Source organism: Dipodomys merriami, unplaced genomic scaffold (assembly GCF_024711535.1).
Source record: "Dipodomys merriami isolate MVZ:Mamm:240054 unplaced genomic scaffold, mDipMer1.0.p SCAF_110, whole genome shotgun sequence".
In the NCBI taxonomy this organism is placed as follows: domain Eukaryota; kingdom Metazoa; phylum Chordata; class Mammalia; order Rodentia; family Heteromyidae; genus Dipodomys; species Dipodomys merriami.
The window spans coordinates 30,167-171,089 of record NW_027202383.1 but is presented as its reverse complement, the minus strand read 5'-3'; the positions used below and the strand labels follow the sequence as shown (position 1 = coordinate 171,089).

Here is a 140,923-nt window from a genome sequence, read left to right as displayed (position 1 = left end):
TGGCGGGGACTTCCGGGGGGCCAGGGCGCCGGCGCCACCCCCCTCTTAAAGCGGGGGAGCCGCTCCGGAAGCTCCCGAGCCCCCGCGCAGACGCCGTGGCGGGGCCGGGTCTGGGTCCCGCGTGGTGTCGGGGGCGGGCGCGCCTCCCGGGCTGCCCCGCACACAGGCGCCGTGGGGCGCGCTCGCCTTCCGTCTCCCCCCCCTCCCGTTTTGTTCTCACAGCTGTGTCCATTCCGCCCGTGACCCCCCGAGTGATCCCTGACAGGTGATGAATTGGCAGCCGCGGCGGCGGCGGCGGCGGCGCGCGGGCCGGGCGCGGCGGGGCCGGAGCCCGAGCCCCGGAGCAGACTCTCTGGCGCCAGGCGCGTGACGCCGCCCATTCACGCCGCCCTGCAGCCTTGTCCTAGCGGCGCCGCTCAGGCGGCTGCCATGGCAACCGCGCCGTCACTCAGCGCGCGCGCCCAGCCGATCAATGCCTGCGAGGCCCGGCGGTCCCGGGCTCGTCCCGGCCGGGCCGCAGCCCCGCGCGCACCTGCAGCCTCCGCGCGCGGCTTAAGTTTCCAGCGATCGGGGGGAAGCAGGAGCGGAGGCCGGGGAGCCGGGGAAGGGGGGCGAGGCGGCCAGCCGGGGCCGCGGAGGAGACAAATCTTCCCTTCGCGAAAACAGGCGTCCTGCGGCCCCGAGGTTGCCAGAGCACACGGTTTTGCTTTATTTCATTTGTTTTCACAGCCGCGGCGCGCGGGGCGCGGCCCCGGGGGGTGGGGGGGACGGCGTCTCCGCGCCCCCGGCGAGATTTACTTATTCTTTGGGATTCTCTGTCCTCACTTTGATCCCGGACTCCCCAAGATACCTTTGGGGTCCCCCTCGCCCCCACCTCCCAGCAACCGCCTTCCTCTTCACAATTCTTGGAGATTGCAGGAAAAAAAGACCCTTAGACTTTTCCAGAACAGACCCACCCCCCCACACACACACCATACCCCGTGGGGGGAGGGGGGAATGCGGCCGGTCCTCGCGCCCCCTCATTACTACAAAGGGGGGGCAGGCGGAGCCCCTTTTTAATGCTTCACTTTCTACTGAGAACATCCAGAGGCCAAAACTTCCAAGCCAGCGCCGCCGCCGCCTCCGGGGCCCGGCTGCATCTCCAGGGAAAGTTCGTTCCACTTAACAAACCAGATGCCAACGTTCCCGGACCGCTCGCGGCATCCGGACCCCGCCGGGTGCGCATCCGGGGCCTCGAGTGCTCGCAGCTCTTATTTATCGTCCATCCTGGAGAGGCATTCCGAACATCAGTGTCCTCCGCTGGCCCTAGACCCCGACGGGGTTGGGGGGGCGTGCATCCCGAGCGGGACGCGGAGGGGGGGAGCGCGCACCCCGGGCGGGACGCGCGGGGGGGGGGGGACGTGCACCGCGTGCACCCCGGCAGGACGCGGTGGGGGGCGCACCCCGGGCCTGTCCTTTTATCCGGCGAAGCCGAGCTTGTTGTGGTTTTCGAGGAAACGGCATCTGGATTGCATAAGGACTGGAGGAGTTTTTGCATCACTTGTTTATTTAATACCTTGGCGCGGGCGGGGGGGGGGGGGAGGTAACCCTGAAACCAGATCACCGAATTTGGGCTTAAAATAACCTCCCAGGAGGGGCCCAGCAGGCAAAACGGGGGGGGGATGCAGATTTTTCCCTGCGGGCGCTTCGGGAAACCTGCTGCCCTCCACCGCTCGGGTCGCCCACGGCTCGTAACTGGCAGCAGCCGGGCGTCTGCGCCCCGCCCCGCCCCGGCCGCCGCCGCAGCGCGTCCCGGCGTCCCCGCGGGGGCCGGGCGGCGGGGACTCCCCGCGCACCCCTGTGGACGGGTCGTTCTCCACCGCCGCACAAAGGCGGGCCGGCTTTCGCCACCGACCGGCGGCGTGTGCGGGGCCGCCAAGGACGTCCCGTGACTTCCGCGCTGGCCGCTGCCGGACTGAAGGCGACGTTTGACTGGAGCGAGAGATAAGGTCTCGGAAAACAAGCCCGGGCCGGCGGGCGCGGGGCCGGCGTCGCCCAGTCTGCGCCCCCCAGGCGCGGGGACCCCCCCCCCCCGCCGCCCGCTGCGCGACCCCGGGCCCCCCGCGTCTGCCCGCCGGCGTCCGTGGGAACCCGCAGCGGCTGGCGGGCTGGTCGGGAGTCAGGCTGCACTTCCACGTGACAGCCCCGCACAAGACAGACCCTAACAAGAAACACGTTGTGCGTGGCCGCCCCCCCCCCCCCCGGCTCGGAGCCTGAGAGCGCGGGCCAGGGCCGTGACTCCGGTGCGGACTCGGCGCGCGCCCCGCCCCGCCCCGCCCCGCCCCGCCCCGCCCTGCCCTTCGCTGACCTCGGGCCCGCGCGCAGGGGGGTCCGCGCCCTGCCGCCCTGGGCGTGGGCGACGCGCGTGCCACGGGGAGCCTCGGTGCTTTCCTTGTTACCATTAATTAAACTATTTCCCGGAAGCCCTTCCTCTCGCACCCCGTAGATCTTCCTTCCACATGCCGCCGCCGCCGGCGCCTCTTCCCCGGGGAAGTGGCAGTTGACAGATTAATGTTCCCGGCTGGGAGGGCCAGGCCCCGCGCGCCCCCGCCCCGCGCCCGCAGCCCCCTCGTCCCGCATGGCCCCCGCCCCCTCGCGCGCCCCGCGTGGCCCCCGCCCCCTCGCGCGCCCCTCGCCCCGCGTGGCCCCCGCCCCCTCGCGCGCCCCTCGCCCCGCGTGGCCCCCGCCCCCTCGCGCGCCCCGCGTGGCCCCCGCCCCGCGCCCGCAGCGCCCTCGCCCCGCGTGGCCCCGCCCCCTCGCGCGCCCCTCGCCCCGCGTGGCCCCCGCCCCCTCGCGCGCCCCGCGTGGCCCCCGCCCCGCGCCCGCAGCGCCCTCGCCCCGCGTGGCCCTTGCCCCGCGCGCCCCACACAGCCTTCGCCATGCCCGGTACGGTGACCTCTCTGGTGGGGACCCCAGGGGCGGGCGGGTTTGGCACGGGTCTGCTCGCTGGCCCGGGTCCTGAGGTCTTCCACCCACAAGCCTGCGCACCGATACCCCTGGGAAAGGGGAGCCCCTCCCCGCCCCAGCTGGGGAGTCGCGGGGATACCGTTTGCCAGCTCCCGCCTCGCCTCCACCCAGAGCCCCCGAGGTCGAAGGCAGGCGAGGGCCAGCGAGCGAGGGCCGCGCTTCCCGCTTCCCGGGCAGACTCGGCCTTCGCTCTCACCCGGTGTGAACCAGGGGTCGCCTCCAACCCCAGCGAGTGTGAGCCCGACAAGTCACACAGTCGGAGGCGGGGCCCCTCGGAGAAGTTGATTGTGTGGGTCTGGTGAGCACCCCAGAAGCCACATGGCGTGTATTCGCTTTTTTTTTTTTTTTTTAAGTATCTTCCTGCCTTGCACCCTTCCTGGCCTGGAACTCACGGGGTAGCCCAGGCGAGCCCCGGCCTCCTCGCTTGGCCTCAGCTTTACCAGAGCTGGGATTGCAGGCGTGTCCCACACCGCCCACACCAGCAAGCTGCAGAGGAGAGGCTGATGCTTGAGTGGGAAATGCACCTTCCAGAGCTTCAAGTAACTGTTGAGCTCTCAGCCTGAGCCAGACCAGACAGTGGGTGAGAAAGAGCGGCCTCAGGCCCGAGGAAATTCACACTTGGTATCGAAATCCAAAGATACCAAAGCCCAAGCCCGTTATTTCTACTTGTCACCATCACCACCACCACCACCACCACCACCACCACCACCACCACCACCACCACCACCACCACCACCACCACCACCTACCTCCTCCTCCTCCTCCTCCTCCTCCTCATTTTAAATTTATCTCCTTCCTTCTCAACAGATTGGCATTCCCTTTATAATTTCACTTCTTTTTTCCAGTTTATTCTTTAGATATTCATCTCAGGAAGACCTGTTGGTGACAGGTACACACACACACTCCTGAATGGCATTTTTGCTGGCTGTTGATTCTGGCCTGACAGTTGCTTGCTTGCAGTAGAATGAGGAGAAATTTGCCTTTTCTCTCAGAGTCTTCTTGCCCTGTTTCCTTCACCTTTAGTGTTCACAAGTTGGCGTTTGCTGTGTCTTGTGGGTTTAAGTCTGCTTCCTTTGCAGTTCTTCCTCTTCTTCATTTCTCTCAGCCAATTTGGGAGTTTTCAGTCATTATTCCTTCACTCACTATCCACTTTCCTCTTCCACTCCAGTTTCTGACACAAGTGTTTAGCTGTAGTTTTAGGCCCACACACCTGAGAAGCTGTTTTTCTCCACTATGAATCCTGGCTGCTGATTTTAAAGTCTGTTGTTACCTCGTGGACATCACTGATTCTTCTGCCTCCTTTCTATCCTCAGCTGAACGGGTGAGGTGTTTGCTTTGGTTATTGTGCTGTTCTGTTCTAAAGTTTCCCCTTGCTTCTTTATGTCTTCTGCTTCTCTCCTGAGAGTTTCTGCTTTTCCATTTGATTCTAAGCACATTCAGAAATGCAGAAAGATTGGTGTGATGATTCCTAGGAGGTCCTGTCCGTAATTCCAACAGCCCGTGCCACCCTGGCCTGTGCCCCTACAGCCCCTGCCACCCCTCCCATGCCGCCCTCGCCTGTCCCTCGACAGCTCATGCCACTCGGCACTGGCAGTTTTTGATGGTAGGATTTCCCCTGGTCCTTGGTATGATGAGTGGTGTGTGCATGTGTGTGCATGTGTGTGTGGGCACGTATGTGTGCCCTTGCACCTGTGTGGTATGGAGAATTGCATATGCCAGACAACCATATGAGCTCCCACCACCCAGCCCTTTTGTTTTGTTTTGCTTTCTAGACAAGGTCTGCTTCCCAATTTCTGAGATTATAGACATGCACCATACACCTGGCTTGATGATGAGTGATTTTTTTTTGAGGGTCCTGGGGCTTGAACTCAGGGCCTGGGCACTGCCCCTGAGCCTCTTTGTGATCAAGGCTAGTGCTTGAGCCAAAGCGCCACTTCCAGTTTTCTCTGGATGATCTATTGGAGATAAGAGTCTCACAGACTTTTCTGCCTGGGCTGGCTTCAAACTGCGATCCTCTGATCTCAGCCTCTTGAATAGCTAGGATTACAGGCATGAGCCACCTCCGCGCCCAGTGATAAGTAACTTTTTTTAATGGAAACTCAGACTTGTGGGTGTTGGGCTGTGAGATTCTGGAGGCTATGGAAATCTGCAGGCCTCTGCCCAGACCCCTCCCTGGGGCTCTTCACTGCCAGCACTGTAGGGTGGCTGCTCTCCTGGAAGGCGGAGATGACCTTGGGCTCATCCCCTGGCCCCCTCAGGGGAGAGAGGGAGTGGAGCCTGCCACCACTGGTGGGGAGGGAGCTGGGGACATCCAGCCCCCCTACCCCCCCCCCCCCAGTGTTCAGAGAGGTGCTGGTGACTACAAATGAGCTGAGGGTTCAGTTCTGCATCCGGCCTGTGCGTGGTGTGGCATGGGCCACACGTTTTCCTGTGTTGCTTGGCTACAGTAGGATGATGATTGCCTCAAAGCTTTTGCTTTCTTGATGTCATAGAATCCTCCCATAGTTAGTCCTGACCTCTCTGAGCCCTGTGCTGTGAAGAGCCCTGGCTGGAGGCAGGAAGTGGCCAGAGGAGGAGGCCTGCCATCCGCTCACCGCCATGCACCTGACTGTCCCAAGGAAGGCCCCGTGGCTGTCCAGCGGGTGGGATGACGTTGCCGGCCACTCGGGGAGTTCATGGCTATAATGCACGGAGCGAGGACCTGACCACTGAAATAGCCTCCCCCAAATCAGCTCCTAAGTGCCGTCCCCCTCCTGTCTGCACTGTAACTGTCATCGTTGATAATAGATTTAGGTGTTTTGTTTTTTTAATTTTGAAAGTCTTGTAACAGCAAATAGTTTGGATGAACACATTCAACTAAAATACCTTAATTTTAATTGCTCATGTGAGTGTTTTGCTTGGCATTTTGTGCCCAGTATAAATTTACTCAGATAAATACATCTTTTTTTTTTTTAAGATGCCAAAAAATCCCTATCAACTCCTCAGGGTGTGGAGTTCACAATTCCATGTAATTCCTGTATTTTGAATGAATGGCCTGTGGAACTCGGGGCCCGGAGAGGACAGGATCGCCGGGCTGTGGAGGCGCAGGACCCGCCAACATCAGCAGCCATGTCACAGGACCGTCCGGGGCCTCTCTTCTTGTCACCAAACAAGCTCTTGCTTGGCCTTGTTGATTTAGCCTGCACTGGCTTCCAAGGATGGGCAGAGGAGGCGGTTCCCCGCAGCCCCCACGGCCCCGGCCGGCAGCTGTTGGCAGCTGTGAGAAACTCCTCTTCCCAGGGTGGTCCCTCTGCCCCGAGAGCAGGGAGCGCGGCCGAGACTGTGATGGTTCTCAGGCTGCATGTTTCCTGGGAGCCACCGCAGCCATGCGGAAGAGCAAATCCTTCATGGAGAAGCGTGCTGGCCCTTTTGGTTGTGGCTGCATTGTGGGGGGAGCGGGGGGGGGGGACTGGAGATGCGCTCTCCCTAAGATTCTTATTTTTTTTTTTTTTTTTTGGTCGTGGGGCTTGAACTCGGCCTGGGCGCTGTCCCTCAGTTCTTCAGCTCAAGGCAAGCATTCTACCACTTGAGCCACAGCGCCACTTCCAGTTTTCTAGTGGTTTATTCGAGATAAGAGTTTCACGGACTTTCCTGCCCAGCCTGGCTTTGAACTGTGATCCTCAGATCTCAGTCTCCTGAGTAGCTAGGATGACAGGTGTGAGCCACCGGCACCCGGCTCCCTAAGATTCTTAATTGTATATGTAAATGTTTTTTAGCCTCAGCCTCCCAAGTAGCTGGGACTACAGGTGTGTACCCATTCCTGGAGTGTGTCCTGTCTGCTGGCCTCTTCTAAGCACTAGATCCAGCGTGAAGAGCAGATCCCAGCACTGTGCCATACACATGGTGCGGGACCCCAACAAGGTACCGGCCTTTGTGTTGAGAAGGAGGAAGATCATGGTGGTTCTCTTACTTTAGCCTGTGTGTGTGGCGCAGCTCATACCATGTTCCTAGAGAATATAAGTACTCGGTGTGGATTCCAGACCACAGGCAGGGCATCTGCCTGGATTTTAGCCGTAGATGGACAACAAGGGATTGATTTTTAGCATGAGTTGGTTCTGTGTTTTATCTGCAAAACCTAATGACTTTCTCAGGAAGTGATCTTGTGATTGTGACAATTCCTTATCATACACCTAATGAATACAAACTAACCTTCCTTCCTTCCTTCCTTCCTTCCTTCCTTCCTTCCTTCCTTCCTTCCTTCCTTCCTTCCTTCCTTGTTGTTACTAAGCTGTTTGCAGTTTATGAGTGGCAAGGGTGGGTTTGGGTAACTAAGCTGGCAAGACCAAGAGCATAGAACTTGGATTTTGGAGTTCTAGAAAATTAGCCAGAGGTGAATCTCAGGGATCCACTCAGCTTCAAGAATGTCCTGTAGACAGATGTGAGTTGGGGCCCTCACCTTGCCGACAGGCAGGCCACGGTGAGGCTTGGAGGCTTCGGCTGAGCTCCGGGGAGGCACCGTCCCCTTTGGAGCAGGACACCGAAGGTTCCCCCGGTGACGTCCGCTGACATGTGTGGCTCCACACGGAGAAAGTGTGTGTGATTGAGGAAGCTGAGGGAGCCCTGACCCTGGGATCTTCCCTTCCGTGGCTCCGTCCTCGTCTCTGTGGGCTCCTAACGTGTCCAGCGCCATCTGCACCACGCCTGAAGGCTGACCAGCGTTGAGGGCCAGAGCGGGGGGGTTGAGACCTGGGTGGGCGATGTGTCAGCAGCCTGGGCTAGAGGCAGCAGAGGAGGACATAGCCACTTTTGAATAATTTGCAAGGGAGAAGGACAGGAAGTTTGAGGCCAGACGCAGGTGAGAATGGATGCGGTCAGGAGCCACGCGATGGGGGCTCCCCGAGGAGCCCAGATCCGGTAGAAAGCTGCGCGGGAGGAGAAGGGAGAGGAGCTCGGCGTGCTTGGGCGTGTTCCCAGAGAGCAGTGGTCTCTTGGCTTGCCCCATTAGCTGAGCGCGCGCCGTCAGCTGGGTGCTCGTGTCATCACATCTGGGTGAAAGCAAGAGGAAGCATGTGGGAAGATGTTTGCATAGTCCTTTTATTAGCATTTACATGAGTTAATGAGCATGCAAACAGATCTGATGAAGTCTCTTCAGTGGTAAAACAACAAAGTGGGGTGAAAAGGGGAAAGCCGGCGCTTGCGCCGAGTCAGCTCTGACCGGGGGCTGGAAGCAGGACAGGTGTCCTGAGCTGCCGCGGTCCCTCCGCCCAGGGCCGTCACTTCTGCCCTGGCCTGGGACGGATGGCAGCCCTGCTGCTGAGCCCTGGCCGCTCCTCTGGCTGACCATGGCAGCTGCGACACGCTGCCCTGCCCTGCCCCGCGCATGCTGTCCAGATCTTAGGCCTGGAACTGCTGGGCCTTCCTCTGCCTCCTTCTCCCAGAGAACCGATGCGTGTATCTGCAGTATCTGCTCAGACTCCCTTCAACTGCCCTCTCACCGCCTCATGACCCCCACTGGCCTTCGGCCCCTAGATGCCACTTCCCTTGACATTTCCCCCCTTCCTGAGGGTGGAGTTTCTGCCGGGGGCCCTCCCACCAGGCCTCTGCGCTGCGCTGCGCGGCTCGCTGGACACTTTCTGTAAGCTCTTTCATCAAAGGGATTATAGTAGCCCCAGGAAGGGGATTCTGTCACAGATGTGGTAGGAGGAGAGGTATCTGGGCTGGAAACAATTTGTTTCAGGAATCTGCTAGGTACATGAAGCAAGTGGTTCTCAAGTACAGTGTAGGACAAGTAGCCCCTCGGCCCTCATCTCAGAGGGTGAGGGGGCTCACACTTGAACTCCCAGCTACTCAGGAGGCTAAGATCAGGAAGATAAAAGATCTAGGACAAAGCCGGGCGCTGGTGGCTCACGCCTGTAATCCTAGCTACTCAGGAGGCTGAGATCTGAGGATCACGGTTCAAAGCCAGCCTGGGCAAGAAAGACCATGAGACTCCTATCTCCAATAAACCACCAGAAAACCAGAAGTGGCACTGTAGCTCAAGTGGTAGAGCGCTCGCCTTGAGCTGAAGAGCTGAGGGACAGCGCCCAGGCCCAGAGTTCAAGCCCCACGACCGACAAAAAAAAAAAAAAAAAGATCTAGGACAACCTGGACAAAAAGTCTGTGAGACTATCCCAAACAATCGCTGGGTGTTGCAATGAGCACCTGAGTACCAGCTATGCAGGAAGCATAAATAGGAGGATCGCTGTCCAGACCGGTCTGGACAGGAAGCAAAAAAGTAAGACCCTACTTGGAAAGTAACAAAAGTAAAGGGACTAGAGGAGTAGCTCAAGGAGTAGAGTGCCTGTCTAGCAAGTATGAGACCGTAAGTTCAAACTCCAGTAGGGAAAGAAAAAAAGAAAGAGAGAAAAAGAAAGAAAAAAAGAAGGAGGAGGAAAGAAGGAAGGAGGATGGAAGAAATCAAGCACAGGCCAGTTCTCAGGCCCAGCTTGGTCTGCTGAGTCAGCTCCTCTGGGCTGACCCAACAGTCCCCAGGAGCTGTGGGGCCTGGATGGAAAGGGGCTTCTGCTCACTCAGACTGTGTCATGGGCACACCAGAGCCACTGGGGTGACCTTGGGTCCCGAGGGCATGCTGGGAGGAAGAAGAATGTGTCACTCACCACTTAGAACCACATGCCAGCAAATCCTTGGGGCTCAGCTGGGTCTTGGTGGGGGGAAGCCAGGCCCTGATTGGTGGAGGCGGCTCAGGGTATGGCGCAGTTACCAGGCAGGGACATTTAAGTTGTCTTATCCATGGGCTTCTACATACTGTCACTGAAGAAGTGGCTCTGGAAGCCACTTGCTCTGTTTTTAGGATTCGTTGAGAAGCTGGTCTGGAGTGGTGAATGACAGGGGTGGTCACGCTGTGTGAGGAGGGCAGCCCTCTGCCTGGGGTGGGCACAGGCTGGGGGCACGGCGCGGGTCCTCCCCTTCCTTAGAAGGGAGAGATGCTTAGCCCTGGTGAGGGGGGACCCTGGGCAGCCGTCCCAGGCCCACCCTGCTTCAAGGGCTGCCAGTGCTGGAGGCAGGGCTTGCAGGAAGCCCTGGCGCCACCTACTGGAGGCTTTCTCAGAATTCGGGGGTGTCGCTCTTCCTCCTCCCCCTTCTCCTCTTCCTCCTCCTCCCCCTCTGCCTCCTCCTCCTCCTCCTCCCCCTCCCCCTCCTCCTCCCCCTCCTCCTCCTCCTCCTCCTCCTCCTCCTCCTCTTCCTCCCCCTCTTCCTCCTCCTCCTCCTCCCCCTCTTCCTCCTCCTCCTCCTCCTCCTCCTCCTCCTCCTCCTCCTCCTCCTCCTCCTCCTCCTTCATTTGCCCAAGTCTAGAGCAAGGGGGAAAATTATACTTGGGATCTTCTCCTTCTAAGACTGTGAGCTCCTAAGAGCCCGGAGTCAGTGTTGTACAGCAGACACATACAGAGCACGTGCACCATCCCCAACAAACTTGCACACACACTGCTCCAACACATGCACACATGCCACTCCAACACCCACGCACATGCATCATCCCCAGACATGTGCAATGCACCACCCCAAGACACACGCACTGCCCCAAGACACATGCACACGTACCCCAACACATGCACACACACCCAACACATGTGCACATGTACCATCCCTGACGCGCATGCACTGCCTCAACACACATGCACAAGTACCAACACACACACTTCCCTAACACACATGCACCCCGACACACGTGCACATGAACCCTAACACACACACTGCCCCAACACATGCATATGCACCCCAAGACACATGTACACACCCCAACACGTGTGCACATGTATCATCCTGACACGTATGCACTGCCCCAACCCACGTGCACATGTATCCCAACATGTGCACTGCCCCAATACACATGTGTATGCACCACCCCCAACACACGTGCACACGCACCACCCCAACACAGTCCCAGGCCGTGTAGGCCATGTGTCAGGACTCTCCAAAGTGTGACCTCTGTGATTAATAGACAGTGGAGCCAGGTGTCGGTGCTCACGCCTGTAATCCTACCTGCTCAGGAGGCTGAGATCTGAGGCACTTGGGTTGAAGCCAGCACGGTGAGACAAATCCATGGGACTCTTATCTCCAATTAACCAGCCCAAATCTGGAAGTAGAGAGCTGTGGCTCAAGGGGTAGAGCACCAGCTTTGAGCAAAAGAGTGTGTGTATGTGTGAACCTCAAATCTCCCAGGCAAACATGGAAGATGGTCACTGGACTAGGAAGGGTTCTGCTTCTGTGTTTCCGTGGAGCACTGTGTCATACAGGGAGGGGAATGGGCAGACCCAGGCTCGTGCTTTGTTGCCTTAGTCCACCGTGGTCTGTAAACCACAGGAAGTAGCACTTAACTTTTCCCTTTGGCTTGAGACTTGCCCATTTCCCCAGGCCGGATGTAAGGGGCAGCTGGGTGGGGTTGGAGACCGCGAGGATTGTGGGAATGAACTGTGGAATCCCTTTTGCCATAGCATTGCCTTTGGACATCTTTTTTTGTTGGTCCCCATTTTGAATGTTACTGCTGCCATTGCAAAAGGGAGGGAGGGAGGAACACTTGCCTTTTCGTTACTTTTCATGTCCTTCCTTGAGAAATCTCCTCCCAGAGAATGCTCCATGATGGCCTGGAAGGTGGGATCATCATTAACACAGATCTGTATTTTCAGAGCTAGGCGGGGATGGGGGGGGGGGGGGGAATGGAGACTTTGCCTTAGGAAGGAAGTCTCGGCAGAGTCCCACTGTAGCTCTTCCTCTCCCTTGTGAGCTGCCCTGCCAAGCCTGCTGACTGCCCCAGCTTTGGAGGGAGCAGCACCTCCTTCCTCCTCCCCTGTGCTTCAGCGTTTCTCCCCTGGCTGAGTTAATGACCCCTGTGAAGGAAGATTAAGGAAACAGAGGTTGTTTGAGAGAAGGGTCAGGGGTGATGGGCGGACGCTGTCCGGTGGTTCGCAGGGTGCGGGGAGGGCTTGGCCTGTGCAGGTCCTTTTCTGCCCTTCAGCCCTCAACCCCTGGAGCAAGTGTTTGTTAGGAGCCATTGTCAAAGCTTTGGTCCCCATTGCCTGAAGAAAACAGCAGGTCTTGAGGGTCCTGGAACCCAGCCTCTTTCTGGAAGGGTATGCTCAAGCCATTATTCTGTTTGCTGAAGAGGTCAGTGGCATTGGAGGACAGGCAGACAGACAGACGACAGACAGCGCATCCCGCATGCACAGAGCATCCGGAAGTCTCGCGGTGTGGGGGAGTGGGTGAGGATACCAGGTTCATCTCTCCACTGTGCGCCGACGGAAAGCAGAGCACACAAGAGCCAGAAGAGCGAGAAGAGAAGTGAACAGCGCCTCCAGGCCCGGGCGCGGGCAGGAGAGTTGGCGTCACTGCAGTACTGAAGGAGGGAAGGAGAGTGTTGGTGGTAAGCGAACACCCCAGTGTCCACGACGGGATAGAGGTGTCCTTGCGTTCATTCAACTTGAGCACCAGTGTCGCGGCAACTACTAGAAAAGAGGCGCCTTTGTGGATGGGGTAGACAGTGGAAAAGTACTCTGCGATTCAGTGAGTTCTCAGATGCTCATGCCTGGGTTCTGAGAAGCCCAGAATGGGGACTTAGCCCGCTCTGGGGTGTAGGGACAAGGGCTTCCTGGGCCCGGGGCCCTGGCAGGATTATGATTGAGAGTTGGGCTCGAAGGGCCCAGGCAGACGCCCCTGACGGCGCTCCATCCCGCGGGCCGCTGGTGAGGCCGCTTCTGCCTGGCCATCTGAGTGCGGAGCAAAGGGTTCACGTGGAGAGGAAGTGTAGGGCACGGGGCGGGGTGGGGGGGATCTTCCTGGGGGTGGAGACCTGGCTGCGCCCACAGACATGGAGGAGGGGACCTTGGGCCAGGTCCTGCAGGAGTTGAGATTACGGAGTGGACCCTCCGCAGGGCTGCTTAAGGTGCTCTCGGAGAAAAGGAAAATCCTGGCCAGACCATTAGGGCGAAGGCCCCTCCACAGAGGTCCTCGCCCCGCACCGTGGCCCTGTGTGGCTCTGGGTGCCGGTCCCTGGACCTCCCATCACCACGGCCGTGTGCTCAGCTGTCACACTCGGGTGTCACACTGTGGCTGGTGACCATTGCTGATTGGGCTCCCGGTGTGCACCAGAACAGACAGGCCGAGCGGCTAAGGGACACACGGGGGGCTTCTGCCGGCCGTGTGGCGCCTCTGATTGGGTCTGGGGACAGATGTGGCCCGCGGGCTGGCCAGTGGTCTTGAGCATCCTGTAGCTCTCTCCCCTGCATGACGCCAGGCAGGGCCCCCGGGGACCCCTCCGGTCTAGCAGGAGCTCTGCACCCTGTTCCTTCTCCCTCTGCACCCCGTTCCTGACTCATTCTTTGAGGCTGTGGAGGAAAAAGGACAGTCCAGCGGCTGCAGCTCTCGCACATCGCTGTTGAGCTCCCGGGGGGGGGGGGGGGGGCTGGGCGGGGTCGGGGGGTGTGGTGCACCCCAGGGGCTGGTGTGGGAAGGAGGGCATTTCCAGGGCCTTGGCCTGCTCCAGTGCCGGTCCCGGTGGAGACCGGAGGCTCAGGGCGGTGGAGGCGCGTCGTAGGGCGCTGGGGCAGCTTTCCTGATCCAGGGCGCCAGAGAAACTGACCTTCTGTCCTGTCCCTTCTGTGATTTCTGCCTAATTCTCTCCATCCAGCCCCGCAGGCTGCAGTGGAGTCTCTTTCAGGGTCGGGAAGGGAAGCCAGCCTTTTCTCTGAGCTCTTCCTTTAATTTCCGCTCCAGTGGGCCTCAGTGGCTTTGAACACCCGGGCTCTGGCCGGCTTGCGTTAGCCGGTGCCTCTGAAAGCGTCCGCCAGCTGCGGGGCCAGCCATGGCTGCTGGGGTCCCCCCCCACCCCAGAGCGGCCACTAGCAGACGCGCCCTCTGTGTTCTCCGGTGTGTCAGCGCAGCTCTTTCCTGAGGTGCTGGGGGGTCTCCTGATTGTACCTTCAGACCTGCGGCATCCAGACGATTCACTCCAGAAACACACACGTGGAATGTTCTGATGTGGAAATAGAGGCAAGAATGCAGGGGTGGGTACAATCTGCACGAAGGCTTCCCTTTCCTTAATTTCTCCAGAAATGAAGTCAAAAGAATTATTAGTAGACAAAACATATATTACAAAATGAAAAAAAGAAAAAAATGTTCTTCAGTTATAGCGTGGGTAGGAAAGCAACGGAAGTGGAGGTCATTGTGCTCAGGGAGACAAGCCAAGCACAGAGATGAATATCACTTTGGTCATCTGCAGACTCTAGAGCTAAAATATGTGACAGGATTCTCAAAAGGAGACTGGATGGGAGGGACCAACAGGCATGGGGATGGGGGAAGGAAGAGGCGCATGAAAATAGCATCTTGAAGATTACTACAAAGTGTTAAAAGGCTGGGATGAGGTCGGGGAATGGTAATACAGAGAGGGTGAATTTGATCAAGGGGCATTTGTGCATGCGTGCAGATATCATGCTTCCACCCTATGGCCAATTAATTTATGTGAATAAATGTTTTAAAATTTAGCCAGGCATCAGTGGCTCATGCTGGTAATCCTAGCTACTCAGGAGGCTGAGATCTGAGGATCGCAGTTCAAAGCCAGCCTGGTCAGGAAAGTCTGTGAGACTCTGATCGCTAATAAAGCACTCAGAAAACTGGAAGTGGTGCTGTGACTCACATGGTAAAGCATTTGCCTTGAGCTGAAGAGCAGAGGGACAGTGCCCAGGCCCAGAGTTCAAGCCCCACGACCAAAAAAAAAAAGTTTTAAAACTTAAAAACAGAATGAACAACAAGCATATCAGTACCCATAGCTAGCTGTGAACACAGAAAGTTGCATTGTAATGGTGGCAGTAATTCAGAGGCAAAAGGAGAACCCTATATATGATCATGTTTTTATGCATATATAATTTAATGCATATACTTTACATCTAATCTATACATGCATGTACCATGTATATATATATATGCATATACACATACATACACACTATATATAGTGCACCTGGCAGGTTAATACTGCCCACTTCTCAATTTTCTTTCTGTAGGAGACCCTATAATCTAGTCTGCTGGCAGATTTCTGGTACGTACATGGCATTGTAAACCACAGCCCTCATAGTGTGCATTAGGCACCTGGACTAATTTATCCTACAGAACTTCAGCTCTGCGCCTTTGACCTTCGTCTCCCCATGACATCCATAGCTGTTGTAGGCTCTGTTTCTGTGCGTGTGTGTGTGTTCCCATCATTATTAGAAATCTGGCCTTTTGCTCATTATGTACTTTTGCATGGGGTTGATTTCTTACATGGTCTATTAGAGCCTGGTTTACCTTGACCAGTGAGTCCCGTGACAGTCCCGCTGTGAGTCCCATTCAGGGCCTCGCTGCTCTCGCTCAGTGCTCACTCAGACCCTGGCCAATGGGTTGCTCTGCTGTGCACTGAGCTACCATCACCACTTAGCACACCTGGGCAAAAGGATATGTCTAGTGAGAAACAGATCCACACAGCCACCTCCAACTGGCTTTCCAGGCCTCTCCAGGCCGGGACCCCTTCTCCTGTCTGCCCCGGGAGTCTCTTTCAAGGGACCCCTCAAAGGTGCTCATTGCTGCCAAGCCTTTCTGACCGCTCCCAGGTGGGAACCGACTGCCATCTCCCCTGCTCACCTCCGCCGCCCGGCCTCCCTGCCTTCCCTGCCCTCCCTGCCCTCCCGGTCCTTCCCGCCAGGGGCAGTCCGTGCCTCCTGCTCTATTTACCTGTTTTACCTGCTTTTCTTAGTATGTGGTCAGGGAGCATTCATGGAGTGGAATGGTTGGGCTGGAAATAGCTTGGCTGTAGAGTGCTTACCTAGCATGTGGGAGGCCTTGGATCTGAGCCTAATACTACAAAACAGAAACAACAAAAAGGGGATTGCTGGTGCTGAGATGGAGATGGGTTTCTGGTGCTAATACAACAGGCGTTTGGGAGGTCTGCGCGCGGTGTGCGCTTGCCTCCGCTCAGGTGGCCCCGGGGCCGCCCTGGCCTCGTCCTGGACCCCGCGTGCCACTTGCAGTTTGGTGGTAGGTCCAGGGAAGAAGGGGAAGGTGGCTGTCACTGGGAGTGCAGGAAGGCTGGAAACGCAGGAAGGCAGAGCAGGAAGAATGAAGCGATAATACCGTAGTTAGCACCCAGGCTTCGGGGTGTGCGGCGAGTGTGTGGGGCCAGCTGTGGAGTTTGACTGGACAAAGGAACCAGGAAAGACCTGGATTGTCGAAGACTCGGTGATTGTGGATAGGGAAAGAGCCAGCAAGAAGGGCTGGGAGCGAGCATGGAGGGTCGGGGGCTTCTTAAGGCGCTGAAGGCAGAGGATGGTACGGAGAAAAGAAAGTACGGTCAGGTGACACGTTTCCCAAAGAAAGGTAGATCTTCAGAGTCAGCTGCACATGGCCTCATCTACACACACACACACACACACACACACACACACACACACACACACACACACACACACACACACACACACACACACACACACACACACACACACACACACACACACACACACACACACACCTTACCTTTAAAAAATAGGAAGTGAAAATCCATGGAAAGGCTATGAGAGATTCCAGCCAAAGTAATGAGTGCAGTTTTACTGCCTGGGACTATTTAAGGATAAAACAGCGTCTAAGGAGAGGAAAGTGCACAGGTAGAGGAGTATTCATTGGACTCCTGGAACACCAGTGAGCAGTGACTTACAAAGGCCACAGAAGGGAGAAAACAAAAATTCAAATCACGCCTGTAATCCAAGCCACTCAGGAGGCTGTGATCTGAGGGCCTTGGTTTGAAACCAGCCTGGACAGGAAAGTCTGTGAAACTTATCTCCAATTAACCACCAGAAAATCAGAATTGGTACTGTGGCCCAAAGTGGTAGAGTGCTGACCTTGAGCAGAAGAAGCTCAGGGACAGCACCCAGGCCCTGAAGTCAAGCTCCATGACCGACAAAAAACAAACAAAAAATCCCCTAAGAAACTCAAAGCCCAGACACTAGTAAATCAGAATCCAAGTAACGATCCAGGCTTGCATCAAGATTATGTGTTGCAGGACAGCAGAGCACCCAGAGCGTCTCTGTGCTTCACCGCACAGTCTGCAGGTCGGGAATTCAGGACAAGCATCTGGGCACCCTGGCTGGGTCACGGTGCTGGCTGAGGATGGGCACCACTCCTTGCCATACCCTCTTGTTCCACGGACCCCCATTATCCTGTGCGCTCACCCCGAGCTCTTGACTGACATCTGTCTTCTAAGAGGGCAAGCAGTGGTTGCCAGACGTGGCACAGCTTCACCACGACCCAGCTCTGCTGCCTTAAGGAAGCCTCTTCAGTGAACCGGACGAAGCCGCTCTTCACAGGTGCAGCCAGTGTAGCATTTATTCTTCTCGGCTGTGAGGCGAGTCAGGTGAAGTTACAGCACACAGAATAGAGAAAGATTCATTTTTCCTTCCCACAAGGGCTCTTAAATGTCAAATCAATTAGATGAAATTATTGTGTTGGGGCAGAGCACACACACGCTGCTGCTGCTGTAGCGCTTCTAGGAAGCTTCAGCCTCATGGCTTCACTCAGAAGCATCGCGTCCACTGGGGCCAGGTTAAGTAACAGCAACACACGTGTTAGAGAGCAAACATTAGCTAGCTTCTCCTCTACCTCTCATTTTTGTCAGATTTTCTTTCCTCCCCCCTTCCTCCCTCCCTCCCTCTCTCCCTCCCTTCTTCCCAACCTTCTTTCTTTCCTTCTTCTTTTCTTCCCTCCCTCCCTCTTTCTCTCTTTCTTTCTTTCCTCATTTCTCTCTCCTTTCTTTCTTTTCTCTCTCTTTTATGTGTGCCAGTACTGGGGCTTGAACTCAGGGCCTCACATTGGATTCTCACTTGGCCTGGCTTTCCTTGCTGGGCTAATGATAAGTTTTGGGCTCTCTCTCTCTCTCTCCCTCCCTCCCTCTCTCCCTCTCTCTCCCTCTCTCCCTCTCTCTCTCTCTCCATCCCTCCCTCCCTCTCTCCCTCTCTCTCCCTCTCTCTCTCCCTCTCTCCTTCTCTCTCTCTCCCTCCCTCTTTCTTTCTCCCTCCCTCCCTTCTCTCTCTCTTTCTCTCTCTCTCTGATCACAAGTTCATGTGAACTAGTTTGGCTCTGCTGTTCGCCTTTAACATTTGAAAATGATCAAATGAAACTTCCTGGTGTGCAGCATCCAGACCTTGGCATTTATGGGGCAACCCTCTGTGGGGACACAAAGGAAGAAGACAGAGGGAGAGAGCCACAGGGCTGGTGGGCTGCGCCCAGGGTGTGGACTGCCGGGCCGGCCTGGCCAAGCTCCCTGGGAGCCGGCGTGGGGGCCATGGCTGGGGGAGAAACAGGCCCAGCTCCTGAGGCAGGACCTTGTGCACAGATGCTGGAATGCTGTGAGATCATTTCCAAGCCTCAATGGGGTGAAAGGGTGGATTTGCCCAAGGGGGGCATACCTATGGGGGTCTTTTCAGGGAGCAGCCCATGACTTCATTACCATGTCAATCTGGGCAGTAAGCACGGATTTAGCTCAGCAGTGAGCTGAATGCGGATGGAGTGGATGGATCCCAGAATGAATGGTGAATGGAGAACCGGCTGGAATCTGCCTTCAGCTTTGTCTGGGGGATGAGCAATGTAAAGAACCCAGCGCTTGTGGGACAGATGGTGGGAGGCGACCAGGAATCTGCTGGGCTTCTTCATGCTGCCTTTTTTTTTTTTTTTTTTAATTCTATCACTTGTAGCATTTCTTTTATATTTGCATACGTACTTCAGCTGCCTATGTGAATTTGCTTTGATTTCCTCACTCCAGAAATGAAAAATTAGCTTTTGGAGGAGTCAGAAGGAAAGACCATAGTAGCGTGTGTGATTGTGAGCATTCACATTTTGTGTTGTTTAAAAATTGAAGTTTAATAGACTCCGTTTTGTGAGCTTTAGAGGTAATTGGAAAAAAAAAAGACATTAAGAAATCATGGAAAAAGACCATTAAAAGTTTGGCTGACACACTGAGATGCGCTTTCCGAGTTCTCTGATGTGGGGAATTCACAGCTTCTGGTGAGAGAGTCAGGCGCATTGAGAAGGAGTGCGGCCCGGCCTGGGCGGGCGGTGGCATCTGAAGAGCAAGCACTGTAAATCAAAGAGCTCTCTGGCATTATCTAGATTCTTTTCTGCTTTAAAAGTTAGAACAGATGTCACAAGGAAGGACAAAATAGATTTTACCCACGGACAGGGGCTTTTCTTGCCGCGCTTAATAGGAAGCGCCTTGAAATGTTAATGTCCACGGTTTGTGTTGCCCGGGTTTGCATAGAGATGGTGGGAAACAGCTCTGATCCCAACAAAACCTTTTGTTATTAATCAAGAAAATCTGGTCGGCTGAAGCTGCAGAGGGCTAAATGAGCGAGCCCAGTGTGGATGGGCAGAAGGGCCGGGAGGATTCCAGCCCTCGGGTGAGCACAGAGTAGCTGGGGGCCTGCCAGGGTCCCCTGTCCTCCGCTTTCCCGGCCTCCCTCAGCCTCCATCCGTAAAGGGGCAGGGTTACATCTCTTGCATCGTGTGCTTGGAAAGCCTGTGTTTTCTTTTCCAGCAATTTCAAAGAAGCAGGCTGGGGAACGTCCATTAAAAGCACGCTAATGAAGTGGTACTAAGAAAGATAAACGCCACAGAATCAAAGCGGAGTGCTTTCTTTTTTCTTTTTTTGCCTGGCTAATGGGCTTGATTATGAGATTTTACAGCCCCTTTTATAAACTTGAATTTTATTTTGTGCCAGGGGAACAAGAAATTTCTGTTTGGTTTGAAACATACATGATCGTACCACCAAAATATTCCTCATTTCAAAGCTGGGAGAGCTGGACATTTTATGTCAGGGAGAGGAAGAGGTAAAAATAGCCCCACAAATGGTGGTGATGAATCAATGCAACCTTAGGGGTTCTTAATTTACAGAAGGGGAAACCGAGGCCCAGAAGTAGAGCATGGAGCCACAGCCACCCCTTGGCTGTCCTGGTTGGCATCTAGTTAGGGTCTCGTGTCCTTGGGGGTCACGCATGTCCCCAAGTCTCACCTGGAGCCTTGCTCCTCATAATCCTCAGCCTTGCAGGGCACTTGGTGGCCTCTCTGGCCCCTCCCCTACCAGAGGCCTGTGCACCCCCATCCCTTCCTATCACCACAGATATCTCCAGACATTACCAACATCTATCTCTTAAGGGATCAACATTGCCTGTGGTTGATAACCCCGAGCTACCTCAGGGTGAAGGAAAGCACACTTCAAACAAGAGCAACCTGGCTATGTTGGGTCCACCCACAGCACGTGGGGTACTGTCCCCGAGGACCAGGACCAGCTGCATCTTGGATGTTGACACAATATACCAGCACCGGGCCACATCCAGCCAGAGGCGGCATCTACATAACTCTGTGGCAGCGGACACTCTAATGGTAGAACCAGGCTGGTGCCCATGGCTCACGCCTGAAATCCTAGCTACGCAGGAGGCTGAGATCTGAGAATGGAGATTCAAAGCCAATCCCGGCAGGAAAGTCTGTGATACTCTTGTCTCCAATTAAATGCCAAAAAGAACCCCAACAAGAAGTAGAGCTGTGGTTCCAGTGATAGAACATTAGCCTTGAGTGAAAAAGCAAAGGTGAAAAAGCTAAGCCCAGGTCCTGAGTTCAAGCCCCAGTATCCACATAAAACTAACCAAAGGAACGCCACAATCTCGGGCATTAAGAAAAGAGCCTGCCAGTGTCTGGGAAGCCACAGGATATCCCGGGGCTGAGATTTCACCTTCAGAGGTGAGCTCTGAGCAGAGAAAAAGGCTCCATTAGAAACTCATTAAAAACAAAGGCAGTGTTGGGGGAGGGGCTGGCGGGGCTCTCGGGGAGGAGGCCCTCTGTGGTCTCCTGAAGGCTAAGGAGATCTTTGTGTTTGCACAGACTGGGGTGCTTATCTTGGATGGGAGTTAACTTACCTGCCGAGCTTCTGCAGAGTACAGACCACTTTTGTATTCCCCCTGGGGCTGAGGACCGGGCCAGGGCTCACTTTCCCAGGTGATGTCTCGTAAGTCTGCACAGAGAAGCTTCCTCCAGGAAAAGGGCAACTTGGAGACAAAACGATCCCGATTATCTTCATAAGAGAGTCTTGTGCGATCTCACTGAGATGCATAGTTCAGGGAGGTTGGAGAAGGTGCCCAATGGAAAAGTGCCTTTTCTGCCTGGGTCTGGTATATATTATGTATCTATCATATGTATATGTATATTGCATATCTGTAGTTATATACAACATACACTACAGATATACAATATAAAGAGAGTATTGGCTGTGAATTGCATGTATAGAGAAGTAGCGTATATATTATTACATAGTATCATGAATGTGTATTAGTATATATATGTTTCATGTGTGCTTCTTTTCCCATAGATGTTTGGAAAAATCAGGAATGACTGGCAAGAATGACAATTGGTCATCTCTGTCCCCATCGTTCTCTAGAACCTTCTTGGCTTCTATAAACAGTTCCACTTCTGAGCTTAGGAGGGCTCCAGGCCCACCCTTAGGTGTGCTCTATATTCTGAGAGGAGGGGCCGTCTGGAACTCTGGGTTTGGGAGTGGGGACAGCCGGTCACGGAGGAGCTGGAGGGCTAGGCGTCGGTCCTGGGGTGCAGGGGCTGGCCTTCCTGGCATGCCTGGAGGTCCCGGGGTGCGCAGGCCTGCACATTCCTAGCAGTGCTCTGGTGATGCAGGGGTGCACTGAACCACGTGTTCCCAGCACGTGCTATGGAGCCCGCTGCCTGCTGGGAGACCCACTTCCCGGCCCACAGCCAATGGGGTATTTCCACAAATGTCCCCAGTCACACAGTGAAGAGATCTGCTGTTCTTTGTATTGTTATTTGAAGGTGTTTTAAGGGTTATCGTGTCGTCGGCCAGGTAATGAGTACATGCCTTTCTTTGGACAATGTCACCCCTTCCTTGGCTTTCCCCAATATCCTCCTCCTGTCCCTGCCTGCATGGTACACAGGTCATGTTCCGCACAGCGTCTACTGAGTAGCAGGGCTGCATTTGTTCATCCTTCCTCCCTCCCCTTTTGCGTCCTCCCTGGTGCCCTCCAGACAAAACCCAAACCCAAATCCAAACCAAATGCTCCCACCACCAATAACAACAACCCCACCCCCCCTCTCCGTTCCGGAATTCATTTAGACCAATAGGAAAGCTGCTATTTTACACTTCCACCTTTCCACATCTACATAGCAAGGAGAAGCAGCAGCTCCAACAAGGAAAACCCTCACAGACAGTGTGAAGAACTCTACCATTTTTGTGGTTGTTGTTGTTGATACTAGGGTTTGAACTCACAGCCTCCTGCTTGCTAAGTGGACCCTCTAATGAGCCATACCCCCGACCCTCCATTGTGCTGGTTGTTTTTGAGCTCAGGCCTTGCTTCCTGCATGGCTGACCACTGGCGCTGGGATCAGAGACTCTCGGCCCAGGTTGGCCTGGGACTACGATCCTCCCAATCTCAGCCTCCCAAGCAGTAGGATTACAGGTGTGAGCACTGGCACCTCCTAAAGTGAACCAGGAACAACATGAATACTTAGCCAATGGATGATGCTGAACATATGGTAATAAAAACAAAACAGTAAAGAATGATGCGTACATCTCTGGGAGATCTGCCTGGCTCCAGTGCTTTTCACATTTGCCACGTGAAGATGCGGATCCTGTTTCTACTGAGCTTCCTAACAGTCCTTAGGAGATCTCGAATTTTATGCCACTGGAGACAGAAGGACTGGAGGAGTGGGTTTTGGGAATTCGAGGGAGGAAAACGCAATGGAGATAAAGATCCATCTGTCAGCTTTGTCTCTCCCTGTTGTGCTTAAGAGAGCCTCTGGGCAGAGGGCCCTGGCGGAGGCTGAGAAGATACAGAAGGTGAGAGACCTGAACCACGTTCTCTGTTCAACTCTGTTTCTCCAGCATACCTCGGGGCTTCCGAGGGTAATCCTTGAAGAACCTTGTCCCTGATCTCTGCCTTCTTGGGGGGTGGAGAGCTGTCGTAGGGCTTTGTGGAAGCTTCCAGGGCTCTGATATGGCTAGCAAATAGCCCCTTGTTGACCGAGCCAAACCCTCCCTCTCAGAAGAGAGGCTGGAGGTCCTTGACCCGTGAGTTCATGCTGAAGACTCGCCTAGCAGAAGAATTCTTAAAAAGTCTCTAATTTGTCTAAGGTAAATAAGGTTGCCTCAGATTGCCTCCTTTATTTCTATTTACCTTGCACAAAATTATGGGAGTTGGAGAGGATTGATAAGAAGGAACACACACAGCTATGGGCTCCCCAGCACAGCTGGTGGGGGCTCTCTCGGGGTGTCACCTTGCGATTGATTCCTCTGTTTCCGGCCTCCCCCCTCCCCCTCCCCCTCCCCCGCCCCCTCCCTCCCCCGCCCCGGCAGCATGCTGGCTGGCTGACCAGGCTGAGCTGGCTGGTGCCTGCAGTCTATGCTGTGCCTTGTTGTGCCTTGAATGAGCTCTCTGGGGCTGCAGTGGCCGGGAAGGGGCAGGGAGCAGGGTTTGCTTACTCCTGCGCTGCACACTGAGGTTCTTCATTGCTTGAAAACAATCACTAGTTTTCCTTAAAAATTGCTGTTTGTTACAACCTAGTTAATGTTGCCAGGCAAAAAATAGAGTCTAGCATAGATTTATAATTTGAGCTGTGATGTTGTCTCTCACTCAGATGTGTTTTCAGGAAAGACAGAGACAGACAGACAGAGATGGGGGCTGGGGAGATCTGTGCTGTGAAGTGGGCAGATCCTACCTGTTGTCCTTCGTGACCTCCTGAGAGGGAATGAGAGAGATGCGGCCTTCAGGTTCAGAAAATCCGAGTCTAAGTTCTCTGCTAGTACCGTGGCTGGCGTACTTCGCTAGTGCTGTGAGGAGAGCTGTATCTGCCATGCGCTATGCTCAAGCCTTGATGCCAGTCCCTGTAAGTGCGGCTTTGGCATGGATGGTTTTGTAGATATATTCCAGTTAGGATGAGGTCAGCTGGTCCTCATCCAAATGCTGGTCCTCATCAGAAGCAGGGACTTAGAAGGGATGCGCCACAAGCCAAGGGATGCTGATGTGTGCTGGCAGACCTGGATGAGAAGAGGGAGGGTTTCCCCTAGCCAGCAGAGGGGCTCGGCCCTGCCAACCTTGGTCTTGGATTCCTTGTCACTGGAACTGTGAGGACACAAGTTTCTGGTTTTATGTATGTGCTGGTATTAGGGCTTGAACTCAGGGTGTGGGCACTGTCTCTCAAGGCTAGTGCTTTACCATTTGAGCTATAGCACCACTTGCCTGAGTAAGTTATTGGAGATAAGAGTCTCGTGGACATTTCTTCCTGGGCTGGCTTTGAACCCTGATGCTCAGATCTCAGCCTCCTAAGTAGCTAGGATTATAGGTGTGAGCCCCCAGCATCTGGCTGGTTTCTGTTGTTTTAAGCTACTCAGGTTGTAGTAGTTTGTTACAGCAGTTGCAGGAAACAAATCCACCGAGTATTTCAGGGCTTTGGGGGTGCATGCTTGACCACTTCTGAATGTGGAGGTGTTGGGCTGGGGAGCAGGGCTTGCTCTCTACTACTGGGCAGGAAGTCAAGGATGAGACCTAGGGCTTTCTGGGAAGAGGGCCGGGGTGGGGCAGGGCAGCTGGAGGGAAGGGCAAAGCAGAGGATGGGGATCTGGGAGCCCCTGGAAGTGCGCAGATGCTGGAGCCTGAGGCTGAAGGTCTTGCAACCAGAAATCAGAACTGACCTCCGTTCCCACCTACATAGCGGGCACTTTGGCTGGATGAGGAGTCACAGGGAAAAGGGCTGGAGGGAGAGGAGCGGTTCAGGAGCCTGCTCATCAAGTGTAGGTTCAGGTGAAGGAGACACCCCAAAGTGTGTCCAGCCCAGGGAAGAGGCTGGAGAATTTGCTTAGGAAACAGGGTGTTGGGAGGGGAGCGACTGCAGACATCTGGGCTTGTGTTTCCTGACGCTGCCGTCCAGGAGTCCAGGAAGGCGTCCGGTGCTGAGAAGAGCTGGGGAGGGGGTGGGGGGTGGAGAAGGAGAGGGGAACAGAGGTGCTGATGGGGCACCCAGGAATGCCCACACACCTAAAGCTATGTGATAAATAACCCTGGGAGGGGCTGGAATGTGGCCTGGTGGTAGAGTGCTTGCCTCTGGGTTCAATTCCTCAGTACCACATACACAGAAAAAGCAAGAAGTAGGGCTGTGGCTCAAGTAGTAGAGTGCTAGCTACCTAGCAAAAGAAGCTCAGGGACAGTGTCTAGGCCCTGAGTTCAAGTCCCAGGACTGACAACAACAAAATAATAATCCTGGGCAGGGATGCAGTGGCAGCAGGGTGAGTCAGGCCCGGACAGAGGCCCGGGCTCTGTGGGTGGCAGTTCCCCAGAATGAAGGGGTTGGTCCCCCCCCCCCGCAGTGGGAGGGAGAAGTTAATTATTAAACTCTTTGCACACTTGGGGCGGGTTGGGAGCTGGCTGGGGGTCCAGGGTGACCTTGCTCCTCACCCTCCCGCTGGTATGTGACCCCCACAGGAAGAGAGTGGAAAGCTCAGGCCGAGGGCCCTGAACAACAGACGCCAGGGCCGGAAATGAATGAGGCTGATTAGGAAAATCAATTTGGCGTCAGGGGGAAGAAAGCCCTCTGGAGAGAATGGTTTGGTCTTCTCTAGGGGGAAACTGAGGCTCAGTTTACAGTTGGCCCTGTGGCTGGCAAGAACAGCGGAATCAGGAGTGAGGGAGCAGGCACGGGGGCCCCACAGATGCCCGGACCCCGTTCTGCGTGAACCTCTCATTTCTGGAATGTTGCTGTGACACTTTGGGGCGGGGGGGGGGGCGGTGTGCGGGGACTGAGCACTGGGCAGTGATGCCCCTCCCCCCCCGCACCCCCAGGGCTTCTTCCTTCGTCCTGAGAGGGCTGAGCTGCTGCCCTGGCCTTGGGTTTTCCTTCTAGGTCTTTCCATGTCTGTCCCTGCAGTGCCCTGTTGGTCCCCACACTCCGTCAGTCTCCTGCGCTCAGTCCCTCCCTGCCAGGGGGCTTCACCCCGCTTCCCTTCCTGGGAACTGCGGCGCCCCGTGGCACAAGGCTTCTCGGCCAAGCCAGGCCTTCCAGCTGCTTCCTGTGTGTGACTTGCTGCGATGCAGGGAAAACGCCACTTCCCAGAAGCAGGGCACACCCGTGTGCTGCCCACCTGCACAAAACAGGATCTTCAGAGACGGCCCGTCCCCGGGGCTGCTGGCAGATCCCCCGTGCCAGGGTCCCCACCAGGAACCCCTCAGCGCTCGGCAACAAAGACTGGGCTGGTGCCCGGCCACGCCCGAGCAGTGGGGGAGCAGCACTTCCTGTAGAAACGCCAGAGCAGAGAACAAACTCCCGCCACCATCCCCACGGCGGCCCCGTGAGACTCATTTCCGCCTCTGGCCTCCAGAAATGGAAGACAGATAATAAATGTGTCATTTTAGCCCCAGAGTTTATTCATCGTGTGCCGATACTTGGGCTTGACCTCAAGGTCAGTGCTCCACTACTTGAGCCACAGCTCTCCTTCCAGCTTTTTACTGGTTAGCTTGAGATACGAATCTCATGGACCTGCCTGCCGAGGCTAACTCTGAACCACCATCCTTAGATCTCAGCCAGCACCCAGCCTCCCATTTTGCAATCATTTCCCGGAGCAACGGAAAACAAATACCCAGAAACACTAGAGTGACATCTTTTCTTGGGATGTAGTTTGGGGAATAGTTGTTCATATGCTCAGGCCACAGGCACCCGTCCCTAAGGAGTAGCTTGGAAGGTTCTGGAACTTCCCAGTTCCAAGCATGGCCAGGCCATGCTTGGAGTCACAGGCGTCCTTCAGCCCCTCCCAGCTAGCCTGACCCCTCACTCAGGTTTCCTCACAGGCCCTGGGCAGGGGTTGCAGCTGGGTTCCAGAAGCTTCTCTTGAGCAACGTTGGGGCTGGAGCCTGACTGAATATAAGGCAGACTGAATATGAGGCTAGAGGAGGGAGGCTGTGGCCACTTCTAGAACTTTCCATCAGTTGGCTCAAGCGGTCAGGGACAGGCTGAGTGCAGGTGTCTGAAGCCAGCGGTGCTGGGGGCCTGGTCATGAGGCCCAGTGGGAGTCTCGGAAGGAGAAGGCTTGGGGCTGAGCAGCTGGGGAAGGCTGGGGTGTGTAGGGAGGGCCTAGGCCTGCGAGCCATGCTGCTTGTCCCCCACTTTCTTCTCTGAGCAGCCGTGCAGCAGGTGAGCACCAGGGTCACCATGGTGACTTCTTGGGGGCCTCCGTCCCTCAGCCCAAGGAGCGTGTGGGGTCTGCAGGGGGGCCAGGTCTGGTCTGGCCTTGGAGACACGGCGGGTGGCAGGCTCTGTCTCTGCACTGTTCATTCCAGAATTAGCTGGGCAGAGCCATGGCCCTGGGGCCTAGGAAAAGGCGTGTTTCTGAGGTTGGAGAACAGCACAGAGTTCCTGTATGTGGGAGGAAACAATGGTGGGGGCTTGAAGGAGACCTTGACGTTCATCGGATGAACGTGGTCATGTTTAGGCTCAGTCAAAATAGAAGCCGTGTGTGTGTGTGTGTGTGTGTGTGTGTGTGTGTGTGTGTGTGTGTGTGTGTGTGTGTGTGAGAGAGAGAGAGAGAGAGAGAGAGAGAGAGAGACAAACTGTGTATGTGTGTGGGAGAGAGACAGAGATACACACACACACACACACACACACACACACATACACACACACACACACACACACAGAGTTTCTCCATGTGTGTCTGGTTCTAGGGCTTGAACTCAGGGCCTTGTGTTCTGGCTTATCTTTTTCATTCAAGGCTGGTGCTCTGCCACCGAGCCACACTTCCATTTCTGGCTCTTTGCTGGTTAATTGAAGATTAAGAATCTCTTTGAGTTGTCTGTCTGGGTAAGTCTCAGATCTCAGCTTACTGAGTATCTAGAACTATAGACATGAACCGCCAGTGCTCAGCCAGAATAGAAGCTTTTTAAATTTTGTCTTTTTCTTTTCTTTTTTCTTTCATTACTGGGATTTGAACTCAAAGTGGATGATTTGAAAAATGGAGTCAATATCTCATGATAAAGGCTATATTAATAAAAATCCCATTCCTTGAATCCTTCAAGATGCAAGAATGTTAATACATAATAAAGGTCTAATGGCAGCTCAGGGCCCTTTCACATAAAAATTCAATGAACATGTTGAGCCTATACAGAGAGTGCCCGATTCTGTGTGCACTGCCCAGGGAGTGTCACCTCCCCTGCCTTTGGCTCCTCTAAAATGACTTTTAGGCCACAATAAATGAAACCATAAAATTCACCTAGATTCCAAGATTGTCTCCCAATACATTTTCTGTTGACTAAGTGTTGGTGAATGGCCGTTCACCGCTGGTTTATTGAACTCTCTGCACGAGCTGATAATAATAAGCCGCGTGTATGGAGGGCTTGCGGCGCCCCGTTACCCGCTGTGGTATTTGGTCAGCTCTCCATCACCGCGCCACTCGGTCGACTCTAATGACCCTTCCTTAGTTAGAGGTGTGGAAGCGAGGACACAAAGGACTGCATCGCTTGCTAACAGCCTCATGAGCGGGTGTGACGGGACCACATGAGCCCGCCTGAGCCAGACTGGGTTCTCTTACTGTCTGTACGTGGCAGGGTCAGGACGTACGTGGCAGGGTCAGGACGTACGTGGCAGGGTCAGGACGTACGTGGCAGGGTCAGGACATACGTGGCAGGGTCAGGATGTACGTGGCAGGTGCCGGGTGTCCCAAGTAGCAGGGAAGAGGTGACACACTTAGATCAGCACAAGCATTCCTTCTGTGGACATTTTCCCAGTGAACCCCCTCGACCCAGGTATGAGCTTGGCGCCCAAGGCCCCCTGGGTAACGCAGGGACCAAGGTCCAGGACAGGCCTCCAGAGAGGGTGTCAAACACCGGGACTTAGAGAGCGGAGCAGGAAGGAAGTCAGGAGTTGACAGTTTTCATTGTCGAGTAGAAATGAGAACCATGCCGGCTTCTGGATGTTCACACACCTAAAAAGCCGGCTGGGTGCCGGTGCCAATGCATTAACTGGTGCCTTAAAGGCACAGGAGGCGCAGAGGGGGTCCTGGGCCGGACCGCGATGAACACCTCTCCCTCCCAAGCAGAAGGCAAGCACTAGCCCGGATTGTAAAAAGAAGTGGTAACACCCCCAGGCCCTCAGTGTCCTGGGGCTACAGGTGGGTGGCGGGTGAGTGGTCTGGGCAGGTGTGACGAGGCCCGCATCCTCTCGGCTTCTCTTCCCAGTGTGTTCTCAGAGCACTGAGCACTGATTTGGCTTCCAAGAGCAGGCCTGGCCTGGTGTTACTTCTAGAAACCTGCTCCCCGGTGCTTTGTCTTGGGTTACCCCCTTCAGCTCGCTCTGAGGCACCCCTCCTGCTTTGTGGGTGCCCCATGGGTCTGTAAGCCCCTCCTCGGTTCTGGTCATTTCCACGGCCCCCCGGCCAGGACTCTCCTGAGGTAAAGAGGAGGAGCGTGTGGGGGCGGCCCAAGGACACGAACAGCGCCTCCAAGGTCACAGAACTTCCCAATCCTGGCATCCCTGGCCTGGCGGTGGCTTTGGAGGGTCCCCAGAAGCCAGCACAAGACCCCGAGCCCTGTACACCAGCGGCAATGTGTGTGTGCTCTACCACTTGAGCCACAACTCCACTTCCACCTGTTTTATTTCTTTTGTGATTAGTTGGAGATAAAAACCTCAAGGACTTTCCTGCCCTGGCTGTCTTTGAACCTCAGATCTCGGCCTCCTGAGTAGATTGGATTACAGGTGTGAACCACAGCACCCGGCAGAAATGCCTTTTTAATGGCTGTTGGCAGTCACCAGTCCCAAGGTGGAGCCCGAGGCTCCCATTGTTCCGCACGGGGGCTCTGGGGTCGGGAGTATGGGGTCTGGTGGGCCCGGCCCACAGGGCACGGCCAAGTCCGTGGAGGGAGTCCTCTGGAGGGCAGGATGGGGTGGCTGCTTCTTCCCTACCAGGCCAGCTGAAGAGCTGCCTCTTCACGCCCTGTCCTTGGCTTGTAGTGTGGCGACAGCCGTGAGGGAGAAGGAAGTGTGCGTGAGCCAGCTGGGAACGCCGCGGGGCTCACCTGCCGCCAGCACCCCCTGGCTGGGCTTTGGGGGGAGCACCAGAGGCCTGGGTTCAACTCTCCTGAGCCCTGGCACGCGGAACGGCCAACGGTCACAAGTGTTCCTCTTCTGTGGCGGGGTGCAGGGCTCCCCATGGTGGGCGCAGGGGACCCAGCCCTGACCGGGCTTTGGCCTTGAAGCGGGACGGTGTCCTTCGTCAACCCCACCTGCGTGGCCACAAGCGGACGCAGCTCACCTCGCACCCGCGTCTGCTCAGAACCCGACGAGCCCAGACTTCCCTTTTCTCTTCAAGGTTTATGACCGTTTGGTGAGATGGCCCTGACCATGGCCTGTGTGTTCAGCTGTAGAGTCCAGCCACAATCGCCAGACCTTTCTCACACACGCTCACACACGGGCATTCACGGACACACAGAGACACACACACACGTCACGGATACTCATACATGCACAGATACATAGACATGCACACATACTGACACACATACACACAATAAAGAAACTCAGACACACACACACACACACACACACACACACACAGCTCTCATCTGCCCCATCCTTAGGCCATAACCACACTGCACCTGAGAAGCTTTGCTCCTCCTGCTGGGTGCCGAGGCCCAGCCCCGAGGCCTGGCTGAGGGCTGGGCTGGGCTGGGGAGGTTGGCATTGCGGTGGGCTTCCTCATTTTCTCTTCTGTTTGGCGAGCTTTGCGCGGTGCGGCACTGCCCCTGACAAGTGTTGGGCTCTCAGCAAGCACCTATGTGTTCCCACAGCACACCGTGTTCAGGGAGCGTGCGCGGAAGGCAGGGCAGTGGCCGGGGTGGGTGAGGACGCATTCCGCCACAGACAAGGCTGCTTCCTCGCTTCGCATCTGCTCGGGGGTCCATCATCCCACCCACTGAGCCTCCGGCCGTGTGTCCCCCCCTGCCTCCCCTCCACCCCTGCCTCCCCTTCCCCCCTGCCTCCCCTCCCCCTGCCTCCCCTCCCCCTGCCTCCCCTCCCCTCCCCCTGCCTCCCCTCCCCTCCCCCCTGCCTCCCCTCCCCTCCCCCCCACCTCCCCTCCCCCCGCCTCCCCTCCACCCCTGCCTCTCCCCTCTGCCGCCCATCCAGGCCGCTGTGCTTCCCAGGGCTGGTTCTGGACCTGGAGCACTGCAGCGGACTCACTGCTGGGCTCGAGTGAGGGGAGTGGCCCTGTCACTCCGGGTAAGTCCCACCCGGAGTGTGACTGCCCGAAATGCCCGGGGGACAGGACAGGCTGCACATGGGCAGGTGGGCACTGGGGGCAGAGTCAGCACGAAGGCCTGCCACACAAGGCTTCCAGGGCTGGTTGTCAGCGGAAGCCCGGGCTGGGAACCTGGCGGAGAGCCAGCCGTGAGGTCCCGTGGGGGAGGGGTCTGTGGGGGGGTCAGGCACACACCCCGGGCCAGCCAGCGCCGTGGCCCTCCCCAGACGCCCCCTTGCTGTCATCTCTCAGGAGGTCCATGTTGACAATCCTTTTAATGTTCAACTTGCTCCCCCCTCCCTACCCCCTTCACCTTCCTGTGGCGCCTCTCCGCGTGACCTTTAACCTACTTCGTAACTTATTTGTGCACTAGCCTATCATGGGGAGCCTGTGTCCCCCATCTCGCAAGCAGATTCTCAGCCCTATTTGCTCCTGGATGAAAGGAGATATCTCCAGCCCTAAGTTTGACTCTTGGAAACAGGGCCATCCCCGTCCCTTCAGCTCCTAGAAAGCGAAAAAACCCAGGAAAGATTGGAAATAGGACGCAGCTATCAAGAAGGCACGAACGTAGCCCCACGAGGCAAACTCCACGCCTGGGGGCGGGGACAGGGGCGTGGCCGCGTGGCAGGCCCTACCATGCTATAGGGTGCCCACCACCACCGCGGGACGCCAGGCTGCCGTGTGGCGCCACCGAGGCAGTGTGTGCCAAGCACTGGGACATACCCCCCCTCGCCACTGCCCTCCAGTGCTTTGATTGACAGCGCCACCCAGACAGACAAAGCCCCATTCTGTTGTTTGTTTTGGTCTTGGTACTGGGCTTGAACTCAGGGCCGGAGCCTTTTCTGCTCAAGGCTAGCATTCTACCGCCGGCGCTGCAGCTCCACTCCCAGCTTTTTGGTAGTTTGTTGGAGCTAAGAATCTCATAGACTTTTCTGTTCGGGCTGGCTTCAGACTGGCTCCTCAGATCTCAGCCTCCCAAGAGTAGGGGTCACCGCTGGGGTCACCCCTGAGGGCCACCAGCGCCGCGCCGGACTCAAAGCCCCATTTTGTGAAACTGAAAATTCAACTGGTTTGGACCCCGTGGAGCACCCCGGGATTCAGCCAAGCAGGCGCAGGCTGGCATTTTCGTGAAATAAGATACACCACAGCGGCTCTAATGGGGGCATCCAGTAAAGATCCAGGGACGTGGGGAGGGGCCCCCAACCCTGACTTGAGAGTCTGAAGAGAGCGTGTAGGCTGAGACCTGTGTGTTAGGACTTAGTCCCTTAGAGGCTGAGGGAGGGGGCGGGAAGGGCTGTGGGAGGCCGTGGGGAGGCGTTTCAGCCTCAGCCTGTGGCAGGGCGGGCGGGCAGCCCCAGGTGCGGGCGGGCAGCTCCAGGTGGGCCTCACAGGGAGGCAGAACGTTGCTGAGGCCTGGTGGAGAGCGGCGGCATCCTGGAGGTGCGTGGACAGGAAGCGGTGTTTGGGGCGCGAGCCCGGCCGTGGGGTTTGCACAGGAGGATGGGGAATGTAGGGCCCCGGAGGGGGGCCGCAGGGTGCGCCGCTGTGCAGTTAGGGACGGCCCAGTGCCAGGGGGACAAACGCTGGCGCCGCGTGTCGCCGCGCCGGGGCGGGGGTGGCCTGCGGGGTGGCCTGGCGCGAGGCCCGGGCTCAGGGGCTGTCAGCGCCCGCTGTGCCCTGGTCCTGTGTGTGTGGGGGAGTTGGCCACCGTGGGGGGGCCAAGGAGGGGGCTGGGCAGGCGGGAAGAAGGGCAGGTCCAGGGAGCCCCGGGGTGGTGAGGGTCAGCATTCTAGAAGTCTCTAAGCCTCTGTGGAGCTCTGGTTTCTGCGTGGCACACCAGCATTCCTTCCACGGCTCCTGGCACCTTGGGCACTGGACAGTCTTTTCTCCCCCTCCAGGGAACGAGCTCGGCCTGCTGGGGTAGGGAAGGGACAGGGGGGACCTGATCCCCCTTGCGGTTCAAGTAACCCAGTTCATAGCCACTGGCACAATCAACGCCCGGGCCTCAGTGGTACCTCTGGTGGCTTCTGGCAGGCAGGCCCTTAGGCCTGGGCCGTGGGCTTTAGTGAGTCCCGGGTTCCCTCTGTTACTTGTGCCCCTGCCCAAGTGATGCGCCTCCTCACCTCCTTCTAGAACATACTTCCCCTTAGGGGCCCTGAAATTCCCCGCCCCAGTGATCCCAAGGCCTCAGTGGGTCCCTACCAGAGGCCCCCGTTAGAGTGGACTGTGCCCTGACGGGGTGTCCCCAGGCTGAGGGTAGCCAAGGGGTGGCTGTGTTGTGGGAGTTGAGGAGGGTCTGGAGCGGGCGGTGAGGAGACCTCTTCGGCACAGGATGGAGCCAGAGGCGGGCAAGGAGGAAGGGGAGCGGGCGGGAGCTCATCTACTGCAGAATCTGAGGGGGGTGACTACAAACGAGGGCCTGGCTGTGAGGGGTTAAGTTGTGTTCGCTGCCCCCCCTAAAAGATACAGGGAGGAGATGGCCCTGCATCTCAGCACCTTGGAATGCGACCTAATTTGTAGACAGAGTCTCTGCAGCTGTAATTGGTTAGGAGAAGCTTCCAGTGCGGGCAGGAGGGGCTTGGAGCGGCGCTTCGTTACTAGCACACAGATGCATCTTTTAAAAACGCACTTTTTAAATAAAGTTCATTATTTTGGTTTAGTTTTTTAATTTTAATTGTGTGTGTGTGTGTGTGTGTGTGTGTGTGTGTGTGTGTGTGTGTGTGTGTGTGTGTGTGTGTGTGTGTGTGTGTGTGTGTGTGTGTGTGCTGGTTCTGGGGCTTGAATTCAGGGCTTGGGGGGCTGTCTGAGAATTTGATTTTTGCTCCTGGGTAGCACACTACACTTGAGCCACAGCTCAAAAACATCTTGTGTGTGTGTGTGAGTGAGTGTGTGTGTGTGTGTGTGTGTGTGTTAATTGGAGATAAGAATCTCACAGATGGGCTGGGAGTGTGGCTTGCATAGCATGCATGAAGCCCTGGGTTCCATTCCTCAGTACCACATACACAGCTGTAAGTGGTGCTATGGCTCAAGTGGTAGAGTGCTAACCTTGAGCAAAAGAAGCTCAGGGACAGTGTCCAGGCCGCAAGTTCAAGCCCTAGGACTGGCAAAAAAAAAAAACAAAAACAAAAAACAAAAAACAAAAACCACAAACTTTCCTGCTTGGGCTGGTTTTGAACTGTGATACTTAGATTTCATCCTCCTGAGCAGCCAGGATTACAAGTGTGAGCCACTGGTGCCTGGCTTTCCAGTTTTACTTATTTTTTAGAATTAGGGCACATGGGCTTCTTTTGTTGTTCCTATTCAGGTCTTATAATGTGGGGTGCCCTACTTGCCAGCCCCTCCCCACCCCACCCTTCCCCCCAGCTCCCAGCATTTATCGCAGGATCTTCCTGTGCAGGCTCCCTGTGGCCCCTTAGCTGTCCTGTCCAGTAGGATGCTTGGGTACTGGGGTTTGAACTCAGGGTCGCCAGCTTGCTAGGTAGGCACTCCACTGCCTGAGCCATACCTCCAGTCCCTTTTATCCACTGGCTATTTTTTTTTTTTTTTTTTGTCGGTTGTGGGGCCTGAACTCTGGACCTGGGCGCTGTCCCTCAGCTCTTCAGTTCAAGGCTAGTGCTCTACCACTTGAGCCACAGTGCCACTTCCAGCTTTTTTTTCCTGCTTATGTGGTGCTGAGGAATTGAACCCGGGGCCTCATGCATGCAAGGCAAGCGCTCTACCACTGAGCCACCTTCCCAGCCCTTACACTGGCTGTTTTGAGATAGACTTTTGCATTTTGTCTCACCCTGTGTTTGGACCAAGATCCTCATAGTTGACATTTTCTCCTGGGATGACAGGTGTGTACCACTGCACCAGACTATTAAAATTTTTTTATCAGTACACAAATTTCATTAATTTGCAAGATATATTTATACTTTGACATCTAGGAACATACATATATAAATATGTTTCTAGAACATGATTGTGATAATGTGATGGGAGGGAGGGAAAGAGGAAGATGGAGAACAAATAATATTAACACATATGTGTCTCTATGAGTATGGTATAAAAAAAACTAACCCCAAACTGTTTACCAATAGAAGGCTGGGGAGACAAAGAGAGCCGCAGTGGTTTAATCTGAATAATACATAATGTGTGTGCGGTGGCACTTCTTTGGGCAATGAGTGATAGCAAAGCTAGACAAGCTGTCTTGGGAGTGTTGTGCCAGCGGGAGGAGGGTGAATGAGGGGGATTAGAATGCAAGTACTTCACATGTGTGTGTGAAAACAGAATCATGACACCTGCTACAATTGTTTTAAAAGGGAGGACGGATGGATGAGGGAAAGTGATGGGGTGGGTTTGATTGGAGCATATTGTATATTGATGCAGATATCATAATGAAAGTCCCTTGCTGGGATTACAGGCATGAGCCACGACACTCAGCTATCACAGAGATGTTCTTTACTCACACTGTTCAATATGGCTGCTACTGGCTACGTAGAACTGCTGAGTTCTGGCTGCCAAGAACTTGTGGTCTAGAAACTGGAGTTTAAAACTTAATAAGAAAAAAGTGACTGGGGTTGATCTCTTGTACAAAATAAGGCGAAGCTTTTTCTCTGGCTGGAGTAGAGGATGAGTGGAGACGCTCCCACCCGCCATCTTCCCCTGCGTCATTCCCATCTCCACTGTAGTTCCAGCAGGATCTCAGATCTAAGCCAGCAGTAGTGAGCGTAGGAGAGCGCGAGGAGGAGCAGGTCACACACAGAAGGTGCGGGGGCATCAGGAGAGCAGGTGTGTGTGTGTGTGTGTGTGTGTGTGTGTGTGTGTGTGTGTGTGTGTGTGTGTGTGTTTTCTCACAGAACCTGAGAAAATCACACCTTCGCCTGGCCCAAAAAATCTGTCCGTGCCATTCCAGTCACCACTCCCTAACTGGTGGGCTGGCAGGCCATATGCCGGCCAAGTGGCTAGTGGAGAGCGTCTCCGTCTCCGTACACCTCAGCACACACCCCTGGCTAGAGGATGAGCAGTAACGCCTAGCCTAAAGAAGCGAAGCCACAGGTTTCCAAGCAACGAGCACAGGGTGAGGTAGGAGCCCCGCAGAGGCGGGGTGAGCGTCCACGGGACCCCAAGCAGCACACCTGTGCCATTTGATTTGCCTTTTCTTTTTTTGTTCTAGTACTAGGGTTCCAACTAAGGGCCTGGGCGCTGTCTCTTCACTTCTTTGCTCAAGGCTGGCATTCTGCCACTTGAACCACAGCTCCACGTCCAGCCTTTTGATGGTTAATTGGAGATTAGAGTCTCATGGACTTTCCTACCAAGGCTGGTCTTGAACTGCAATCCTCAGATCTCAGCCTCCTAAGTAGCTAGGATTACAGGTGTGAGCCACGGACCCCTGCTACCTGTTCATTTTTTAAGAGTCAGGATGATGGTATATGGCCCAGGCTTCCCTAAAACCCTGGGGCTCGAGTGATCCTTCTGCTACTCTGCCATCAGAGCAGCTGGGATGGCAGGCAGATGCTACCATGCCCAGCTCCAATGGGTATTTTAATGTGACTACTTTTCAGAGTCTGACCTTCCCCAAGAGATAGAAGTTTGCCAACTTCACTGTACTGAAAACTTCCTGTGTCCTGTCCCTTTTGATAGAGGTACTGCTGCCATCTCTATCTAAAATAACAGTTGGGAAACTGAGTCATGGGCAGTGGAGGGACTTGTGCAGCCAGCAGGCAGGCAGGATCCACACCTGTCCATGGGAGCTTCATACCCTGTGCCCTGTCACCAAGTCCTGGGTGGCACAGTGCCCTCACGTCCTCCTCTGCACCTGGGGAACGCGGGTCCGAGGAGCGCCCCAGGAGCTCCTCACACAGGAGTGGGTTCTGTCTTCCATCTCTGGGTCGTCCTTACGGCTCCCCCTTACCTTTTCCTTCCTGGTGCATGTCTGCCACCGAAGAAGGAAGCAAATACGCTCGTAAGACTGGCATCCTAATGTATGCAAACAAACGAACTTGATCTTATGTCTGCACATGAGTGCCACTCTTCTTAAAGAGCCACGCCGCTGGAACTACTTCGGGTGGCTTCTTTGGGAGCTGCTGGCACGTGCAGCTTCGCTGTCCCATGGAAACCTATCTTTTCTTTCTTCCTCAGTATCAGTGTTGGCACAATACCAAAAGCATTGAAGGATTCCCCTAAATACATGTGTGCTCATTAAGAGTGTGCTGCCCACTACCTTCCAATTCAGCAAGTGTGTGAAAACACTATTTACTGCACCGGCCCTGCGGGCGCCCCCCTCCCCCGCCGCTGTGCACTGAGACACAGAGAGAATCACTGCATTCATGTCCTGGAGCTTCGTCACTCAGCGCCACACAGGGGGCCGAGACGGTACATGTTTATCTGCTGCAGACCTGGAGTCTAGGATCAGTGTTGATGGGGTTGCTTTCTTCTGTGGCCTTGGCTTACAGATGGCACCTGCTCTGTGCATCCTAATTTCTTCCTCTCACAAGAACACTGCCAGACGGGATCAGGGCGGCGTTAACAACCTCATTTGAACTCGGTGCCTCTTCACAAGCCCTCTCTCTGAATGCGAGGCACCGGGGGCTAGGACACCAGCGTGATTTAGGGGTGGAGATCAGCCAGTCCCCAGATCCTCCACACACTGAAGCTGCTGCTGCCGCCAGCTCTGCCCAGCGCTTCTCGACATTGCCCGGGTCCCTGCCCCTCTAGATGTTAGTTTTTTATACTTTACCATTTAAAACCCTGAAAGATGAGCAATAGAGGGCTTTTGAGGATCAAGGCTGCTCCTCCATGGTGATCTCCGACGTGTAGCGTATTAGACCGTAACTCTGTGGCAGGTGGAGGTTTCTCTAGTCACAGTGACATGGCCGCTGCTGGAAACGGCTTGAGATTTGGTGTCTTCCAGTCTCCAGTCCCGAGGCTGCAGCTCTACTCTCTTGGAAGGAAGGAAGGAAGGTGTCTGGTGTTTTCTGATGGGAACAAAGGCATTTTCTGTTCAGGGTAATTCTATCTACACACATTCTTAGAGATCAAGGCCAAAACAAACCGTACAGGGAATGAGCGAGCCAGCCGTACTGAGAAAACCCTTCCTGTGCTGCACAGGGAGGCTGGCCTGTGACAGGACCCCTCTGGTCACACGGGATGGCCAGCGCCTCACGAACAGGCCCGGGGAGAGGCCGGCAGCCCTGGCTAGATAGACTGAGCAAGGGTGAAGGAGCCTTGTAGGATGCCCTGGGGCTGTTCAGAACCTTCTTGGCATAGTTTCCTTCAGCAGGGCGGCCAGGGTGACACACAGTGCGCGTGTGTCCGTGCGGTCCTTTGGTAGGGGGCAAAGGGGACAGAAAGCAGGATTGGGTTTCGCAGCAGGACCCAGGCTGCTCTTCAGCAGGCGCCACCTTGAGTGGCTTGTTCACTTTCTTCCCATTTCTTTTCTTTTCTTTTTCGATAAGTCACAAAGCAGGTATCTTGCTTTGTCTACAGTCTTTTTAAAAAAAAAATTAATACTTTTTTATTGTGAAAATACCATACAGAGGGGTTACAATTACATGAGCAAGGTAATGAGTACATTTCTCTATTTCTCTTTTCTTTTCTTTCTTTCCTTCCTTCCTTCCTTCTTTCTTTCTTTCTTTCTTTCTTTTCTTCCTTTCTTTTCTTCCTTTCTTCCTTTCTTCCTTTCTTTGTCCTGGAATTTGAACTCAGGGCCTGGGCACTGTCCCTAAGCCTCTGTACTCAAGGCTAGTGCTCTTCCACTTGAGCCACAGCACCACTTCTGGCTTTTTTCTGTTTCTGTGGTACTGAGGAATCGAACCCAGGGCCTCATGCATGCTAGGCAAGCGCTCTACCACTGAGCCCCCTTCCCAGCCCTCTTCCCATGTCTTGAGGCTGAACAGCAGGCTCAGTCCATATGTGTGTGTGTAGATCTGAACCCTGAAGATTCTGGTCGTGAGATACAGTAAGATGGGTGGGTTAGAGTCCCAGGGGCCACAGAGTTCTGTTCTCGGTGGAACTAACCAACCTGTGGCTCTATGTCTGGAATTCTCTTAATCACAGAGAAAGGACCTAAGATCTTTCAGGCTCCAGCGTGGGCCTGAGTGGGGGGGGAGGGCCTCTTCTGCAGAGACCTTTCTCCCTTCTCCAGCTGCCTGCCGGAGCATGCAGGTGATTCTGCGTGGCTTCTGCCCAGGGAGACGCAATTGGGGATTTGTTTTTTAACCTTGACCCTCTGCCACACCAGTGGCCATCTTTGCAGGACAAAGGGCAGGTAAACAAGCTCCAAAAAGGTATACAACCTTTTAATGCTTGACTCGAGCTTCTGCGTGAGTGCAGCAACAAGAGATGGATGGAGCACCATCAGTGCACTACACGGAGTCCTGGAATGCTGGTTCTTTCCGGAGAGCCGCTGCCTGCCAGTGTTCGGCCATGCTGGGGTCAAGGACCTCCCCGGAACCACCTCACAGACATGGATGGCTCATTGGTCAGGGTGCGGAAGGCGGCCAGCAGAGGAAAGCAGAGCAGAAGAGGCATCCGCTAGTCTGATTTTGAATCGTGTTTGTGATTATTGGTTATTGAACTGTGCCCCCTTCCTATGTTGAAGTCCTCCCCCTGTTTGATGGGGGCAGTATTTGAAGTGTAATGAGGCCACAGGAAGGAGTCCTGGTCTGCTGTGATTAGTGGCATTATGAGAAAGGAAGGGAGACAGAGAGAAGGAAAGGGGGGATGGGGGGGAGAAGGGGAGAGAGAAAAAAGGGAAGGAGGGAGGGGACAACTGAGAGGAGGCCGACGGTGTTGCTAAAGCCTAGCAAGTGCAAGGCCTGGAGTCCAAGTCTCAGCACCGCCGACCTGTTTCTTGTTACCGCAGTCATCGTAATTACATGTTAAACAGGTGTGTCCTATTATATTGCTTTGATATTTTACTTATGATGTTCAGATGCTGAATATTTACACTGGTGGATTTTTCCCTGATGCTTTTTTTTTTTTTTTTTTTTGGTCAGTCATAGGGCTTGAACTCAGGTTCTGGGCACTGTCCCTGAGCTTTTTTGCTCAAGATTAGCTTTCTATCATAAGCCACAGCTCCACTGCCAGTTTTCTGGTGGTTGATTGGAGATAAGAGTCTCATTGGACTTTCCTGCTCTGGCTGGCTTCACACTGTGATCCTCAGGTCTCAGCCTCCGGAGTGGTTAGGGTTATAGATGTGAATACCAGCACCTAGCTCCCAATGTTCTTTAAGAAAGCAACTGTGTGTGCGTGGCTGTGTTGGAGTGATGCAGGTCCACGGACCTCTAAACTATGATGTTTGTGTGGCAAGAGCACTACACATGTAAAAGCTGGGGTCGCTCTATCCAGGCCCCATTTTAGCGTTGTTACCACAGAGTGGCAGCTAGCTCATGCTTGTGCCCGTGTCCAGGTGTCACAGTAGAACCTTCTAGCTTCTTATGCCGTGTCTGGAGATGGACAGCTGACCTGCAGGCTTTTGTAGACCTGCCCTCCACTCTGGGGACTCAGGTCCAAGATGGATGAAGTCAAGCCCTGCTGTGGGAAGAGCTCCCGATGACCGGCACTGTTCCGTGACTCACTCTCATTGTGCAGGCCTCAGGCAGGCCTGCGCCCAGAGAAGGGAGGGCCTGCCTTGTACTGTGACTGCCTTGGTACCGGAGTCCAGGGTGGGGAAGCCGGGCCCACAGTGCCTGACTGGCAGTGTAGAAGAACGGGGGCTGGGGTTCTGGGGTTCTTTTTTTTTTTTTTTTTTTGGTCCGGTCGTGGGGCCTGAATTCTGGGCCTGGGCGCTGTCCCTCAGCTCTTCAGCTCAAGGCTAGCGCTCTACCACTTGAGCCATAGCGCCACTTCCGGCTTTTTTCTTTTTGCTTATGTGGTGCTGAGGAATCGAACCCAGGGCCTCAAGCATGCAAGGCAAGGGCTCTACCACTGAGCCACCTTCCCAGCCCCGGGGGCTGGGGTTCAAATCTGGCCCTCCCATGTATTGTATGTTCATTGCCTGCCTGCTATATTTACACAGTCTTTGAATGTTTTATGTTCATGGTACATTGATCATATATTGTGTGCTGTGCACTTGTATATTTGTGTTGTATCTTGCCTCACACGAAAGCAACAGAACTGCTCAGTGGTGGCCCTGTGTCAGCGTTCACCAACGCCAGGCTCACCGCTGTGTGTCCAGCTTTGCAATAACAATACTTAGGGACCCCTACACCAACCCTTCCTCTCTACCTATCACACACACACACACACACACACACACACACACACACACACACACACACACACGCCTATTCAGCCTTCCACACAGTGCTGGTACACATTGACACACAAGAAACCATGTAGGCTGGGGGCTGGTGACTCCTGCCCACAATCCTGGATACTCAGGAGGCTGAGATCTGAGAATTGTGAGTTGAAGCCAGTCTGGGCAGAAAAGTCTAAGATTAGACTCTTATTTTGAATTAACTACCCCCCAAACCAGAAGATTTGTAATTGCCCTGAGCTAAAGGCTCAGGAAATAACATTCGGGCATGACTACATATGGAATCGTATGCTGCCATTTAAGAAAAACATCAGCTCATGGTGACGAGACACAGCTGGTCTTTGCAGCAGGGCCTGCCTGTCTGTGCAGACGTGATGTGAGATTTCTGGTCAGAGGACAGGGTGCTGGCTGTGGTGACAGTGGTCCTCTGAGGATGGATGGAGTTCCATCCATGGATGGAATCTGATGCTGCACGATCATTTGTGGGGACGGAATGTGGCCACCAAGGGCATGCGTGAGTTTCACTAAAAAAATAAATAAATCGCTTCTTCCATCAGAAACCTAACCCCTCAAAGGCCATCGTGAATATCAGATTGGATAACTTAATCAAGTCAATCAGCTTTTATTCAGCACTGATTATGTGCCAGCCATCAGTGAATGGATAAAAACTCAGCTTCACAAATGACTAACCATCATAAATAGCGAGCATAGTGCAACAAATAAACCAAATGAACCAAATAGCTATAAGAACTAGCTTCTGTTTATTGGACAGAGCCCTCCAAAATAGCAAGATTCATTGCAAACAAACAATCATTGTTATTAAGGTCATTATTATCACTATCAGTCTGTACTGCCTTAGTGCGTACAACTTCCTTCAGATTCTTCTAGAAAGTGGTATGGAGGTAGTTCAAGAGCTGTAATAGATGATATTTATAATGGTAACACACAACTATGATAGTACATGTGTGCACACATACACAGCACACTACAGGGCCATGAAATCTGAGGTTCCCCTTCTCCAGGCCTCTATGATACAACTTCAATTCTTTGTCTCATCTTTGAGGCGATGCTTATGTTTGCAGATGCCTATAGATGCTGCAGATATTTAGGTATTCTATTAAACTGCATCTGTTCTGTGCCTCTGGGGTGACAGCACATTATTAGGTGAGACTGGCTTAGTTACAATTTCTTTTACCCATTGGACCTTCCATCTTTCTCTGAGCTGCTTTGGAGGGTAAAACATGGGTCCTAAGGATCCTAGGCGGCTGTGGCTGGTGCCTGTTTCAAAATCATCAGCTGGCAGAGCAACGTGAGTTGGCAGCCATGAGCCCTCCCTCCTGGCTCCCTGGTGGCTTTTCTTTTTGCCACTGCTGGGGCTTGACCTCGGGGCCTTGTGTTCTCACGTGGGCTTTTCCTGCTCCAGGCCGGCACTCTACGAATTGGCCACATCTCGACCTCTGTCTTTTTGCTAGTCAATTGAAGAAAAGAGTCTCATGGCCTTTTCTTCCCATTAGCTTTGAGCCATGATCCTCAGATCTCAGTTTCCTGAGTGGCTAAGAATGTAGGTGTGAGTCACCAGAGCTGGGCCTGACGATTGTTCCTATAAGGAGAGTAAAGAAGAGACCCGACTTAGGCGGAAGTTACACTTCCCCAGCCCTTTGTTGTCCTCCTTTCAGAGCAGCTGGCCCAGGCTCTGTGGCTTGGGTGGGGTTAGGGGGCTGCAGGGGCTGCACGGGAGCATTCGGGGGACTGAGATCTGTCTCGCTCTTTCCCGTGGCCAGCTGAGGCCATGGCTTCAAGGTAGGGTGCCCGCGGCTGGAGATGGGGCCTGACGTGATGGCAGCTGTCTTGTCAGAGTTGAGGTTTTGTGGGTGCCCTCCGCAGGGTGACCTTTACTTCTGTCTGAGCAGGGCGACTTCTCAGATGTCAGGCGCTGGAGTTCTCTCGTGGCTGTGTCTCTGCTGCTTTCAGTCACCTTGGGAGTGGAAAGTTCAGACATTTTTAGTGGTTTGAATAACAGCATTAAAAAAGGGATCCTAAAACCGAATGCAAAAGGCCCCAGCTTTCCCAGGCTCTCACTGATCTGTCAGTCAGTCCTGTGTATCTTCGTTCGGGCCAGTAATGAGTTCAGGTGTCTGCTGCTGAGAAGCTCACCTTTCAGTACTCTGGCCACCAGGGAGCTCATGCCCCCAGCACTGGCTCTCCCTGGCCCAGGCAGATCCGGAAATTCGCAGTCCTCAAGGATGGCGGGATGTCTTTGTGCCACCTGTAGGCCCTGGTGCCCACCCCCTGCCTGCCTGCAGGTGTGATTGCTGCTGTCCCAGGAGCCACAGCAGGAGCTCAGTCTGCCCTGTGGCGCACCGGCTTCTCATTTCCCAAGCCAGGGTCGGAGCGCCCATGCCATCACCCAGGGCTTGCCCCCTGCTCCAGACACTTCCACTCAAGCCACTTAGCTTTTTTTTCTATGACTTCTCTGGCCCATAAAATAAATGAAAAAATACCCTTTAGTCTCATAGGGTTGTTATTATGAAGAAGAAATGAAATGCTGTCTGAGGTCTATTTATATGATAGCCCGTCCTGGTCCTGTTCACTCGTGCCGCTCCCTGCGGTCAGCTGTCAGCAGCGTTGCAGACTCGGACCTCACCTAGAAACTCTAGCGCATGGGGCTGCTATGACCTCCTTAAAATCTCCTCTAGAGATGGGCACCAATGGCTCACGCCCGTAATGCTAGCTACTCGAGAGGCTGAAATGTGAGGATCATGGTTCAAAGCCAGGAAAGTCCATGAGATTCTTAACTACAGTGTATCACTAAACAAGCTGGAAGTGAAGCTATGGCTCAAGTGGTAGAGCACCAGGCTTAAGCAGAAAGAACTCTGAGGACCAGTGCCCAGGCCCTGAGTTTAAGCCTTGATAACAGAACTTGAGCGTGTGTGTGTGTGTGTGTGTGTGTGTGTGTGTGTGTGTGTGTGTGTGTGTGTGGTGTGTATGTATGCACGCGCATGCGTGTGTGAGCATGCATGCATGCGAGCATGCAAAATACACACACTTCCTTTGAGTGTGGGTGTGGGTAGCGGCAGAATGCTTGCCTAGCCAGTGTAAGGCCTTGAGTCCTATAAACTGTTCTATAAAGAGTTTTACTGGATAAATTCACAAACGATACAATTTGTTTATAGTGTGCAGTGCTTGGCTTCTTGGCACATTGCATTATAGATATGCCTGCAGGGACCTGCTTGAAGCCATGTCAGCCTCTTCCAGTGGGATTAGCAGCATGCACAAATTGGGGGTAGCTGGGTGCTGGGCCAGGCCTAGGAGTGGAAGGGGGGAAGGATTTTCTCTAGGCCCAGCAGTAACAGGAGCAATATGAGCTTAATCCAAAAGAGGTGATTTCAGAGTGCATGGCAGTGGTAGAGCATTTGCTTAGCATCTGAAGACCCTAAGTTCCATCCTTAGCGCTGCAAGGCAAAGTAGAAAGGCCATGTTTGTTGTTGTTGTTGTACTTGGACTTCAAAGTCAGGGCCCCTTGGGGCCTTCCAGTCTTGCTTGGCGTTTTTTGCTTAAGGCTGGTGCTTTACCACTTGAGCTGTAGCTCCTCTTCTGGCTTTTTGTTGGTGAATTGAAGAGTCTCTCAGAGTTGTTTGCCTGGGCTGGCTTTGAACGTGATTATCAGGTACTCGGCCTTGTGGGTGACTAGGATTCCAGGTGTGAGCCCTTGGCACCTGGTGAGTGGGGCTTTTTCAATGGTGCATTGATTGTGGGGAGGCAGGGCTCTGAGGTGAGGAGAACTTGGGGGTGTGGGGAGTTGCAGTTTGTCCCGGATGGAGCTGGACGGGGAGGCGGCAGGACAGCATGCGGTGGCTGGCGGTGGAGGAGGTGGGCTGGGTGGGGTCTTGAGCATGAACTGGGGCTGGGGAGAGGCTATGGGAAGGGAGGGGCAGCAGGTGTGTGTGTGGGCTCCACCACCTCTCTGAAGTTTTAGCAGGGATCTGGGGCCTAGAAGAGGAGCCTGCTTCAGGCGCTGGCTCTGGGCGTTCAGATGCCCTGTGTTTGTGGTCCGGCTGGAGTTGCTGGTGCAGGTGGCCGGTGAGCCAAGGTTCCTCTCTGCCTCTGGTGTCTGGCAGGGGAATTCAGCAAGGGCTCCAGACTGGAACTCTCAGCTCCACTTCCTCTTCTGGGTGGCTGCTCACAGGGGGGGTCCTGGGTGAGCCAAGGGTCTGGTTCCTGGGGACCTGGAGTGCGGTGAGACATTCCCACAGAGTCCTCTGTGCCTAGCTGTGTGGAGATCTGTGTCTGATGACACCCCACCCCAGTCTTCCTTCTTTGCCCCCTGGCCCATACCTGAGCTCACACAGGCCCCTCTGCCTGGGCTCTGGGTCGTGATGTGGGCTGGTTGCTGCCGGTAGAGTGTCCTGTAGTCACAGCGTCTCTGCACTTGTCCCTTGTGAGCTCCTAAGCACCTGGCTTGCACAGGGGGTCACCAGTGCTCAGGGAAGGGGTGCCTGGCCTATGTGGTGCTTGTCTCCTCGCCTGCGCAGGTGCAGAGCACGAGGCCCGCCCATCAGGCTCGGCTGGACTACACAGTAGCTTTTCCTCAGCTGGACACAGCCTTTCTCCTACCTGGGGGTCCTTAGCAGATTCTCTCCTCCTAGGGCCGGGACGGTGAGGTTCACACACCGCAGAGACCATCTCCAGTCCTCGGGGTGTCCCCACTCCCTCTTACCGCCCGGCTGTGGTGGGTGGCAAGGCCAGGGCACCAGGCCCTGCTCCTGGGCAGCCCTGGCCCAGGCTCCCCGGTCTTCTGAGCTGCTGGGCTGTGCCTGTCCTCAGAGCAGGGCCCTGGCGCTGCCCTGGGGCGGGGATGGGCAGCGTGTCACCCCTGCCCTCAGCCCTCACATCCCTGGCACAACTGCAGGAAGAGCCTTGGCACAGCGTGCTCAGCTTTCCCCAGGAAGCCTGGAGGCTGCTCTGGATCTCAGTACCTCAGGACCTTTGGCAGCACCTAGAGCATGCCAGAACTTTCTAGCTCCCGCCTGGGGGTCTGCAGCAGGCCAGGCTGGGGCCCAGAAGGGCACTGTGCCAGGAGACCTCCTCAGCTAGCACCTCTCTGCCCCTACGTGGTGTGGCTGCCATTATTTCTGCCGTTTCCCCTCTCACGGGTAATGTTGGGGTGGGGGTAGCCAAGGGGCTCCTGAAGAGCTCTGGGAATCAGGCCTTTGTCTGACTAAGGCTGCACTGGTGTGCACCCCAAATGCACCCCCGCTGCTGGGCCTTTGCCTAGCCGCAGAGGCTTTGTGGTGGAGGCCGGGGGAGGCTGGCAGCCAGGAGGCCTGGGCAGCTCCACTGTCTGGGTTCTGGGGCTCACGCATGTCAAGGGGAGGGGTGTTCTTGGATGAACTAGGAGCCAGGAAGAGCTGGCGGCTTTGGGGCCCCTTTGCCGGGGTGGGGTGGGGTACAATGGAGGGGCCCGGCCCAGGCACGTGGACGTTGTTTAAAGAAGTGACATCGGGCGAGAGGTCACGGGGTGTGAGGCCCTCCTACTGCCCGTCCGCTCGCCCAGTGCCCTCTGTCAGTCCCTTCAGCAGACCTGGGAAGGAATTCCGAGATTTACTAGAACCCAGCCTGGCCCTTCCGCAGGCTTCCAGTTAGTTCCTGGAGCCGGGCGCTCAGGCACAGCAGTGGAGGGCCTGAGTGAGGGAGCGTGGGGCCCAGGCTCCACGCTGCTCTCGCTGCCCGACCTCTGCCGGTCCCGCTGCCCTCCCAGAGGACCCCAGCCGTGGTGTTATCCGTGCCGCCTTCCAGGGCGGCCTCGCTGTAGATGCAGTACTGGGGCTTGAACTCACAACCTTAGGCAAGCGTGCTATCCCTTGTCCATTCACCTTTTGTGTTTGTTTTCCAGGTAGGTAACTTTTTGTGCTTTGGTCTGGGCTGGCCTCCGCTAGCAATCCTTCTATCTCTGCCTCCTGAGTCGCTACGGATTATATGCATGAGCCACCGTTCCTGGCTAGGAGGTAGCTATTTTGATTGCTGTTTGTCCTTGTCTTTCTGTCTGAGGGATGGCCTGGAAAGCTGTGAACTGCTGACACTCAACGCAGCTGGATGTCCTGAGCTTTGAGTTCCTTGGGAGGAATCGGTGGGGCTGTGGATGGACAGGTGCAGGTGAGCCAAGGCCGGCCAGCGGCTGGCTGTGGCCTGGCCTGTTCTAATTTCTGTCTCTCTGGATAATTTATAATTGGGCCACTCTTTCAGCCAGCCTGAGGAGCTAAAGACCTTGAGGAACGTCCCCAGCCCTGACTGTAGACGGCTGCTCTTTGAAGTCGCCACTTTTCTGTGTGGGTCTGCGCTTCCCTCCCGGCGCGCCTCCTCTTCCCGCTTTGATGGCGCCCTGTAACAAGAGGCTCAGAATTATTAATTCCTCTGCACAGCAAGGTGCGGTTTTATTACACAGGAAATATAATTGCTATCTTGAGCAATTATTTTTCTGAAAGCTGAAAGTGTAACCTTTAATTAATATTTCATTGGCAGCCAGGGTGGGTGACTTGAATAGGGCCTAAAAATATTGCCATCCGCACGCCTGGGCAGGGGCCGGGCTGGGGGACTCGGAGGGTGTGCTGCTACCCCACCGATGGCCGCGGTTCTAAAATTACAAGTGCTCCACACAGACTGGAGGTGTGAGGGCTCCCCGAGCCGCGAGACGGGGTGAGCAGCGCCGGTGGCGCACGCCTGTGAGCCCAGCTACTCAGGAGGCTGAGATCTGAGGATGGTGTTTCAAAGCCAGCCTGGGCAGGAAAATCTAGGAGACTCTTACCTTTCAGCTAAAAAGCTGGAAGTGGAGTTGTGGTTCAAGTGACACACACACACACACACACACACACACACACACACACACACACACGTGTGAGTCCTGGTACAGGCATCCTAGCTGCCTGGCTGCAATGGCAGAGTCATCTCACCTGCCCAAGAAACAGAATTTGAGCCATGGAGGTTTTGGTGGGACAGTGAGACACTGGTCAGAGCCAACCTCTCACGTCACATCCTGCAAGCTCTCTGGGGGCGGGACTTCCCATGTCACTTCCTGCAAGCTCTCTGGACTTTCCAGGTCACCGGGTGAAGGGCGCAGTGGAAATGCCCTCTTTGATGTTTCTGGAGTAGGCACTTGAGATTCTAAGTGCTGTACCTAGGTGGCCTGGGAACGCCGGCAGGAGGACAGGTGAGCGTCCAGAGGGGTGTCCAGGCCTGGCAGCCCCGCTGGGAGGCCAGCACACCGACCCCTATAAGCTCTGTGGAATGGTCCCCAGCCATGCCTGGCTGGGTGTCCTGGTCCCCGCCATGGGCCCTCCCCACAGCCATGGGGGAGGAGCACACACATGGAGGCGCTAACTAGTGAACTCCATAAACACCCCCGGGATTACTTTACAAGTCCAGTTTACTTCAGAGCTGGTGGCTCACGCCTGTAATCCTAGCTTCTCGGGAGCCTCACCTCTGAGAACTGAGGCTGAAAGCCAGCCGGAGCAGACATGTCTGTGAGACTCTTATCTCCAAGGAACCAGCAAAAAGCCAGAGGTGGAGAGCTGTGGTTCAACTGGCAGACAGCTAGCCTTGAGGGGAAAAGCTAAAGGGCAGCACCCAGGCCCTGAGTTCAAGCCCCAGTACTGGAAAACAAAAACCAAAACAAGTCTTGCCTGCGGGACTGCAGTGACCGTGCTTCTGTCTTCCTAGTTTTACTGAGTTTTTCTTGAAAAACGAATGAACAAAAAGTTGAGAACCCTTGGCTGATCTGTTTATTGCTCCGCCACTGATCACAAAGGAGATTTTTAAATGCTCAATTATTCTGAACTGTGCTGGTCTTGGCTGGAGCCCTGATGTAGGTCAGGGAGAATGGCCTCTGGTCTGTACTTGGCCACCTCTAGGTGCTCGTAGCCCCAGGGTAGGCCGGACAGGCAGGCTGTGTGGGGAGGCTGGAAACAGGGAGGAAGCCGTGTGGGTTTTCTTTTTCCCCCTGAGAGGGAAGAGTGTCCAGGCCACATTTGAGGAAGGAGGCAGCCAGATGGTGTTGAGCAATTGCACACGCTGCTCTGTCTCGTCTGCCCTCTGGGACCTGCTGCAGGGCTCACGTCCTTCCCGTTTGATGTTCAAGGAGACAAACTGAGGCCTAGGCGGAATTCAGCCGTCAGGGAACATCGGCCAGGAGCCTGGGGGAGACCCATGTGGTCCTCCCTCCCCTCCCCCCGGCAGCTGGCTGGGAGTGGCAGGCCTGTGGGGCACATGTGCACTGTCTGTCCCTCACAGTGGGTGACCGTGGAGAGACCCCCGGCCAGTTCTGTAGCAGCTCAAAAATGGCCCCAGAAGAGCTGGAGGGGTCTCCTCATTTTGAAAGATTTTCCCCATGGTTATTCATTTCTCAAAGATTGCATTCTGCAAGTTTAAGAATGTCTCCCCCAAATCGCCCCTTGGAGGTGGCCACAGTGAGAACTTAGTGTGTTTCAGACTTTGTTTCTCTGCAAATATGAACCTTGAGTGCGATGTGCATAAAACAATCCCCACCTCGGGGTTGGATGTGTACAAGCTGACTATTAGCCCAATTACAGCCATGGCTGTAAAACCCAAGGCTGAGAAGTCTGGGACAGGCCCGAGGAGGTTTCCATGGGACAGAGGGCAGAAGACATTTCAGGGAGGTAGCCCGCCCTCACCAGGGGGGCCAAGGCCGCCGTGGTGCAGGCGTGAGCATCACTCCACACCAGCGGATAGCGGCTGGGACCGCGGTCTGGGACTAATGCCAGCCAGTCCTCTGTCACGCAGCTTTGCGTGGAGGCCGACACCCCGTGGGCAGATGGTTGGACGAGACCCCAGGTTCCTGGTGGCCTGCGGTGACCCAGTTTCCATGGCTGATTGCTTTGGGCCAAGGTGCATGGCAGTTGGGGCATCTCCAGGGAGCTCTGGCGGGCGGAGGCTGCTCACAGGCTGCGGTGCTGGGGGGGGGGTGGGCAGATGGTCCCCGGCTTCGTTCCCCCTCCTGATGTATACCCTGACTACGGCCGAGGCCAGCAAAGGGGGTGGCACGGAGGGGCGGAGGGGCAGGGTGTGGCTGTGGTGACCGTAGACTTGAACCTTCGAATGATCACGTGGAATCACATTTTTCTATCAGCGGAGACCTAGGTTTGGCAAGGTCATCTGTTTGGAATCACACAGCAAGGTCGTGATTGGGCTGGGGAGGGCGAGTCCCATCTTGGGGGAGACCTGGGGTCCGCGGGTCCCAGGAAGTGCTGGCGGAGTCAGAGTCATGGTCAGATCCTTCTCAGGCTTCCTTCCAGCCCACCCCCCCCTCCGTCTGGGTTCACCTTTCCTCTCCTTTCTCTCCCTTCCCTCCACCTCATCCGGCTGCCTTGCTCTCCCCAGTGTCCCCAGAGCAGCTGCGGGCGGCTTGGGGAACCCTCCTGCGTGAGGAGCCTGGTTTGATGAATTCTCTCTGGGTGTCTTGTCCTGGTTGTGTGTGTGGTGTGTATATAATATAGTATGCATATGTACGAGCATATGAATATGATGTGTGCACACACATTTGAGTGTATGTGAGCACGTGTGTCTATAATATAGTAGAAATACATGTGTGTGCATCCCTATATGCTGTGTGTGCACACGTGTGTGTATATGTGCACACATATTTGAGTAAAGGTACCCATGTGTATACAAGAGGCGACAGAAATTACCGCCTCTGGCTGGGGCTGGCCCAGGTTTGGGGGACAGCCCCCCAGCTGTCATGGCCCCTTTCTGGCTGGTATCAGCAGGAGCTCTGCCTTCCACCGCAGGCAGAGCCTGGAACTTGGGGTGAGGAGAGCGAAGAACTGGTAAACCACTGTTTTCTTGCCGGCTGTTTGCCCTTATTAGTTCAGGTAGCAATTACCCATTCTGAATATTTGGCGACTAATTAGTTTTTTCCCGGGGAGATGGCAGGATGAAGAATGCTTTGCTCTGACCTGATCTACTTTCTTAACTCCCTGGGGAGGGCTGGGGAGGGGGGGGATGAAGGGCTCACGGTGTGTGTGTGTGCGTGTGTGTGTGTGTGTGTGTGTGTGTGTGTGTGTGTGTGTGTGTGTGTGTGTGAGTGTGCATGCTCAGAGCCTGGGACATCCTTTAGCGGGATGCGTGTGTTGGGATGGGGGTGGGGGGGGGGTCCTCAGCTACAAATCTCCAGGCAGATAAAAATAGCCTGCTCCATTTTGGTTTTGTTCTTGCTGCTCCGTGGGCGCAGCTCCTGGCATCCTGCCTGGTAATGTTGGGGTGCTTCAGAGCCACTCGGGCCTGGCCCTTTGTGTGGATTGGCACCGCTTGCGGGAGTTTGTCTGTGGAATTCCCTGGTGTCTAGAACCTGGCCTGCAGGGGCTGCAGGGATAAGAGCTGTGCTGGGGAGACCTAGCCAGACCCCACGATGGGGAAAGGAGGGGACACAGTTCAGGGTTCGGGTGGGAGAAGGCTGAGCTTCGCTGTGTATGGAACTGGAGGCGGTTTCTTATGAGCCGTGGAGACCCCTGCTCAACAATTGGCCCTTATTTGCCTTTTTTTTTACCCCCCTCTGGAACTTTCTTGCTGGGAAGAGCTGTCAGTGTGGTTATCTGGTTCACAGAGGCCTCTCCGGCCAGGGCTCTAGCAGTTGAGAGGGCGGTGTTGTGAGTCAGGCTGCTGCACTGGAGCAGGGGGACCCGGAACGCCCCTAGGGCTGGAATCTATTTTGGGGAATGGCAAAGGATAACTCAGTCGTGCTGCTCAGCCTTTCCTGGTGGGGGCGCCATGGAGCTCAGAGTGAGCCGGGGAGGCCCAGGCTCTCCCGCAGGCCTTCCCGTGCCCAGGTTCCCGCAGCCACCCGTGCCAGCAGGGATGCAGCCTCCAGTAAACTGGCACAGGCTTTATGCCCAGCACCGGGTCTGAGCCTCAGAAAGGGGCGTGATCTGATGCCCAGGCTCCCAGCGCCTCCCGTGCAGCCGTCTTGTCTTCTGTGGCCCTTCTGGCTGTGTCTGTGGCAAGGCTGGCCACCAAAGTTCCCAGCCAGCCGGGTCCCCTCTCCTCAGCCGGTTGCTGGCTCTCTGTAACAGCTGGGGTCAGCTCTGCTGAGATGGTGGTGGGTGGTCGTCTGCACACCACTGTGCCACCCCCCCCCCGCCCCTCTGCTTGTAATTCAAGGCCAGGGACCGGGCTTCTGGGGTGCCTGGGGTTTACCAGTGCCAGTGCCCGGTGTTCTGCCCTAGGAGACAGCTGGTGGCTGGTGACACGGCCCAGAGACTCAGAGAGACATGCACACAGATGCAGAGACAGACAGAGACAGAGACAGAGAGAGGAGAGAGGGGAGAGAAAGAGAGGAGAGAGGGGAGAGAGGAGGAGAGAAGGGAGGAGGAGAGGGAGGAGAGAAGAGCGAGCGCCAGAGCCTTGGGCTGAGTCCTGCTCTGCTCTGAGTCCTGTCCTTCCAGTTTCTCATGGCCTTGCACAAGGTCTGGGGCTCTCTGAGCACAACTTGCCTTGCAATACCTGTGTTTTTGGGGTGGGCAAGCAGATGCTCAGGGTCCCGGCCGTGGGAGCCGGGGCTGAATTCAGAGAGGGCTTTGTAGGTGCCACCTTGCAGCTTGCAGCCAGGCCAGGCAGATCTTGGTCTCCTTCGATCCCCTAGGAGCTTGTGGGGAGACAGGGTCTTACACAGGGCAGCATCCCTGCTCCCCCCAGGAGCGCAGGTGATGGCTGGAGGGCTCTGTGAGAACGGGCTGCCCAGCTTGGCTCAGAGTTGACATCAAGGCCGCCCCGGGCTTTTTCCAGGACGCCCACAGGACAGGTTTACACAGTTCCATCAGGCCGGGTCATGAGTGGCTCTGAGGCTTCAGCCAGCTGTCCCGTGATTCCTGCCACTGGGGCTGAGGCTCGTTCCTTCCAGGCCCCCCCTGGAACCATGCCTGGGAGCCTGAGTGAGCCCGGGTGAGCCCGTGTGAGGCCATGTGCACACAGGCCCTGGACAGGAAGCAAAGACACCAGGTGCAGGCTGTCGGTTAGAGTTTCCATTTACAGTACCTGGGGCTTTTCTCTCCAGCCCCCTCCCGCCCTCCCTTCACTACAAACCTGGAGGGAGGAGGGTCTCTGCAGACGGGCCCATCTGGGAAAGGCAAGGCGGGTGCCGGTTGGCTGGCCGCTGACCGCTGGCTACTGGCCGCTGGGGAGAGGCTCGGCTTCTGCTGGCTTGAGATGTTGTTGTTCTTCATGGGGCTCGAACTCAGGGCCTGGGTGCGGTCCCCTGAGCTCTTTTTGCTCAAGGCCAGCACTCTAACACTTGGAGCTACAGCTCTACTTCCTGTTTCCTGGTGGTTCATTGGCGCTAAGAGCCTCACAGACTTTCCTGTCCAAGCTGGCTTTGAACTATGAGGATCAAAGTTCATCGTCTGATCCTCAGATCTCAGCCTCCTGAGTAGCGAGGATTACAGGGATGAGCCATCAGCGCCCTGCCTGGCTTGAGATTTTTGAGAGCAAAGGCAACAGTAGAGACAGGGCTCTTCGTCTTAACCTTGGTCATGACCTTGGTCATGAGGCTTTGGGAAACCGAGGTACTTCCAATGTCTTATCTGAACGTGGGGACAGGGACAGGATTAGGAAGTTTCTGGTACATGACAGCTGAAACATGAGCAGCAGCTACTTAGGCAGGCCCTTGCAGTCTGCCTGCACGCGCCTCTTGTTCAGTCAGCGCGGCACCCTTGCCAACAGAAAGCGTCATGGTTGTTCGTGCCCACGTGGAAATGGACGCACACGGAGAAGCGAAGACGTGTGCCAAGATGTTGGGTTCCAGAGCTCGTGTTGCTCCTTCTCCTCTCCCTCGCCAGCTACCACTGCCCAGAGCCTGCCTGAGGTCTCACCCAGCCGTCTGGGACCTCAGCATCCTTGGACCTGCTTGGGGGATCTGGGCAGCCAGCTAGATCCACGTGGTGTTCATGCGTGCGAGGAAGAGCCTCAATCACCCAGTCAGCCGGCTCTGCCCCCTGCTGCCCGTCTGTGGATGCTGGAGTGGCTGTGGGCACAGGCGCCAGGTGGGTCTGGCTGTCCTGATTGGATCCTAGCAGGGCTGCAGTCCAAGGGGTCCTGTATCTGGCTTGTTCTCAACTCACCCAAGTGCCTGAGCCATGATAGATGTTTCTCGGGAAATGTTGGTTGAATGCATAGGCAGAGACCATGGAAGGCTCCCTGGAGGAGGTGGTCTTTGTGACCAGAGGCCCCCTGCTCCCAGCAGGAGTCCTGCTTTGGTTAGGAGGCAGTGGGGGGGGGGGCAGTGGGAGTTGGGCTCAGACACTGGAAAAGCGTAGCCAGGCAGGCAGCCGCCACGCGGCGCCGTGGCAGTCTTGCTGTTGTCCACCGGCCTTGTTTGGACGCAGGCTGTGTGTTTGGGTGAGTGAGGTCCTGGAGGGAAGAATTGAGATGGTGTTTGCTCATCAAACATTTACTTAGTCCTGTCCCAGGCCCCACCGCAGCCCTGTGAAGGCCATGGTGAGGCTGTGAAAGGTTTTAGGGGCTCCCAGTGGGCCCGGGACTGGGGTGGAGCAGGGAGGGGAAGTGTGAGGTGAAGGCCGGTGCGCAGAGGTGACAGCCGAGGGGCTGGGTGGCTGGGGCCGCTTGCTGCACCCGAGCCTTCTAGACAGGGACCAGGGCCAGGGCTGGGCCTGGGCGGGACCCGGCGGGGGACCGGGCAGAGGGACCGGGCAGAGGGACTGGCCTCCTCATTGGGTCTGTGCTCTCTGGGAAAGTCTTGGCTTCTACGCAGAGACGGATGCAGCCGGCCTCCTAAGAGATGTGTTCAGTGGACCCCAGTGCCCTCCAGTCAGGTGACAACCGGACGGCTGCCAGTTCATGCCAGGTCACTGCATATTTCCTTGTGTCCTCCCTGTGGGAGAAAGGACTTCAAATGATTCAGGAGGGTAAAAAAAAGTATAGACAAATTAGCATATACTCAAAGTGCAGTGAAAGCCAGGTGCCAGTGGCTCACGCCTGTAATCCCAGCAACTCCAGAGACTGCTGGCGGAAGATCCCAGTTCACTGCCAGCCCAGGCAGGGATGTCTGCCAGGTGCTGATCTGCAATTAACCACCAAAAAGCTGGAAGTGGAGCTCTGGTTCAAGTGGTAGAGTGCTAGCCTTGAGTGGAAAAGCGAAGGGATCGCACGGAGGCCCCATGCTGGGAGAAAACAGGGAACATGAGAAGAATAGTACACGAAGGAAATTTCACAAAGGCAGGAACAGCTCAGCTTTCCAGGCCCTCTCTTCACTGCCAGTGGTTCTGATTTCCAAAGGGGCTTCTGGCTGCTCGGTGGGCTGGGGGGGGGGGGGCTGGGCTGGGAGCCATCTTGTCCCTCCTCTGCAGAAAGCCTGGAATGTCTGTAGAAGTGGCGGCTGCCCAAACCATGCTTGATTGGTGTAATGACATGCCCTTGTGAGCAGGCCCTGTGTGGTCTCATCCTGGGTCACGGGCAGGGTGCACCTGGCCGGCTTCCTGAAGACTGCCAGGGTCTAATGCACCTGCGGCTCACACCAAGCCAAGTCCCCGGCCGGCCACAAAGCCGCGGGGAACTCTGTACCTGGCCTGAGGTCCTCATGCCCAGGACATCAGGGCCCAACTCAGTTCTAAGGTGAGCAACCCGGACTTGAGGAGGGGACGGTGTCTCCCATGAGCCACAGGGGACTGAAAGGGCGTGGGGGGAGGGAGGAAGCAACCACAGGTATGTTTGGGCTCCTCGGTGGGTGGGTTGGTGGCTCTGGGTGTAGATTGTCCACACGGCAGGGCGGTCCTGCATGCAGGCTGCCCTTCCCCATGCTGGGGTCCATCCCGCAGGCAGTGTGCATGCTCCGTGGAACGGATCAGTTTAGAAGTGAATGGAGCTCCCCGTGTTGTGAGAGGAAAACAAATCAGCTGTGGCCACAGAAGCCTGCGTCCCTGCGGGGTGGAGGGCGGCTCCTGTGTGGCCCGGACACAGGCTTCTGGGGGTGGGGCCCTGCAGGAAGCTGCACCTGAGATCTGTGGTCACTGCGGCCACGTCTGGGGACTGTCACAGCTGGTGCTCTCCCCACTGCCTTTCTTTGCTTGGTGACTTTCAATTTTCTTTGGAGCCATTTAAATGCAGTCTCTCTCTCTCTCTCTCTCTCTCTCTCTCTCTCTCTCTCTCTCTCTCTCTCTCTCTCTCTCTCTCTCTCTCTCTCTCTCTCTGTTGGTATTGGGCCTTGAACTCAGAGCCTGAGCACTCTTCCCTAGCTTTTTCATTCAAGACATAGATCTACTTCTGGCCTTTTGGTAGTTAATTGGAGATAAGAGTCTCATGAACTTTTCTGGCTTTGAACCAAGACCCTTAGACCTCAGCCTCCTGAGTAGCTAGGATGACTGGCTAGGTAATAATTATTAAACAAAGCCAAAGGGGAGTCTGTGAGCCGCTGTGTGCCGGCGGCTGCCTCGTTAGTGCCGTGAAGTCTGGGTGCCCAGTCCCCTAAATAACTCCTTCAGGATGCGCCGGGGCGGAGTGGGGTTTTCTGTTTGGTGCGCGGCTGGCCAGCGTGGTTCTCTCAGGGGCGACCTTCTTCAGAGCCCATCCCTCCTCTGCCCCCTCTCCTCATGGCCTCCTGCGAGTTTGGGGTTTGGCTGCTGTTGCCAGCGTGGTCACACGGGATCGAGCGGTGACTCCCCCATTCACAGGGACACAGCTAGAGCTGGCAGCTCACGGTCCTGTCCTCATTCACGGGGAGCTCGCAGAGCTGCGCCCTCAGCCTCATGACACTGAACAGACAGGTGGCAGGGTGGCGGTGACGGAGGGAGGTGGGCCCAGGTGACCCTTGGCGAGGACCGGGCAGTGGGGAGCAGGCGGGGTCAGTGGGGAGCAGGCGGGGTCAGTGGGGAGCAGGCGGGGTCAGTGGGGAGCAGGCGGGGTCAGTGGGGAGCAGGCGGGGTCAGTGGGGAGCAGGCGGGGTCAGTGGGGAGCAGGCGGGGTCAGTGGGGAGCAGGCGGGGTCAGTGGGGAGAGGGGTTGGGCTGGCAGGCAATGCTGCCCAGCAGCTCTGAGGCAGCCTGGCTGGCCTGCGGCTGCAGAGGCTCATGGGTAAGAGATACCGTCGAAGGCACAGCCCTGGGTTGGGGCGGTGGCTAGACCACCGGACCTATGATGCGTTCCCAAAGACTGCCTGGTGGGGGTTTGGGCCCCGACAAGCAATCCCTCCCTCCCTCCCTTCTGTGTCTTTTTACCTTCCTCTTCCTCCTGTCTCAAATGTTTGGCTCATTGAGACTGAGGGGCAGCGTTAAACATGGATCCTGGAGAAGTTCTTATTCAGGGTCTTCAGGTGGATACCTGGTAGATGTACTTACTTTCTATTTATTCTTATTATTTTGGTGGTGCTGGGGTTCGAACTCAAGGCCTTGCGCGTGCTAGGCAAGTGCTTTCCCACTGAGCTACATCTCCAGCCCTTGGTCTTATGAGATAACATCTTGACATGAAACGCAGGCTGGTCTTGAACTCACTGGTTAGCCCAGGCTGGCCTCAAACTAGCAATCCTCATGTTTCCTCTTCCAAATGCTGGGATTACAGGTGGGCACCACCATACTCTGTATGCTGTAGGTGCACTTTTCATAGTGCAGTTTCTGCTCAGATTCAGTGTTGTAGTAAATCGTGGCTTATGCCATGTTCGTCATCTGCCACAAAGTGTGGTTCCTTTCCCCCTGTGTCAACCAGTATTCTCTAGAGGATAGAGCAATAGGAACAGTGTGTGTGTGTGTGTGTGTGTGTGTGTGTGTGTGTGTGTGTGTGTGTGTGTGTGTGTGTGTGTGTGTGTGTGTGTGTGTGTGTGTGTGTGTGTGGTGTGCATGTGTTCATCATGGAGGGATATCCTGGCACATTCGAATCTGTAGGATGGGCCTATGGGATGGAGAGAGACCAGAGCTGAAACTCAAGCCCAGAGTCCTGGATCCAAAGGCATGGTGGATCTAGAGGTGGTCTGTTCTATCTAAGTCTTCAGTGTCTTTATAAGGCCTACTTTGTTTTCATGGTAATCTGTTCACTCTGACTCTACTGGTTCAAATATAAATCTTATCCAGAAATAATACAGAAAATGTTGGATCACGTATCTGGAGATTATGGCCCCACATAGAATTAACCATCACACACTGAAAACAATATATTTCAGTTATCCATAAGAGTCTTTGGTTCTAGAAGGTTATGATAGGCAAAGTGGGGTTCTAAAGCCTGTGTGTTTACAGAAATGCATATAGCCTCAAGCCTGAGTTTTTCCTTTCTGTCAGCTGGCATGTAGTCTCTATTTTGTGTCCATTTAGACAAAATTAAGATATAATTTTATAAGCATAAATCCTATTTCAGTCCTCCCTCTTGCAAGATTTTATTCTTTTACAATTAAACTCTTAGCCAGGCGCTGGTAGCTCATGCTTGTAATCCTAGCTATGCAAGAGGCTGAGATCTGAGGCTCACAGTTCAAAAGGCAGCCCAGGCAGGAAAGTCCGTAAGACGTATCTTCATATAACCACCAGAAAACTAGAAGTGGAACTATTGCTCAAAGTGGTAGAGCAACAGCCTTGAGCAAACAGATTCAGGGACAGGGCTCAGGCCCTAAGTTCCAGTCCTACAACTGCCCCCCCCCCCAAAAAAAAAAGCTTTTCCTCTGCCTTTCCTCCCATCCTCACCTTCCTTCCTATCCATCATGTTTATTGGGAATTTAGCACTAGGCCAGGCATGGTGGAATCAGGAATGGAGAAGAGATTTCTACCGGCAAGGAGCGTAGGGTCTGGGAGGGTCACAGTGCTGAAGTCTGAAGGTTGAGCCACTGACGTCCTTCTGTCTCCAGGCTTCCCTTGGCAACAGGCGGCACTAACGTGTGGCCTGCAGCACTGGGCTGGCGGTAGGAACCCCACATCTTTTCTTCTGTGCAGAGGCATCTTGTCCTTCTGCAGGTGGGACGGAGGGCCAGTATCACTGGCATCCAGCTCAGACCTTCAACAAGGTCTGCGGGTGGTCCTGCTCCCCTCAGGCTCAGCCCTGCAAGGACAAAAACTTCCCTGTGGGATTCGAGAGGAAATGATGGCAGTGGCCACTGTGCTTCCTGCTCGAGATGATCTGAGCAAGCGTGAAGGTTGGACGTCTTTCCTGAGCCAGCCAAGCCCTCTCCTCTGGGCCGCTATAGGCAACTTCTGGGATTTGCTTGCCCCAGTGGGGCCAGCAGCCGCTGCCCGTGCCACCCCGAGGGGTGGGGCAGCCAGCCAGAGCACTCCAGCAGGAGCGGTTATTTTTGAGAACAGTTGGCTCAGCCCCCGACTCATACCTAGAGACCTCGGTGAGGCAGGGGCCACTTTTGACTGTGGCATGGTCTTCTAGATTGTTCTGCAGGATACTGAGGCCTAGGTTTCTGAGAGAAGTGCAGAAGTTTATGTGATGTGTTAGTAAGTAGATTTCTCCTCAGAGGTGCTTTCTGTCTCTGAGGTATGGCGGCTGTGAGGTTGTCATGGTGACAGGTCGGCTCTCAGAGCAACCAGTGCTCTCGGTAAGATGGCTCACCTGCAATTTATGGCCACGAAGGAAAGTGTCCTCCGGGAATTTTTAGTGACGGCTCTTCCTCCTTTGGGGCTTGTGCCTCTGAAACTGATTTTATTTTGTGCATTGGGTGGTTGGGCGAGATGGGGAAGCTATTCTGTGCATTCAGAGCCCTCTTTATACACAGCTCGGGACATCTGCAGCCCCATGGTCGCTGCTACGCTGTTTACCATGGCCAAGTTATGCTCTTTCATTGAGAATATCTTCTAAGCACACAAGTGCCCAGATGCCCTTCAATGGCTGAAAATCGTGACACACACACATGCATATGTGTGTGAATTTTACTCATCTATCAGGAAAAATGATATGTCATTTGCAAGGAAATGGATGGATATGGAAATATTATGCTAAGTGAAGTAAGTCAAGCTCCGAGAGACAAAGGACACTCTTTCTCGCAAGTGTGGGAGTTAAATCTAAATGATAAATATATATGTGAACATAGGAGAGTCACGTGCATACGTACACACATTGTCTAAAGTAAGGTATATGCAGGGGAGGAGTCCTGTCCTTTGAACAGCTAACTTACCAACAAAACAAATACTAGGAAGCTGGAACATGTATTATTGGGAGGGGGGCTGAGGGGAGAGGCAGACAAGCAGAGAACGGAAGGGTAGGAGAATGCAATCATAATATTCAATGTACATATGTGTGTGTACTGAGGAGCTAGTGGGGCTGGAGAGGTGGGGAGGAGGAGGCAAGGGGCAATGTTGATCAAGATGCACTGAACTCATAAACTGACAGGTTGTATTGAAACCCCTTTGTACAACTGCTTAAAAAGAACTAAAACAAAGAACTGAAGATGTAGAAACCCAGGCTAGGAGACGAATCTGTGGCTAGCCAGGACTTTATTTCCTAGGGTGAATCTTCATGACATGTCTGCAGGGTACGGTACACTGGAGGTCATGTGTAGCAAGCAGAATGGTCAGGACTACAAGGAGCAGGAAGCGAGGAGGGTGTGTCCCGAATGTTCTGAAAGGGCTGCACATGTCCACGTGAGCTCCTGGAAGTACTGTGAAAACACAGAGGAGACTCTAGTATGAAATTAATGTGGCTGCTGGCACAGTGGTTCACACCTGCAGTCTTAGCTATTCAGGAAGCTGAGATCTGTGGATTGTGGTTCAAAGCCAGCTTGGGGAGGAAAATCTGTGAGAATCTTATCTCTAGTTAGCTACCCAAGAGCCAGAAATGGTGCTGTGGCTCAAAGTGATAGAGCACAATACACACACACACACACACACACACACACACACACACACACACACACACACACACACACACACACACACACACACACACACACACACACACACACACACACACACACACACACACACACACACACACACACACACACACACACACACACACACACACACACACACACACACACACACACACACACCAAACAGCCAAACTCTGCGATAGAGTGTCTGGAACTTGGTAGGACCAGAGGCATCCAGTGCTGTGGTCTCCAGTCCTGCAGGGGTCACTTAGATGTGTGGGGATCTGGGGGGCAGATTTCTCACCCTCCTCACATTGGCACTCGCTTCCCCAGGTGACAAGAAGGCCCAGAAAGTGGGAAGAGGGTGCACCTGCAGCAGCCTCCGCTCTCTCCCCAGAGAGAGTGCACCTGTGGGGCTGCCAGGCCTCCCAGCCCTACCTGACCGCACAAAAGCTCTGCACTAGAGCTTTGACTCAGTGCGGTGAGAACTGGGGTCTGAGAGGCAAACCCAAGACATTTCTTTTGTTCCAGAAAATGGATACACATTCATAGCACTCAACTTGGAAAATGAGGGGGGGGGATCAAGCGTGCTAGCAATGCACATCTTTCTTCTAGTATTAACGTCTTCATTTTATACCTATACATACATTTCTACCCTTGATTTCTTTCCTTTGGCCAAAATTGGGCGAACTCTCTGTGTGACTCTGAGGCCATTTCTTTTTCACTGAGTAATGTCTCCTGAGCACATTTCCTTGGTCACTACCCCTGTGATGTGGCAGCATTTCTGGCTGCCTGTAATTTCAGCCACACGCACTCTCCCTGCGGTGCTCATTTAAGGCTCCCACACTGTGCGTGGCTGATTTCCAGGGGTGACTTCACCCTTGAAGGCGGCAGTTGAGAGGACTTGTGTTAACATGGGTGAGATTTTTATCCTGAAGAAGGTACCTGGGTGTCCCTGCCAGCCCCGGCCTGCCTGGCTGTGCATCAGGCTGGATGGGAGTCCTGATGGTTTTAGACGGGGCCCCTCCAAGCTTTGGGCTGTCCTGTGGACTTCCTTTTCCTGCATTAGTCCTGTTGTCACCCGCCTATCTGAGCTATGTCTGCTGAATTCCTGCTGCACCACCAAGAACACCGCCTCTCTGAGCGAGGCCCCAGGGCAGCGCCACTCTTGATCATCTGGCCCCAGATTCCAGCTGGCAGACAGGGAGATGCACCCGGGTGGTAGAGGGCCTCTGGAAGTCCCATTGAAGCCCCTCCCCTGGATGTATCTTCTGTCCCCTTCAGAATCCCGGTGGCACTAAGAGGGAAGGAGAGGCTGTTCACCTTGTGATCTGATTCATTTGTTTATTTGAGGTGATATCCTCGGCAATTGTTTCCCACTTATCTTTTTCTTGGCTATTTTTTTCTTTGTAGATACCATGAAGTTTGCATGAAACTTAACTTCAGTTATGTGTTACTCCTCCCCATATTTTCTTATTGATGTCAGAGTTTACTTCCTTTTTGTTCCTTCTTTCTTCATAGATATATGTCTATATATCTACACATATATGTGTGTGTTCTGCTAGTCCTGGGACTTGAACTCAGAGCCTGGGTACTGTCCTTGAGCTTATTTTGCTCAAGGCCAGTGCCCTACCACTTTGAGCCACAGCTCCATTTCTGGCATTTTGGTAGTGAATCGGAGATCAGAGTTTCACAGATTTTCCTGCCTGAGCTGGCTTTGAATCACCATCCTCAGAGCTCAGCCTCCTGAGTCACTAGGATTACAAGTGTGAGCCACTGGCACCTGGCTTCTCTCATTTTGAGAAGTAAAAGTCTGTCATTTTAAGAGTCTGGGATGGCACACTATTTTAAAGCCACCTGCCGTGTGAGCAGCAGAACCTATTTCTGAAAGGTGTGTGTAAAGAAACTCACCCAGTAGCTAACTCGGAAGCTCCATGGTGACTAGCATGGGTACCACCTAAAGCCACGGGGAAACAGGATGCTCTCCAGAGGGACTTGTGCTCCAGGCTGACACGGATGGCAGGTGGTGCTGAGCAGGCCGACAGAGCCCCGCAGCGGGTCTGCTCAAGCTGCGCCCTTGTACTTGGGTGTTTGATTTCTCGCCGCTGCCCCTCCAGGTGTGGAGAGGAGTACTCCGTTGCACACCATGGCTGCGTTATTGTTCTCTGCACCCACCGTGCAGAGTTGACAGCTGCAGATCACCGGCGCAAGGCTGTGTGTGTGTTGCTGTGAGGGGTGAGGGAGGAGAGGCTGGGGAGAAGGAGTTTCAGGGCCTGCAGAAGGCTGCGTGGCCAGGCGCGGACCGCATAGAAGCAGGTGTCCAGAGGGAAGGATGATGGGAATCTTTCCATGGGAGGGGGGGCCTGGAAGGCTAAGTTCTGGATGACCCAGACCAGTACCTAGCTCATGAGGACAGGCGTGCACAGGAGGGTGCTCAGATCGCTTCTCCCGGGCTGTCTGCTGGCACAGGAGGTCTGGGATTTAAATGACCTTGGAGAGAACAGCTGTCCCTCACCACGTCCAGCAGTGGAGCGCCGGAGGAGTCTAGGGGAGTTTACAGAATATGCAGGGCCCGAGCGTGACCTTGAAGGTCACCAGATCCAGGCGAGGGCAGGAGAAGGGAAAAGCAGGACAGGTGGAACACAGGGAGGCAGAGGGCATGTGGAGTGAAGGGACAGTGTGGGCCACAGGAAGACAGTCTGGAGTACCGGACACCAGTCTGGGTGCTGGGCTTGGGGGACGGGCACCAGGGACGGGGTCTGAGCAGTGACTTGAATGTCTGGACCCAGGCTCCCAGAAGGAGCCTGTGAGGCCTCGGCCGGGACCTCAGGGTGGAAACCCCTGGGCAGGTCTTCATTATGAGTGACAAGAGGGAAAGGAAAGATGGATCTGCTGGGGAGTGGGGGATGGACCCAGTGCTCTGGAGAGGGGGTGGAGGGGCGGGGGACGGGGCCAGGCTGCCAGCCTGAAGCCAGCGCAGGTCACCTACGCGGGGTCCTCTCAGGCCTGTGCATCGTCCTCAGCACTCAGTCTGTGGGAACTGGCACAGGCTGGAAGGCAAGTTCAGCCTTCTTCAAGGTCACTGTGACCAAGGTTACTTCTTACTGTGTTCTTAAGAACACAGTGGGATCCTTGGGCCTCTAGAGACTCCAGGTAAAGAAGCTGGGTGTCTGCCTAGCATCTGTGGGCTTCTGTCTCTTCCTGAGGCTGGAGTGGTCAGCGGCCCCTGAACAGTGGCCCCTTGTCTTCCTGTCCTGCCCTCCCCTGGCTGTGGTGGGCCTGTGGAGGACCACGGGAAACAATGAGACGTGGCTTCTGTGACAGACCACACGATGGCTGACCTCTGCCCCCCCCCCCCCCAGTGGCTTTTGCTGGAGGAAGGCTGCGTCCATGTGGGCTTCCCAAGGAGAGGGCCACGTGGCCGAGAACTCGGTCTCCACCAGCAGCAGCGGATATGGAAAAAGGCACAGCAGTGTGCCAGGCAGAGAGAGCTGAAAACCGGAGGAAGTGTGGTTTTTGTGTTGTTGTTGTTGTTTGGTGCCGATCCTGGGGTTTGAACTCAGGGCCTGGGCACTGTTCCTGGCCTTATTTTGCTCAACGCTAGTACTTTACCCCTTGAGCGACAGCTCTGCTTCTGGCTTTTTGGTGGTTCACTGGGGATAAGAGTCTCAAGGACTTTCCTGCTTAGGCTGGCTTCACACTTCAATCCTCAGATCTCAGCCTCCTGAGTAGCTAGGACGACAGGCAGGAGCCGCCGGCACCTGGCAAGAGCAAAGGTTTTGAGGCTGGAATTCGGGAGCCCTGAGCCAGATGTGTGGTGCCGGCTGGGCTTGCTTCTCACCGGGCGTGGCTCACGGGCAGGCTGGCAGCAAGTGGACAGAGCGGAGATGCTGACCACGAGAGAGGCGCCAGCCGCTGCTCCTCCCCTGGTCATGCCCTGTGCCCTAAGATTCCGGAGGAAAGTGAGGCCACAGTGCTGCTGGCTTTGGGTCTTATCTGACTGAGTTATGGACAGATGCCCCATCTTGAGAGTTCAAGATGGCTTCCGGAGTCCAACTACAAGGTCCCTGTAGCCCTTCTCATGGTGGTGGGGCAGCTTGTTCAGCACATCCATCCATCCAGCATAATTTCCTGAGCATCTACTACATGCCAGAACTCTACAGGATACTGAGGATTGAGTAAACCTGAATGGAGGTCCTGTGTCCGTAGCTCCCAGCATCCAAGGCAGCAGGCATCTTCGGAGGTGTCCAGACTCCCGGGGAGAGCACGTGGCAGGGACTGAGGGCCTCACGTGCATGCCACATCTGTGGAGGTGTCCAGACTCCCGGGGAGAGCACGTGGCAGGGACTGAGGGCCTCATGTGCATGCCACAATGTCTGGGAGTGTCTGGCATTTGAGGCGGGGAGGGGGACCTTGCCGTTCAAGGAGGGCGGCTCACGGCAGGGTTGCATGACTCAAATGGGTTACATGTCAGAGGTTACAGACTCCAGGGCTACGTGTCAGTCAACTGCGACGTTCAGAATCACAGGTCTGGTGAGAGGGCTAGAGGCTGATTAATTGGCCACACAAATAAGTGACTTGTTATAAATGACATCACCTGCTGTGAAGGCAGGTCCCAGCAGCTTGGGGCAACCACACAAGACCTGCCATGGGTCAGGGGAGGGGAGAGGATGAATGGAACTTTCGGGATGGCGATGGCGTATGTGAGGGCTGAACATGAAATGGGAGTAGAGGAGTGCCCTAAGAGGCGTGGGGCATCTGAGAACTGGAAGGGTCTTCTGGAGGGATGGGGAGGGCAGACAGGTGCAGGTGGAGGTGCAGAGAAGGGGTGTAGGCCGTACTCGGGGCCTCTGAGATGGGGCTTCGCTTGGAGGAGGGGCACAGGACCAGAGGCATGGATTGGCCGGGCACGGGTGGGAGACGTGGGATGGGGCAGGTTCTGGGGAGGCGGGAGGAAGGACACAATAGTAATGGGAGGATGGGGCCACTCTGGAACTTACAGGCGTGGAGACAGGACACCGTGGGAGGCCCCATGGGCTCAGGTTAGGAGAAGGTGAGCTGGAGGTGCTGGGCAGACAGTAGGCGCCTGGGGCTAGAGGCACAGGGCGGGAAAGTTTGGTGGCCATGGCCCTGGAGGCCGTGGCCTCACTGACCCAGGGAGTCTGGCAAGAGAAGCTACGGTACAGTTGCTAGCTGGATAAAGGGTGATAGTCCCCTAACAGACACATAGAGGAGAGAGAGGCGGAAGGAGAGGCAGGGGACCCAGCTGTCACAGACCTGGGGACTCAGACCTGGAAGTGAAAGTTGGAGCCGAGCCCGAGGCTGCTGGGGTGCCAGGCGCGGTGTGGACTGGCCTGGGGATGGAATCTCTCTGGGTCCTTGGTGGCTTGGTGGCTTGGTAGGAGCCAGCTTGACGGATGGGTGGAGAGGGAATGGGGCCCGTCAGCTGCCCTGTGACGAGGTGTGTGAGAGGAGGGAGATGAAGAGGAGGAAGATGAAGTAGTTGGAGGATTCTTAGGGAAATCACGTCTGGGAGGGAGCGTTTCCAACACTCCGCTAGCTGTGTTCACATTCTTATACACAACAAAGGCATTCATTGCTGCCATGAAATGATTACTGTGTCAGTTAACTTACTTAGTTTTTGGTTGTGGCGACAGAACCCCTGATATAAACCACCAGAAATGAGGAATGATTTCTTTTGGCTCCTAGCCATCGAGATTTCAGTCTATCCTGGTAGGGAGGGCATGCCAGACTGGAGCAGGCCAGGGCGCAGAGAGAGAGGGCATGCTGGCGTCTCCTCATTCTCTTTTATTCTATCTTGGCCCCCAGCCTAGGCGGTGCTCCTCCCAAGGTGATCTAACCACCTTAGTGGAGCCTCGCTGGCTCCTAGAGGGGCTTTACTGATCTCCTGGGCACCTCTAGTCCAATCAAGTTGGCAACTACACTTAGCCATCCTCCAGAACAGACATTCAACCCCACAGAGCTGTGTTCAGCAACTGGGGCACATGGCGTTGCAGTAGGAGCTTGCTCTGGTGGCCTTCTCAGCTGCTGCCCGCTTGGCGGTCCTCTCGGGCTGGCTCTGCTCCTGCCTATAGCTTTCTTCAGCAGCGGTTGTGTGTTTGCCAACACCCTTGGGTCTCGGCTGCAATCTCAGGTTCAGCCTTGCAGCTTCTTGCGGTGCCCTCTCAGAGGCTGCCTGCGGGGACCCCGATCCTGCCAGACGCTGAATGGCCTCCCAGGCCTTCCTTTGAAATCTGGGTGGAAGCCTCTTGGACCCTGCAATTCATCATTCTGCATGCCTGCAAAACCAACATAATGCGGTGGAAACCAGGGTCTGCTCCTGCTCGAGGAGTATCTGGGCCTTCTTGAACCATGGCTGCTGTGTTGAAAACACATGCCTCAGTGGCCTAGGGGAGGAGGGCACCCTGGAGGTCTCTTCTCAAAATAGAGCCTTTAAAATACGTTAAAATCTTTACATCCTTGAGCTTGGGATGGGCAGAATCTAGCTAAGTCCTGGGAAGCAACCAACGAATCTTTCCTATTGTCTGAACGTAAACTGCAGGTTTTTCAAATAAATCCTTCTGCTCTGCTCTTACAGTGCTCATTGCAAACTCAGCTAAAAGCAACCAACAATAATCATACCGTAGCTGAAAAGGTAGCCTGCTTTGAAATATCCTCTGCCAAGCTAATTCCTTTAAACTCAGCCTCCCTCCCCCTCGCCCACAAAGTCTTAGGGCACAGACAAAATGCAGACAAGTTCTTTGCCCTTGAAATTCATTTGGGCTCATGATTTCAGAGGTTTTGGTCCCATAATTGGTTCTGCTGTTTCTGGAAGGTGGTGGGAGAGAGAGTGAAAGAGAGAGAAGGTGGGGAGGGAGGAAGTGTGTTTCACTAATCTAGTCATCTCTCAGTTCAATCTGGGTGACAAGAGGAATCATCTTGGTCCAGCATGGTAATAAATGCCTACAACCCTAACTACTGGGAAGACGGAGGCAGGAGGATTACAAATTCAAGGCAGGCCTGGGGCGGGGGTGGGGGGGTGGGTGGTGGGGGGGTGGAGGGCGGGAACTAGTGGAACCTGGATTCAAACCAAAGTGAAAACAAGGAAGTTGGAAAATAAGTCCAGTGAGGGAGTGCTTGCCTGGCACGTGCAAAGCCCTGGATCCAATCCCAGGTGCTGAAAAGAAAAGAAAGAAAGATGAACTCCACTGCTACGCCAGGTACTACTGTCATCCTCTCTACCCATGAGGCTCAGAGTCGTCCTGTAACTTAATGGAGACCACACAGCTAGTAAACAGAGTGGAGTATCTTAACCCCCACCCTTTGCCCCACCCTCCTAGGGCTCTGCTGCCTTCCAGTTTAGTCCCAGCCCCTGCTAAGCTGTCTCCTGACCAGCAGCTGACCAGCAGCAGGCCTCTGTGTGAAGGGCAGTCTGTTCACCTTGCACGACCTTGGTGCTCACAGCGGTGGACTGTGCTCCCTTCCCGACCCCGCTTTCAGCGATGAAACTGGCATGCACACCCTGGGAACGGGCACTGGTTACAAATCAGAGCCTGCTCCCCAGGAGCTCACCCCACTGCTGAAGTTCAAAGAACACAGGGCAAGGTCAGTGGAAGTCTCCGCTGGAGGTGGGCCTGCTGTCCCGGATGAGTGACGTCAGGCCTCCAGGTTCCCTTCAGCTTCCTTACCTCTGCCCGGTGTTGGCAAGGTCCAGCTCTCACAGGCCATGGTGGCCCCGGCCCCGGGGGTCTGGGCTACAGGAGGGAGTCAGGTGTGCCCACCGGGCCTGTGCATCTGCGTTTCACTGGGCGGGCCTTCCTACCTGCAGGTGCAGCAGCTTCTAGGTCCTTCCTTGCAGGTGCACACAGCAGGCTGCCAGAGGGATAGCGCTGAGCTCAGATTCTCCCTGGAGCTGAAGGACAAAGAGATTCACGTGGGGAGGGACGGCTGTGGGCTCTTGTGCCCCCGCTTCACAGGGCACTCGTATTGCCAGGTTGCTGTGTCCACTTCATGTTACGGATAGGGAAACTGAGGTACAGAGAGGCAATGACCTGCTCCAAGAGGGGGCAGCTCGGAGAGTCCGGGCAGATTCCAGTGGCCCCAGGCCGGGCTCTCACCTTCTCCAGGTCCCAGCAGGTCAACCCAGATCCTAAAGTAATAGCTGGTGCTATGTGGTACCCCACCTCTGGCTGGGGGTGAAGAGGCTTTCCCGGCTTCCTGTGGGAGGCTGGTGGCGGTGGCAGCCTCTGCCTCCCTCCCGGCTGTGTCTCAGGGCAGTGACTCTGCCAGGCTCACTGTGGTGACAGGGAAGGTCCTGAGACTTCAGGATCGTGGGGTTCGCTGTATCCCCCCCGCCAAGTGGAGGCTGGGTGCCAAGGCTTTGCCTCTGCCTCTCAGGCCTCACTCCAGCTGGTGCCTGGGCTCTAGTTCCCCACCTCCAGCCTGCGGTGCCCACTCCCACGTGAACCACCAGTGCCTGCATTTCCCCATTCAGCTGCTGGTGCGTGCTGTGCTATTTTAAGCCCGCGTGGAAGTATTATTTTTTTTTATAAGGACCATCTGCTACCGGCCCCAGCCCAGATGATACAGTTGGAGTTTACCCACAGCATCCTCTCCCGCCTTCAGACAGTTCCAGGAACGAGGGTGAGTCAGACCAGCGGAACCCCGACTTGCTAACCCAAGCGATGGCCTGGACGCCAGCCCTGGGGGGACCACATGCCCTGTGAGGCAGGTGCTTCTGCGGCCTGGGACGGGAAGGGGAGCCTCCCCCCCACCCCCACCCCGTGCTTCAGGGGTACCCAAGCCAAACCATCCCAGCTGTGCCCTTCCCCCCTGGAGGGGCAGCAGCCGGGTCACAAGGTCAAGGGCAAACCTTGCAGCTGTCTGTCATGACAGCTTCTCACAAGGGTGCTCTGTTCCAGCCGTCTCCTGAGAAGCCCCGGGGCTGCTTTGGGGTATGGAAAGAGTGAAGGCTTTTGGCCCAGGGGGCTGCTTGGGGTGGTGCCGGGCTGGTGTTCTCCTGGGCGGCTGGGAGACGTTCTTAAATGCTGAGGGGCGCCCTAGTGTTTTCCCGCTTTGCTCCCCCTCCCCCTCCCTCCCTTCTGTCCTCTTCCCTTCTCCTTGGTGTAAAAAGAGGCCCAAGACAGAGGCTGACCTTGTGTGTGGGATGGGTGCCGTCTCAGACCCGAGCCTCAGCTTTGCCCATCTGTAAGATGGGGCCAGTCGGACCCACCTCCTCGCATGTCTGGGAGCCGTAGAGCCCTGCGACGTGGCCAGCTGTGGGTTTCACACTCTGGGCGGCAGCTGCGCTCTGAGCTGGCGGTGCGCTGCAGGCATGTCTGGAAGTTGGGGGCTGGGGGTCGGTGCCACCATCACCACACGCTGTGTGTTGCTGCTCCTTCCCTGCCTTACACCTGGCAGTTTGTGCCTTAGGGACCCTTGTTAGAGGATGCATGGGCCATAGTTAACTGGGTCCCCTCCCAGCCTGGCTAGAGTATCACTTCTGGGTCATTATAGCCATGCTATAATGACCCAGGACTCTAGGAGCCCTCACAGGTTAAGGTGTGGCCTGGTGGCTCCACGCTTTGTCTCCACCTTTCTTCTTCCTTCTGTGGCTGTGCCTGCCTGGTGCTGGTGTCTGTCTCCCACCATGAGGTCACCGTATTGGCCCAATCTGTCAGGAGTACCAGTGGGGCCTGACAGTGTGACTTCCTGACCCAAAGGCTATCTGCCCCGGCTCTGTGGAGCCTACAGTTTCTCTGTGGTCAGTTTCTTACCCATTTCCTGCCAGCTGCTACTGCTTCTCCAGTTCAGCTTCGACAGCTCTGGTCATGGGGAAAGGGTGGCCTGCTGATTCACTGGCTCTGGTGGGCAGATGGATGCAGGGACTGGGGCATGCCCTGTGGAAAGCACCCTGGGCTGGGGGTGGGGGGGACCAGGCCTGGCCCTCAGACCTCCTCGAGTGATATAGAATAGGCTGAGGGACACTTTCATTGCAAGTGATATCTGGGGGGTGTGTGTAAAAGAGAGAAAGAGAGAAGAGATCTTTTAAAAATTGCATTGAAGTCAAAATAAACGGCTTCACGTGTTAGGAAGTCAGAATATAACTGCAGGCAGTGTGGGGCCTTTCCTGGGGAGCCCCATGTTCTCTCTGAGGCATTGCAAGGTGTTTTCTGTGCTTCAGATTTGGCTATGTAGTCACATTTTACATTTTATTTCCTGGCATGGCCAGACATAAAGAGGGAGCTTCCTCCCTTCCCCCTCTACCAGTGACCCTCCCAACAGGAAGCTCACTGTTATGCCGCCAAGCAGAGTTTTGGAGTTGTCCCCAGTGTGGGCGATCATTGGCCAAGGGTCTTTCCCTGTCCAGCACAGTACCCACAGGGGGCTGGACCAGAACAGGCAAGCACAGTATCAGTGGGAACTTATGCTAATATGAGACCTCAGGCCACACCCACTGGGAGGGTCCAGGATCTCAGGTAAAGGCAGCAGTCTGCCTTGAACCTAACTCCCAACTTGGCCTATGCTTTAGATGTCATGATTAGCATTTGCTAATCTATTGGTGGACCTAGATTATGAAGAAAGAAAGTGATACTTAGAAGCAGAACTACACAGCTCATCCTTCTTATCTGTTCTGTTTTCCTCTTGGGTATCATCAGGTTTTGTGCAAGACACAAGGGACCGCTTAAGCCCTGAACAGAAAGATCAAGCGAAGGAGGACATTTCCCAGTCCGACATGGGCCTGGCTGCCCCTAAGAGTCCAGCGACATCAGAACAGGGGAAATAGCTGTGATAGAGTCTTTGGGGTTGTAGGTGAGACCCAAACTAGTTCAGCTATGGTGGGATTGAAATGAGCTGAGGGATAGACTTGGGAGAGATGGTAGTAGAGAGGGAGGTGTTCAGAATGGCCTTAGCAACCTGAGGGTTCATCTTGGCTCTCTGGCTGGCAGACAGCAAGTGTGATGAGACCTTAGCCGCTCTGGGTGTCCATTCTTATCTGCAGATGGGTGTATCACAGGGTAACCTTTTACCTTTCATGTTTAAATGAGATAATCCATTCCCAGCAAGGCCTCTCTCTAAACTCACTAATAATAATGACTGCACTGAAGGAGTTCTGCTGGTGGGTGACATGCACAGGATACTTTACTCACATCACCCTGAACATTCTGTGTAAGATGCATGTAAGATTAGTATTTCAAGACATGTCACGGTTAGCATTTGTCTGAGAAAACATCTGAATTATCGGTATAGAATTGTATCATTTTCCCAAAGCAATTTCCTTTGGATCAAGAGTAACATTGTAGAAATATGCTTCATTTTTGTTTTCCTTCTTTAAAAATCAAAAGGCTTAGGATACAAGACAGGATCTGGCTTGAGATGCTTGGGATGGATTGAGGGGCTTTCTCAGGGTGACCGGGGCAGGGTGCCCTGCTTCTCACAGCGATGCTCAGCTGAGCCAGCACGTGATACATCTTGGGAGGGGGACCTGAGACCCTGGAGGGCCCTTCCAGGTGTGTGGTGCAAGGACTCACCCTGCATTCAGCTTCCATGTAAATAGACAGCTGCCTATCATCCATCCCATAGGCGGATGGTGGAGTGCTTCAGTCTCGTGGAACAGATGCCTCTGGCCAACAATGATGCAAGCTGTGGGCGGTGCCAGGCTGGCATCTGTATTGGAGTAAGATCTTGGTGGCAAAATGTCAAATAGGCGCCAGAGTCTCAAGCCTGTCATCCTAGCTACTTAGGAAGTTGAGATCTGAGGATCACGGTTCAAAGCCAGTCCAGCCAGGAAAGTCCATGAGACGCTTAGCTCCAATAAACCACTAGAAAACTGGAAGTGGTGCTGTGTCTCAAGCGGTAGAGTACTCGCCTTGACTTGAAGAGCTGAGGGACAGCGCCCAGGCCCAGAGTTCAAGCCCCATGACTGACAAAAAAAAAGGAAGTCAAACAGGGCTAGTGTTAGGTCCCGGAGCTGCTGAGAGCAGGTTTCTTTCTAGTTTCATGTTTGCAAAAAGCCTTTTTCTTACAGAACAATTCACTCTCCGCTGGCTGTGGGAGGAGAGGGCGATGGGGCGCCTAGAAGCACCCAGACATCCATATGTGGTGGCAGCATTGGCAGGAAAACCTGTGCAGCTGTCACTCCGTGTGTGTGTGTGTGTATGTGTGTATGTGTGTGTGTGTGTGTGTGTGTGTGTGTGTGTGTGTGTGTGTGTGTGCTGGTTCAGGTGGGTGCCTGGGTGGTTGGTGCTATTCTGGCACGAGCATCAATGTTCTGGGACTGGAAGCCTACTTCTGTCTCAGGGCCTCATTTCTTAGCTGGGGTAGGATCTAGCTTTTCTGGTTCCACCACAACTCCTGGAGTAGACTGCTTTGCTGGTCAGGATGTGGTGCACCAGCCATGTCCAAGGTTCTGGAGAGTGATTTCGAATTGCCTCCCTAAGGCTTTCTGAGAATTCAGCTGACAGGGACCATCTGTGCCATCTTCTTAGAGCAACAGTCACCCCAGGGAGTCTTTTAGCGCCAGCGCTCTTGGTTTCAAAGTGAGACACCATCATGTCTCTCACAACCCTGGCTGGGTACTCTTGTAACCTATGAGTCAGTCCTGCCACAGCTCTGCCTTCTGGATCCCTTCCCTCGCCTCCCCCAGCTGTGTGTGACAGTGAGGCGCTGTGTCAGCGGCTTGTCCCCCGTCCCTGGACTTGTGACAGCGCTGTCCCTCTTGCCTGCCCTCCATTCTGCTCTTCATTCTTGGGAACTCAGCTTCACCGTCTTGACGTCTGAGCAGCCTCCGGACAGGAGAGCTCTTGGTTCTCCGAGTGTGTGTTTTTCCTTCATCCGGAGGCTGTGTGGTCCCTAGGCTGGGTCTGGCTCACGCCTTGCAGGCCACGTGTTACCTGTCTGACTTTGGGAGAGCAGAAGCAGATCCTCCTCTGTCCCCTCCCCCTCCCCAGGGGTCCACATGTGTGAAGCCTGCTGGGTCCTCATTCCCGTGGTGCCTGGGTCTCGTTTTTTCCTGTTACAGAAATGGATACTACATGAAAATGGTGACTGGCAATCATGGTGATCTCCTGTGTGTGTGTGTCTGTGTGTGTGTGTGTGTGTGTGTGTGTGTGCGCGCGCGCACACGCATGTGCCTGAAGAAATAGGAATTTCAGGACTGGATCATCACCAGGGACAGTGCACAGGTCCAGAGTTCAAGCCCCATGACTGACCAAAAAAATAAAAATGTCAAACAGGGCTAGCGTTAGGTCCTGGAGCCACTGAGCTCTGAGACTTGCCTTTTTTCCTAGACCATGGAGGTCAGAGAAGACACAGGGTGCCCAGGACGCTCAGATCTTTGGGCTGTGAGGGAAGGGACGTCTAGGCTGTGTTCCTGATGGCGGTGCAGTTTCCAGCCGGAAGGAGGCCATCAGTGAGTACCTGTCCACCTGGAGGGACCTGGGATGAGGAATGGCCACAGGACTCTGGGCACTGTGATTCAGATGTTCCCATTCTGTCCTGGGCAGTCAATGAGATGTACTTCATGTATAGTTGAGGACAACCCTGGAAGAGATGTCACTGAGAAGCAGGCCAGGACAGTGTAGCTGTGGACCTCGGGTCTGGTCGGTCCCTGGGAGCAGAAGCATTTTCTCCACTGCCCAGCGGCTCATGGCCCTGGGACGCCCACCCCTGCTGGCTCTCGCTGCTGGACGTCCGCATCAGGGTGTGGCTCTCCCAGGGTGGCCACACTCACAGCTCTCCCCAGACGTCCTCATGACGTCCTCCTCTCATCTTCTCAGTGCAGGGCCTTGCTGCCATCCCACACGGGACCCTTGGCTGGAGGGCAGCAAACCCCAGACCTCTGGATAACTTGGGCTGCCTTGGTGGGCTCTCCCTGGGAAGGTCTTGGAGTTGCAGCTGCTCGGGGGCCTCTGCCCCAGTCATCTTGGAAGGACATGGAGTGTCCAGTGAAAGGCAGTGCCCTGCGTTGGGAGGGAAGAGGCTGGGGGTGGCTGGGTGAGCCTTGGGGTCCTTCCCTGAAGATCTGGGGCCCCTCAGGAGGTCTCTCTGGCCTGGAGGTTCTACCTCCAGTTGGGGAAGAAGGCAGTGAGCACAGGAGCGGGGACCCGAGTGGAACAGGTCACCGTGCCAGGCTTACACCCGGCTTGCTCTACTTTCCAAAATAGCTAATAAGAAAATTAATTTTGTCACCCAGATGTATTCAGTGAAAACATGTCAGGGAAAGACAATTAACCTCTGCACTGAGAATCCTTCCCAGATTAACGAAGTGCACATTTATAGATGTTGAGAGATGCAATTCAGGAGAGAGCTCAAGTCAGAGCTTTTTCCAGACTGAGGGGGTGGGGGGGGGAGAGAGAGAAAGAGAAAGAGAGAGAGAGAGACAAAGAGACAGAGACAGAGAGAGACAGAGACAGAGACAGCAGAGAGAGACACATGCACACAGACACAGACACGGAGGGAGGGAGAGAGGAAGAATGGAAGGGAAGTGAGGGAGAAGACAGAAGGGAGACAGAGACACAGAGAAAGACAGAGAGAGAGAGAGAGAGAGAGAGAGAGAGAGAGAGAGAGAGAGAGACTGAGAGAGAGCAGAACCTTATTGGGGACATGGCTGTCACTTTTACTTATTCAAGGCATTCACTACCCTTGGTTTTGGGTCAGGGTACGTCTTGACAAATGAAACCAAAACCCAGGAAAAGTTAGAACACTAACAAAGGGAATTTACAATCTTCCCATAACCACGTGGTCCCTCTGCTTGCTGATTCTGTATGGCTTTCTCCTGGGAACCCCAGGCCAGCAGGAAGTAGCTTGCTGTCAGAACAGTCTGGTTGGCTAGATCAATAGTACTGAAAATTCTCGCTTTTGTCTTTCCTCTGGGAGCAAGGAATTCCATCCTGGAAAGCCCTGTCCCTCACTTCTGGCCCCTTTGTGGAGACCATGGTGGGGAGACTCTGCTCTGCTTGTGTGGGGCCCGCACAGAAGGCTGAGCCTGGGTAGACAAGCTGGGCAGAGACAGGTGTGGGGGTTGGTGGGTAGGATCTGGTGAGGGAGGGTGGGTGTCAGAATGGTGGGCTTCCCCCCTGGCCCTCTGCAGACTTGGTCCGCCTTGGGGAGCACTGGCTCAGGAAATAAGCCTGACAACTTCTCTGGGGACAGTCAGGTTTGGAGACCCTCAGGGGTCTGCTTTCTGTGTGACTTGGGTGTCAGTCCTGTTCCCGAGTTAGTGGCCGGCAGACGTCCCTGCAGAGCCGGCCACGGAGCTTTTCTTGAGGGTGCAGTGGCTAGTAGCCAGCGGGTGATTGTGCTCCCACTTGCTAAAATCCATACCTTTACAATTTCCTTCAACTCTGTGAAGAGCAAGCAGGACCAAAGACAGCCATACTTTTCAACTCCTGTTACATGACCGATTCTGAGAAGTAGGCATCAGGATACATTCAGTAGGCCCGAGGGAAGGAAGTATTGCTGTGTTGAGCCAACAACAGGAAAACAGTGAGGAACTGGAGGAAGACCCTCAGATACTCAGCTTTTGTTCCCAGAAAACACAGGGGCAACCCAGGGGCCACAATACTGGCCAGCCACGGAAGGAGGAGCAAGAGACTAGGTGTCCAGGCCTCCAAGACTTAGCTGGAATCGAGCCTGGGCTCTTGTGTTAGTAACATTGGGGGATATGGGAGGAACATGGGGAAATGTCCCCTGTGAGAGGCCGAGAGAACGCCAGCCAGCCACTCATCTCTTGAACACTGAGGGCACAGACAAGAGACAAGGTGATAGAGGGTATCTGGAGAGGAATTTTCTGATGACCAGGCTCTTTCTATCTAATCTTCCTAGGCAGATCGACACGTTTGCAGATGGCAGGCAGTGATACATGCACCTATCTTGAGTTCAGTTAGGCCGTTGCTCACTCTGCGTGACAAACCTCTCCCCACTCCCCAGCCAGTAAATAGGGGCACCTTTTCCACTTCTCTGGATCACAAGCTGGCCTGGACTAGAGCTTCCAAGTGCCCAGGGAAGGACCTGAGTGACATCCCATGGACCAGGCCAACTGATGGGGTTGAAGTGCCCTGGATGCAGATGACAGCAGTGTGGTGGGAAGGAGGCCCAGCCTAGGAGAGATGGTCTCAGTTCACAGAGGGATGAGGAATGCAGCCCTGTGAGGGTCCCTGGGCCCAGCAGGGCTGGAGGGGCTTGTTCCTGGGGTTCTGGTCTGTTCCTCTGGGGCCTTCTCTGTGCCTGGCCCTGAGCTGGGCGGCAGATATGTTCATCTCACTTCCCAAAGGTATTGGACTAGCACGAGACCCAGGACATCATTGACTGAGCACCAACTTCCCTCTGTCCCCATGTGCCACCTGCTCTGTTCCCCCCACCCCAGGCTGTGGTCTCAGAAATGGGTGAAGGCTGGAACCCTTGGAAGGAGTAAGATTTTTGGAGGGAAGGGGATGATGGGATGGAGGGCCAGTGCTAAGTCGGAATGTGCACAAGGCTGACGTTTTGCGAGGATGGAACTGGTGGACTGCATCTCCACTGCTCTAAACAGAGTTAAGGAAAGTGGCTCCATCTACAGCATGAAGGCTCTGGCTTAGAGGAAGGAAGAGCCATGGGCCACTGGGGCTCTGACCTGAAATGGGTTACTGGTGAACAGGGTGTCTGAAGCCTCAAGGATGGGTGGGTGCCTCCTTATAGCCTCAACTCCTCTTACGGGATTCGTGATGCTTGGCGGGCAGCCCCTCGCCAGTGGCTGTGTGTACGTGTACAATGTTTCAAATTCAGATGCCCTGGTGGGCCCTGGGCGCATGTGCGCCCACGTGTGACGCTGTCCTGCACCCCAGGCGCATGCGCACAATGTGTGACACCGCCCTGCATCCCAGGCGCATGTGCACACACGTGTGACGCCACCCCCCCACCCCAGGCGCATGCGCACACACGTGTGATGCCGCCCCACGCCCAGGTGCATGCCCACACATGACAACGCCCCGTACTCCAGGCGCATGCGCACACACGTGCGATGCCACCCTGCACCCCAGGCGCATGTGCACTCGTGTGACGCCCAGGACCGGAAAAGCTTCCGGGAAGGCGCTGGCCCTCCTCGATCCCCCTGCGCCCTTTAACTTCACGCGCCCAGCAGACGCTCTCTGGGTCTGAGTCAAATTACATGGGAGCCCGAGGGAAAAACAAGGGCCCCCTCCCCGCTACCCTCTGCCTCCCATCTTTCCGTCCTCCAGAGGCGAAGGCCCAGGGCGGCAGCGGCGGTGGAGGCTGCGGGCCGCGGGGCAAGTCCTGGGCAGGGCGCGTCTCTGTCCAGGAGGAGCCTAGGGGAGCTGGGGAGCTGGGGCCAGGCCGGGAGGGTGCGGGGCGGGCTCGGCCGCGGATGGGCTTTCCCTGCTGCCTCTGGCCGCGCCGGCACTCGCTGCGGCAGGGACCAGGGACGGGCAGCAGCCTGGTGACAGGCAGGGGAAGTGGCGACTGAAGAACAAGACCGCTCACAGGACCTCGCAGCTGGGCCCACTTCCCCGTTCCCCGGGCCGGCTCCCCTCCCACCCCGCCGTGGTGCGCCCCCAGGCCGGTCCCACAGGGGCCGCGAGGCCTGCCCAGGGGCCAGCCGAGCCTGCAGGGGTCACGCACTCCGCAGGACCTTCTCAGTACTTCCTACTTAGAGAGCGAGGCCCTGGCGGTCATGTGCGAGGTGCGGCGGGGGGCGGGGAGCGGAGGGTGGGGGCTGGGAGTCCCTGGGACCCCTCATGGAAGGTTCTAGTCCTCGGTGGTGGAAGGCTTAGCCTGGGGGGGGGTCATCCTCTGAGGTGTCTGCTTCATGAGCCCAGGGGACAAGCAGCACCTGCAGACCCAGCTCCTCAGAGGCGCCAGGCCAGGGCTGCTTTCTTCATGCCTCTTGCTGAGGTCTGCAGCCGGGACTTGTGTCCACCGGCCTCCGAGTTGTCTCTGGGTCCCTTTTCTTGAGCTATTTATTACCTCAGCCCAAGTGCCAACACACAGGGACTCTGAGCATACACAACACGGCTCGGTCTCTAGTTAGGGGCATTGAGAAGGAAGCCCCCGCCCGGGGCAGGCAGGTGGGAGGCGGGGGAGTGAGGCTGGGGTCCTGCCTACTGACACACCCTCACCCCAGGGTCTCTCTTGCTCCCTTCCCCACTTTGGATCCTCGGAGGTGGATTCCTGGGGGCACAGGCTTTGAGGGTAACTGTCTAAATACACTTGGTTAGTGTAGTGAGACAGTATGCGAATAGTAGTGCAAATATCACGTTAGAGACACCCCGTGTGCCACACACCCTCGGCTTGGTCGGCCGCCTGTCCTCCCCGCAGCAGCTGCCAGGCCCGTTGGCCTGAAGTGGGAATGGAAGTGGAGACATCTAACCGCTAACCCGCCAGGGCTCTGCTCCTCACCCCAGGCCTTTTTCCTGTACAGCTCCGTACCAACGCTGACCGGGTCCCTTCCTGAGAACACGGGATTTGTGGAGGACCAAACATGTGACGGCTTGAAGCTCTGTGGTGGTAAGTAAGGCTGGAGACACTGGCACCCCTCTACATTTCGGGCTGAGTACATCCCGTCCCCTCCTGCTCCCTGGGGTGGGGCTGTGACACCATGCAGACAGCCCTGCCCAGAGCCCCCACCAGCTCCCACCCCAGCGTGGGGGTTGTGATCTCGGGCCATTTCCAGAATCCCAGTTTCTTCCCTTGTAACAATAGCTGCTGGCCGGTTTGTTGGCTCCCTGGGGCAGCCACGAAGCACCACAAACGGAGTGCCTGTGACATTCATTGGGTTGGAGTTCTGGAGGCCACAAGTCCAAGTTCAAGGCATCATTGGGGTGATTTTTTTTTTTTGTCAGTCATGGGGCTTGAACTCAGATCTTCAGCTCAAGGTGAGCGCTCTACCACTTGAGCCACAGTGCCACTTCTGGTTTTCTGGTGGTTCATTGGAAATAAGAGTCTCATGGCCTTTCCTGCCTTGGCTGGCTTTGAACCATGATCCTCAGATCTCAGCCTCCTGAGTAGCTAGAACAACAGGCCTGAGCCACCAGCACCCAGCTAGGTGGGGTGCATTTTTTTTTTGGCTACAGGAAGTGGGCGTGGCCTCTGCTGGGTGCTTCTTTGCTTGTAGAAGTATCTTCTTCCTCTGTCCGTGTGGTCTCCACTCCGGTGGAGCACAGGACAGACGGCCACAGTGCTTGGCTGGAATGGAGGCTCTGTGAAGGACCATGTCCTGTGGCCAAGAGCCTCCCATACTCCAGACCTCCAGGAGGGTGGAAAAGAGATGAGTGAACTTTCTGAGTTGTCTTTTAGGAAGGAACTACAGTTATTTGAGGCCAGATTGGAAAGTCAGCTTTAAGAAGAGTATTGTGGTTGAGTGTGGTGGTATATGCCTGTAATCTTAGATATGTGGGAAGTAAAAAGTTTGCAAGACCCCATCTCAACTAGTCAAAAGCTGGAGTCAATGACATGCACCTCCCATCCAAGATATGAGTAAACAGGAAGTATAAATAGGGGTATGGTCCAAGCTGGTCTGGGCAAAAAGTGAGACCCTATTTGAAAAAGAGTGGAAAGGGCTGGAGGTTGGCTCAAATGGTGCAGCACCTACCTCACAAGTACAAGGCTTTGATTCAAATCTTAATACTGCAGAGAGGGGGGTGGAGAAGCAAAGCAACTCTACATATGCCAGATATCCTGGGTCCTTGATACACATTTGTTTTCCCATGGGTGCTCATGGCTCCCCCACAAAGATAAGATTTTTATCATTCCAATTGTACCACCCTGTAAACTGAGACTCAAGGAATGTGGGGTGACTTGTCCCCAAAGCTGAGCTGCCAGTGCTGGCTGCAGGATCACAGGCACTGGAGCAACTGGAAGCAGATAGAAGGCCAAGGCAGATGTTTCTGTGTGTTGACACCTACGTGTGTGGATGTTTGTGTGTATGCATTGTACATGTGTCTCCACAGCTGTGCACAGATCTCAGGTACATGTGTATGTATATACATGTGCTGCAAATATGTGCAGTTAGTACATGTGCATGTATCTACGTGGGTGGGCCTACACGTGTGTGCATGCGTGTCCTGACTTGCCACACGTCATGCTCTGGGTGGAGCACAGGGACTGTGTTGAGGATCCTGGTCCTTGTCCTGTGGGGTAGAGGAGACAGACTTGCAGCAAGCTTCTTGGAGAACTCGCAGTGAGGCATGAAGGAGCCTGTGAAATGCGCGGCTGAGTGTATGTTTGGACAGCTTCTTGGAGAGTGGGCTGGAGGTCAGGCTTGGGGTGGAGGGCTGAGGGACGGGCTGGGCTGGGAGAAGAGGCCTTGTTAGGAGGCCGTTGTAAAAATCAGGAGAAGGCTCAGGGCAGCTGGTGCTGCGGCTGGCCGGAGAGGGCACGGGTGTTTGAGATGGAAGAGGTGGAATCTGCAGGACATAATAGACCAGATTGGGGGGGGGGGTCCAGGGGTCGGGGTCCAGCATGTACTTTGGATTGGTCCCTGACTCATCCTACCCAGGAAGAGCGGCATAGGATGGGGCAAAGGGGCTTTGAATCAGGGTTTTGATACACCAAAGCCTCAATTCTCTGTGTCTTACATCTAAAGGAAAGGAAGGGAGCGGCGTATTGCTGGGGTATTCCAGCCTGGTCAGACAGCCTTTCAGTGGAGGCGTCTAGAGGGCAGGCAGAGGGCTGACCCATGTGGTCCCACACAGCTCACAGAGCTCAAGTCTGAGGCAGACACTAAGGTCATTGGAAAGAGCAGGAGCTAGGGAAGGCCTGGAAGCCCTGGCCTTGAATACCCCAGGCTCTCAGAACACTCAGGCCCCCAGAGCCCAGGGTGTGAGTGGGGAGTGACCGTGTGCAGGCCCCCCTCTGCCCATGCCGCCCCATTCCGAGCCCAGGGTGTGAGTGGGGAGTGACCGTGTGCAGGCCCCCCTCTGCCCATGCCGCCCCATTCCGAGCCCAGGGTGTGAGTGGGGAGTGACCGTGTGCAGGCCCCCCTCTGCCCATGCCGCCCCATTCCTGCGCTCCCTGAGGCTACTTCAGCGCTCACATGCTGTCCTGGGGCTCCTGGCATCGCTGCCTGATGCATCCAACGCTGCCGTCTTCCAGCTGATATGGTATCAGCCCTCTGACTAAGAGATGGCTTCCCTAAGTGCTTCCCTTTGGCCAAGCTAAATATTAATTATCCTCCTTTATTCATGATTATTCATGGATGTCATCACACCACCAAGCAAAATGTCAGAGCAGGGAGACCCGGAAAGCAGTGAGTGGAGCGGTGGGTGGAGTGACTGTTCATGCGTGGGCGTCGGGCCTGCTCACTCCCCGCGAGCTTCCGAGCAGTGGCCACGCCCCGGTGAAGCGAGGTTGGAAGGACGGGAAGTAGTTTGCCCAGCCTGGGCATTCAGGTGACAGATGCTTCTAGAACAAGAGTTGGATGGAATTTGTCCTTGATTGTCCTGAGAGGAGGTTTCTGTTTTTGATGGTTAAGTCAACAGCTACAGGAGCTATAATGTGCCAGGAGTGTGTAAGAGAAAAAGAGAGTGGCGCAGGTCAGATGATTAGGCTGTGTGTGTGTGTGTGTGTGTGTGTGTGTAGTTTGGAAGTCTGCTGTGTGTGTGTGTGTGTGTGTGTGTGTGCATGTGCACATGCATGTGTGTGTGCACGGGTGACTTGGGAGCACATTGCATATGGGTGGTGACCCCATCCTGATGGGCTCTGGGGAGAGACCTTTATTACATGCCAACAGCTGCAGCACACTGGTGCTCACTGAGTTTCTGCTTGGTGCTGGGCCGGCTCTGCTTGCTCCCACTCAACCGCCTATGTGCGCGCTCCCTTCCTTCGGAGGACAACCTTGGAGGGAGGCGGTGAAGGAGGAAGGAGTCGGAGTGAAGCCTGGAACAGACAGAGCCTAGCCTATCCTTCTAATTACTTCCAAGCAGTGGAGCAGATCTGCAATTATATCATGAGGTCATCTTCATTAGAATGACATAAAATGTCTAATTACGTACGGTGGCATCTTTTCCATTCTTGTCATAGTTGAAATAGAAAAGCTTCCAGCTCCAGTGGTGAGTTTGGAATTCTCCTTCTCTCTGTTTCTCTCTCATCCTGGTCACTGGCCTCCAGCAGTGCACAGGCCTGTGTGCCTGCTGGCCGCCCCAGCACCATCTGCTTGTGGAGGGAGAAGTAGGGTGGAGGTCCAGGAGGCTTCCTCTTCCTTATAGGGGCCCAACCTTCATTTTCCTGGATGCAAAACCCATACCAGGACACCTGCTCTCGATGCCATTGTGGAGTACTGGTTCATTGTCCCCACTGGTTAGAGAAGGAAAAGGCAAGAACTCATTTATAGCAGACAGAGAAAGTTTATTTGAGAGCAAAAGGAAAGCTGGGAAAGGAAAGCCACGAAACAGACTCCAAGGAACCAGCCCCAAAGCTGGGAGTCCAGTGGAGTCCTCTTGGAGGGCAGTTGTTATAGTTCACAGCTTCTTCCATACCTCCTCCTCCCCTGGGCCTTGCACAGATTGCTTGGTGGCTTGTATTTGAAGTACCCTGGCTATCTTCCATGGAACGGCAGGAACCCAGGGCATTGTGGGAAGAAGAGACAGTTGAGAGGGAGCTCAGGGCATTGTGGAAGAAGAGACAGTTGAGCAGGAGTCTAGGGCATTGTGGGAAGAAGAGACACTTGAGAAGGAGTCCAGGGCATTATGGGAAGAAAAGACAGTTGAGCAGGAGCCTTGGGCATTGTGGGAGGAAGAGATAGTTGAGCAGGAGTCCAGGGCATTGTGGGAAGAGGAAACAGTTGAGCAGGAGCCCAGGGCATTGTGGGAAGAGGAGACAGTTGAGAGGGAGCTCAGGGCATTGTGGGAAGAAGAGACAGTTGAGAAGGAGCCCAGAGCATTGTGGGAAGAAGAGATAGTTTAGCAGGAGCCCTGGGCATTATGGGAAGAAGAGACAGTTGAGAGGGAACTTTGGGCATTGTGGGAAGAAGAGACAGTTGAGTGGGAGCCCTGGGCATTGTGAGAAGAAGAGACAGTTGAGCTGGAGTCCAAGACATTGTGGGAAGAAGAGACAGTTGAGTGGGAGCCCAGAGCATTGTGGGAAGAAGAGACAGTTGAGAAGGAGCCCAGAGCATTGTGGGAAGAAGAGACAGTTGAGCGGGAGTCCAGGACATTGTGGGAAGAAGAGACAGTTGAGAGGGAGCCCAGGGTATTGTGGGAAGAAGAAGCTCCATGTTGTCTGCCACATGTTATACTCACCATTAAAAAAAGTCCTTATCTAAGTAAAACACACACACACACACACACACACACACACACACACACACACACACACACACACACACACACACACACACACACACACACACACACGCACACCCGGGCCAGCTTCCGCATGGAGGACAGAGATGAGGGCCCTGCCCCTCTAGCCCTCAGTTTCTTCATCTGTGAAATGGAGTGAGCGGTACTGACCTGAGAGAGAAGGTCAAAAACAGAGGCTGGACCTTAGCAATGGTGCTGCCTGAGGGGATTTTGCTGCTAAAGCCAGGGAATAAAATCCCTTCGCACAGGTGGGGTACATGGTCAGTGTGAACGTCCTTGTCTACCTCCACTGGCTGTGGGAGTCCAGCCCCAGCTCCCCAGCCTGAGGGGCACAGAGACGCCCCCAGGTGTCTTGGGGACTCTCAGGACAGAGCTCACTCCTTGTCACCCAGATGGCCTCCCTGGGCTTTCCCCACGCATGGCCTCTGGCCAGCTGCTCTCTGCTCGGGCTGTCCTGCCCTCCCTGAGTGTGACACAGCCCTGCCCTGCGTCCTCTGGCTGTGGTGTGAGGGGGAGGGGCGCAGCGCTGCTCACTGGCCCCAGGCCCGCCCCCCTTTCCTGCAGGGGCCTGGGGTGGGGGTTCCTTCTCCTCACTCAGGGCCTTGCATCCCTTCCCCTGTTCTCTTGCCCTTGGACTTGAATCAGAGACAACACCCTACTGGAGAAGCTGCATGTGGGGCACTTGGCCCTTGAGGGCTTCCCCTGAGCCTCGGGGAAACCCTTGGCCCGCCCCACATCTGGAGCACGTCTGTGGCTGATCTCAGAGACAGTCTTCCCCGAGGTGCCCTCCCGGCATACATTTACAGCTACGCTTACAACCCCACGTTTACCAAAAGTGACCTCACTGCTGGCACAGACTTGTGCAGAATAGAATAGAATGTTCTAGTGGGGAGTTTCTCTTCTCTTCTCCCCCCTTCTTTCCCTCTCTCTCTCTCTCTCTCTCTCTCTCTCTCTCTCTCTATATATATATATATATATATATATAAAATGAGAACATTTAAAATCATGACAAAAATGCACATACAGTGACCATCATCATCCCTCATAAGTGTGCAGTTTTCCACAATTTTCAGTGCTTTGGTACTTGTCACCGCTCCCTCCCCCCATCCCGTTTCTTCCTGTTTCGTGTGGGCTGGGCCCACAGGCAGTGCTGTGCGCCCCAGCAACACCTCGGGGACAGCGCAGCACCTCCCAGCTGCTGCTTGGGGCTCTGCCTGAGTCTGATGTGGACACCAGCATCCTCTCCTGGTCTCTCTGAGTCTCTGACTCGGGGCAGCGTGTCTTCAGACTTTCTGTCTGTATGCTACAAACCACGAAGCTCCCCTTGGGGAGGGAAGAAAATCAGATACAGCAGTCCAGAGGGGCTGGCACTAGTGGCCTGGAAATGGGCCTCTGGCGGTGACTGCCTTGGGGCAGACAGCAGCAGCCGACTGGGCCAGGCAGGAAGTGACCAGGATGGACTCTGTTGGAGCACATTAAAGAAAAAACAAGAGTCAGTCCAGCCAGGTGAACTGTGTACTAGGCTGGCCTGCGGCTGAGCGCTGACCTCCTGTGACGTACCATCGATCCAGACTCTCCACTTCCCCTGGTGCCTTCTCTGCACAGGAAAGTCCCTGCAGGTGTGAGCCAAGCCACACAAAGCAGCTTGGGAGATAGCAGCCCAGGAAAAATAATTCCACCTGTAAACACCTGTGTTAACAAGTGCTGTGTTTGTACAGCTATTTTCTCTTTCAAACGCTGTTTGCACACACCTATTCTCTTACCCTGCTCAGGTGTGTCTCGCATGGCATCTGCAGACCTGCTGGCTGAGGGCCAACCTGCCCCCGGAAATGCCTGCGTCCTCTGCTTGGCGACCTGGGGCGGGGTGTGGGAGGAGCTGGGGCTCTGGCTCAGGAGCAGTCAAGCTGTTGGCTTGGTCTCTTGGACTTTAGCCGGTCCCCTGGAGCGTGAGGTCTGAGGTCTCTGGTGACTTCTGGAAGCCCCTGGGGGGACGGTGACCCCCGCTGGATGAAAGAGGACACCTGCTCTTTCCATGCCAGCTCAGGCCACTTTGCATTTTCACAGCTAGAGGAAATTTGAACCTTTCCACCAGCTGGTCACAGCAGTGGCTAGACCCACACAGGGGAGTGGGGGACCCCCAGAAATCTAAAATGAATCCTGTGAAGGATGGTGGGGAGGAGAGTCAATGTGGCTGTTCAGTGCAGCTTTCTAGCAGCCTCTGGAAACCTCTAGAATCCTTCAGGAGCAGTTTGGACTCCTTGGGAGCCTTTTGGACTTTTGTCTGGCTCTGGCTTCTGGTCCCAGAGCATCAGCCAGGATGATGACAGCCATCGGGCCTAGACCCCGGGGGGCTCATTCACTGGGCCTGCAGTCCAAGGTTGACTCCCCTGGCAGGGGTGGGGAGGGAGAGAGAGAAGAGATCACTGCCTGTGTATTTATATACTAAAAACCTCTTATTTAGAATAACGGTGTATTTACAGACTAGTTGCAGAAGTAGCAGAGAATTAGTAGGTGCTGGTGGCTCATGCCTGCAATTCTAGCTAGTCAGGAGGCTGAGATCTGAGGATTGCAGTTCGAAACTAGCCAAGGCAGGAAAGTCTGTGAGACGTTTATCATCAATTAGCCACAAAAAGCTAGATGTGGAGCTATGGCTCCAGTGGCAGAGTGCTAGCCTTGAGCGAGAAAAGCTCGGGGATAGCACCCAGGCCTTGAGCTCAAGCCCCTAGACAGGTGAACAAAGAAACACCCAAAAAGGATAGTGGAGAGGAGAGACTCCCTGCATTGTCAACAGCTTGCAGCACTTAAGTTCACTTTTTTCCATACAGAACCAGCAGCTAGACTTCACAGCTGACTTGGGTTGTAGCATGCTCCTCTAGGTCATCTTTCCATCGCAGGGTCCCCTGAGTGTCCCACATCCCATTTGGCTGTCACAGCCCCAGGAGCCTTCGCTGACCTCTAATAGTTTCTCAGACTCTCATTGTTTTGGGTGACCTTGACAGTTTGGGGGAGCATTTGACCAGACATTTTGGATAGTATCCCTCAATTTGGGCGTATCCGGAATTGTTATGGTTAGATAGAATTTGGGGTTTGGGCGGGAAGACTTTCGAGGTGAAGAGCTATCTTCGCTTCATCCTGTCAAGAGTGTACACTATCAGCATGACCAACACTGTCGTTGACCTTGGTCATCTGGTTGAGGTCAGAGTCATCAGATTTCTCTCTGGGCAAGTTCTCTTGATGGACACCTTTCCATGCGTTCTTAAAGGGCCGGTACTTGGGCACTGGCTCCATCCAAGGGAGATGGAGACTGGAGGCTCCATCTCTGGCGGTGGGCCTGGGGTGGGGTGGGGTGCCTAGATTGTCTGGACTCCTTTTAAAAGGACCAATAATCTCTTCTCCCCATGTCTTACTTACCCAATCATTCAGTTGAATCAGCATGGACTCACAGACATTTACCTTTACACTTCAGGCTACAGACCAATGCTTCACAGCTTTTTGCTGCTTACACGTCCCCGCGTTGGCAGGCGGGCCCTCTCCCAAGGCTCCCGTACCCCTGCCATCTCCTGCCTTTCACTTTGTGAATACTTCCTTACTTCAGGGGAGGGTGCTTTTACTGAACACCTGCTGAGGGCTGGTTTAGGCACTTGATTTGCATTTTCATTGCTCAATAATAACCACTCCTCTCACGAGGACAGCCCTCCTCTTCCTCTTCCTCACAGGCTCACAGGTTTCACTCGGATGGAGAGCCGCAGAGCCAAGGTCATATTCTAATGGGGGCGGGAACGAGACTGCCTCTCCAAAGGAGAGTTGTGGGTCTTTTGCCTGGCATAAGGGAGGCACTCAAGACAGCGCTAGTCTTCCTGTTCTTGCTACTAAATGGTGGATCCGCTTTCTGTCCTGTGCTGATCAGCCTGGATTGGATCAAGTGGTCGTCTCAGACAACCACATTTCCTGATGTTGCTTGCTGGCCCAGGGGGTGGCTGACTTGAGGGGATGGGTCATGAGGGGAGAGGGCAGAGGAGGGAGGAGGCCTCTGAAGACCATGTCTGCTGGCTGCCATCAGCTTTGCAATTCTGCCACTGAGAGAAGATGACTTAAAACAGAGGGCTTTACACTGAAAATGTGGCCTGCCAGGACACCTTCCCTCATTGCCCATGTTTTGTTGTTTTAGTTTTTAGCACAGGGGATACTGCCTGGCTGGGCATGGACTGGTTATTAGAGCAGCCTGGTCTAATAACCTGCTAGCTATGTTTGCTTCTTTGGTCATAAATCCAGGTCTGGTTTCATTGTTCTTAGATCTGTGTCTCCATCTTGGTACATTCCTCCTTTCTACCCAGAAATGCTATTGGCTAGCTTCTGCCAACAAGTAGGACTTGGTTGGGGTGTGAGGTTGGGTTTCCGGTAAAAATTTTTGACATGGTTACAGGTGCTGAAACTAGGGGCTAAATCCTGGCTGTAGGTGGGGTGTGGTCACACATTCTTTTTCCTGTAGGAGCTTGTGTGGGTGAGTTCACCCAAGCAGGAAGGGGGAGGCTTGGGAAGCAGGGTGATGGGGCAGGGCTGAGGACCAATGATGTGAAAGCCTGACTTTCAGTCCCCAGAAGAAGCTGAAGATCATTTGTCTAATTAGGACACAGATTAGGGATCCAAGCCTCTGGCTAAGATAGTAGGTATCTCAGATTCAGCAGACCAGAGACTGAAGGGAGGAAAATAGGACTCAAAACATGAATACTCAGCTCCAGTCCTCTCAGGTCAGCTAAAGAAGGTCTGGTGTGTTGCAGACACAGAGGGAGTGAGGGGTAAGAACAAGGTTCAAGGGCAAGGCCATGGCCGCCTCCTGCTATGAATATGCTGTAGGAGCAGCAGCACCTGCACAGTGATGCTTGTTGCAGCTTCATTTGCAGTAGGATGGAATGGACAGCAGCCAATGAAAATGTTCATCAGATTTCTTTAGGCTAAGCATATGGATGGTAGACTACACTGGAGAAAAAAGAATGGCTCATGCGACTTGATATGGAAAGTGTGGCAAAGATACACCGCTGAAGTGAAGACAGCAAACTGCAAACATTGTACACCCATCCCAAGAAAAACAGACTCGCAGTGACCTATTGCATTGTCTGCTGAGTCAGTTAAAGCAGATTCTCCTGCAGTAACAGAAAAACCAACTGGCCCTGGCTAGGAACGGTTCATTCTTTTCTCATGCAGCACTAGGTCTGGTTCTGCTGCTTACAAGGTCTCCAGAGACCCAGTTTCTTTCTCTTCTGCTCAACCTTCTTGAAACATGTTGACTTTTTTTTTTTTTTTACCTTTTCCTATTTTTTAACCCCAATGGTTCCAAGAAGGCTGTAAAATCATACCCAAGTTTGAGGAATGGCTAATGTCAGACACAGTTGCCTTTGTTTGTAATATGGAAAGAAAAAAGTTTCCCAGATGCTACCTGGGTCCCTTGTGTCCTTGCTATGAGCCAATTGCCTGCATGTCTCTTTAGCTAGATTAGAGCCTGTACCTATTTCTAGCCTCAAGGGAGTCTGGAAATGCAAGTATATGGCATTCTAGCCACTCCAGAGTATTTAAAAAGAAAGTTTAGAAGAAAATGTTCAGTTGGGCAGCCCTGGGCCCATGTGTGTTGGAAGACATTTTGAGAAAAGTATCTGGGTGTTCTTGACAATAGTTATATATGGTACATAGGATGTGAGGCCTGAGAAGGGAGAATGGCGGCGGCTGCTGCTGCTGCTGCTGCTGCTGCTGCTGCTTCTTCTTCTTCTTCTTCTTCTTCTTCTTCTTCTTCTTCTTCTTCTTCTTCTTCTTCTTCTTCTTCTTCTTATTATTATTATTATTATTATTATTATTATTATTTAGGCTTGATGCTTTGACTTTTATGTTACCATGTAAGATTCTAGAGTTGCTCATTGGGAGCTGCTACCTCTGGGGCTATGCCAAGGATGGAAGTAGACATTTCCAGCTAAGAAGCAAGAAAGTGCTAAGCAAGAAAGAGCACGTATGATTCTTTGAATGAAACACACACACACACACACACACACACACACACACACACACACACACACACACACACACACACACACACACACACACACATACACGCACACACACCTACCTGCCAGGTGCTGGTGGCTCACACCTATAATCCTATCTTACTCAGGAGCCTGAGATCTGAGGATCGTTTGAAGCCAGCTCAGGCAGGAAAATCTGTGATACTCTTATCTCCAATTAAATCATAGGAAAAGCTGGAAGTGGTGCTGTGAGTCAAATGGTAGAGTGCTAGCCTTGAGCAAAAGTTGCTTAGGGACAGCGCCAGGGCCCAGAGTTCTAGTTGTAGGACCACTAGGAAAAACAAAAACAAAAAACCCCCACAAAAGCCAAAAAACAAAAACAAACCCAACCCAAAGGTCAAGCAGAGTCAAGGAGCAGTGTGTAGTATGTCATGTGGAGTGAGTTGACTCAGGGGACAGTGCTGGGAAGATCCCCAGGCTCCTGCTTGTAGAGATAAAGGCCATTTATGGACTTCCTGCAGCCGAGCCCTTGAGTGCATGGCCTGCAATCCTGGGCAGTCCAGGCCGAGATGGGGGATGGGTGAGGGGGCCCCCTCCCTACCTTCCAGGTTTGTCTGGGGGCAAGCTGGGGCTATGGCTCATTGTCCCCTTTGGGTGATATTAAGGGGTGGTGCAGAGAGCTCGGAGAATCCTGTTCCCCCATTTTTTTTTTGCACATTTACTATCTCTCTTGCTGTCCTGTCTCTCAGAAGGCAGTGTTGAAACCAAGTCTTCAGGAAAGTCCCCTTTGCTTTGCTATTGAGACTGACAGAAGCTTCTAATTCTGCCAACCAGCCAGACACGAGTCTCTGACGATGTAGCAAAAAAGCAGAAATGGGAAGCTGTTCTCAAGTCACTGCTTGAACCAGAGGACTGGGATAAAATTGGGAGAGAGCTAAGAGACGCGTCATTGTACTTTTGCTGGGGGTGGTGGCTGGGGTGGGGGGGGGGAGACTCTTACCTCTGATGGAGCAGGGGAGGGAGGTGGGTATTTGTATCCCTGCACGGGTGGTGGTGGTCCATAAAGGAGTGGAGGGCTTGTGTTCTAGTTGGTGTTCACACACAGGGATTGGCCTGTGACGACTCTGGGGGAGGGATGTATTCTGGCTGGACTTCACCATTGGTTCTCTTGAGCAGGAGTGGAATGCTCTGGTCTTGTTCTGGTTTGAGAGTTGAGTGGCAGGAATCTGCAGCTCTTCATCAGCCTCAACTGGGGTACACTTAGTTTGAATCTTTAATAATTTCTTCAGTAGAGGGAATTCTTATCACTGTGTCAAATGATTTCAGTGTTGATGCAGTTCCTAACAAAATGTGTTTGATTTGTCCTTATACGTGCAAGAGGAAGGCCAGGCTGGCATAACTTCTGATCATGAACAGAACGCCGGGTAGGATGGAGCTCCAGCAGCCCTGCAAGGACTGGACTGGACGATCCAATTCAGGGAAGACTTTTATAGAGACTCCTAGGTTTTTAAGGTAGCCCTTCTGGATATTCATGAAATATTCAAATTGGGTAGGTCTCAGAACCTAACAGCTTGCATGCCAGTCCGAGCTTGTTGTGAGGAAAAAGAAAAACCGCTCTAGGTATGTTAAGGACTTTAATCCAGGAAAGTTGCTCTTCTTTATTTTCGTGGTGTGTGTGTGTGTGTGTGTGTGTGTGTGTGTGTGTGTGTGTGTGTGTGTGTGTGTGTGTGTGTGTGTGTGTGTGTGTGTGTGTGTGTGTGTGTGTGTGTGTGTGTGTGTGTGTGTGTTCTGATACCTCAATTTGAATCATGCCTTATACTCTGACTCAGCTTTTTTGCTCATCTATGCTGCTTGAGCCACTTCTCTAGTCCGGCATTTTGTTGTTCATTGGAGAGTCTTGAACACTTTTCTGTGCAGGCTAGCTTCAAACTTGGATCCTTAAATCTCAGTCTCCTAAGTAGCTAGGATTATAGGCATGAGGGCCTGGCAGGGAGTTCTTTACTAAATCAGTAAAAGAGCTACAGGAGCAGCTCTGATTTGTTTCTCTGAAGTAACCCTAGAAGAATCTAGAAGTGGTCATCAGGAGAGCTGCAAACTTGAAGCTATGCCAACAACCTAGAAGTTGCCAGTTAAGGAGAATGAAGCATTTAAGCAAGAAGCTACCGCCCAATCTGCTTTTGATGGAGAATGTCCAGGCAGAGCTGGCACTCAGGGCTTAGCTGTAGGTCCCCAGGCTCTAGAAGATGGACACTGTGATGTTGCTTATAAAAAACACTATTTCTGCCGGGTGCTGGTGGCTCACTCTTGTAATCCTAGCTACTTAGGAGGCTGAGATCTGAGGATGGTGGTTTGAAGCCAGACAGGGAAGAAAAGTCCCCATGAGACTCTTAACTCCACAGAAGTGGCGCTGTGGCTCAAGTGGTAGAAGTGGTAGAACTCTAGCCTTGAGCTGAAGCAAGGACAGCGCCAGGCCTAGAGTGCAAACACCACGACCGACAACTCCCCCCTCCCCCCAAAATACCCACAGTTTCTATGCTACTGAATTTGCAGTAGTGAGGAACACTGAGAGGAGACAGTCTGTTCACTCCTGGCTTGTAAAAGCATCTCTGGTGCAAGCGACTGGCTGTTGAGAACCCCAGCTAAAGGGAAGCTCTGGGACGCGCCTCCCTGATGCTTTCACCCCACAGGGAAGAGGGCAGGTGATCCATTCCCCAGTCCTGCATATCGCGCCCTGTCTATAGCTGCTACAAGGCAAGGGAAATTCCTCAAGAAGAGTTGGACTAGGAATCAGGCTGCTCTTGGAGAGGGCCCGCGTGCCCTCCCCGTTCTAAAACACGATATGAGGTCAGCTCTGTTGACCTTTGGCATGTGACCTGGGCCAAGCCCTGATGACCCAGGGTGCGGTGATGAGGTGTGTGGTGAGCTAGAAGTGCCCATGGCTTTTGTCTTAGCTCACACTCCGGAGTCTGAGCTGGGCAGGTCTCAGAAGGACTTCTGTGAAAAGCAGCTGTTGCTTCCTGAGTTTGCCAGGCCTCAAGCACACTCCACAGGGCGACTTTCTGAGAGCTGCTGAGGATCAAAGCGAGCGAAGAGGAAGTGTGGTAAGTGTCTGGAGGATGCTGAGCTCCTAACGCCCAATTCCTCCCTCCCCGCCCCTGCAGTGCCGAGGGAGGCCCGTTCCCCTGGGGAGGGCACGGAGGGAGGCCGCAGGGTAAGGGCAGAGCTCTGCTACGAATGCATCTCAGCCCTGTGGTCCTCTGGCTGTCTCAAGATCTCATTTGCCTGCATCCGGGCATCCTGGCTCAGTGGGCAGGGCGGGAAGATGAGCACGGGGAGGGGAGGACATGGTGCTGTTCTGCCTGGGAACCCAGGCCTTCAGCTGAAGGCTGGTAAATTTTACCAACAGGCACCACTCCTGCCCAGAAAGCAAAAAACGCTAACTTTCCAACCTCTCACACTGCCGCAGCAGGAAGCTTGTCCTGTGTGGGTTCAAACTTCTCCTGTGCAGAGGGCATAGTCTGGAAAGATGCTCACCCGTGGCTGTAACTGGACAGGATAGGACCAGGCTTATGCACAACCATATCTAGGTACCCACCAGAAAACCCCTTAATCCAGGAGAGAGACGGCATAGTCGCCGGCTGCCCCAGGTGGGGAGGTAAGGAGAAGCTGGGCTGCGGGGGTGGGTTCACCCTGGATGGGAGAGGTCAGAGCCTGAGGCCTATGCCTAGAGGAATGGCTCTAGTCCACCCTGGCCGTAATGGTAATCTCTAGTGAATTCCACGCACCAGGTCACATAGCTGCCAGCTGCCAGGTCCACAGACTCTCAGTCCTGAGCTCTGTGCACAAGCTATTGTTTTCTAAGAGGTATCTGGGTTTCTTCATCTAGAAAAGGGCTATTGGTTTGCAATTAGGAGCACCTGTCTTTAATGGTTATCTTGAGTGTAGAATGATGCTAGATTTTATTTATTTATTTTATTTTTTGGTGCTGGTTCTTGGGCTTGAACTCAGGTCCTTACACTTTGGCTTAATCTTTTTTTTTTTTCCATTCAAGGCTGGAGCTCTACCATTTAAGCCATTTCTGGCTTTTTGGTGGTTAACTGGATAGAAAAGTCTCACAGACTTTTCTGCCTGGATTCTCAGAGCTCAGCCTCTTGAGAAGCTAGGATTGCAGGCATGAGCCACCGGTGCCCAGCTCTAGATACTTTTAATCACAAGCAGTGGGAACAGGTTACTGGCATGTGTCAAAAATCACAATTACAACAGATACAAGCTGTTACCTAATATCATCTATATTAAAGTTTGTGGCCTCTCAATACGGGGTTTCCTTCCAGTCTTTGGAAGGGGGTGGGCTTGCTGGGAAGGGCGACTGTGATCAGCACCCTGCCTTCCTTGGTACCCAGGGCCTCCCAGGCAAGTCCTCTGCTGCTAGTGTAGGCAGATGTAAGGGCTTCAGGGTATCACGCTGTGTCCTTTTACCCTAGGCTGGGTGCAAGCGCCTCCCAGGTCTCCATTGTGCAGCCGGCATCTCCAGGGGTTTCTGTGACCTCAGGTGCTCCCCCTGCAGGGTTGAGGTGGGCAGAGCCAGGAATGAATGTCAGATTCCTGACCTGCTTTTCCGGAGCTCTGCAATATGGCCTGGTTTACTTTCTCTGAGCCTTTGTGTGCTTGCTGTCTGGGTTAGTGACATAGACAGTTACTGTTCATGTGTGTGCAGTGAGCTTTCTACCGAGCATCTCCTTTGTGCCAGGTTCTGTTGTAGGTGCAAGAATTAATAGACACCAGCACCCACAAACAACTGTGAGTTACAGAGAGCCCTTGAAGTCCGTTGGGGGAGAAGACCATTTAGTGGACGGTGCCCGAGCATGACCAGGCAGCAGGACGTGGGAACAGAAGCTGGTTGGAGCCGTGGGAAAAGGCCCCAGAGGGTTTCCAAAGGCCAGGTGGTCAGGAGAGAGGCTGTGCGTGGGCACGCAGGTGTTTGGCCCTGTCCCAGGGGAACCTGTGAAGCAGCCGGCTGGATCCGAGTCATCTGGAATGCTGTGTGACCCGGATGATTCGGGAGAGGGGCCTCAGCGGCAGATCTTTGAGGAGATAAATGTACGCGCTGGGCTGGACCAGTGCAAGGCCAGACACCGTGTGGGTGCCGCCGGGCAGTCGTTCATTGCATCCTTGTGAAACCCGCCGAGGTGGAGCATGATCTTAGGGACCTGGGGCACAGACCGTCACCAGGCTGCAGCGTGCGGAGCTGCCCCAAGGCTGCAGAGGCAGGACGTTCAGAACGGGGGTTCAGGAGCCTGCTCTGGGTCCTCAGCTTCACCTCAGTTCTGCTGTCTCCTCTTGTCTGTCCTTCCTTTCTGTCAGGAGGTGGAAAAACCACAAGCCACAATCCTGAATGGGCCCTTTCTTCCCCTGGGGACACCTGGATGAGGTTGGGGGCCGGAGGAAGCTGGGTGGCAGCAGGTGTAGAATGGCTTCTGTTTGCTTCTTGGTTCTCAAGTGTTTCCTCTGATACCATTCTCAGAGAGCTTAGTGGCTGGGCTGGGCGGGACTGCCTTCACCCTACCCCAGGGTTGGAGGCATCCAGGAGGAGGAGGAGAAGAAGGAAGCGGAGGAGGGGTGGGGGGAGGATGCAGGGCAGGAGTCACCGGATGGAGAGAAGGCCACGGTGAGCGGAAGGTGGCAGCCATGCGCGGTATCTGGGCAGGACCCCAGCCCGCTTTGCCTTGAAGGCTTTGGAAAGCACGCTCGCTCCACACACGCTTCCTCTGAGACACTGGCTGTGAGGGCGGCCGTCCATGACGCAGGGTGGGGATAGCATCTATCAGGACCGAGTATATTTAGCAGACAGGAAATGAGCCCCGCGGCTCGTCTTTGACTCTGCAGTGGGTGTGTTAGCTCCGCTAGCACCCCAGATCCCAGTCTGACTACAGTGCCCAGCAAAAGGGAAATACTTTGGGCTGTGCCGGTGCTGTTGACAAGTCCCTTTTTCTCCGTGTCTCTCTGTCTCTGTCACCTGTTTCTTTCTATGCTGGGGTTGTCCCAATGTGAATGTCATTTTACCAGGGACTGAGTCATTCTGCTGGATTTTTTTCCCCCTCAGCCATGTCCTACTTAGTAAATGGCTTTTAAGAGTAGGAAAATGCAATGGACTATTTTTAAGTGTTCCTAGCATCAGTGTTGCTAATTCCCAGAACCAACACCAATGGCTTTCCTGGCCTTAGATGTATGCCAGCACTTGGCAACTGCATGAACTTTAGCAAAGTGGACTTGCTGAGTGTCACTGTGATCATCTCTAAAATGGGCTAACCCATCCCCCTTGGGGTAAAGGGTGAAAGGAGAAAAGGGCATGAGCCCGGATGCAGGCATCTGTTGCCCAAGAGGAGTTCAGAAAACCTTTCTAGTTTTCTAATCAAACTTAACCATGCTAAGACTGGCCTCAGGGGACTGACTGATGATGTTCCTCTCCCCCCTCCCCCCCTGCTGTTTATCTGTTTAAAATCTACTTTTGATTGGCCACTGGAGGAATCAAATGGAAACCTGCTCTTAAATTGTCTACCGGGGGAAGTCTTGGCACCTTCTGTTCAGCCAGTGCACGTCGGCCCAACTGCCCGGGTTCATTGGTGTGGGCGCCCAGGGAGGGAGGCGGGCACTGTCCTGGCGGGAGGGCCTCTGTCTAGGGAAAGCAATGATCATGAGGACAGCAGTAACTGTGTGAGGCTGCGGGGACACCTAGCTCGGGTGAGGGCAGTCCGAGCCTGGTACCTCCCCAAACGTGATCGTTGTTATGGATGATCAGGGCATATTCCAGGGGCAGTGGTGTTAGAAGTTAGACCAGGCTGGAAATCTGGAATTTTGATGGGTACGCTCAGGAGCATTGTCTCAGGATAGACGGGGAGGAACGTGTTACATTCCAAGAAAGAAACACATCGACGACGCACAGCACAAACGACAGCTTTCGTCACTCAGTGTCTGCGGAGTGCTAGACGCTGTGCTGAGTGCTCCACTCATACTCACTGAGTCTCTCCCACGGCTCTGCAGGCCTGCTACCATGCGCGTGTACAGAAGGAAATGTGAAGAGGCAGAGAAGTTGGGGTTTGAGCAGAGCTCTGCCTGGCTTGAGGTTGGCCCTGTTATGATTCCATGTCATTGTCTTCTTCAGGGCCTCCTCCCGGGGCACCCACAGCAGCAACAGGGGCACTGGTGTCTTAGGCTCTTTGATCTCCCTTTTGTTATTATGTCTAAGCAATGCTGTGTGTGTGTGTGCGTGCGCACACACACACACACCAGTACTGGGCTTGAGCTCAGAGCCTGGGCATTGTCCCTTAACCTTTCTGCTCAAGGCTGGTTTCTCTACTGCTTGAGCCAAGCTGCCCTTTGGTCCGTTTTGCTGGTTAATTGGAGACAAGAGTCTCATAGACATTCCTATACCTGGGCTAGCTCTGAAGCTTTGAACTATGATCCTCAGATCTCAGCCTACTGAGTAGCTGGGATTACAGGCATGAGCCACTGGCCCGATACATCGATCAATTTGAGTTTCAGCTCCTCTCCTCTCCCCAAGCTCCTTTTTGGTCATGATTCTGATTTCCATCCTTGTTTCCTCTCTGTCTCTCTTACCTCCTCCCCCCACCCCCGTCTCTCCCCACCCCTTCCTTTAGATCTCCTCCAGCAGCGCCCTGCTCATCTCTGGGCTGCTCTTCAAGTCTGCCCTCCATTGTCAGCGGAGCTGTCAGATCACCGTGCTGTCTCTCTCTAGCTCATTTCCCTTTCAGAGGCCCCCTCCCTGTGCTCCCAGGACAAACCCTCATCTGATGCCAGACAGCACGTGGGAAGCCCTGCCAGGCCCTTCAGCCTCCTCTGGCAGCATCCTCCCCTTAAGGAGTGTGTGTGGACCCTGTGCAGGCTGGCTGGTGCCAACCGCCCCATCCATACCCCTGCCCTTGCCCCTCTCTTTGCCTGGCTGATCCCTGCAGGCCTGGCATTTCTTCCAACGACTTCTGGGATGCTCTTCCCCCAGATCCCAGGGAGCGCTGTGCACCTCGTGCCCCATCCATCCCAGGGAGCACTGTACACCTCCCCCCCATCCATCCCAGGGAGCGCTGTGCACCTCGTGCCCCTCCATGCCAGGGAGCGCTGTACACCTCGCCCCCCTCCATCCCAGGGAGCGCTGTGCACCTCGCCCCCCTCCATTCCAGGGAGCGCTGTGCACCCCCTCCATCCCAGGGAGCATGTGCACCTCGCCCCCCCATCCCAGGGAGCGCTGTGCACCCCCTATCCCAGGGAGCGCTGTGCACCCCCCTATCCCAGGGAGGGCTGTGCACTCCGCTCCACTCCCTGCCTTGCTTTGACACTTTCTTACCAAGCTGAGATTTCTCAGCCAGTGGAGTCTCTTTCCATCCTTCTCGTCTCTGTCTATCACATCCCTCACACTTGAAGGCTGTCTGTTGGAGTGAGAGAAAAGGGGATAGGAAATGGGCTGGAGCCCACGGTGTCTCCCACCTGCCCGGCAGCTCAGACGGAGGCCAGGAGCCAGGAAGCAGAGCCAGCAGCCCATTCTCCGTGAAGCCACCAGAGCCTGAGGGCTTTTCGGGACCCAGGAGGGAGAGTAGGGTGTGCAGGCAGGAGTGTGCCTGACCGCTCACCTCCTACCCGCGCCAGGGCAAAGGGAGTGGGCGGCAGCCTGGCTCCGCACCCTCCACGGGCTGCTACCCGGGCCGTTTGGCCTGTTTCTCATCAGATCACACAGACCCAATTCCCCTGAGGGAACGTGCCTACTACACCGAGGGGGAAGAAGGTGTGGAGGGTTCTTTATGGTCAAGGTCACAGCCTGGCAGAGAGGGCCCCCAGGGGCTTCTGGTCTTGCCATCTTCTGCCTGAAGTAGAAGTTGGCCTGAAGATGGTGACGAAGGCCGGAGCAGGAACAGGACTCCACTCTTCCTCTCTTTTCTAGTATGTTCCATGTCTTTTTTTTTTTTTTTGTCAGTCCTGGGTCTTGAACTCAGGCCCTGAGCCTTTATGCTCAAGGCTAGCGCTCTACCGCTTGAGCCACAGTGCCACTTCAGGCTTTTTCTGTATATGTGGTGCTGAGGCATCAAACCCAGGGCTTCATGCATGGTAGGCAAGCACGCTACCACTGAGCCGCCTTCTCAGCCCATCCACATTACTCTTTTCACCTTTGATATGTGACAAGCCAAAGGTGGGAGGCAGCCATGGAAGTCTGTCTCCTCTGCTAGGCAGGGAGGGGGTGGAAGTCAGAGACGAGGGTTCCATAGCATAGCGACGTACCCCGAAGACTGTGTCTTGGATTCTGTGACTGTGGATCCTGGAGAGGTACAGGAACCACCCTGGAGTGTGGCTCTCCCCCTAGATCGCTGTCTCCCTGCCCTCTGTCACGGTGCATGTTCCTGCCTTCAGGTGTGCTGTGGCCCCTGAGCCTGGCTGGTGCCAGTTACATTGGCACATTACAACCCAAATGGAGGCTCTAATCTTACGAAGAAACCATCGTGCATCTCCGCCTCATTGATGTAGAAGCAGAAAGGAGGGGATTTCAGGATTACCTTTGGCGCCTCCAAGAAGGGGACATGGAGACAGAGCTCTCAGGGAGGAGCTGGGAAGATGATTCCCCCAGGAGAAGCGGTAGGAAGTGTGGTTCGTGTCTTCTGCAACTGTAACAAAGCGCCACCTGCTAGAACGTTTACCATGCAAGAGATGGATTCTCTCACAGCCCTGGAGGCCCAGTGTCCCAGTACAGGTGTGAGTCCAGGTGTGAGTCCGGCCACGGCCCTCTGAGGGAGGCCCTGGGAAGGGCAGGTCTTGCACGCTCCCCACTTCTGATGGCATGGGGCGCAGCTGGGCTTGTAGATGGTCCTTCCAGCTTTGCCCTCTGACCTAGCCCCTCCCCGCTTCTACCATCTTCCCTGTTTCCTCTGCCAGAATTTCCCCTTTGTAAGAGGACGTCAGTCACGGGGGATTAGGGTCCTTCCAGATGACCCCAGTTGCACGTGATCACCACTGTGAGGATCCCACTTCCAGAGAAGGTCACAGCCAGAGGCATCAGAGGCTAGGACGGCCATGGATCACTTTGGGGGTACACTTCAGGTCCTCCCTGCAGGGAAGCAAGCTGAGAAATGCTGTGCTGTCCCCAGCTTAGGCGGCCTGGGCCCCGGGGGACCTCTGGATGGCAGTGGACTATGGCTGCCAAGGCCAAGGCCACCGGGACTTCGGCTGGACGTCCAGCTCTGCCTGCATGCACCCAGGGACATGCCCTGTATGCTGCTAAGCCTGCAGTGTCCCTGGAAAAGCCATCACCCTGAGGGCCAGCTGGAGGCTCTCGAGGGAGACTCCGTGACAAGCACGTGGAAGAGTCGAATTGTATATCCAAAGGAGAAGACCTGGAAGAGAACCTCAGTTGACTGATCATTCCTCTGTGAGGTGTATATATCGCTCAACACATGGTAGCCTGCGCCTTTGTATCATGTATGACACAGGACACACAACCAGCTACATTACCTATTTGTCAGTAGTAAGTTGGCTAATTTCTAGCTGTGCTGGTTCTTGCCAGAATCAGAGGTCAAGTTCGAGTTGGTCACTTTAGCTACTGGTTCACATTTCTCCTGCATTCAGAGAGAGGGTGGAGCCTGTCATGGGGAGGAGGGGTGGGTGAGCCTCAACCTTGGCGGGGGGGGGGGGGGGTGGGTGATGCTGCTGTGCGTGACTGGAGAAGTCCAGATGTGAGCATCTGCCGCCCAGCTGGGCTCAGGAGGCTGTGCCTGGCAGAGATGCACCCACAGGGCAGCGCCGCGTTCCTCGGTGGTGAGCTTTCTTGGGAAAAACATTTTCTGGGAGGAAGATGTTAGCGCCAAAAGCCACCTGACTAGCAGTCACCAGGGACAGGAAGCGATGCACTTTGGCCTCTTGAGGTGGCTTGGGCATTCAGAGCACGGAGCGGTGGGCCATGGCAGACGGAGGTTTTCCTAGGCTCAGCTCATTGCGCGCCCCATTGTGTTTCAGGGCACAAGATCCCACGCGACTGCCCAGCAGTGCCCCGGGGAGGAGGCAGGGCTCACGGGGGAGACGGTTGCTCTCCAGCCGGCCTTGGCCTCTAGCCTCTCCAGCACTGTTCTGGGGCAAGGGAAGCTCGTGGAACACGTGGCCAGGCGAGCACGCGGCTGCTGGCATGGCTGGTCTAGACCCCGGCCGTGCCCGTTTGTCGCTGGTGTGGATCCGTGGGCTTCCATGAGCTGTGGGAACAGTGAGGGGGGAGGCTGGAGCCACACGAGACCACCAGCCTCAGACAGACAGATCTGAATGCTAGTGTGGCTTCAAATAAGTCATTTCCTCCAGAGCCTCCATGTTCTCTTCCTCAAACAGAGCTTCAGCCAGGTATAGGGGGTAGGGACTCGAACGCAGGGCCTGGGCAATGTCCCATAGCTTTTCCACTCAAGGTTGGCGCTCTACCACAGCTCTGTGACTGGCTTTTTTATTTTTATTTTTGGAGGTTCATTGGAGATAAGAGCCCCGCAGACTTTCCTGTTGGGACGGCTTCAGATCCTCAGTTCTCAGCCTTCTGAGTAGCAAGGATGACAGGCGTGAGCCACCAGCGCCCAGCTCCAAACCATTATGAGGAATCCAGTGTGTACAGTGGCGTGGCTTCTGTAAGAGAGCTGACTGGGAGAGAGTTTCACATCCACTGTATGTGCAAAAGACAACTAAATTCCTGTTTACAGGCAAACCTACACCCTCTCAGCCTAACAGTGCCACCGCTGTAAGAGAGGTCTATTTACACTTGCGGTCTTAGCTGCTCGTATGTCTAAAAGCAGCAAAGCACTTCCAGAGTGATTATGCTAATGCACATAAGGAGTTTAACAATTGCACTGGCTGTGCAACCCAGCTATTTCAACTACATTGTGCAAATAAGATGTTATCTTAAATAAGCTCCTGATATAACTCAGTAATCACTATAATGCTTTTTTGGGGGTGAAATTGTGGTGTGATTACTGAATTTAGCCTTTGAGTCTCAAATACAGAACTGTGGAGCACAGACCGGCAGCATGGAGAGGCTGAGCCATGTGGGCGTGGGGACCGGACAGGGCTTTGCTCACAGGCGCTTGTGTGGGAGAGGCTGTCAGGTCTGGACGGGCATCGCGTGGGAGATCCTGGGGCTCTGAAGGGTGGTGAGGGAGTGCTCCCAGCACAGGTAGCGCTTGCCTCATGAAAATGAGGAAAAGGAAGTGTAAAGGCTGCATCCATGCCGGGGAAGCAGAGCAGGAGAGGAGGGAGGCCAGCAGGCCTGGCCGGGCAGGGGACCAGCAGGCAGCTCCCCAGCTCTCACGGTAGAGCCAGGAAAGGATGATGAGAACTTTTGGGGCAAAGTTTTGGAGGTTTTGGCTGGGTCCCAAATGGAAGAAGTATTTAATTCTCAAAGGAGAAAAGAGCACTTATCCTTGTAGCTCATTAGAGACAAAAGGAAAGTAAAATATCAAGGTAAAAATATCTTCATAGGTTCTGTGTGCTTCTATTTATTCAATATATGTTACAGGTGAATCTACTATAGATTTACAAATATATTTTAAAGTCTCATGACCTCTTTCTATCCCTGGTTTCTACCTTCTTACTGTTACAATGGTTGGAGGCATTTAGCATAGAAGCAGAGAAGGAGAGTCCATGTAAGAGAATGCCCCCAAGCAAGCAAACTTCGGCTGGACCAGTTGGCCAAACAGTTTGAAGGTAAACACCAACTGCAAGTTCAAGGTCATGGCCTCAGAGTGGCTTTGCAGTTCTCGGAAGTGCAGGTCACGAGGTTTTATGCAGGGAAGAAATGAAGGTTTCTGGTCGCCGTTGGAGAGCCCTGGCTCTGGAGTCAGAATAAGTAGGTCAAGGACAGCCGGGCAGATCAATTCGCTTCTCCTTGTCTGAGCGCTGAGCCCCAGTCCCGAGTCCTGATCCCCGATGGCCTAGTGGGCCGGGGAAGTGCTTCGGAACCGTAGGGCTCTTTGCCCATTTGGAGGCAGCATCAGGACATCTGCCAGAGCAGAGAGGAGAAGGCACTGGAAAAAGAGGAGGTGGGGACACAGGACAGGTCTATGGCCTTGCCGTGGCATGCCAAGATGGCATGTGCAAGGCGGGGAGGGAACCCACAGCCTGGTCTCCAACTTAACCCTGACACAACCCATTTCCCTTGCACAACCAGCCCTCCCGGCTGTAACGGCAGCCCGAGGTCACAGAGAGATGAGATAATCGGTCTGCATGGATTTCCACACATGGAAGACATCAGATGTCTCTGTGTGGAGCTGTAGCTGGTCGCTGTGTACTTGTGACCTGTCTGGGTCAGAGCTGGCAGGAGGTGGGACCTTTGAGATGGGCTCTAGAAAGATTTCCGTGCGTGGGGTCTTGGAATTGGCATGGTCCCTCCAAGGGACACTCCCCGTGTCCTCTTTCCCGTGTCCTCTTTTCTCACCACTGTGGTTCTTTCCTGGATTCCTTCTGAGGGACCCGGGCCTCTTCCATCCCTGGCCATCCCAGAGAGAGGGCAGGGAAGGAGAGAGGGGGAGAGAGAGGGAGAGAAAAGGAGAGGGAGGGGGGAGAATTCAAGGCCTCACATTGTTGCTTGGCTTTTTAGCTCAAGGCTGGCTTTCTAACACGTGAGCCAGAGCTCCACTTCTGGCTCCTTGCTGGTTAATTGGCGATAGGAGTTTCACTGATTTTCTTATATCCCAGCTGACTGTGAACTGGAATCTCAGATCTCCTCCTCCAGAGTAACTAGGATCACAGTCTCACACCTGTAATCCTGTAACCCCATCCAATGTAAGTACTTGGCTTCTACTAGTATGTCTTAACCACGGTCAGAAAGCAGCAAGAGAGGAGTGGGAATGTGGTTCTCATTGGAATGCCGGGAGGAGGTGGAGAGCTGCTTGTTCTGGAAGGAGGGAGTCTTTGCCCTAGGTCAGGCTGGACCCAGACACCACACACTTCCCGATGTTTGTCCCTGGACCAGATACATCTGGGAAACAGGGACAGGAAAACCCAGCTTCTCCTCAGACTCAAAGGCGTCTAGCAGACTGAATCTTCTCAGGCATGGTGGCTGGCTTGGGTCTGTTCTGCCTTTGCCATCTGATGCGCAAGTGGAGGCGCTAGAGGCTCATCAAGACACAGAGACGGCAGGGGGCTCATCGCACCCAACTCACCACCCTCATGGTAGGCGCTGCTCTGTCCCAGCCAGGCTGTGGGGCCAGTGGACGCTTACCCTGTCTTGTGCTTGTCCAGTGAGGTGTGCGGAGGGGAGGAAGTGGGTCCAGGGCATCACTGACTTCCTGCAGGGCCCAGGGCCGCCTCAGCAGGGCGGGGGCCCGCCCCAGCTGCGGTCTCCGCGGCGGCGCCCGTGGAGGGGCTGCTCTGGGGTCTTTCTCCGTGAGACACTCCGCTGCTCACAGGCCATGAGGAGGGGCCACGCCAGGCCGGGGACCGGCCTGCCCCCACCGACCCAACCCCGTAGACTTGCTCCCAGGAGATGGTCTCAAACGGGCCTCATGGCTCAGTGAAATAGAAGCGAGAGCAGAAAACGGCCAAGCAGCTGCCGAAAGTGACCTGGGTTCAGTAAGTCCAACCAATAAGAGCCTCTGCCAAAGGGGCGCTGACTGTGAAGCCACGTCTGTGGGGCTCGGACCACCGCATGCCTGGGCCACACAGCCAGCGGCGTTCACAAAGCTACCTCCGCAGGTGCCCCCTTTGGGGACAATGACCGAATTCTAGGACGTGTCAGGCCCAGGGCTTCCTGGTGAAGATGGGACAGGCACCAGAACACCTCCTAGAGCAAAGAGGCAGCACTCGACTACTATCTGAGCATGGTGACTCACACCTATAATCCCAGCTACTTAAGGGAGGATTGCTGAGCAAGGCCAGCCAAAGACTCCCATTGTAACCAATAAAACTCTGGGAACAGTGGTAGATTACACAGCAGCCTAAATAGGAGGATTGCATCTAGGCCAGGCCTGTCATAAACATGAGGCTCACTGAGAAAAATAACAAAAGCAAAAAGGTTAGGGGAGTGGTTTAACAAGTACAAGGCTCTGAGTTCAAACCCTAGTTTGAAATTTAAGTATGCGAAGAGTAAAAGCAGAGAGGAAAACAAGGAGCAATGTACTGTATCTGCAACTAGAAGTTAACTACAATTGCTGCTTAGAGTATTCTACTTTGCTCTATTTTTCCCCCTGCACATGAGTTTTCTCGCACTGTTGTAATTATCTGCTGATTGTAGGCTTCTGTAGACAAAACCTAAGGTTTTCTCATTTTCCGTTTTATCCTAGTATCTGTTCAGAGTTTGCATGCAGCTGGCATTCAACAAGAAGGTATTAAATAAATTTGTAGAACAATAGTGCACACCCGGTTTTGCATTTGCCTATCCTCATTTGAAGTTACAATGCGTTTTATTTTCTATATAGTTACCCTCTTTCTGGTGTCTTTTAAACAAATGAATAATTTAATCTACTTACTTTCATATACTATTGTCCTAATATTGGGAATTTTGCTGCTTCCTGGGCTATATAGTATATTCTCAATAAATAACAAAGCAATGAACATCTTGGACACGTTAGTTCTCTCACATACCCACCTTCATATTCTGGGTTATTTCCGTGACTTCCCACAAAGTATTTTAGAGGTGAATGTCTAGGATGTAGTTATCTAAAATCCTGTGACTATCTATGGTCCTAAACACTTTTTCCAGGTGAGTGCTCACTTCTACTCCCAGCCATAGACCAAGCAGCTCAGGCAGACAGAATGTGAGGTCTTCAACCCCTGGTCTGAGTGGAGTCCTGGTTTTTCTACCTGTTTTTGTTCCCCCCTGGGGAAATCCCTTAACTTCCTTGGGCTCAGTTTCTCCATAGGTGCAGTGAAAGTGTCAGTGGTAGCCCACAGAACTGTGATGGGAATCTAGTAGGTGAGCTTTGTGACGGTGCTCCAGATGGTCTCACTGTGTGCACTGCTGTCCTACTGTGTGCGATACGCGTGCTCTGGTAATAGGACTTGCTGTCAAGCAGGACTCAGACCCTCAGCACCCTAGGTCTCCTGAGAAAGTATTCCCAGGAGTACAGGGGTGTCCCACCTGGGGCTCAGCTAGCACCTGGCGCTCTGAGTCTTGCATGGTGTCTTATTTCTCCACGCAGCTGAAATTGGAGCTGTGGCCTCTCCCTCACTCCACTCCCAGTTCGTTCCTCCGCCCAACTAACTAGCTTACTGAATTGGAACCTGGGGCCCCCAACACACTGCTAAAGGGTGAAGTGAAGGAAGACTTGAAAATGAGCCATAGTTTCTTTGGTTAGATATGTTGCAGTTCAGACAGTGTGGGAAAACCTCCTCTGTGGAAGAGGAAAAGGAGAACCAGGCATCAGAGAAACCATGGTCAGAGAAATCCAGGGGCCGCCAGGTAGAGAGCAGACACACCTCTCAGGAGAATCTCTCTCCTCTTTACTTATCCAGCATCTGGTGTGTGTGTGTGTGTGTGTGTGTGTGTGTGTGTGTGTGTGTGTGTGTGTGTGTGTGTGTGTGTGTGTGTGTGTGTGTGTGTGTGTGTGTGTGTGTGTGTGTGTGTGTGTGTGTGCTGGTACAAAGCTTGAACCCAGGGCCTTGTGCTCTTTCTTAGCTTGTTAAAAAAGTTTTTATTAAAGGCTGGTGCTCTACCACTTGAACCACACCTCCAGTTGCAGCTTTTGTTGGGTAATTGGAGATACAAGTCTCATGGACTTACTTCTCTGTCTAGGCTATCTTTGAACCAGGATTCTCAGATCTCAGCCTCTAAGTAACTAGGATTATAGGCATGAGCCACCTGCCTCCTACATCTTCATTATAGGTGTTGGAGCCTATCTTGTCACTAGGAACAGTGGGTTAGAAGATTCGTCTCTGTTTTTAGTGCTTCTGGGCATGGTGGGGGGCTGTCTGAGAGAGGGTGGGATGATGCAGTGGTATGGGCTTGATGATACTGAGCACAGAGACCCCACCAGGGTCCAGGTGAGCAGACCAGCCATACAGGGACCATAGCATGAGACACCCTTTGAGACAGGGCCATTTTACAGGATTGACCACGGAAGGGGGGAACCTGGCTTCTGAGGCTGCGCGTGGACCCCCCAGGGCGGGGCGGGGCTGATGCCACCTGGCTCAAGGCAGGTCCTACAGCTCCGGTCCTCCTCAAGCTGAGGCCAGCCTGGAGGCCCAAAGCTCAAGGAGACCTCTCTCACAGCTTGCCTGACCCAAGACGTTTCAGAGAGCCAGCCTCCTGGCTGGGCGAAGACAGAAGGAAGCTGGTGCTGCACGAGTGCATTCTCCTCTATCTCCTCTGACTCTTGGGATGGAAGCAAACATTGTGAAGTGGGCGGAGGGTCTGGTCCTGGGTGCTCTCCGGTGAGAAGTGAGGAAATGGGCTGCCTGGCGGGGCTGCCTGGCGGGGCCTGTTCTGGCCGCCGCGGGGCCCTCCTGCCTTTTCTTTCTTCTGTTCCTGACACTATGTCTTGCACATTTGACATTCTGTAAAAATGTGGTAGCCCATCGTTTGCACATGCTTTAAAGAAAAAAAAAGATTAAGAGCTACAATAGATTGAGTGCTAGCCTGTGAGGGTGCACTGTGTTTATTTTCCATAAGAAGCCCGCAAGTGAGAACTTTCTAGCTTACCCTAACTGGCCTTTGCATATACGAGGATCCTGAGCTTCCACAGAGCTGGTAGAGCGGCCCTGAAATCGCTGCCAGGTGATTCACTCAAAGCCACAGACTTGCCAGGTGCCGGTGGCTCACAGCTGTCATCCTAGCTACTCAGGAGGCTGAGATCTGAGGATGGTGGTTCAAAGCCAGCTCGGGGGAAGGAAAGTTCATGAAACTCTTATCTCCAATGAACCAGCAGAAAACTGGAAGTGGACCCAGGGTTTAAAGTGGTAGAATGCTAACTAGCCTTGAGCAAAGACAAAGCTCAAGGACAGTGCCTGGGCCCTGAGTTCAAGCCTCCTGACTGAAAATTAAGCCATAGACTGAACCACTGGTCTGCGTCTCTCGGCGGAAGGAGGAGGCATCGCAGTATGACTTGTTGATCCATGGCTTGCCGGCTTGCTGATAGAAAGGACAGGCAGATGGAGCGACGGGTCGTGGGATGAGGGGGGCGGTCCCCTGTCCCCCTCCAGCTGGGGCTGCTGCTGCATAGCGGCAGGGATGCACTGTTGTGGAATTGATGATGACCAGAAAGTCAAAGGGCAGCTGGCAGGAGCTCCCTGCTCCATGCCCCCATCTTGCTGCGTGCCTGCGTGTGTTGGATGCACGCAGCCCGGTTCACTTACAGCCATGTCTGAGCTCAGGTCACCCCGGGGCGCTGGCGGCCACCCTCAGGGCTACTTGCCAGTGTGTCCTCCCTGCGTCCCCAGTATCCTTTCCAACTCCTAGGCTTCCTGTCCCAGACCCTCTGCTGGCAGCAAATCCTAGTAGTCCTCACTTCTTGGGGGGACTTAGCTGATGTTTCTTGCTTCATACTTTGTGTTCTGTGTGTTTGTGTTGGAAGACTTTGTTTCATTTTAGGGACTGGTGAGGCAAGAGTCTCCTGGCAGCAGCGATGTTGGGGACACGTCTCCTCTCCAAAGACCTCGCTAATGGTGTTGACACTCACTTGTCAGTCATGTGCCATTTACTGTTTCTTTCAAGAAGTGCAGGTTTAGCATATGCCTGTAATCCCAGCTGCAGAGAAGGAGGAGGACGAGGAGGACGAGGAGGAGGGGGAGGAGGAGGAGGAGGCGGTGGCGGCAGCGGCGGCGGCAACAGTGGCGGTGGCAGTGGCAAGAGAATCACAGTTTACAGCTGGTCCTAAAAAAAAAAAAAAAGAGCAAAATCTGATCTGAAAAAGGATTAGAAGCATGACTTAAGACAGTCTAGCAAGGGTGAGGCTCAGAGTTCAAACCTTCGTACTGCCCTAAGCCCCCAAACCAGCTAGCATCGTTGAGGTCCAAGCTCAGAAGTAAATGATTGTTTTTCAGATGTTCCTGTAAGTAACAATCTGCTCCATTCTTGCCCAGACTTAAAAAAAAAAAAACACAGTACTCATCCTGAGGGATGGGTAGATGGTGCCTGTGTCTACATATTGAAGGCTGATCCTAAAAAAGGGCTTAAAATAGTTGTTTGTGGATTAAGATTTGGGCAGAAGCTGGGGCCGAAAATACTGCAAAGATGTAAATAAGCACTGTGAGATTTATGAAAGCCAGACAGTTAAAAGCCAACATGCTTCTCACTGGGCAAAGAGTGTGGTCAACGGTAATAATAGCCGTGTAGTTAGGCAAAGGGGCAATGGTTTCCAGACCAGCTCCGCTCTGCCTCCCGCAGCCGTGGGGGACGGGGTTGTCTTTGTGGGCCCAGGCTCAGAGAAGTAACGCAGTGTGTGACTCACGGTGCGGGATGAAGAGAGGGTACGTGGATGTCCCTGTGTCGGCTGGCAAGGGAGAAGAGCTCAACAGGCGGTGCTCTGTCCCTAACGATGAGCACAAGCACGGAAGACATTTCAGAACGAAACGCAGGACCAAGCAAACAGAGGAGATTCTGGCTTTGGGGATTTCCAGAGGCGGCGGCGCGGGGTCTGCTGGGTGAGCCAGGCCTTTCACAGTGAGTGGGAAAGTTTCCCTCCAGGGAGGGGGTTGCCCCCGAGGCCATCTGCCCCCTTCTGATAAGGAGCTCACTGTGCGGAGCGCAGACTAGAAGAAAGCCCGTCCAAGTCAGACAGAGGCCTGAAGGTGTGGTGGGGGCAGGGTGTTTCCTGCGGGGTGGGGTGTCTTTGGAGAACTTGGCGTGCTCTGGCAGCCTTGGCGTGTGCGCCCTTCAATCACAGTTGATGCCGGAGGACAAAGCCCAGATCCTTTCCGGGGGCCATTGCTTTCTACTTGGAGAGGAAGACGGGGCTGCCTGCAGAGGTGAGAGCCCCTGGCACTAGGGTAGAGCTGTGCTCAGGAAGAGGGCCGGAAGAGGCATGATGACTTCGCGCTAGGGATGCTGGGAAACGCTGGGAAGTAGATGTGCCCTGTGGCCTCCAGCAGTGACAGGAGGTGGACACCTGAAGTTGTATGGGTCTGAGATCCAGCAGGATGGCCTGCAGGGAGGAGGAGCTGGGCTGGGGGGCTCAAGCCAGGAGGGCCAAGGGGCCAGCAACAGCCGTCTCTGCTGTGGTGAGGGAGGGGTGAGTCAGACGTGTCAGGTCTGGTTGGGCCTTGTCTGGCTGTCTTCTCCCCCCTGGGAAGACTCCTTGGTTGTAGGGTTGGTGTCTCAGTCCTTGCTTCATGCAGTATCTGGGTGTCAGGGGCTTAGCATCAGCAGCAGTGCCCCTGAACCGGCTGGCATACCCAAGAGTGGGGTGAGCTTGCGGTAGAAGGTTGGTGGTGGCGGGAGTGGGGGGGTGGGGGTGGAAGCAAAGGGTGGAAGTGTGGAAAGGGAGTCTGTCGGTGAGGAAGACCGAGGGCAGGAACTGGAGCTATGGGGAACACTGACTCGAGGGTTTGCTGTGCGTGGTGAGCTGGCGAGGAACGCGGTCTCCTGGAGTCCCGCCTGCTCTGATTTCCTGACTGTCCTCTGCCTCACAAACCTGGGCTCCTTCTTGTATCCAAGGCCCAGGAGCCGTGTCTGTCTGGGTTCCCAGCCGTGCCCTGCAGCTGGGCACCTCTCCCCTCTAGTTGGCAGCTCAGAAGACCTGGTGGCTGGCAGACAGTCAGGGGCTGGAATCAGCTTCCAGTGACCGGCATCCTCCCTTCCCGGGATGGGCGTGATGAGTGGTCCACACCTGCAGGGATCAGCTTCCCTGGAGGGGCAGCATACTGCGCGAACTCTCCATCGACTCAGGGCTCGCACGCTGATGTTGCTCGCCACACTGGGGCTTGTCTTCCTAAACTCAGCAGCCAGGGAGGGAGCACACCTCGGCCAGCTGTCGTGACTGAAGAGTACAGAGCGCCAGGCGTTGGGAAAGTGAGATGCCCCAGATCCTCTGCCTCTCCCCATCAGGAACACTCTGCAACCTTCTTCCACCTGAGGGCTGGTGAGCCCTTCAGAGCACACAGGATGAGGTACGGGTCAGATTGTTGGCTTTATCAGATAGATGCTCATCAAGCCTCTGCTAGGTGACAGGCCCCGCCAGGGCAAGTCAGAACTGTAAGGAGCCCATCGAAGACTGAGAGAAATAAGATAATTGACTGTGGGATAGAAGGAAGGGTGAAAGAAGTTCCCCTGAGAGGAAGTACGGGGAAGGGGCATGGAGTTCGACTTCTCTGTAGTTCTGACCACAGGAGGAGGCTCTGGGAGGAAGAAGCTACAGATGGATGGATGGGTGGATGGGTGGGTGGATGGATGGATGGATGGGTGGATGGATGGATGGGTGGGTGGGTGGATAGATGGATGGATGGGTGGATGGGTGGATGGGTGGATGGGTGGATGGATGGATGGGTGGGTGGGTGGGTGGATGGGTGGGTGGGTGGATGGATGGATGGATGGGTGGGTGGATGGATGGATGGGTGGATGGGTGGATGGATGGATGGGTGGGTGGGAGGTGGGTGGATGGGTGGGTGGGTGGATGGATGGATGGATGGGTGGGTGGATGGATGGATGGGTGGATGGGTGGATGGGTGGATGGATGGATGGATGGGTGGATGGATGGATGGGTGGGTGGGTGGGTGGGTGGATGGATGGGTGGATGGGTGGATGGGTGGATGGGTGGATGGATGGATGGGTGGGTGGGTGGGTGGATGGGTGGATGGATGGATGGATGGGTGGGTGGATGGATGGGTGGGTGGATGGGTGGATGGGTGGATGGATGGATGGGTGGATGGATGGATGGGTGGGTGGGTGGGTGGATGGGTGGGTGGATGGGTGGATGGATGGGTGGATGGGTGGATGGATGGATGGGTGGGTGGGTGGATGGATGGGTGGATGGGTGGGTGGGTGGATGGATGGATGGATGGGTGGGTGGATGGATGGGTGGGTGGATGGGTGGATGGGTGGATGGATGGATGGGTGGGTGGGTGGGTGGATGGGTGGGTGGGTGGATGGATGGGTGGGTGGATGGGTGGGTGGATGGATGGATGGGTGGATGGGTGGATGGGTGGATGGGTGGATGGATGGATGGGTGGGTGGGAGGTGGGTGGATGGATGGATGGATGGGTGGGTGGATGGATGGATGGGTGGATGGGTGGATGGGTGGATGGGTGGATGGGTGGGTGGGTGGGTGGATGGGTGGGTGGATGGGTGGGTGGGTGGGTGGGTGGATGGATGGGTGGATGGGTGGGTGGGTGGATGGATGGATGGATGGGTGGGTGGGTGGATGGATAGGTGGATGGATGGATGGATGGGTGGATGGGTAGGTGGATGGGTGGGTAGATGGATGGTGGATGGGTTTTAAGTGTGCAGAGACACAGGGAAGGACATTCTGGCAGTGGTGAGGAGCAGTAAGGGAAGTGTACAGACTGGGGTGGGGGTGTGAGGTCTGAGCTGTGCTCTGAGCAGAGCAGCCCCTGGAAGGTCGTGCTGGGTGGTAGGGGCCAAATTGTGTCTGTTCCCTGAGGTCTGTGGCCAGAAAGTGACCCCGCAGTTTGTCTCAAATCAGCTTCCCCAAGCCCTGCAGCTTCCTTTAAGGATGGGTAGGAACTTGGTTTAGAGAGAGGATTGTGACATGGTTGGTTAGGGGAAGTACTTTGTGAGGGTGGAGGGGGTTTTCTTTTACTCCAAAATGGTCGGTGCCCCTAGGAGAGGAAAAGGCACAGAGACTGGAAGAACTTCAGGGTATGACAGAGTCAGAGATCGAAGCCTGGACATGTCAAAGACTGCGGGCAAACGCGGAGGCAGGAAGCTCTGTGTGCAGGCGAGCTTGGAGGGGCACACTGCTGTATTAGGGCTTGAACGCAGGGACTACGCACTGTCCCTTGGCTTTACTATTTTTTTTCTCATAGATGGCACTCTACCTCTTGAGCCACAGCACCAAGTCTGGCTTTTTGACGGTTGGAAATGAAAGTCTTACTGACTTGCCTGCTCAGGCAGTCTTTGAAAGATGTCCTCAGATCTCAGCCTCCCGAATAGCTAGGATTGTAGCTGGGAGCCTGGCGTACTGCTAAATCTTGACTTTGGACGTGTGCCTCTGAACCTATCAGACAAATACTTCTTAAAAAATTAAATTATCTTAGTCGTACAGGGGCTTTCAACCCAACATGTCAGTTTATGAGTACAAGGTGTCTTTGTTCAGATAATGGTCTTCTGATTGTTAAGCAATTGTACAAAGGAGTTTAGAATTCCAGCCCATCTTGATCAATGTCACCCCTCTGGTTGGTGGTCTCCCCCACCTCTCCCAACCCCACCCACTCTCTCCAGTTACCTGGTCCCACTTTCCCCCGTGGATATGGAATAGTGTGACTCATGCGACTTGTGTTGTCAGCTAGCCAGTTTGTGGTTCTTTGTTAAGGTGGCGCCCACAAATGGATATGGTGCCCCTGTCCCTGCCGCCTCTCCCGACCCTCCGCCTTGGCCGGGCCTTGGGCTGTGTGGTCCAGGCTACCTCGCAGCTGCCGGCCTTCTTCTAGGGTTTGTACCTGTGGGACTGTGGGGCTGGCCCACCCAGAAGGGTTGGGCAGTCCCATGCTTGGCTTCTGTGTGTTCCTTTTTGTCTCTGTTTTTCTAGGAAATGATTCAGGTTTGGGGAAGAAATGCTCCCCACATCGAAGGAGCCGCAGAGGACAGAGTTAAAGCCCCTGGGGGTTCTCCAGAGCGGTGTCAGGCCAGATGGGCAAGGGCCCAGGCGCAGTGTCCGTGGCTGTGGAGAGCGCCATTGGCTCCCACGGGGAGTGCACCCCCGTGGGGCGGGGCGGAGCAGTGCACGGCTGGCCTTGTGCGTGCTTTCGCTCAGGTCGGCACAGGTTCAGAGGAACACACAGAGCAGAGTTGCTGGCATCGGCCCATCACTGGAGCCGGTTTTAACTCCGCACGGCCAGGGTGCAGGAGGGAGCTACATCATGGAGAGAGAACCCTGCCATGGCCTCCTGTTCCTCCCCACCCCACCCCGAGTCACCCCCACCCTTCCCATTCCCACCCCCCACTCCAGGCTCCTCCGCTAGCCTGTTTGCTCAGAAGAGATAGAGGGAAGTGTGGTGAATACGAGAAGGGCTGCCCGTGTCCCTCCCGCACACTGAGGGCATTGTTTAAGACAGTGCCACCTCTGAGACAATATTGGTTCTGTAGCGTTGCCAAGATTGCTGAGTTATCAGCCAGCACTGTGCAAACTCAGGCTGCCTTCCGACAGGCGTCAGTGCAGGTGGGCCTTCCGAGGACATGGCCGTGGTGTTTGTGTGCTGGTCCTCGCTTGGGCCCCATCTGTCAGCAGCAGCCACCACCCCTCAGCTGCCCATCCAGGCAGAGGAGAATTTCTTCCACAGGCTGGCAGGGAAATCCTGCCTGCTTCACCTTCCGCTGTCTTGAAGGAATAGCGTAGGCAAAGATTTCCAGCAGGCCTGGCCCCATGCCCCAGGGGGTTCAAGGGCCCTTGAACCTTCAGCGGTGGGTTCTGAGCTGAGCTGCAGGTAGCCCTTGGCTGGGAAAGCCAGTCTTGGTGCTCGTTTCCTTGGATGAAGTCATCTTGGAAAACAAGAGTGTTGCAATGTTAGTGCGCTCCACTGGTTTCTGTAGCGTGCGTCTCTCCGGGGATGCAGCTGGTGCGGGGGGGGGGGGGGGGGGATCTGTGGATGAGGTTGCTGTCTCATCTGTTAATCTGTTTAGGATTAGAAATGGTTATGTTCAAGTTGTTGAGTATGCGTAAGAAGCTCAAAACTCATCTAGACGCTAGATTATCATAAAAAATGAGCATAGGTAGAAATTAGTAAAACGTGCTAGACCTTTTACGTAACTTAATACAAATAGTACACAAAGGACCATAATTTGAATAGGATGTTCAGTAGAGTCTACCTTCCCTACTCACCTTTAAGATTTTGATATGTAACTTTTAAAGTCACGGGTTTATTGTTGAGGGGAAAGGAATGGACACAGAGTTGGAGCAGTGAACTGGGAAGTCTGGATCTGTTGAGACCTCTCTGCTTTTGATTTACTGTGCAGCTTTAGCCAGAGCAATGCGCCTCTCTGAGCTCCTAGTTCCCCTGTCACAGAGAAATATTTCTGGTCAGCTGTCCTCTAGGAGGTAAGGTAACTGAGCTGTCCTTGAGAGGAGGAATAGGAGAGGGGCTCAGAGACTGGATGAATGGGTGGGGGGGGTGCTGGTGGGGAGACGTGGCTCCCATGTATTTCCCAGGCTGCTGATGCTGGGTGGATGTTTGTCTTCTGTGACTCCATGCTGACTTGGCTGTTAGTCAAAACTATTGAAAGCAAATATTAATTCAAGCTAATGGCACATAAGCAACCCCAAGGCCACTTAACCTGAACAAAGAATCACCGGATAGAAAAATGCTGCCCCCCCCCACTTGCTCCCAGGATGGCTCCTAAATTCCCAACTTGGAGCAGCAGGAATGTGTTCAGGATGTCAGTGTGCTCAGGACGTCAGTGGCTGGATCTCTGGGTGGCTCAGTAACCATGCTAGATCTGGGCTGAGACTCTTCATCACTGATACGGTGCTTGTTAGAGAAACCAGAACTAAATTTATAGTTGGCGTGCGTGGGGCCAATTTACATGTTGGACTGCTAAAGCTAGCTGAGAACTAAGGAAATGTGTTTGAAGCCAAAATTGGCTTTGTGGGTCCAGCTCTCTTAGCTCGCAGCACCTGCCTCCAATCAAACTGTCCAATTACAGGAAACAATTGTTGTCTTGCTTTCTGGAAAGGGAAGAAATTCATCCAGGAAAGGACTGATTTCTAAATGTTTCTTTTATTTTTTTTTCTCCCTTGAAAAGATGAAGAGAGAGAGAAAAATAAAAGGTCAGAGAGGAACAACAAACCTCAAGCATGAACCATGTTCTGGAAGAGAAAGTGTCTTCTTTACCGAATGTCATCTTTCAGATTTCAAAACCCAGGACGTTGCTGTCCTCATACGGTGGTGGTTTTGACCACAGACACCTGATGTGTAATTACCTCTTCTAATAACGTTATTAGCCATTCAGAAGAGAATGGCTTTTAACATGCAAGGCAGTAATTAAAGGCTGTGAATTTCACAGGTGAAATCTTGCAGAAAGTAAGAGTTTGAAGTCAAAGAATTTAGCCATCCACCTCTGCTTAATTATACATTCGTCTCCAAATAAAATCTTGGATTTGAAACAATAAAACCAGGCAATGATACTATTTATCTTTTGAGTCCAAGTCTCTTTTCTTTAAGTTCTAATTTGACTTGCTGTTCTTCAGTTCTCTGAAATAGTTAAAATTGTAGCATGGAAGCAGAAAGGAATAGAAACCACTGGTCACAGGTTACATGGCATTTGGCATAGTGAGCATGGGTAATAATTCTAGACATGCTTTCCTGGGCTGGGAGACAGTTTAATGGTACTAGCAAACTTTTTTTTTTTGGGGGGGGGGTCTGGTCGTGGGGCCTGAACTCTGGGCCTGAACTCTGGGCCTGGGCACTGTCCCTCAGCTCTTCAGCTCAAGGCTAGCGCTCTACCACTTGAGCCACAGTGCCACTCCGGCTTTTTTCTTTTTGCTTATGTGGTGCTGAGGAATTGAACCCAGGGCCTTGAGCATGCAAGGCAAGTGCTCTACCACTGAGCCACCTTCCCAGCCCACTAGCAAACTTTTATTTCATGTGTTTCTAATGCACCCTGCGTTTTTCTCTTCAGAGAGAAAAACAAAGTTAGGTTTGGTAGTTCACAGCTACCCAGCAGACAGCGATCAGAAGAATCATACTTGGAGACCCTCCTGGGCAAAAAGTTAGCAAGACCCTAGCTCAGTCAGTAAATCAGGCATAGTGGTGTGTGTCTGTGGCCCAGTCACCTAGGAGGTATCGGTAGAAGGATTTGGGTCTGAGGTTGACCTCTGGCAAACAGTCAGGCTCCTACTTGAAAAATATCTGAAGCCAAATAAGGGGAAGGGGTGTGGATCAAGTAGCAGAGCGCTTGCCTAGCAAGCATAAAATTCTAAAATTTTAGTATCACCAAAAGGAAGGAAGGAAGAAGGTAAGGAATGATTGTTCATGATTTTATAATTAAAATATCTAACTCATGGAAACTATGTATGGACACTTCATTCTGTCCCTTGAAATGTTTTTCAACTTTCTAAGACTCACTACAAAAGTGTGCATGGACAGCATTGATGTTTCCTTTCTATTTGGAACTCGGTGAGGTTTTTTATTTATTTAATTTTACTATTAGGTAGGTGTGCAAATGGATTTCAGTTCCATAAGTCAGGTGATGAGTACAATTACCCCTTCCAACCCTACCCTCAAGCTGTGGAGTTCAATTTGTACACAATGTACATGGAGTATAAGGACTGCATTTGCCTCCCCTTCCTCCCTCCATTCCTGTTCAGTGAGGTTGTTAAGGTTTGGATCAGAAAGGAACTGTGAAGGCTAACTCGGCAAAGGTTTGGTTGACAGTTGCTGGGGTTTCTGGGAAATGACCTCTCCTTTCGGGCTCTGACCTCACCAACAGTTCAATCCTGACAGACTTGTAATTACATGACATTTTCGGAAGTGGTGCAGAGCTGGAGGTCGGACCTAGCTGGAGAAAGTAGGTTGCTGGGAGCATATCCTTGAGGACTGAGCCCTGCCCTGGCCCCTTCCTGTATTCCTTTCTCTACTTCCTGTATTCCTTTCTCTACTTCCTGTATTCCTTTCTCTACTTCCTGTATTCCTTTCTCTCTCTACTTCTGTCTGCCATGAAGGGAATCCCATGAAGTTTAGCTTCACAGGCCCAGAAGCATGGAGCCAAGAGACCATGGATAGAACCCTCTAAACCACAAGCCATGATAAATCTTTTCTCCCATAAGTTGTTTTTGTAGGTGTTTTGGTAACAGTTACCCCAAAATAACATGTTACTTAAGGGAAATTAGGGAACATTGAGTGCCTAGGACAGCTCTCCGCTGGCTCTTTTCCTCTTTTCTTTTCCTCTGTCTCTCTCTCTGTCTCTCTGTCTCTCTGTCTCTGTCTCTGTCTCTCTTCTGCCCTGCCCTGCCCTGCCCTGGTGGGCTGTCTGCCTTACAATGTGGTTCTTAGTGACTCTGGACTCGCTGGGGAGCAGCCTACTTGTTCTCCATTGGCTCGAAGTGGATGTGTAGGTGATTTGGGCTTGGTAAAAGTGCATGACCCCTCCTCCACCCCTTCCCTCATTCTCCGAGAGGGTGGAGACTCTCATGCATGTCTCTGATGTCACCTATGGCCTGCTCTACTCAAATCCAGTGGCCATATCCTCCTCCTATCTGGAGGTGGTGCTACTAATTGGAAGTCTCTGTTTATTCTCATCATGTTCTAGTCCAGTGGCTTCTTGAACAGCGGTTACAAAACTTGATGTCTGTGAGCCTAGCAACCTCACCATGCTGGTCAGCATGCTAGTCAGTGCCTACATGTGGCAATTCAAATGCAACTTCCTGAAGATGGAAAAAAAAACCCAACATTCACATATGTCAAGGGCATATTAGCAGATGTGCTCATGGCTCTTCTATTGGACAGTTCAGAATGGCAGATCATTCTAGAATATATTGCAGAAGACTCTTGGGCAGCACCGCCCAGGTGTTCTGCCTGTGCCTGCCCAGGCCTTTGCTCTGGCACCCTCCTTGTGTGTGACCAGCATGGCCACTCACGCAGCTGTTGAAGCCGTCACTGAGGGCTGGGTATGTCTAGCAGCGATCAATGAGAGACTCTAGCACTAGATGGCCTCAGGTGGCGTTTTCAAGCTCTGTGGCCTGAACTGCTTTGTATCTCAGTTTCTCCATCTGCAGAACATGTATAGACAGTTTCTACATTGAGGAGCTATGAAGGTAAAGCAACACGCACATCTGGTTCCCAGCAGAGCACACAGCAGACTTCATGTGAGGGCCTCGATCGTTCTGGACCATGCTGAACTCAGCTTCTCCCTCCTCTTTTGTATGCTTGGCTGGGCAAGCCTTTGTCCCTCTGACCAATCTCCCAGCGTGGCCTGGGCCCCGCCCTCCCCTGGATATACGGCTCCCTCAGGGCCTGGGTGGGAGCCGGGGTTGGAGCCAGGGTAGCAGCAGAAGGCCACTCAGCTGAGCTACCAGTGCCCAGCACACATGGTGACGCGTGAAAGGCCCATGGTGCTTTATTCATGAAACACCGAATTTCCGACCCTGGAAATCAGTCATTTCGTGGTGAGATGGTGACTCAGGGATGGCTGTGGGCCTGGGGGCTTTCCAGCAACCTAGTTAGATGAAACCACAGGGCGACCTTCCCGGCCCACGGTGACCTACTTCTCAATTCCTGTAGTCTCAACATCCAGTGCGCAGGATTCTGATGAGCCTAGCCGAGCTTACCTTGGGGACTTGCTGAGACACGGGAATTGAAAGGCAGGTGATGGACTTGGGCCTGGAGAAACGGGGTGGGTGGTGTCCTGTGGCTCCCATGGTGGGAGCTGGGGTACAGGAAGGGGGCTCCGAGGACCCCTGCTGCGTGGCTCCAAGTGCCTCTCTCTCCCCAGGAATGGGACACGAGGCTGACCCGCCACACTTGTCTGAGGCTGTCTGGACCCTCCTACCCTTGCTGGGCTACTTTCCCAATGATGGTGACGAAGGTTGAACAGTTTCTCATCAGATCCTCATTTTGCTTTTAAGAGTGAAGTGAAAATTGAACTTCTCGAGTCCCGCCTGATGGAGCTCCCCCGAGGCAGGCTGCTTCTGGGCTGCCCGCAGGGCCAGGACAGACTAGCCGCGAGCAGAGGCCACCCCGCTTTCCCGTTGCGAGGTGTGTTTTGATATCTGACCTGCCTGGCACCCGAGAGGAGCAGATACCCCAGCGGCCGAGTTCTTCTCCCTTTGTGTCTTGCCCAGTTCCACTCATCATGAGCACTGCTTTTTCTGCCAATCCCCGCTCCCTTCCCACAGGGGCACTGGCCCAGACCTCCAGCCCTGAGCCTCCCTGGCTCTCCAACCCAGTCAGAAAAGTCCACTCATGTATCAGATCCCACTGGTTCAGAAGCCCCTGGAGGTCTAGCAGCCCCCTGGTCGTTGCTGTCGGAAAGGACAGAGAGTCTGGTACGAACTAATGATTTGGCAAGTATGAAAGAGGCCATGCCAGGCAGCGGCTCCACCCTGCACCAAAGGGATGGTGCCGGGGAGGCCCAGGCCCCAGCCTCCCAGGGGCTCTGCGAGTTCTAATGGGCTTCAGGAATAGGACAAACAGCCTGGTCTGGGATGACTCCCTCAGCTTTCCCTGCTGGGGAAGTGGCGGCGCTCTCCTACGCGAGGTCAGTGGCTTCCAGAGCCCACACGCGAAGCACCAAGGACGATCTGTCCCGGTAAGTTGTCACCTTGTGATGGCAAATGCTCTGTGGACATCTGGTTTAGATGCATGTGAGAGTTGAAGCCAGCCAGGACCTGGCTAGAGTAGGTTACCACATACTTGTATCTGAGAGTTTCTTGACTTCACCAAATCTCAGCTGACTCATTGTTAAAATGGGTTTAATAAAATTTCTGCATTTTATTCAGTAATTTCCCCCCATAACTAAGGAAACAACCTGTTCGTTGACAGATGGATACATAAGGAAAATGTGGTATGTACATATAATGGACTGTTATTCAACCTATATAAGGAAGGTAATTCTGTAATATATGATCATATGGATAGCTTTAACATCATTAAGAAAAACAAGCCGGTCACAGAAGACAAACGCAGCAGTATTTCACCATATGGGACATCTAAAGCAGTCAGACATGTGGAGTCCAAGTGTGGGATGGTAGTTGGTTAGGAGGCAGAGGGGGGGGGTGGGAATGAGCTATTAATCAACGGGCAGAAAATTTCACTTGAGCAAAGAGAATAATCTCTGGTGAGCTGCGTATGGCATTGATGGTCAACAGTAATTTAGCGTACAGGCGGACCTTTGTTTAGTATTCTCATTAAGTGTTCTTACACCCGCATGAAGAAAAAACCACATTGTAGAGGAGGAGCAAGCATTAAATATGTTTAGATATGCAAGTAAGTACTTGACAGTAAGTAGCTGTTATTATTGGATTGTTGGAGACTAGGTGATGGCCATAGGGCATCCATTGACTGATGTTTGTAAAGAGGTAAAAACAATTAGATGACTATATATGAATTTTGGCTCTGGGATGTTGGTTATTTTGCCTTCTTTACTTTATGCCAGCACGAGCAGTTGAACTCAGAGCCTCGGCACTCTTAAGTTAATGCTTTACCACTGCAGGCACAGCTACACTTCTGGCTCTTTGGTGGTTAATGGAAGATAAGAGTCTCACTGACTTTGTTGCCCGGGCTGATGCTCAGGTCTCAGCATCCTGAGTGGTTAGTATTACCTGCGCGAGCCACCTGACTTGTTTGGACTTTAACTCACATTGTTAAGCCTCACACTTTGGAGAAAAGCTGCGTCCTTATTTCTGATCTTCATGAATTGAAATGTTGATTAGACTCTGTCTGTGTTATAGAACTCCAGATTTGTAAGCTTACGATGCATTGACAACGTGGAAAAACGGTTTCCTTTGCTAATTTCTGTTACTCAGCCCACAAGTTTCCTAAACAATTGCCTTTTTAGGCAAGTGCACATTAAAGCACGTTCTTAGTTTTGCTAAAGTCATACTGTGTCCTTGCCTCCACACTCACACGCTTGCTAGGCCTCTCTGCGAACCCTCAGCCCGTGGGGAGGTGTAGGATCTGAAGCGGAGAGCGAGGAGAGCCTGATGCGACAACCAGCCCCTCCCTCCCACAGAGGCTCGTGGGGTCAAGGAAGACACAGAAATAACTAAATGCTAAAAAACATTTTAGGGAAAACTCACCAAAACTGATTTCAGTCTTCAGTTGGCTCAGGACAGGTTGGCTGGAGCTGAGGGATAACATGAGCCCCCGCTTCTCCTCCCAGCCTCGAGCCAGGTCCCCGGGGGACATCTTCCTCCTCAGCCAAGCCCTCTGTCCAGCGGGAGCAAGCGCTGTCTCGCTGCTGTAATCCTCTCCTCCATAGCAGGTGTCCCCGCTCCCCCCATCTCCCCAGGCCTCCAATCCTGCAGTGCTGGGACGCCAGGCCTTCCAGTGGCCTTCCTCCACGGACCCCAGTCTGGAAGCAGACCCGCGGCCCAGAGGGTACCCCACGCGTTCATGGAACAGTCTGTGGCCCTTCTTCCCCGTGCAGCAAGAAGGCATGGCTAGTTGGAGAGGTTGCTCTCTGGTCCCCTCCCAACTCCCTGTGTGTCCATACAAAATACCCCGGGACTCTCTTCATTACAGCTGCTCCTTTTGTGTATGTGTGGGGAAGTGTATGCGGCTGTTTACACCTCAGACCTGTGGCCGAAATGCCCTGCTGCCGCTATGAATCTAAACCAAGCTGACCGAGAGAGACAACATGAGGAGGTGACACCTGCTCGGGCGCGTACCGATCCATAGCCTTGAAATGCCTGCACCTCTCACTCAGCACCCAACGCCCAGATGCTTATTCCCAGGAAATTGATAGTCTCATAAAAGTCTATGCTCAGGGATTTTCATTTTTAAAATTTATCTCATCAGGTGCCAGTGGCTCACACCTGCAATCCTAGCTACTCAGGAGGCTGAGATCTGAGGATCAAGGTTCAAAGCCAGCCCCAGGCCAGAAAGTCCCTGAGACTCTTCTCTCTGCAAAAAGCCAGGAGTAGACCTGTGGCTCAGGCGGTAGAGAGCCAGCCTTGAGCAAAAAAACCTACAAAAAACAACACAAAACAAAAACAACTTTGGAGAATGCCCAAGGCCCAAGATCAAACCCCAGTACTCTCTCTCTCTCTCTCTCTCTCTCTCTCTCTCTCTCTCTCTCTCTCTCTCTCTCATGCATGCACACACACAAAAATATTTCTCTCATTCATATAGACATAAAATTGGAAATGAACAAACTTATTGTCCTAATAGAAAACATTTTTTTGTGTTTATGTGCAGAAAATATTTCAAAGCCACTAAACTTGGACCAAGCAACTCACATTAAAAACACCTGGAAGAGTGGTTTATAACCTAGGAAATCATGAATGCTGTAATACTGGGCTTCAATATTAGAGGTAAAGTTGTAATACTGTAATTTCAATAGGTAAAAGTATAAACATATGGATATCATGGTAGGTGTCCAGAGAGTCAGTGGGAAAGTGAATCATGCGATCACGTGTCACATAAAGTTAAACTAGTGTGTGAGTACATGAAGTGTGTGCGTGCGCGCGTGCGTGTGTGCACACATGCACCAGTCCGCCTCATGAAGGACTCAAGATTATTTTCAACACTCACTTGTCAGAGTCTTGAGTAATTTATGGACACAATTGGAATCCCTTACTTAGCCAGTGCCATGTTGGCTGTGAGACCAAGAGAGCAAGCGCAGCCTCTCTGCTCCTTTCTCATCGCAGCAGATGTGGAGGAGGCTGCCGGGCAGGTCCTCTATACCCACCTTCTCCCAGCCATGGGGCCAAGCTGTGTCCCTCTTTATGGACCACAGTCTAAGCAGGCTCGAGGGGCAGAGAAGTCAATAAACAGTTGCAAATTGAATCTCACTTTCCACAACAAGAGAACAAAAATGTTGGGAGGAAAGCTATCATCATCATCATCATCATCATCATCATCATCATCATCATCATCATCATCATCATCATCATCATCACTATCCTCATCATCCTGCAATGGATGAAGGAAAATGCCCGGAGGTGTTTACCTGATGTGGTCCACAACTGCCTTTTGCCTCTGATTCCTCCTACTGGACTCAAACGCTCAGAAGATGCCAGGTGCACACCAGGAGGAGCCAGGTGCCCTTTTCAGGAGTGGAGTCCTGCTGCTGTTGGGTGGCCTGGCTGGAGAGGAGGACATACGGGTGATGGGCCATCCTGGCTGTGGGGTTCAGGACAATCCTGCCCGGGGACCCCCAGGGCCATGTGGGCATGAGCGGCACAGCACAAGGCCAAGTGCAAATTGTTTTAAAATACAAGAACGAGCTCCGTTCAGGTGCTGCCAAAGAGCTCTCCATTTCAGCCGAGAGTGATTCTGTGCGCGTTTTCTACGATCATCCAATAAAGAGGCAACTGTTCATGGAGTCGTTAAGCTGCGCTTTTTGGAGAGTTTGTCGGGGGAAGCAGGCCACAAATTTAACCTGATTTGCTAAATGGATTTTAGTGCTTTTGTCAAAGCCACATCAAACTTTCAAATCTGCAGACTCCCCCCACACCCCTCCACTGTGAAATTATTTCCCTGAGCCCTTGGAGTCAATGTGAGTTTGTGGCTACTAAAAAAGCTGGCATATACTCAAGGTTGCTCTGTGGCTCCTGACCTCAAAGATAACATGAAGTATAGAATTCCCATAGGAACTTAGGTGGTGTGGGGTGTGGGTACCGTGGGGGTCAGGGGTTCAGGAGAGGGTGTCACCTACCACCCAGTGAGCACCCCTTCTGTTCAGCGCTGTGCAGTTGGGTGGCACTCCACGCTGGAAGGTTCCGTGCTTGGCTTCACGCTCTGGAGCTGTCGTTGGGAAGGTCATGGTGCGATTGTGAACGCAGCACTTCACGTCGCCATTTTGTGCCAAGAGTTTCCTTTTCTTCTGGACACGGTCAGGCCAGACCTCCCAGGCTCCCTGGCAACTGCAGTGGCTGAGTCTCACAGAAGGAACGGACGTGCATTCACTCCATGCAGGATCCTTACACATCCGTGCATGCACACAGATCTACATATATAACACACATACACACATAACGCGTGCGCACACACACAGCTGTGAGGTACAAAGCGCCAAGGCTCTCCGTTGTGCACTTTCACTGCAGCTGCTGTTCCACCCCAATGCCGCTCCTCCGGCAGCTTCAGGGAGACGCAGTCCAGGGCACAGCCCCTGCTTTTCTCTTCGGTGAGCGGAGTGTGGCTTTGGAAGCCATGTGTTGAGGTGCGGGTTTCTCCGCACCTGTGTGTTCCTGTGTCCCGGTCCCTTGGAACAGCCCTGACTCTCACAGGGGCAGCACACTGTCACAGCTTGTGTTCCGCAGCCTCGCGTTCAACTCTGTGCTCCCCATTTTGTCAAGGAAATAAAGCTTTCTGGGCTCCAAAGCTGTGTCCTCTGAGGCAGAACTGGGTGAGAGACGGTCCCTCTCCCCGGAAACGCTGGGAGTCGGGAGCCAGATTGTCAGGACCGTGGTAGACTGACTGTGTCTCTCACTAGGGTTGGACTCATGACTGCTCAGACTGCAGCTGGATTCTTCCAGCAGGAAACCAGGGAGAGCCCGATGTAGTGCACACCTATAGGCCCAAGGACTTGGGAGGCTGTGCCAGGAGGATTGGGAGTTTGAGGCCAGTCTTGGCAAAGCTAACAGCCAGATTCTGTCTCAAAAATCAAGGTCTATAAATAAAGGAGGAGGCTGCAATGCTTGATAAGAAATGAACTCATTATCTTGCCCATGTAATTGTAACCCCTCTGTACAGTATGTTCACAAAAAAAAAATAAATTAAAAAAAAAAGAAGAAAATCCAAAAAAAGAAAAAAAAAAGAAAAAAAAAAAGAAAGGTCTAGCTAGGTGCTGGTGGCTTATGCCAGTAATTCTAGCTACTCAGGAGGCTGAGATCTGACCATGGCAGTTCAAAGCCAGCCCAGGCAGGATAGTCTGTGAGACTGTTATCTCCAATAAACTACTCACAGAACCAGAGGTGGTGCTGTGGCTGGAGTGGTAGGGCACTCACCTTGAGCCAAGAGAAGCTAAGGGACAGTGCTCAGGCCTAGTGTTCAAGCCCCAGGACTGGCAAAAATACAAATAAAAAGTAAAAATAAAAGGGCTGAAAGTGTAGCTCAAGTAGTAGAACACTTGCTTAGCATGTGCGAAGCCCTGACTCAGTCCCCAGTACCACAGAAAGGAGGAGGAAGAGGAGGAAGAGGAGAAGGAGGAAACAAGAGGAGCAGACAGTAGGTCAGTAACGAATAGTGTGTCTCACAATTCGCAAAGCAGTTTTGGGTAGTGGGGTTGTTTGAGGTGATAGGCAGGGGAGAAAAGCTGGAGGGACTCCAGACCCTCTTCTGGAAGGTCAAGAAAGGAGGTTTGAGTCTGGAAACCTTTTGGGTACAAAGAAAGCTCAGATCAAGGTGATACCAGGGCAGCTCTCGTCTGCAGTGATGCTGGCCCACACTTGCTCTCTTGCCGGTCCAGTCCCCATGACTGCCGGGGTGGGGGGACCGTGGTGGTGGCTGATGGTCTGCCTGCTGCCCCAGACCACTAACCAGGCACGCTTGACCCTCGCTCCAGTGCTCTTCCTGCCAGGTCCCATCACCTGCTTCTCATAACCTGTGTGCCTTCGCCCTGTTCCTTCTGTGCCTGCCCGTGACACGGGGACCGTTTGCTCTCCTGTGTGTATCTTTGGAGTAGTGTATGTCTTCAGTGTGTCTTTGGAGCGGTGCTGTCTGGTAGAAATCTAACTTAAAGTTATCTAGCAGCCACTTTTTTTTTTTGTAATGGGGCTTGAACCCAGGGCTCATGCTCTCCTTTAGCTTTCTTTGTTAAGGGTGTTCTACCATGTGAGCCGGCACAGCTCTGCTTTTGGCTTGTTGCTGGCTAACTGGAGATGAGAGTCGCATGGACTTTCTTCCAGGCTGGCTTAAGCACGATCTCCAGGAGTAGCCTGAAGAGCCAGGATTGTAGGTGTGAGTCTCCAGCACCGGTCACCATTTCTAAGAAGATTTTTTTAAAAAGTTAAGAGTTGGGCTGGGAAGGTGGCTCAGTGGTAGAGCGCTTGCCTTGCATGCCTGACGCCCTGGGTTCGATTCCTCAGCACCACATAAGCAAAAAGAAAAAAGCCGGAAGTGGCGCTGAGGCTCAGGTGGTAGAGCGCTAGCCTTGAGCTGAAGAGCTGAGGGACAGCGCCCAGGCTCAGAGTTCAGGCCCCACAACCGGACCCCCCTCCCCCCCCTGCAAAAAGAAGTTAAGAGCTATATTTTAGTCCATTTAATATATTGAACATATAATTTCAACATGTGATCAAAACACCCACTATTGTGATGTCTTATACTCTTTGTATGAAACCTTTGAGATCAGGTGTGCATTTTCTACTCTGCATGTCTCAACACAGATGGACATTTTCAGGGATGTAGCCACATGGTGGAGAGTACTGTGTTAGAGTACACGGTTCCAGAGGAGCCATCTGCCCTTCATCCTCAGTGTCTGCAGAGGAGGAGGCCCCAAATACTAAGTACCTAAGTACTTCCTGAATGAATGAATGGATGAATGAGTGAATTCACCCACACCAATAGGAACGAATGGGTCTTTTTTACGCAGAAGTGGGTGGAGGTGGGCCTTGGAGGGTGGGGGAAGTGTGTGTGGGTGCTGGGAACATTGGCTTCCACCCCCTTGCCTTGGGTGTGGCTGTGTTCACAGTGACCCAGATGGAGTCACTCAGCCTCTTCTGTACAGAGACAGCGGTGGCTTGAGGTGCAGATTCAAGGAGCAGGGCGACGCAGAGCTTGGAGTAACTGGGGCGGAGCTCTGGTCGTGTAAGGGGCAGCATCTGTGATTATGTTGAGCTAGATGCCGAATCACAGGAGGACTTGGAGTTTTGCAGTAGCGCTGCAGTTGGGTGATGTGTGCCGTGCTCTGTTTGTCTACCCCCCGCCCCACCCCCTGTTTGGGGAACTATCCTGGATCTCAAAGCAGTTCCTGATTGTTTTTTTTTTGGGGGGGGGGCGGTCCGGTCATGGTTGGGGAAAGTCTGCCCCAGCCTCAGGGCTCAGAAAGCAAGGGCCTGTGCCCAGCAAGGCAGCCCCTGCCCTGGAGGCCCTGATGCGTCCTGGTCCCTCCAGAGCCTGGGGCTGGCTCTCCCCAGACAGAGGCTGGCCCTCACCCCTGCGGGGGCCCCTCCTCGCCCCCCTCCCCTGCCCTCCCCGGGACACCCCCTGACCAATTCCTCTAAATTCACTGACTGGAAGCACAATTGTCAGCAATAGAACTCAAGCATTCCATGATCATGTAACCTAGTCCTGGAGACAAACCGTGAACAAAATGAACCAGAGGCCTCGTGGCACGGAGCAAAGCAAAGCTAACCTAATGAAAAGCTTCTTTGTGGTATCAGGCAGGAAACGAAACAGCTATAAGTGGCAAACATTCTCGGGCATCGAATGCGCCACTCGTCTTGGCATTCTTTCCCTTTGTCCCCTTTAAGGAGAGGAGGAGGGTCCAGGAGTAGCTGGGATAGGACGGGAGAAGAGCTGGGGGCCAGCTGTCCTTCAGAGCCTGGGTCACCCGCCTGAGGCTTGCAGGAGGCTCGTGCGTGTAGAAGCGCAGACGCAGGGCGGATTCTGCCGGACTCTCATTGATTCTTTTTTTGGACCCACTGGACAAATGTTTGCTCCAGTCTGTCACCACTGGAAGAACCATACATGTGAAAAATGTCCATATTAGCTTGTAAATCCACTTAACAGGGGGTGGAGAAGCCCCATTCCTCCCTGGATAGCGTTTTACGTCTCTTGCTGAATGCCATTGTTTCTGATTTTTACCAAAAGTCAAGTTTCTTACAAAGAAGATAAAAAAACAAAGAAGATAAAATCCCAGAGAAACATATTGGCTGTCTTTTTCCTGAAGGAAAAAAAAATGACACCTACTTATTGGGTGCCAAACCACGAGAAATGGAAAAGGAAGCCAGAAGATGCACAGCACTGATAGACTCTAGCTGAGTTGCACTTTTGAAGATGTATTTATAGATGTCAAACAGGATATGGCATCTGTGGTGGCTGATGTGTGGCTCAGTAGACACACCTTAATGGATTAAAACACAGAAATCCATTTGAAGATCTTTAAAGAAATAGGTTGTTGGGTTTTTTTTTCTTTTAAAAATAGCAGTTGACTAATCCGTAATAGAAAAGGTGCTAGGGAGACTCATGTTGATTTGCATCAAAGAGTTGAGTTAACGTGGAACAGCACCTTCCTTAAAAGTTGTGTGTCAGGAACTCACGTTTGTATTCCTAGCTACCAAGGAGGCTGAGATCAGAAGATTGAGGTTTGAAGACAGGTAGAGTAGAAAACACCAAGAGACTCCATCTCCAAAATAGCAAAAAGCTGAAATGGAACATGGCTCAAGTGGTAGAGTACCAGCTGAGCAAGCAAGCTCAGAGAGAGTATAAGAACTTTTCCCACATCTTTTTCATTCGCATTTGCACTGCCCTGCAGTGTTGGACAGGAGGCCTCGTAAGGCATCAAGAACTCAAAGACTCGCCTCTCGCTGTGGCTAGAACTCACATTTCTGAATATCCAGTGTCTCTTTCTCCACCCAGTGAAGCCTCACCTCTCTCCTGGCCTTGACCTTCAAGGTGAGGAATAGGCTCCCTCCAGGGCACGCCTCCCAGTTATTCCTAGTGCCTGCCCTCCTGTAGCTCCCACAAGGCCTGCTGGGTAATGGCTTAATCAATGCTGGGTGAATGAATGAAGTGCAGATCTGCTCCTTGGTGTGAGAGTTATGAATTCAGTTTATTGTTGGCGTCCTTCGTGGGACATTCCCCTTTCTCACTAACAGGAGTAATGAGGCCAGACTGCTCTCTTTGCACAAGGTGAGCCTTACTTCTAAAGCCATTTTCAGGAGTCTTTTGAGCGCCTGGAAATGGCTTCTACATCCCTGGAGAGAGTTCCAGGTGAGGGGTTGGCAAATGTCGGCGCCAGCCAGAAGCACTTGCCCTTGATGCAGAATGAAAAGGGCATTGTGTCCTCTTTTAGCTTCAACGCTTGGCATTGTCTTTTGTCTGGCGGGGAACTCTGGGAAAGCTCCGGCCCCCTCCCCTCGCCCCGCTCCTGTAGCCGCCAGATATAGTGTGCGATTTTCCCTCGTTGCCTTTTCCTGTTTAAATGTACTTGAAACAACCTCTTTGAATATGGAAAAAGGCTTCTGCACAGTCCCAACAGCTAGCGGGTGACAGCCGCGACTCTGCTTGGGCTCAGCTGATTTTAGGGAAGTGTTTTCTCAAGTTCTGACAAGAAGTCGCTGCCGTTGGAGCGATGTTAGGAGCTTGGGCCACTTGTGGAGCCAAATAGGAAGTCCTGGGCTCACGTGTCTACAGAGTTTGCTCACAGTCTGCCGGCCTGGGTAACGCTCTTCCTCCTTTCAGTCCATCTTATTATGCTCATGTGCCTCAGACCTGTGATTCCTCCTTAGATAAAGCCCCAACCGTTAAGGGGAAGTATTCGTCATGTCAGCTGCACCTGGTTTCAGGAACAATGTCCTCACCTCACAGCCCAGAAAGCCATTCCAAAATCACCTTTGTTCAGGGACCTTGGCCGAGGGCAGAGGGGTGGGGGTGTCCTAGGAGGAGCTGGGCTTTGGGGACGGGAGTTCAGATGACCAGGACTTCGAGGGCTGCCATGGAGACCACTGGAGGAGGCCTGCTGGAGGGGGCGGCGTGGAAGCCAGGGGGAAGCCAGCTGCGAACAATGTGTTAGCACCTTGCACACTGCTCAGGCTTTTGCAGGTGGCTCTTTGGGTCCCGATTCTGGAAATCAAGGGGAAGCTAAGCACGGTGACATCCTTTCAGAAATGCTCCAAATCTGTCCGGAAATTCTTTAGGGGTCCTCAGAGTCCAAGGGTGATTTTGTGGGTGAGAACGAGGGAAAGGAGTCTTGTGTACTGGGTCTGTGGGTACACCTGCACAATGGGTATTCTAAGGAGGCCAGTCGGAGTTTTCTGATTCTAAATCATTCTCGTTTTGAGTCCTCACCAAATCGAACATCTACCGGGTGCCCGGGGCTTCACCCACACCGTCGCCTTTCAATTCCCAGGAGCCTTTATTTGGGTGAATGTTGTTCATTTCATTTTACAGATGAGAAAACAAGGGCCCAAAGAAGGGAATGAACCTCTTCAGGTCACAAGGTCCCCTCCCTCATGGTGCCCTCCCGGGGGAGGTGAGGAAGGGCCTTGCTCTGGGCCTTCCCTAATGCCCAGGCACTGCTTCGCGGGTGGGCAGCTTCCACAGCCCCTCAGCCGTGCCCTGCGCCACCCCTCGCCTCAGCTCATCACTTCACACATCCCCACCTGGTGACACCTGGCGAGGTGAGAGTTCAGGAAGCTCAGGTGTTGGCCACTGGGAGATCTATCTGCCTAGGGCCGGTGGAGCTATGTAGCCAATGGATGCTGTGCTTTGGGAAGAGCTTTTGGTCTGGAGTGTGAGGCTCTGGCTCGCAGGGACTCACCTGCTTAGAAGTGGAACTAAGCAAAAGAGGCTCTGTTCTGCCCCACACTGGACATGGGGCCACCACAGGGGCCCTGCCTGTAGCACACTGTTCCAGAGGGAACCCCCTGCAGCTGTCCGTTTCCCAAGCTGGGTGGGCAGCATGGGTCAGAAGCCAGCCCTGGAGATGCAGGTGTTGCAACTGCCCGGGAGCCAGCACCGAGAGGAGGGGAAGTGCTCAGAAGGTGCTGGGCCAGCAGGAAGTGGGAGCTGTTTCTAGCACAGAGGATGTGGCTGAAGACAAGGTATGAGAAATGAAAGCCAAGAAGGGAGAAGCAGTGGGATCTTGAGGTGCCTGGAGGACAGGGAAGTGGCTTTGTTGGCAAAGGTAAGAGAAAACAGCCACTGTGGGCGGGTGTGGGCGCCATTTTCCCTCTTGTTTAGGCTGTGGGGAGGAGGTGTTAGAACCTGCATTGGGCATTTGTAGATGGACATTTTCTGTTAACTTGCAGAGGAATTTCACAGAGACCATTCTTGGGAGAGAGATATAACTCATGGAGGCAAAGAATCATGGAATTTAAAGAGGGTTGGCTTACTGATTCGTGCTTGTGTTCACTACTGTAGGCTGAAAGTCCAAGCTTGGGTAGCCTGTCTGTTGGACTTTTCTGTTTTTGTTGGTTGTGGGGCTTGAACTCAGGACCTGGGTGCTGTCCCTGAGCTTTTGTGCTCAAGGCTAGCACTCTACCACTTTGGGCCACAGCTCCATTTCCGGTTTCTGGTGGTTCATTGGAGTCTCACAGACATTTCTGCCCAGGCTGGCTTTGAACTGTGCTCCTCGATCTCAGCCACACTGAGTAGCTAGGATGACAGGTGTGAGCGCTGGACTTTTCTTTTGAGGCCCTTAGAAACCTGGTGGGTGGCATCACAGACTGGACGTGTGCAGGTCACCTGTGGTGGGACCAGAAGAAGAGTCGTGGTGAGTGAGGTGGTAAGAGAGGGAGGGAAGAAGGCTGCGGTCACTGCACAGCGGCCTGCTCTTCTGTAAGCAGTCCAGGCCTGGAAGACCTAGTCCACCCCTACCTGTGGGCATTAGTCCCTGGAGAGTGGAGGCCCCAATGACCTCATAGTGGGGGCTCCCTCACCCCTCAGAGGTGTCATTCTGGGGGCCAAATTGCAAGCATATGGGCCCTGAAGGAGTGAGTGAGGAAGGAATCACATTCAGGCAGTAGTGAAGACCCCAGTGCAGGAACCCCTGACATAAACAGGAAGCCGGAAGAGGTCAGAAGAAGCCTACATGGCAACAGATTTAGACATTAAATTCTCAGAACCATCTATTCATTTTGCATTTGCTACCTTGTATAGAAGCTTATACACACAGGACTGTATTGCCTTACCGAATAAATGCCCTTGTTTGTAATGTTCATGTGAAAATGCATGGCCCATTCTACATTCTACAGGTAGATATTCTTTCCTGCTGAAAAGTCCAAAGCATAAATAACAACAAAGTCCTGGAGAACCAGCCTATAAGATTGCTGCATTTTCTTCCCTTAGGACAGCCTTGGCACAAACTCCTTAGTGATGAATTTCATGAAATTGCCTAGTAGCCTGATACAAGATTGTCACAGTAATCTTAGAACTTCTGTCTCATTGGAATATGGCTCTTTGCATAGTTTTTTTTTTTTTGACTATCCTCCAACATTACTTAAAAATACCCAGAGACCCATGAGCTACTGAAGATGGAAGGGGGCTCAGGGATCATCCAATCCAATTTCTCTCATTTTACAAGTGGAGAATCCGAGATAAAGAGAGCTAACGCTGACTGTCTCAGGCTGCGCTTTGAGCTGGCAGCAGACTAGAACCAGAACCCTTGTGTCCTAGTTTTCTTTAGAGGGCTCAGTTCATGGGGCATTTCTGTCTCACAGGCACCGGATAAACATCTGATAAACGTTATAGCAGAAAGAGCTCTGCTGTCCCTCAGGCTCCTGGCAGTGCAGGCAGCCGCCGCTGGCGTCACCGGCACAGACGCCACCCCTGAAGGAGGCATGGTCAGTGAGAGGAAGGGGCTCTGGTTCAGGAGGCACGGGTAGGACCCACTTCCACCTCTGGGACTGGGTCATCAGCACCCCAAGGACTACAAGCACGTCTGGGTTAAGGGGTGGTTCATCTGAAGAATATTAGGGACGCAGAAGCAAGGGGGATTGCATGTGTGTGGGGGAGGGGGAGGCCTGGAGAAAGGACGCAGGGACTCCAGGTGTCCGTTCAGGAGACCTGGGTAGGTAGGAGGGTGATCTGCAGGGAAGGACGGCCCTGGCTTCCTGTCCCCCTGCCTGAGTGTGTTCGGACCCGTGGGAGAGGAGGTGTCCGCTGACACGCCCTGGGAGGCACATTTCGGAGCAGGTATTCGGGAAATTCTCCGAGTGGAAGCCGGGCTCTCGCTTTCGGGCTTCCTCACCTCTGAGGCTGGTGTGGTTAGCTGTGAAACCAGCCACCTCGATGGCTGTGCGCAGATGTTCCCCTTTTCAGCTGGGTTCCAGCTTGGGTTGCAATAACCCTGTTTGGGCAGCCGCCCTCCTCTTCCCCCCCCCCCCGCACCCCTACTCCCCCCCCAGCCCACGAGCAGCCCCAGAAAACGGAGCCTCTTTACCTCTGTGACCTCTCTGTCTCCTTGCTGGACAAGTGGATCTTCTATGCGTTTCCAAGAGATGGGAGCTACCTCACGTCAGGCGTTCAATTATAACGTGAATGAGAGGAGCCACGGCCCCTGCACAGCCTCTGGCTGCAGACTGAGCAGGTTGTGTCTGGAGGAGGGAGGGGCCGTCTCTGAGGAGAAGGGACCACTGCATGCAGCAGAAAGAGAGGCAGGGCACAGACAGGGCGTCTGCCACGGTGGGGACATCTTCCTGGCCTGGGATAGCTCCTTTAGCGCAGTGAACACACCTTGTTAGAAAATCATGTCCACCTGAGGTGGTGACACGTTTAGCTCAGAAAGAGCCCTTCCTGCTCCACTGAGTCAGCACAAACTCCTGATTCTGTTTAAAATTTTCTTATTTTTTAAATTTTTAAATTTTTAATTGTCAAGATGCTATACAGAGGGGTTACAGTTACATGAGTAAGGTAATGAGTCCATTTCCTATTGAGCATTGTTACCCCCTCCTTTGTTTTTCCCCTTCTATCCCTTCCCTCCCCACCTCCCCGGCTCCCTCAGAAGTTGTAAAGTTCATTCTCAGCATACTGCCTTGTGAGTCTCATTGTTACAATGGTCAACCTGTATCCTTGTTTCAGCATTTTGTTATTTCCCTTCCCCTCCCCAAATTAGAAAATTGTATATACAAGATGCAGGGCACCAGAATCAAATACAGTGAAAATGGGTTATACCATTGGGGAAGCACATATTAAAAAAAAAAACAAAAACAAAAAAATCACATACTACATTGAATACAATAGCAACAAAGGAAAAAAAACCTCTTGTGTCCCTATCTTGGGGGTCATTTCACTTAGCAGCGTCATATATGGGCATATGTATATAGCTTTCGAGCTTTTCTGCTTGTATGATAAGATCATCCTACACGTATACTAGTTATTGCAAATAAGGGAAATCATGGGGCCCATGTTTCTTTGGGTCTGGCTTACTTCACTTAATATAATTTTTCCAAGTCTTTTCATTTCCTAACAAATGGGGTGGTGTCATTCTTTCTGATGGAGGCATAGAATTTCATTTGTGTGTGTGTGTGTGTGTGTGTGTGTGTGTGTGTGTGTGTGCGTGTGTGTGCACACACATGCGTATATATATGTATATATATATATATATATATATATCACATTTTTTTTGATCCATGCATCTACTGAAGGGCATCTGGATTGGTTCCATAGCTTCACTATTGTGAATAATGCTACAATAAACATAGTTATGTTGGTAGCTTTAGTATGATTCTTAATCTGACTTCCCAACAAGTTTTGGTTTGCCTACACAAGCAATGTTTGGCCAGAGTGTGTGAATGCAGGTGAACTTGGTGGTCATTCTTTGTTTTTAGCACTAAATTATTATGTAGCACTGGTCTGGGTGTTTTGCTTTCCTGTGGGTTACTTAGCTTGCCAGCATGACCTTCCCCTACTCGGTCTCTGACCCCCATGTTCAAGGCCCTGGCTCTCCACGCCGCACCACTGCGTTCTTTTTCCTCCCATTGCTGCCTCAGCTCTCACACTGACCACACGCAGCGGGCGAGGGCCAACTCGGCTTTCCAGGAGAGGCCCTGGGTCTTGGCCCAGCTCTTTCCAGCCATATCCTAACTACAACTTCTTAAGGAGTAGGAACTATGTCCACAGCAGAGCCCAGAGCTGTGCTGGCCCTCAAAAATGATAAAGGAAAGAAAGAATGAATGAATGATTAAATGCCCACGGCCTTTCACAGAAAAGGCAATAGAAGTCACCGGAGTGAGGTCCAGGTCCTTATCTGAAGTTAGGGAAAGGGACTTAATTAAGGCCCGACTGACAGAAGGCAGACTCTAGAGGTTGTCTAGGATAGGATGATTGCCAGGTACATGGAATTTCTTTTCAGCTACAGAAAAATGTTTAGATGTCATGGTGATGGCTGGCCGATGTACTGAACCCTTAGCATTGTATTTTCCAGTGGTGAGCTCTGTGTGTGTGTGTGTGTGTGTGTGTGTGTGTGTGACTTGACACAATAAAAGGTGTCAAAAAGAAAGTAAAATTGTGCCAACAACTTGTTCTCAGAACAAGCAAAGGTGAAAGACAAAGAGGAAAATGAACAAAGAATAGGATGAGAGACAGTTCCCAGAGGGGAAAACCTGAAAAGCCCATCCATGGAGAGAAACTGAAACCCAGCAAAATGCAAATCCTAGCAACACCCATCAGCTTGGCAGGAATCTGCATCCTCCAATGCCAGTAAGGGGGGAACAGCACAGGTGACTGTGTGGAAAAGCGGCAGGGCAGGCTTTTCTCCAGAGAACCATGTGGCAATAGCTGGTGCTTGGGGTGGATGCCATACCTTTTGAGACCAAAAGTCCCCTTGTAGGGACATACCCCAGGGAATTTCTCATGGCTGTGTCAGAAGGGTTACAAAAACATTGATGCCATGTTGGCTGTACCAGCAACCACATAGCCTGTGCAGGGGGAGAGAGGAATTGCCATGCGATGCAGTAGTAGAACACTATGCCACTATTAACTTGTTCTGCACACAGACTGTCTTCATATGGATGAATATCTCAAACCAAATGTCCAGTGAACCAAGATAGCTGCTGAAAGATGTTCAGGAAAGGTCATTTCTATTTATTCATTTGTTTGTTTATGTATTTATTATTAGGACTAGGGAGTTTGAACTTCAGGGCTTTGCTCTTGCTCAGCTTGTTTGCTCTGCTGACGTTCTACCACTTGAGCCACACCTCTAGCCTAGCTTTTTGTTGATTATTTCAGAGATGGAATTCCATAGACTTTTCTATCTGGGCTAGCCTTGAACTAAGATGCTCAGGATGTCAGCTTTCTGAGTAGCTAGGATAGCAGGAATGAGCTACTACCATTTGGCTTTATGTAATGTTTATAAATAGGCAAAACAATATTAATTGTGAAGAGGACTTGCCTATCTCTGCATTGTGTGTGTATGCGCCGGTGCGCGTGCACATGTGGGTGCTTGTGCTGACTGGAGCTTGACCTTGGGGGCTTCATGCTCTTGCCTCTTTTTGTCTTCTTAAGGCTTACACTCTACCATGTGAGCCACACCTCCACTTCTGGCTTTTTGCTACTGGAGGTAAAAATCTCATGAATTTTTCTGCTCAGGCTGGCTTTGAACTGCGATCCTCAGCTCTCTGCCTCCTGAGTAGCTAGAATTACAGGTGTGAGCCACCATTGCCTGGCCTGTATCTTTCTCATTTCTAAAGAGATCTGAAGCAAATATGTCAAAATACTAATAATGATTAAATTAGTACCAGTGTGTTTAAAAACCTTTGTAATTCAAAAGGTTTTTGAAGCCCTACATGCACCCTGCTGAGTGATTGAAGTTACACTTGCTTCTGTGAATTTTATGTTTAGAAGACAAACGGGACTTCTGTCTAGGTCAGACAGTCATCTCTAGCAGCCTAGAATGACCCTGCAGGTCATCCTCCAGCCAACACGTGCTGAACGTGCCCAGTGCGAGCAGCCCACGCATCTCGCGTTCTCTGTTCTCTGTGTTCCTCCTGCCTTGTGCAGCCTGTGGCGTATTGTGCCTGTCTCACTGCCACACAAGGCATGCTTGTGGAAGGTGAGGCACGGACTGAGGTTTAGAGAGCAGGGTCTGACAGTCTTCAAGCCCGTGGTGGTCAGCCTGTTGGGTCCCAATACTATCCTCAGAAGACGTTTGGCCGCTGTCTAAGGTTTGAGACTAAGTGTGAACGCACAGGTGTGGGAACCCAGGCAGACCACCCCTCCCTTGGAGGATGCTCTGTGGCCACGTGTGTAGTGACAATCTTCGGGGAGATGAATGCTTCCCCAGAGCCTCACAGGACGCCAGCCACGCCTTTCCTCAGAAACACCAGAGGTGCATGAAGTAGGCAGGAGCGTAGCTTTTGGTTGCATTGCGTGTGGTAGGCTGCCGGGAGAGGCTGAGCTTCACTCGCAGGTGACAGAAAGACCGCTTCCAAGGTGCTGATGCCATACTTTTCCTGCCAGGGGCAAGGGGCACCTGATCGTTCAGAAATGAAGGACCAGATCATTTCATCAAGAGCAGGCTGCACATGCGTGCGTACATGTGTGCACGCGTACACGCACGTGCGGGTGCATTCGCACATGTGTACTCATGCGTGGGTCACTAGGGTCATTGTCTCCCTCGATAAGCTAAACAGTTTGATGGCCCCTGTGAGCACGCAGTCAGAGGCGTGAGGCTCGATCCACAAGCCCGCCCACTACTACATCATTTCTGGTCCACGGAATGTTCCAGGCACAGGTGCATGCACAAGCTGAAGTCACACAGAAAGACTGCAGTCCTTTGCTTCTGATGATGATTGCTCAGGTTCCTGGGGGAGGTGGGCACTCACTGTCCATTACCGTGGCAGCTGAGCACCGGGCAGATCAACTGTTGTTGGCCTTTTGAATTTGTGTTTTTGGCCTCCGAGTGATGACTGAGAACAGGCCCTATTTAATGCAGGAAGTAGAAAACTGCGTCCAGTTAGTTTAGTGTGGAAGAATATAATATTTTAGAGTAAACTTGATGTAGGTGCTTTCTTTATTTTTCTTCCCTTCCATGCCAGAACTAGGGCTTGAATTCAAGGGCCTGGGTGCTGTCCCTTAGCTTTTTGTGCTCAAAGCTGGTGCTCTACCACTTACGCCACAGCTCCACATCTGGTATTTTGGTGACTAACTGGAGATAAGAGTCTCACAGACTTTCCTGACCAGGCTGTCTTGGAACTGTGTTCCACAGATTTTAGCCTCCTGAGTAGCTAAGATTATAGGCATGAATCACCAGCTTCCGGCTTGTACTTTCTTCTGTGTGAATAATTAAAACCAGTGAAAGCAAAGTTATGTGCATTTATTGAACAAATAAATGAAAGTGAAAAAAGAAGAATGCATGGATGCAGAAGAAGGCAGTATGGCCCCATGCTTTTGGGACTTTTTCTTTGCAATCACTGGGGGTTGAGTCTTTTTCTCATAATGTCTGTAGTGCTAGACGATCACATTGGTTTTACATTGAAATTAGAAATAAGAATGTGAAAGTGTTCATCCCAAGTGTATTAGAAAAAATAACATGGGCAGAAGGCTCATTCTTTGAGAAATGCTGCTGGGAAAATAGTTTCCTTAAATCAGTGCTGGGCTTGAACTCAGGGCCTAAGCACTGTCCCTTAGTTTTTTGTTTTTCTGTGTGTGTGTGTGTGTGTGTGTGTGTTTGTGTGTGTGTGTGTGTGTATGTGTGTGTGTGTGTGCATGCGTGCCAGTCCTGGTGTTTAAACTCAGGGCCTGGACATTTCAGGGCCTAAGCACTGTCCCTTAGTTTGTGTGTGTGTGTGTGTGTGTGTGTGTGTGTGTGTGTGTGTGTGTGTGTGTGTGTGTGCGCGCGTGCGTGCGTGCCAGTCCTGGTGTTTAAACTCAGGGCCTGGACATTTCAGGTGTGTGCGCGTGCGCGCGCGTGCCAGTCCTGGTGTTTAAACTCAGGGCCTGGACATTTCAGGGCCTAAGCACTGTCCCTTAGTTTTTTTGTTTTCGTGTGTGTGTGTGTGTGTGTGTGTGTGTGTGTGTGTGCGCGCGTGTGCCAGTCCTGGTGTTTAAACTCAGGGCCTGGACATTTTTCCTGAGCATTTTTGCTCATGATTAGTGCTCTATCACTCGAGCCACAGCTCCACTTCTGGCTTCATCATGGCTAATTGGAAATGAGTCTCCTGGACTTCCTTGCCTGGGCAGGTGTGTACCTGTGGTCCTCCAGTCTCATTCAGCTTCTTGAGTAGCTGGGATTGCAGGTGTGAGCCACTGGTCCCCACATTTCAAGCACTTTTCAGGCTCTTTTTTCTCGGAGCTCTGCCTTTCCTGCTCCTCCCTCTTGGATGGACGTTTCCTTCTCCAGGCTCCCATCCACAGCTCAGCTCTGAGTTGTTTTTATTTCTATGTAACTTGTCTTCCTCCCTGTCCCCCTCCCTGCCCTAGTCCCTCCCATCAGGTACCCACGAGGAAGCCCTGCCAGTCTGGGAACTCACTGCCCCTTGGCCCTTCCCTTTGTCACACACCCCTTGCCCCCTGCATTTCACAGAATGCCCACCATGGTGGACTCTCCCCGCACGCCCCCTACTTTCCTCGCATCTGTCCTTCCTGTCTCCAGCTCGCCTGGCTATCTCACGAACACAGACTTTGCCCTTTGCAGTGTCTTCAAAGCTGACTCTCTCTTTCCACTGCACCCTGCTCTGTCTAGTCTGGCTACGGCAGCCCTCAGAGGATCCTGCCTGGCTTCTGAGCCAGTAAAGAGAAAGCAGTGAGTGAAGATGGAGGCCTTTGTTCCCTATGAAGAGCCCATGGAGGCTGATACTGCTTTGTGTGCAGTACCTGAGTAGCTTGCTCCATTGGTCTCAGTTTAATC

At 53.6% G+C, this 140,923-nt stretch overlaps 1 long non-coding RNA gene across 4 annotated transcripts; it reads left to right on the top strand.

Annotated features, from left to right (window-relative positions):
• Positions 1-47,487: 47,487 nt before the first annotated feature.
• Positions 47,488-124,776, top strand: LOC138822442 (uncharacterized). 4 transcript variants are annotated; one of them, XR_011370459.1, is made up of 4 exons: positions 56,136-56,219; positions 79,804-79,889; positions 120,245-121,060; positions 123,670-124,776. It is a non-coding gene; the product is annotated as an uncharacterized lncRNA (long non-coding RNA). The 4 variants fall into 4 exon arrangements; XR_011370458.1 differs by lacking the exons at positions 56,136-56,219; positions 120,245-121,060; positions 123,670-124,776 and adding exons at positions 47,488-47,593; positions 116,558-116,925; XR_011370457.1 differs by lacking the exons at positions 56,136-56,219; positions 120,245-121,060; positions 123,670-124,776 and adding exons at positions 48,700-48,792; positions 116,558-116,925.
• Positions 124,777-140,923: the final 16,147 nt, after the last annotated feature.